Source organism: Myodes glareolus, chromosome X, assembly GCF_982192425.1.
Source record: "Myodes glareolus chromosome X, mMyoGla1.1, whole genome shotgun sequence".
NCBI classification, from domain to species: Eukaryota; Metazoa; Chordata; class Mammalia; order Rodentia; family Cricetidae; genus Myodes; species Myodes glareolus.
Window position 1 is genome coordinate 71,505,236 of NC_142053.1, and position 144,179 is coordinate 71,649,414.

Here is a 144,179-nt window from a genome sequence, read left to right on the forward strand (position 1 = left end):
TTTTTATGCTGTGTAGTACTCCATTGTGTAAACGTATCACATCTTCTTTATGCATTTTTCAGTCAAGGGGAATTTAGGTTGTTTTTCAGGTTCTGGGTTATTATAAATAATGCTGCTATGAACATAGTTGAGCACACGTCCTTGTGGCACAATTGAGCATCCTTTGGGTATATATATTTATCTCCAAAAGTGGTATTGCTAGGTCTTGAATTAGCTTGTTTCTTAATTTTCTGAGAAACTGCCATACTGATTTCCAAAGTGGCTGTACCAGTTTGCACTCCCACCAGCAATGGAGGAGTGTTCCCTTTACCCCACATCCTCTCCAGCATAAGCTGTATCAATGTGTTTGATCTTGCCCATTCTTACAGGTGTAAGATGGAATCTCAGAGTTGTTTTGATTTGCATTTCTCTGATGACTAAGTATGTTGAACATTTCTTTAAGTGTCTTTCAGTCATGTTAGATTTTTCTGTTGAGAGTTCTCTGTTTAAGTCTATACCCCATTTTTATTGAATTATTTGTTCTTTGGATGACCAATTTCTTGAGTTCTTTGTATATTTTGAAGATCAGCCCTCTGTCCGATGTGGAGTTGGTGAAGATCTTTTCCCATTCTGTAGGCTGCTGTTTTGTCTTCTTGACCATGTCCTTTGTTTTGTAGATGCTTCTCAGTTTCAGGAGGTCCCATTTATTAATTGTAAAATGACATGTTCATCTCATTTAGATACTGAAAAAGCCTTTGATAAAATACAATATCCCTTCATGGTAAAGGTCTTAGAGAGAGCAGGGAACATACCTAAACATAATAAAGGCAATATACAGAAAGTCAACAACTAACATCGAACTAAATGGAGAGAAGTTCCCAGCGATCAGATCAGGAACAAGACAAGGTTGTCCACTCTCTCCATATCTATTCAATATTGTACTCAAGGTTCTAGTTAGAGCAATAAGACAAAAAAAGTAGATCAAGGTGATACAAATCAGAAAAGATGTCAAATTCTCACTGTTTGTCAATGATGTCATAGTTTACATAAGTGACCTAAAAATTCTACCAAGGAATTTCTACAACTTATAAACACATTTAGTAACATATAAGGATACAAGATTTACTCAACAAAATCAGTAGCCCTCATTTAGTCACTTTGACTACCCTATGTAATACAGAGATTTCTTATATTGGATCATCATTCAGGATTTTGATGATGCAAGCACCATATTATTTGTGATAAAACTGGAAGCTTAACACATTCATCTTACAGAGAAGGAATATTGAGAACTTGATGTCTCCTTTCTTACTAACCTTATGTTTTTTTTGAGTCTCTTGATCATATCTGACATTTCTCATATTTTCTTTACTGCTTTACTTGTAATATTCTTCTTATAGTCTAAAAACATTTCCATCTAGGTTCTTACCAAGTTCTCCAAACTTTCTAGATTATAAGTAAAGCAATTTTTGTGAATATATAGATAAGTTGTTTTGAACTAATGATAAAAAGCAAATATTATGAACATTCAAAATATCTACTTAAAAGCATAGCACTAGAAAAAATGTGAGAACTACAAAATTATTAAAAAACTCCACATGGATAAATAACTTCTCAGAGATTAACATGAACTATTTATCATATAAATTTGATGCTGTTTTAATGATACTGCTAAAGGAACTACTGTATGCAAACTTTAAATAATCTTAGTTATAAAATTCTGATAATAAAATAATGTAAAACAGAGTATTTCATTCTTTATTCAGTAAGAGCTGCAACTGTGGCTTATTGATAAAGAACTTACCTGGCATGTGTGGAATCTTAGGTTCCATCTGTTGCACCGAAAAACAAATTCAGTGAACCTTCTCCCCTGGTTTGTTTTACTAGAGCACTTACTCTAGGAGCATATGGTTTTCTTTGATGTATTTTGTCTCTCCTGTATAGTCAGGAGGAATAAGTGTCATAAAAACTTGTAATTGTGTTTGATAGTATCAGAAAAGCAAACTAAGCTCACTGTTGTACCCAAGAGCAAGCAGTTAAAAATTAAACTTTCTCACTAAAACATAGATGTAAGAGTCAACAAACTGGCCTTTTGTCATAATTACACAATAAAATTAGGCAGAACAAAGGGCATATGTCAAAAGAATAATCATATTTGAAAAGAAGAGAGAGAGAAGTGAGTGGGGGGTGTGGAAAAGACAGTTGAGGTAGGTATATTCAAACATGGGATTATTTGGAAAAGAGAGAGAGAGAGAGAAGTGAGTGAGAGGTTTGGAAAAGACAGTTGAGATAGGTATATTCAAACAAACATGGGATTTGTGCCTTTGAATGCAACGAGAAACTGCAGAAAAATCATTGTTTCACTAGTACAAGTGCCATAATTGGCAGAGCAGAGAATAGCTCTGATTAATTGGCAATTTGTTTTTTCCCGAACACTCTTTTAAGTGTTTTTGTATGCTTTATCTCATTTCATACAAAAACCCTGCAAAATACAAAATTACTGTGATTGCCGTAATAGCATTAAATGGTAGCACAATAGTTGTTACTTGCCCAATATTTCACAGCTGAGTAAGTGTAGAAGGTAGGATTTTAATGCATAAGGACAATCACAGAGCTGTGCAATCTATTAATCATTATGTAAAATTAGTCTGTATCAAGACTATGTCTTCGGTTATCCTGAGTCTATTCCCACATTGATGTAGATACTCACAGTAGAAGATTCAGACATTGAGACCTCATCTACATATAGAAACGCGACTGCCCAGGTTCTGTTTTTAGGTTAGTCTTAGCAGTGAGACCGATACACTAAACATCCAAAGTCTATTACTGCTTAGGTCTAAAGGAGTCACCTAGAGGTTGATTTTGTATTAAATACCTGCAGGTGTCCTATTACCCAGGTTTGGCCCTACACATCTCTCAGAATGAATCACAGAAACTGTTAACAACCTGAGTCTGTTCTTATTCTGGACCTCATGATTTTACAGGAAACATTTGACCACCCAGTAGCCATTTCAGGGCAGGCCCAGCTGAGATACTTTCCTAGGATTGCCACATCTTCCATAGAAGCAATATATGAATGTAAAATATTTTTATCAGTTTATCTAAAATGTTGTAACATGTATACAGATCCTGCAAAAAAAAGAAAATTTAAGTACATTAGTACTAGAGCAAGAAATATGAACAAGAGTAGTTTGTAAAGAAACGAGAAAACACACACTGTAGTTGCATATGTTGGAGTCAGAAAAATTACCAGAATAATTCCGGCTTTAACAATTTATATTGTCTTGGGCAACTTATTAAATAGTTCAAAATGTAAGTTTCTCATTGGTAGCTGAAGAAAATACTAGCACTCATCACAACGGTGCTATAAAAATGTAGTAAGTGAATTGATGCAAAGTAGTTTTCATTTTCTTATGAAGAATTTCCTATAAAGTTTCCTCTCTAACTTGTATAAATATACATAGTAGATAGATATCATTGTAAACAGAGATTGAAAAAAACAGAAAAATATAGACAGAGACTTATATTTTGGAGTCTTAGAAGGCCTAACATTGAAAAAGAATTTACTCTAGAGTAAGTTGGAGATATTAAAGGATTTAAGGATCTATATAATGAAATTAGACTTGTATGCTAAAAAATACTCTAAATGTAACATGACAATAAGAATGGATGGAGGCAAGTGTGGCTATGGGAAAACCAACTGGCATTGTTAAAATTGATGGCAGTGTCTTAGACAAAAATAAATGAAAGAATGGATAATGATTAAGACATTAAAATTTGAGACATACATATTTGGGAAGTAGAAAGGGCTAATTACCTCGCAATTGAACTGGCATCTGACTTTTCTATTTCCTTCATCCCCCAACCCCAAGGGGATTAGGAAAAGATTGACAAATAACATTGTTAACTGAGTTTTCTGTCCTGCCTGGTTTCTGTCCTCCTGCCAGGTCCCACAGTTGTTTAGCCCCAAAAGAAATCACACAGAGGTCTATATTAATGATAAACTGATTGGCCCATTAGCTCAGGTTTCATATTAACTCTTGTAACTTATATTAGCCCATTATTCTAGTATATATTAGTCACGTGACTCAGTACCTATTTCAACAGCATAGTCACATCTTGCTTCTTCAGTGTCTGTAAAGGACTGCAGAGAGAGCTTCTCTCTTCCCAGAATTATCCTGTTCTCCTTGACCTGCCTCTACTTCTTGTCTGGTTGTCCTACCTATACTTCCTGCCTGGCTATTGGCCAATCAGTGTTTATTTAAAACATAATTGACAGAATATAGACAATCGTCCTGCACCATAACATCATTAGTTAGTTTGTGTATTAGTGTACGATACTTCATAGTACCTTAGATCCTGGAGAAAGGTCCTGTTCTTTTGCTAGAATCTGGTTAATAGGCTAGCTACCAGTTTTGTTGAAGGAATTTATTTTATTTTATATTCTCTAAGAAAAAAACCTGGATTTATAATATGCTATTAGAAAACTTCTATAATAAAGTTTCTATAGAAAACTTCTTCACTCTCTCTTGGACCCATTATATCTGAGCAGATGCTACATTCAAATAGTAAAGGTCACAAAATTTGAAAAACTGAACAGAGTCAGTATTTTATCACTATTGTAGGTGTTCTTCTTGAGACAGAATGGTCCAGAAAGTTAGCCAGGTATAGGGCAAGTAAAGAGAGAAAAGAGATTTGAGAGACTAGATTGAGAAAGAAATTTGAGATGAAGCAACAGAGAGACATGGAGAGAGAAATTGATTAGGGAATAAAGGAAGTCCATTAGGTCCACCTTTCACAAACTTGAGGAATAAATGACATGTTCTCCTCACCTCCAAAATGGAGGCATAAAAAATGTTATGTATAACAGTAACATAGCTCCTAGAAACATTATGCTAGGTTCATTTACCCTTAACTTTGAAACTGACATATGTGTCATTTTAATAAAGAATTGTTAAGGCCAGGCATGGCAACAATACTGTAATTGGGAAGGATGAGAAAAGATGACCTTGAGTTCAAGGCCAGTCTGGACTACGTAGTGAGACCCTGTCTCAATAAATGGAGGAAGGGAGAAAAACATCCCATTGTTGTAGACTTTGAAGATGGAAGGAAGGACCAAGAGTCAAAGAATACCTGGAGAAACCTAGAAAAAGATTGATTCACAGGAAATAAGTCATGCCCATATCTGATTTTTAGTTCCGTGAGACACATCATCAATTTCTAATCTGTAGAATTGTAAAAGAATTAGTCTGAAATGTAAGCCAAATAAGTTTATGATAATTTGTTATTTTACCATAGGACACTGACATGAATAGCTAGTTAATTAGATGAGCTCATTTTTAGAAATGTTGAATCTTTAATACTTTTGTGTTGGCTCCCGCACTTTTCTGTGAATAGCCACACCCGATTCAGGCGCGCGCTTTCCACGAGAATGGATTAATATCCTAAGGGTTGAAGCACAAGACAGCAAGAGATCTGCTCATTCACCAAAGAGTAAATGGCCACTTTATTAAACTCAAGTCGGGTATATATATTAGTGGGCAAGGGGGCAGAAAGGCAGAGCCCCCTCCCATCAGGAGCAGTGGAAGAGGATGACAGGTGCCCAAGGCCAGAAGCAGCTGCGGGAGGCAGGTGTGGCAGGTGTATAGGGCCTGCGGGTGGAACCTTGTTTACAGGTGGAATTACCATAACAAAAGAGGGTCAAGTTCTTTCTAAGCTAAACCCTCAGGCTGATGCACGTGCAGAAAAGCCAGGGAGCCAGAGGTCAAATGGCCCTGCAAATCGCCAAGAACAAAAGGGGGAGAAACCTGGGTACCTACACTTTTGAGGTATCCCACATATGTAAAGAATCTATGTAAAATGCAGATTTAAAACTGGAGTTAGTAGTGATGACAAAAATGGAGAATTTTAGCTAGAGAAATGATTCAGTTGTTAAGAGCAGGTATTGCTCTTACGAACGATTGGAATTCAGAGCCCAACACTCATGTCAGGTGTTTCGAAGCTGACTGTAATTTCAGTCCTGGGGATAACCAATGCCGAAGACCTACCCAGACACCTACAGTCAGGTATACATACCTCATAGAACATACCCACATAATTAAAAGTTAACAAAAATAAACCTAGAAATGGTAATAAGTGTGATCTCTAGGCAAACAGAAATGGATTTCTGAGCTCTAAAGTGGGACCACAAGTTAGAGGTCTGTGAGTCACATTCTCATAGTTCCAATATGAAAAGTTTTCTCACTTGACTTCCCTTTAAAAGTTTAGTGTATATTCTAGCTTTCAGGATAAAGCAAATAAATAGGAAATAATTTATGGAGCAAGATCTAGGCACATGCACCACAGAATTAAATTTACAAAAAGCACTGCATTGTTGATAGGATGTGAGACACATTGAAATAAGATGACAGACTCCTTTTAGTTTTGTTAGTTTATTTTTGTAGGGTTCCACTTATTTAAGTTACAAAGAAGAAAGTGGTCACAACAGGCTGATTATCAAGTAGGTGATTTTTACTTCCTGTCTTTGATTAGTATTTATTTAGTCTCACCCCAGTCCAGTAACCATTAGCTTTACAGGTATATCTCCTCTCATATTTCCTCCATTCTCTTTGAACTTCATAGAAGCTAGGTATGGACTTAGCTAGTCTCCATCCTATGGACCTTCTCAGCCCTCCCTTTTAGCCCATTCTGATTCCTTTGTGTCAGTCCATAAATACCCAGAAACCCTTTCTACTTGGAACCTCCAGAGGTGATAACAGGCTGAAACACAAGAAAGCAATGTCACTTTGCTCTACTTCCATTATTTGGAGCTTTCCAGTTTAACCCTAGCCCAGTGTCAGTCTGCCTGTAGTGCCCCTCCCCCTACCTGGCGAGTCCAACTCTTGGTACAGACCCAGTATCACCCTAGCACTTTCCTATCCTTTTCTCCAAATTATTTGTTTTACTGCAACCCACTTTCAAGAGACCCTACACCCATCACGTCTCTAATTCCCTAGGGGCCCTGCTTCTTGGTATGAGCAGAGTCCTCTTAGATCTTTCCTGTAGCCTCTTTCAGCCTTTTATCTGAGCCTATCTCTACTACTCTCTGTCACCCACCAACCTGCAAAAGCACTCTCTACCAGGCAACCAACTGCCACCATACTCTCCTAAGATCCAGAGAAGACAAAAGAAAACAAATAATGGAACACCCACTCAACAAAGACAATACTAGATACCAACACCCAACACCTAGAATCACCTCAATCATCATGATTCCTGATGCCTAAACATCAACATAGAAATAGGTTGGGGGCCAGCCTCGACAAAAGTACCCTTTTCCAGGAGAGGGGCATTGGGATTTAGTCTTATAATGTTTTAAAAATGCTGCAGGATCCCCAGCAGCAGTAGGCAGCAGAAATGATGTAGGTCCCCAAATGGTGGTAGCAGGCCATGTGGCGGCAGGCAGCAGGCCCACAGAGCAGCTAGTCCCAGACAGAGACGGCTGCTGGTCCCCGAGTGGTGGCTGGTCCCAGGCAGGAAGACATATGGCAGGCAGGTTGGTCCCAGCTCTCCCGGAGGTGTGAGCAGGTGGCAGGTAGAAGGCACATGGACAGACACATGGTACAGGATAGAACTGGATATTTATTACTTAGTGGAGGGTGGGGGGGAGAAGGAGAAGAGGGCAGAGAGAGAGAAAGGGGAGCAGAAGAGAGAGGGAGCCCTCCCGGCCAAAAGGAACAGAGAGAATCAAGATGGCAAGAAGAGGAGGGGGGGGGGGTCACCAGGAGTGGGCGTGGCTTGTCTCTTAAAGTGAAAATCAAACATAACATTCCCAGCTCTTTTTTATAACAAAAAGCGGCAAGTTAGATACCACAGGTTGACGGAATTGGGGCAGTAGATTCTCAAGATTGCTTCTGGCTTATTTGTGGGCATCGTCTTTGGGGGGGGCAACCTGAGAAGGCTGGGTGCAGGCCATATCCTGGCATAGCCGGTCTCTTTGCTCCTGTCCAGTGTCTGTGGCATGGAAATGTCTGGTGTTTCTTATACCTGTTTAAGGTAGTGGCAGAATAAAGAACAAAGTTAAATTAAGAAAAAAAAATTTAGGACCAGGGAATTGAGGGGGATGTATCTGACCTGTTTAAGGTATATCCTTTAATTCGGCTCCCTGGAACTCATAAGAATTCTTTGAGTTTGTGAAAACAGAAGTTTTAGACACATACATTGTATAATGACTTTGACATATGTTTGTACAATGAAAAGTATTTTTAAGACTATAGAAGGCAGCATAAGAGAGAAATTTGATTTGAAATTTGTTTGGTGAGGATTTTTTTTTTAACCTGGCCAAATCTCTCAGCTATCAAACTGTATCAGAGATCTTTGAGAAGGATAAGATTTTACTTGAGTTACTGATTTAAAAATGGCAGAGAGTTTACTTGGTTGGCACTCAGAGCTACTTATTTTGGGTCCTCCATGGTCGCTGGAGGTTGCATTTGCCTTTTGCTGTCTAGCACAGGGCCTGCCAAGCCCCAGGAGATCCTGTGGGCTAAGAATCCTGTAGAAAGACAGGCCTACCTTGACCTGAGCAGCTAGGCTGTCAATTCCAGGGATTCTGTCCGCTTCAGGAGATCTTTTTTTATAAATGAAAGGCAGTTTTGCCTAATGGTCAGCGCTGGCAGTTGAAGTGAACTGCGGATGGATGTTGTTGTGTGCCCATTTGTCTTCTGTCTTCTTTGGAGGAAGCAGAGTGCTGCTGCTAGGAGCCAACCTGTCTCTTTTTGTTATGAAATGCTACTATAGCTTAAATCACAAATACCACACAAATGCTACTCACCACGAGCAAGTAGGTCATCCAGACAAAAACTATACTGAAAAAGGTTGGAATTAAATGATGTCATAAACCAAATGGTCCTAGCAGATATTTACAGAACATTTCCCCCAAATATAAAAAAAAATAATGTACCTTCTTTTCAATTCAGCATCTTAGGGAACTTTCTCTAAAGTTGATCACATACTTGGACACAAAGTAAGTCTTAACATAAAAAAAAATTTAAAGAACACCCTACATCCAGTTAAACAGCATGGTTTAAAACTGGATACCACAAAAAGTAACAGCAGAAAGTGTTCAAATTCATGGAAACTGAACAACTCACTACTGAATGAAAAGTGGGACAAGACAGAAATTAAGAAGGAAATTTTTAAAAAAATTAGAATTGAGTAAAAATGAAATCACATAATACTCAAACTTATGGGACAAGGTGAAGTTTGTTCAAGAGATAAATTTATTGTATTAAATGCCTACATAAAAATACTGGAGAGATCTCATATTAGTAACTTAATGACACACGTGAAAGCTCTAGAACAAAAAGAAGAAATAGCACCTAAAAGGAATTGATGGGAAGATAATCAAACTCAAGGCAAAACTCAATAAAATAAGAACAACAACAAAATTATACATATAATTAATGAAACAAAGAGTTGATTATTTGAGAAAAAACAGTAATATTGACAAATCCTCAGCTAAGTTAACTAAAAGGCAGAGAAAGAAGATCCAAATTAGCAAAATTAGAGATGAAAAAGAGGACATAATAAAAAAGATAACAAAAAAATAAGAACTTACTTTAAAAAATCTGTACTCCACCAAACTAAAAAACTTAAATGTGAGACGCACCCCTTGACCAGCAAGCAGGAACGACCACAAAATGGAGAATTCTTCCCAAATCACAACTTTATTGGAGCAACTCGGTTGAAGGGTGAATGGGGATGAGAGAGAGCGAAAAGCCAAGTGGCAGCTTCTTTTCTAGGGTGGAGAGGCTCGGATACTGTCCTGATTGGTTAATACCATTCTGCTGAAGCCCGGGGGTTTCGGGATAGCCTAGGGAACCAAGGCTCAGTTATGCAAAATACAGGCCCAGGGCGCTCTAGCCCGCACGGCAACATCAAAAGGATCTGTTTACCTCCAAGCTGTAGGACCGCTGGCACCATTTCGCCATGGTGATGTCCTGGCGGCCCCTTACACTTAAAGAAATGGATAGCTTTCTTGATATATACAATCTACTAAAGTTAACTCAAGATAATGTAAATAGTTTAAGGGAATGCAAAACCCCTAGTAAAAAAGAAGTAGCAATTAAAACTCCCAATCACAAAATGCTCAGAACCAGAATGATTTATTTCTAGAAGATTGACAGAGAAGAATTTATGCCAATACTCTTCAAATTATTCTGGAAAACAGTAATTGAAAAAACATTGCCTAATTCTTTTTATAAAACCACAATTACCCTGATACCTTAACCATACAAAGTTTCAACAAAGAAAAAAAATTGTAGACCAATTTCCCTTATGATCATAGATGCAAAAAATCTTTTTATTTTACTATTATTTTTATTCAGTTTCCCCTTCTTCCCCTCTACCTGGTCTGCCCACCTTCCACCCACCTCCATCCACTTCTCAGAGAGGGTAAGACCTCCCATGGGAGTCAACTAAGATTGGCATATCAAGTTGAGGTCCCTTCCCACTGCATCAAGGCTGAACAAGTTATCCCACCATAGGGAATGGACTCCAAACAGTCAGTTCATACATCAGGAATAGATCTTGGTCCCACTGCCAGTGGTCCCATAAATAGACCAAATCACACAACTTTCACCCAAATTCAGAGGGACTAGTTCAGTCCCCTGCAGGTCCCCCAGGTGTCTGTCCAGAGACCATGAGATCTTACTAATTTCTCCTTCCAAAGGAGATCCATGCATGTCCCTCTTAGGGTTTTCCTTGTTACCTAGCTTCTCTGGGGTTGTAGACTGTATGCTGGTTATCCTTTGTTTTATGTCTAATATCCACATTCTGTGTTTGTCTTTCTGTGTCTGGGTTACCTCACTCAGAATGTTTTTTTCTGGTTCTATTCATTTGTCTGCAAATTTCAAGATGCCATTGGCTTTTTTTTTAACAACAGAGTAATATTTTATTGTGTAAATATACCACATTTCTTTATCCATTCTTCGGTTGAGGGGTATCTAGGTTATGTCCAGGTTCTGGCTATTACAAATAATGCTGCTATGATTATAGTTGAGCAAATGTCTTTGTGGTATGGGTCTGCATCTTTTGGATATTTGCCCAAAAATGGTATTGCTGGGTCTTGAGGTATATTTAATCTCAATTTTTTTATTTTTATTGAGCTCTACATTTTTCTCTGCTCCCCTCCCTGCCTCTCCTCTCCTACCTTCATCTCTCCCTCAAGGTCCCCATGCAACAAATTTACTCAGGAGATCTTGTCTTTTTTACTTCCTATGTAGATTAGATATATGTAAGTCTTTCTTAGTGTCCTCATTGTTGTCTAAGTACTTTGGGGTAGTGATTTGTAGGCTAATTTGCTTTATGTTTAAAAAAACACCTATGAGTGAGTACATGTGATAATTGTCTTTCTGTGTCTGGGTTACCTCACTCAAAATAATGTTTTCTAGCTCCATCCATTTTCCTGCAAAATTCAAGATGTCATTTTTTTCTTCTGTGTAGTACTAATTTTTTGAAAAAAACATCAAACTGATTTCCAAAGTAGCAGTACAAGTTTGCACTCCTGCCAGCAATGAAGGAGTATTCCCTTTACTCCACATTTCCTCCAGCATAAGTTGTCATCTGTGTTTTTGATCTTGGCCATTCTGACAGATATCAGATTGTTATCTCAGAGTCATTTTGATTTGAATTTTCCTGGTGGCTTAGGATGTCGAGCAGTTCCTAAAGTGCCTTTTGGTCATTAGAGATTTCTCTGTTGAGAATTCACTATTTAAATCTGTACCCCATTTTTAATGGATTATTTGATATTTTCATATATAGTTTATTTAGTTCTTTGTGTATTTTGGAGATTAGCCTTCTGTCTGAAGTGCGATTGGCGAAGATCTTTTCCCATTCTATAAGCTGTCATTTTGTCACATTGACTGTGTCCTTTTTCTTACAGAAACTTCTCAGTTTCAGAAGGTCCCATTAATTAATTGTCGATCTCAGTGTCTGTATTACTGTTGTTATATTCAGGAAGTGGTCTCCTGTGCCAATGTGTTCAAGATTACTTGCCACTTTCTCTTCTTTGAGGTTCAGTGTGGCTGTGTTTATGTGGAGGTTTGATCCATTTGGACTTGAATTTTGTGCATTGGCAATAAATATGGAACAATTTGCATTCTTCTACATGTCAACATCTAGTTATACCAGCACCAGTTTTGAAGATTCTTTCTTTTTTCCATTGTATAAATTTAGCTTCTTTGTCAAAAATCAGGTGTTCATAGATCTGTGAATTTATATCTGGGTCTTTGCTTCAATTCCATCTGTCCACCTGTCAGTTTTTGTGCTAATACCAAGCAATTTTCATTACTATAGCTCTGCAATAGAGTTTGAAGTCAGGAATGGTAATGCCTCCAGAAATACTTTTATTGTAGAAGATTGTTTTGGCTCTCCTGGGTTTATTGATTTTCCATATGAAGTTGAGTATTTTTTCAAGGTCTGTCAAGAATTGTCTTGGTATTTTGATGGGGATATCATTGAATCCGTAGATTGCTTTTGATAAGACTGCCATTTTTTATGTTGATCCTACCTATCCAAGAATATGGGAGATCATGTTCTGATATCTTTACAATTTCTTACTTTGAGGACTTTAAGTTCCTGTCATACTTTGGTGTGGGAGAATTGTCTGTATTCTATCAATCATATTTTAATAAAACACTGATTGGCCAGGCAGGCAGTATAGGTGGGAAAGCCAGACAGGAAGTAGGGGTGGAGCAAAGAGACTGGGAGTTTTCTGGGACACAGGAAGCTCTCTCGCCGCTCCTGCACAGACCACTGAAGAGGCAACATGTAAGCTGTCTCACTGAGAAAGGTACTGAGCCCATGTGGCTAAAATAGATAAGGATAATGGGGTAACATAAGTTACAAGGACTAATAAGGAGCCTGACCTAATGGGCCAATCAGTTTATAACTTTATGGAGTCTTGTGTGTGATTCTCTTTGGGATTTGCCGGCTGTTGGGGTACCGGGTGGGACAGAAACCCCAACAAGCCGGCCCTCATGCTACAAATGGCGCCAACGTGTGGACAACTGTATCCACATAAAGCCTGAGACAGCTTGGGAAGTAATTCTAGAATAAAATAACAGCATTATGCATGGTTTCTTGGTAGCAGCAATTTCTCGGGTCTGCTCTGCTTGCTAGAGGCAAGCAAGTGCTCTCATCTAAGAGAGGCTTCCTGACTCAGCTTTAGCTGCAAAACCTTGCAGCTATTTTAAGAGGTCCTGCCACGAAGCACTTAAATGGTGTTGGTGAAAAGCTGACCGCATGCTTTTCAGCTTTCAGCCGTAGCAGGATAAAAGCTGAGCTGTTTTAAAATGCCAGCTTTCTGGGCTGTCCTGCCAGGGCAAACTCTGACTCTTTCAGGCAGACAGTCCGACTGAGTGTGGTCTGTGAGCAGAATGCTGCAGCTTGCTGGCAAGGACCTTGAAACGCCATAGAGTTGTGGCAGTGAACACAGCTCTGGCTGGTACCTCAGCCACGAGGATCTAGCTGTCAAAGCCACAGCTTTCATCCTCTTCTTAAAGACTCAAGTGGTCAGAAAAAGAGAGATATACAGTAAAGAGAAATTCAAAGAGGAAGAAAACCTCTAAATGGTTTACAGTATGTTAAAAATAAATGCAGGATAAAAGTTAAAGTTCTTAAAGTTAAAAGAAAGGGAGTAGTTGGGTGTGGTAGAACACACCTTTAATCCCAATGCCTGGGAGGCAGAGGTACGTTGACCTCTGAGACTTTAAGGGACAGAGGTAGTTGACCTCTGTGACTTCAAGGTGTGGTAGCACACAGCTTTAATCCCAATGCCTGGGAGGCAGAGACAGACAGATCTCAGAGTTCAAGGTGTGGTAGCACACACCTTTAATCCTAGCACTGGGGAAGCAGAGAGGCGTGGATCTCTGTGAGTTCAAGGTGTGGTAGCAAACACCTTTGAGCCCAGTAGTGGGGAGGCAGAGACAGAAGGATCTCTGTGAGTTCAAGGACAGCCTGGTCTACAGTGTTATTCCAGGACAAAGATATACAGAGAACCTGTGTCAAAAAGTAAAAGTAAAAATAAAAGAAATAGAGGTTAAAAATAAAGCTGCATAAAGATGGAAAATACACAGAGAATCTTGATACTGTATGCTATTATGCTCTCTTTGAATTGTTTGAATGCTGAGGAAGGAACAACAGCTGCTAAAAGACTTTTGTTTATAAATGCTGCTGAACTAACCCAAGATAGGTATTTTGAAAATACCTTGGCTTCAAAATTGAAGTCAAAAGGTATATTACTTTGGAGAAGAGATTTTGCTTTTGTTTCCACAGAAAATGAGAGGCTCTGTATTTATTCAGAGTTAAGAAAAATCATCTTTGATCAAGGGAGACCTCCTGAGAAATTTCCGGTAGGAACAGATGGCCTGGATGTCTGAATTCTACATCCAGAACAGATTCAAGACTGCTGCCTGAGATGATCAAGACTCACAGGATACTCCAGTCAGGACTTGATTATAACTCTAAATTTTCTTTCGGTCCCCATAAGATCATCAGCGCCCCCAACCAGCAGGAAGTAGCCTGAAATACTACGCCCACATTCCCAACAAACGGACTATGGGTATTTTCTTTGGTTTAAAAAAAAAGAGGGAAATGGTGTGGGAGAATTGTCTGTATTCTGTCAATCATATTTTAATAAAACACTGATTGGCCAGGCAGGCAGTATAGGTGGGAAAGCCAGACAGGAAGTAGGGGTGGAGCAAAGAGACTGGGAGTTTTCTGGGACACAGGAAGCTCTCTCGCCGCTCCTGCGCAGACCACCGAAGAGGCAACATGTAAGCTGTCACACTGAGAAAGGTACTGAACCCATGTGGCTAAAATAGATAAGGATAATGGGGTAACATAAGTTACAAGGACTAATAAGGAGCCTGACCTAATGGGCCAATCAGTTTATAACCTTATGGAGTCTTGCGTGTGATTTTCCTTGGGACTTGCTGGCTTGTTGGGGTACTGGGCGGGACAGAAACCCCAACAAGCAGGCCCCTCAAGTTACAATACTTCTCTTTCACTTGTTTGGTTATATTTACCCCAATATATTTTATGCTGTTTGTGGCTATTGTGAAAGGTGATATTTCTCATATTTTTTCCTCAGCCCATTTATCATCTGTATATAGGAAGGCTACTGATTTTTTGAGTTAATCTTGTAACTTGACATATTACTGAAGGCATTTATCAGCTGTAGGAGTTGCCTGGTAAAATTTTCCAGTCACTTATGTAAACTATCTTATCTGCCAATAGTGAAATTTTGACTTCTTCCTTTAGAATTTGTATCCTCTTGATCTTCTTTTGTTGTCTTATTACTCTAACTAGAACTTTGAGTACTATATTAAGTTGATATGGAGAGTGAACAGATTTGTCTTGTTCCTGATTTTAGTGAAATCACTTTGAGTTTCTCTCCATTTAGTTTAATGTTGACTGTTGGCTTGTTGTGTAGTGCCTTTATTATGTTTAGGCATGATCCTCGCAACCTGATGGCTCCAAGACCTTTATTATGAAGGGATGTTGGATTTTGTCAAAGGTTTTTTTCCACATCTAATGAGATCTATCATGTGGTTATTTTCTTTTAGTTTGTTTACAAGGTGAATTACATTGGTGGGTCTTTGTATGTTTAAACATCCTTGCATCTCTGGGATGAAGCCTATTTGATCATTGTGGATGATTTTTCTGATGTGTTCTTGAATTTTGTTTGCCAATATTTTATTGAATATTTTTGCATTAATGTTCATGAGGGAGATTGGTCTATAATTCTTGTTCTTAGTTGCATCAATGTGTGGTTTGGGCACCACAGTAACTGCCACATCATAAAAAGAATTTGGCAATGTTCTTTCTGCTTCTATTGTGTGAAATATTTTGAGAAGTATTAGTATTAGCCCTTCTTTGAAATTCTGGTAGAATTCTACACTGAAATCATCTGGCCCTGGGCTTTTTTGGTTGGGAGACTTTTGATGACAGCTTCTATTTCCTTGCATGTTATAGGTCTATTTAAATTTTCTATCTGGTCTTGATTTAATTTTGGTATGAGGTACTTATCCAGAAAACTGTCCAATTCCTTTAAATTTTCCAATTTTGGGGGTACAGGTTTTTGAATTATGACATGATTCTCTGGATTTCTTCAGTTTCTGTTGTTACATCCCCATTTTTATTTCTGATTTTGTGGGCAGGTTTGTTTTGTTTTGTTTTGGTTTTTAGAGACAGGGTTTCTCTGTGTAGCTTTGGAAACTGACCTAGCACTAGTTCTATAGTCAAGGCTGACCTTGAACTCACAGAGATCTACCTGCCTCTGCATCCTGAGTGCTAGGATTAAAAATGTGGGCCACCACTGCCTGGTTCATTTCTGATTTTGTTAATTTGCATATTCTCTCTTTTCCTTCTGGTTAGTTTTGATAAAGATTTGTCTATCTTATTGATTTTCTCAAAGTACTATCTCTTTGTCTCTGATTCTTTGTATTGCTTTCTTTGTTTCTATTTTATTGATTTCAACCTTTAATTTGATTATTTCCTGTCATTTACTTCTCTTGCGCGAGTTTGTTTCATTTTCTTCTAAAACTTTCAGGTATGCTGTTAAGTCATTAGTGTGAGATTTGTCCAAGTTCTTTTTGTCGGCACTTAGTGCTATAAACTTTACTCTTAGCACTGCTTTCAACATGTCCCATAAGTTTGGGTACATTGTGTATTCATGTTCATTGAATTCTAGGAAGTCTTTAATTTTGTTCTAATTTCTTCCTTGACCCAGGGGTGTTTCAGTTGAGCATTGTTCAATGTCACTGGTCATTAATATCTCTTAATATCAGCAGTCTCAATTTATCTACAAAAAGGCAGGCTAACAGAATGAATATGAAAATAAGATCCATCCTTCTGCTCCATACAAGAAACACACCTCAACTTCAAAGACATACATTACCTCAAAGTAAAGGCTTAGGAAAAGAATTTCCAGTCAAATGATCTAAGAAACAAGCTGGTGTAGCTATTCTAATACCTAATAAAATAGACTTCAAACTAAAACCAATCAAAAGAGACAAATAAGGACATTTTATATTCATCACAGGAAAATCCATCAACATGTAGTCTCAATTCTAAATATCTATGCCCCAAGTACAAGGGCACCCACATATGTAAAAGAAACACTACTAAAGCACAAATCACAACCAAACCCTACACATTAAAGTGGGAGACTTCAACATCCCACTCTCACTGTACATGACTTCCAGACAGAAACTTAACAGAGAAATAAAGGCACTAACAGAAGCTGTGACTCAAGTGGATTTAACCAACACCTATAGAGCATTCCAGCCCAACACAAAAGAATATACCTTCTTTCAGCACCTCATGGAACCTTTTAAAAACTGACCTTTTTAAAACTGAACTTTTTAAAAACTGACCACACACTTGGTAACAAAGCAAACCTCAACAGATACAAAAAAAAGTTGGAATATCCAACTTTGGTATCTTGTCAGATCACCATAGCTTAAATTGAGAATTCAACAATAACACTAATTGAAAGCCCACAAAGTCATGGACATACCTAAACATAATAATGATAAATTACAGTAAATTCACCATCAACATCAACCTAAATGAAGAAAGATTCAAAATGTTTCCACTAAAATCAGGAACAGGATTAGAGGATGCCCACTCTCCTTGCAGCTGTGTAGTACAGTACTCAAAATCTTAGCTAAGCAAGAGAAATAAGACTACTGAAGGAGATCAAGGGGATACAAATAGGAAAGGAAGAAGTTAGAGTATCTTTATTTGCAGATGATATGATTTTATACATAAAAGATCCTAACCTCCCCCACCAGGATACCTCTACAGCTGACAAATACTTTAAGCCAACAGAAGGACACAAAATTAATACATAAAAATCAGAAGCCTGCCTATGGCAAATGACAAAAAGAAAGAAATAAATCGGAGAATGAATACATTTTACAGTAGCTTAAAAAATATCTTGGGATGCCTCTGATCAAGTAAATGAAAGAGTTGTAGTAGTAAAACTTCAAGGACCTGAAGAAAGAAATTCAAGAAGACATTAAAACAAACCGTTGCTTCAGTTGATTTTTTTCAGGGTATTTATCTCAGGAAGATATAAATACTAACACAGAAAATTAGTGTGAAGAGTGTAGCCATTTCTGCTATAAACCTGACTTTGGGGTTCTTGGGGCTTTAGAACTTGAGTGAGAAATATAGAAATGTTTGGAATGTTGAACTGCAAAAAACCTTGAATAGTACAACCAGAGATTAATGTGCCATTCTAGTGAGAACTTATAAAAAAAATGCCAAGAAAAACTCAGACAATAGTCTACCTTTTTGTTTGTCATCTCTATTTCTTTATGGCAGTTTTTACCTCCTGTTTAAGTTCCTCTATTATTTTCATAATGTTCCGTTTAATGTCGATTTCTTTTATTTCTTCTGGAGTAGGGTGTCCAATTCTTCTTGTTTCGTGATCCCTGGATTCTGGTGATGTCATGTTGCCTTTCAGGTTGTTGGAGAAATTCTTGCATTGGCGCCTGCCCATCTCTTCCTTCAAATGGAGCCAGGAGGGTCTTGGTGTCTTGGTCCAGTCTTTGCTGTGACTGACTCTCTAGGTGGATCTCTTCAGTGCAGGAGCAGGAACTGTTCCTGTCTGGATGGAACTCCTCAGCACAGACACAGGGTCTGCTGGTAGTCAAATGACACCGGAGACAAAAGGGCGATTGTGGGGGCAGGGCAGGGTCGAATGGAACACAGAAGACCCTGCAGCAGGAGCTGGGGGTGGGGGGCTGTTCTCTCTTCCGGGACAGTCTGCCCCGGGATAACACACACTCACCCCTCTGGATGGAATTCCTCAGCACTGAAACAGGGATCTAAGGTAGTACTTTTCATGTGACATTTTTATACACCTTTAATTTAGGTTAGCTATTCCTCCCTCCCCACTTCATCTCCACTTTTTTTTCTCTACTCCATCAATCTCAGAGTTTGAACTCAGGTCATCAGCATTGGCAGCAGGTACCTTTACACATCACTATAGTGCATTTCACTAAACATACTAAAAAAATTCCATAAACAAACACCCAGATACGGCGGCAAATTTTTGAGATAATGAATGTCTTCAATCTGATGAATTCATTAAATTGAATATAAGAAATGAAAGTTTTGCATTACAGTTATCAGAAAGAGGGAGCAAACAAAGACATAAAGAGAAGTATTAGCAGAATTATAGGGAAAAATATTTAGAGAATAGTAATCATATTTGTAGTGGTTTTGGCATATAACAAGAATTCTATCAAAATAATCATGAAGTCATACATACATAGAGTTACACAAACACATTTATTTTTTCCATGAGGAAATTAATAGTTGGATTTCATATGTGCACGACCAATTTTATATGGGATTTCTGGTTCAACATAAGCTGAATATGTCCTTTCTTTTGGAACATAGGTTGCTCTTGGAGGCCCAGATGTGGAAAAATCCTGCAAGGAAGTTAAAATGTCAAAGTAGTTGCAAGACATTTCATAAAATACCCAAGCTTGCTTAGATATGCCAATGTATTATAAAATTAAGCATATATTATGTGTCATTTTAGAAAACTTATTAAACAATCAAACATGTATTTTAATTAATTAATGTTAGCTGATTTTAAATAACCACTAAATACATGTGCTATAATTCTTCTAAACTGGTTCAGATAATGTGCAATCCAGAATCTCTTCACTACAATAAGAATCAAACATTGCTAGGTAATACGTATATAAGAAGAACAAGTAGTTTTGTGCTATTATCATCCAAAGTTCATTCTGTTACTGTATAAAGATGAATGTTAGCACATCCCTGTGCTAAGTCTCCTAGCATTTAATCAGTTCTCGTTGGCTTCAAATCTCTTTTCTAATTTGAATATTGTATATAAATTTAAATATTTTATATATAATTATAATATACAAATTAATATAATGTATACATTAATATCTACTCTATATTATACATTCTGTATCTTTGACTCCCGTTTCCTGATCCCATTATACAAACTGAAGTAGTAGGTATAGTGATTCACATAAAGTCAATTTTCTAAACCTATATCTGAACTGATTTTGTTATATCACTTTATTATAATGAATTCCAATGATCATTGCATCATATGCATTGGAATTATGATAAGGATGACTATAAATAAAAATTAAAATGTTTTCTACATACAAAGGTTGGCCTTATAGGTGTGGTTGGCAAAAAGTTGTTCCCATAGTTTGTTGCAGGCTTGGTTGATCCTGAAGAGCCATTCCAGTTAGGAGGTGGATAGTTGTTAAGTATGCCTTCATTGCGTTCTTGAGCAAAATAGCTATTTTAAGAACAAAAAATTAGAATACTTCAAAATATAAAGTATACATATAATGTTAAATTATTGTAATGCAATAGATTACTATGACTATACTCTACATGAAATGAATGAATCATGCAGAAGTCATTAGATTGAAACAAAAGGCATAGTGAAATAATGGTCTGTTCATAAGATAGAAAGCACTAAACCGTTTTTCTTTTAATCATATTACAAAGACTAGAGACTCAATAGGGAATAGTTCCTATGTTCTTTCTCAGAATGCCTATGAAATTGGGATGCTTAGATAAATGGGAAGCACGGCATTAAAAGCTCTACAGTTTAATTTTGATCACTACTGGGGTTTTCCTCAGGCAATATGCTAAAGAGATATCTTTTACTCTGACAAAAACAGATATTCACAGATAGAAATAGTGTTATCTCTATGCCTGTTTGTCTCTGCAACTTCGCCTCCTACAAAAAAAAGTATACAAGTTTAAACTGTCAAAAGCAATTATTTCTAAATGAGATACTCTTGTCTTTCCTTTCCAATATTTGTACTTTTCACTTCCCTTTTATAGGATTGAAAGCTTACTTGGAGTTTGTTCTTGATAATTGTGATGATGGAGAAAAAGAACTTCCAGAAAAGGGTTCCTGGTAAATTAGACTCCAGGGATTCTACATAGACATTTTTGCAAGAGAAAAACATGGTTAGTCATGATTTTAAGGAAATGTGTATTACAGTGTATAATTGCTCACATTGCATCTCCATGTTAATATGTAAATATCATAATAGTTCTAAGCTATTTCCTACAGAATGAGAAGTGAACAAAAGTAGGTAACGATACTAGAAACATTGCAAGCATCTATTAATCTAGGTATCTATTAACTATCATCTGCCTGTTACCCATCTAGTGATAGATAATGGTATTCTGAAAATGTGTAAATAGGAGTTACACTTCAGACACAGTCTATGCATTAACCATTAAAGCATAAAAGCATTAATGCTTTTAACCAAAGATTAAATTTAAGCCCATCTTTCAACTGTCATAATGTAAAAAACTTATAAAACACAGCTGACAATACTTTGAAGAGAAAAAAAATTTAGGTTAAATACAGAACTACAGCATCAAAGAGCTACAAGAATACTGTAATAGATTTTTTGGAGGAATTTTTGATTTTCTGATTTCATTTTATATTCCATCCACAGCTCTCCCCCACCCCTCCTCCTACCACCCTGTAGCCCCAGGGTCTCCCCCATCTACTTTTTCCAAAGGGTGTAGGCTCCCATGGGAAGCCAACAAAGTCTAGCATATAAAGTTGGGGCAGGACCAAGTCCCTTCCCCCTGAATTACCGTAATGGATTTTTAAGAAAATGGAAATCCATGCAGATCAATTGATCAAACCGAACTCTCTGAATGTGGCTGACAAGGAAGGCTGACTGAGAAGCCAAGGACGATGGCACTGGGTTTTGATTCTACTGCATGTACTGGCTTTGGGAGAACCTAGTCTGTTCAGATATTCACCTTCCTAGAACTGGATGCGGTGGAGGACCTTGGACTTCCCACAGGGTAGGGAACCCTGACTGCTCTTTGGACTGGAGAGGGAGGGGGAATGGGGGAGGGTGAGGGAAATGGGAGGAGGTGAAAAAAATTAATAATAATAATAATAATCCTGAAAAAAAACAAAAACAAAAAAACCAAAAATCAAAACAAAAACCCAAAGTACACTGAATGCATGTGCAAGGACTGAACTGCAAGAGTATGATTTTTGAAGCAAGATACTCACATTTTAGTAAAGTTAGGAGGCATATAAAGTGAATCTAAGTCTATGTAGAACCTATTCTTTTAGGCTCAGAAACTATGCATATACATATATTGTGTTGTGACTATTTAGACAGCCATTCTCAAAATCAAGGACCATTGTACATAGCCACTTTGGTACAATTAATTTGAAATGGGAAGCTTCAGATAGTCTATAAAGCTACACATATACTTTGACATTAAAACAGCTAAATGATATGAAATATGTATGATGATCCATCCCTAGTTTTCAGGTCTTATGCACAAACATCCTAAAGGGGTTAAGAATCTTTGAGTAATAGTAATATCAAAGATAAGAAAGAGATTAAATTTTGTCTGAAAAGGCCTACTGACAAAGAAGAACGAGACTGACCTTTAATTTTTCATTCATTGTTTAAGAATTTTGTTCTGTCTCTGGGCCTTTTTTTTCTGTTTTAATTTCAAAAACTTCTTCAGGAGAAAATAAAATGCAATGATGAAACACAAAAGAAAAGGCATAGCTTCTGAAAAGACTCTGATGAAACTTAGAAAGACAAGATGATATCTGTAGTCTTTTTTGCTCATGCTCTGACTTCACAATGGATAGAATCATGCATGTCTCATGTCTTAAAGGGCCACTTTTCTTTTCATGGTGGACTTAACCTCTTTGGTTCATGCCTTTTCCTCTTGTGGTAAAAGTCTGGACTCAAGGTCATGAATGAAGATTCTTTAGTTTCAGTAATGTAGATGTGGTTTTTTTGTGGGGAAGGATCCCATAGCAAATTGTAATGGTTCCTAATGATACAGAATTATTGTACTCTTGTACACTTCTCACTTGTTTATTTGGGGCCTATTATTTTAACTTTTCAATATTTATGTGTATTAGTGATTTTTGACTGTATGTATGTCTCTGTGTTAGAGTCTATGCAGGACAGAAAGGGTGTCAGATTCCCTGGAACTGGAGAGATAAATGGTTGTGAGCTGTCATGTGGTTACTGTAAATTGAACTCTGGTCTTCTGGAAGAGCACCCAGTGCTCTTAACCACCGAGTCATCACTCCAGCCGTTGACTTAATTTAAATTCATTACTCTATACTTAGCCTTATTCCAAATAAGCAGATACAACAAAGTACTTTAGACAAAACTTGAAAGTAAACATATATAGAATAAAAAAGGCCAGAGAGAAACTGAACTAGTAAAATGATGTATTTTTAAATGCAAGCCTTTGGGGTGGTAGTAAAGGCATCACTGATAAGATTATGACACTCCACTATTATATACACATGAAAGTCAAGAAAGATCACCAGCAAGTTAGTAAAGACATTTTTTTTTCCAGAATTAATAACTATCACTCAGTACCATCTATTTCTAATGAAAAAACTTGTAAGAATGATAATGCCAGTAATAATTCCAGGACAATAGCAGATATAAGAAATGGAGTCGCTTTGCTTTGAAGTCTAACAGTAGTTGAACCCAAAGCTGAACCTCTTCACATACTCCAGAAGCATGTAAAATGTAGGTTTGACTTTATCCATGAAGAATGTTTCTTTTATGTCATATTTCAGAAAAATTTGCAACACCATATTCAGCATTAGAAATTGATTGTTTTACATCCATGTTGATGCAGTGGGAGTAAGAGGTGGAAGCCACCTAAGGCCTACCTCATCATTTTAAATAGCAAAGAGAAAGCCTTGTGGAGGGATCCATCGAGGTACAAGAGTACAGGGGCCACCAGAACAAACATTTAAATGAATAATCAAAGAATATAAATACTATCTGTGCAACATAAAAATGAAAGAAATTAAGAGAAATTGAAACTCATGATTGTATTATGAAGAATCAACTAATCACATGCTTGAAGATATGGAAGTACATCTAATCTAACTGGAACAAACTGACTAGGAGTCTATTGTAAGTCATAGACAAAGAAGCTGTTCTCTTTTTTCCTCATAAATTTCAATGATGTTTTGCCAAATTTTAAATAATCCAGGTCATCTCTATGACAGTAATACCTGGGCCCAGAAGATCACTGTGCATCATGGAGAGGATAAGATACAAGTTTCTAAAACCAAGTTAATATTTTTAAAATTTAAAGGGCGTGGTCGATCGGTAGTTAAAAATTAACCAGACTAGCTTAATATAAAAGATATAGCTTTAATAAGCAGAAGAAAGAAAAATTTACAAAACCAGGGTTCCAGCAATCTGAGAACGCAGGGGACAAAGAGGAGGTGGCAAGCGCACTATATATGTATATATATATATATATATATATATATATATATATATATATATATATAACCTGATGAATTTGTGTGTGAGCATGAGAGAGAGAGAGAGAGAGAGAGAGAGAGAGAGAGAGAGAGAGAGAGAGAGAGAGAAATAGTAGTGATTGGAAGAGGGTATCAACTTGGGACTGAGGTGAATATGGAAGGAGTGGAAGGAGTTGGAGAGACTGGGCTTGGGAAGGACTGAAGGGAAAAAATGAAGAGGGGAAAGTGATATATTTTAATGTCTAAAACAAAGAAAAAGAAACTTGTTCTATTTATTCAATTGTAAAAGAGAGAGAACTTTTTATTATCTACCAAATTTGCCAAAATATCTACATCAGTGCCCATAACATTTTGCGATGAATAAAATGTGTATGCTGGTATCAAGACCAAGTCCTTCCAAGTCATCTCAAGATCAGACCTCTTCTTGCCTCCCTAATAATTTTCCCATTTATGCACATTCTTACAGCTACAAACCTATCCACTGCATGATACTTGTTAATATAAAAAACATATTAGACAGAAACTCTTTCAATTCAGTCTACATTACTGCCTCGTGTCACTGCATCCTATCACTGCAAAATAACTTGAAAAGTTTTCTATCATCATTATCACAACTACTTCATCTTTCACTTTTACATCCATGTCCATCTTGTTTCTGCCTCTGCCACTGTGCTTGTCAATGTTAATAACCACATCCATATCGTCAAATCCAAACCAATAGTAAATTCTTTGTTCTTATTTCACATGCTTTTTTAATATAATTTGATACTGTGATTTATCTCAATTTCCTTTGATAATACAGTTTATTCTCTACTAACAGACCTATAAATGTTGGAGAACATAAGGACGTAAGTTAACAAATACTTGCTTCCTTTGTAACTGTACTCCAAGTTTAAGTTCAGTGGTGTGGCATTAAATAGCACCCATATTATTATAACTAACAAACTAATATTTTCAGCTTATATGTGTCCCTTGAGAAGCAAATTACTTATCCAACTACCAAATGAACACTTCCACTTGAAAGTCTAATAGGGATCTCCAACGAATTATGTCAACTTAAAAAATTTTGCTCCCTCTGCACAACCACTCCCCAATCAAATCCTCATCTTCTTAGTTGCTGGAAATCATTCCTTAGTGTGCCAGATTCTCTCTCTCTCTCTCTCTCTCTCTCTCTCTCTCTCTCTCTCTCTCTCTCTCTCTCTCTCTCTCTCTCTCTCTCCTTCCTCCAACCTGCATTTTCAATCAATTGGCAAGTTTTGTTCATCACTTTGTCCACTTCCTTTCATCCCTATGGACACAAATCTAGCTCAAGACATCATTATCTCTACCTTGAACTCCATCATATTCCACTCTCTTTTTCCTGCTTCCAATTTGTTTCCCTACAAAGGAATATCTGTGCAATATTCTGCAGCATGCCCATAGAGAACATCTTCCAGCATAACGTTCCAACTGAACGGACAATGCAGCTGAATTATTGGCTGTATCGTATAAATCCAATATGCTTCTTCTACTTCATCAATCTTCAGTCAGGGCAAATTTCTTTCTTTGAACATGACAGATCCATTTTCCCTTAGTTTTCTATAGCTACTTTTCTCTTCATTCAAAAAGTTCTTTCTCTTGAATTTTTTATGCATAAAGGTTTCTTTCCAAAGATATTAGCTCAAATACCAATCTTTATCGAATTTTCACTAATTTTTGGAAACAATATTACCCATTTATAATCATCATTCAGCATCCTGTTTGAATTATAGATTTTTATCATAATCTAAAATTGGCTTATTTAACTACTTGTTTTATTTCTGTTTTCTTTCCTTCTAGATTGACTATTCCATGAGGATAAAACTTAAACTTGGAACTGGGTGGTGGTGGCGCATGCCTTTAATCCCAGCACTCGGGAGGCAGAGGCAGGCAAATCTCTGTGAGTTTGTGCTCAGCCTGGTCTACAGAGTGAGTTCTAGGACAGGCTTCAAAGCTACAGAAAAACCTTGTCATGAAAAAACAAAAACAAAAAAGAATATATAAACTTAAACTTGCACACTTTCAAATTCAGTATAGAGAACAGTTCCAGTCATATGCATTAGGATTCAATAAATTTTGTTGAATTAATCAGAGAGTAACTAACATAATTTAGTATATATTTTATGCTAAAGAGCAAACATAATAACATTGATTCCTTCCCTCATAGAATCTGAAATCCTTATTCTATGACCACATACCTTAATAACCTTATAAAATATCTACCTGAGAGTATACCAAACATGAAGAAGGCATAGCTGAGAACAAAGACAATATGCTGACATTTCAGTTAAACTGCTTTTACTTCTATACCATTCTGATACCATTGTGTCCTCAAAAAATAATTTTAAAATATTTTATTAATTCTTTGAGAAATTCATACATACATACAATGTATTTTTATTCACTCATATTCATCCTTATAACTCCTCCCATATTTCCCCCAGCCCCTCATAAATGTGTGCCTTTTTATTATATCCCACATCCTGAGGCATATATGGCCACACACTGGAGCGTGGTTGACCTACCAGGTGCCAAAGATTTTGATAAAAACTGACTTTTCCTTTCTAAGAAACCATCAGCTGTCAATAATTTTTCAGGTGATAGTGGAAGCCCATGTGCCACTCTTCCTTCATGCTGGATGTCTGGCTTGATCATATGTTAGTCTTGTGCAGGTAATCCCTGCTTCTATGGACTCAGGAATGTAATAGTCCAGTCATGTCTATAAGATATTTTTTCTCTCTAGTCCTCCCAAGTCCTTTCTCTTACAATATTTCTGTTCTCACTTCCATAATGATGCCTAAACCTTGGGAGTATGCTATAGATATTTTATTTATTGCCAAGTCCTACACAGATACTTTTGTGTACTGGAAAAGTTGCAAGTTTCATCATTAACAGCTTTAGCTGATATCCACTGCACGAAGAAACTTCCCTGATGAGATCTGAGAGCTGTACTAATCTATGGGTTTAGAGATGCAAATTTAGAGGACAGTTTAATGCTATTTTTATTTAGCAAAATAATAGTAGGGCCTCAGGGAATCCCCAACCATGAGGTTTTGGCCAGATTTGTACTAACAGGCATATTTTTCCTCCTGTGGACTTGGCCTTAAATTCAATCAGAAAGTGGTTGGCTAATCCCAAAACATTAGTGCCACGACTGCAACCAGAGGCATTTCTAGGTATATCAGTTATTACTGTAGCTCTCAGAGTTCACATGCATATGACTGTTGATGACTTCTTTGCTCTAGCAGCCTATATAGCTCCATCTGATGATATGAAAAGTAGCTAGTAGGAAAAAAAGTTTTATAGTACCAACTTGATTTCTCTATATCCTGTGACTAAAGTGTCTTCAGCAATAGGCTCATCCCACCATATTCTTGTGGGCAATCAAGAGCAGTCTCTGTGACATGCATGGTTTTATGGAGGGAGGGGAGGGTCTGAGATGCTCCTGACCAACAATTAAAGAGGAGATAGCCCATACCTGTCACTGAACTTTCTTAAAATATATTTTTATTTATGTTGTGTGTGCGTGTGTGTACAAGTGCCTGCATAGAGGCCAGAAGAATGTGTCAATCTCTTAGAGTTGGGAGATTTGTTGTAATCCACCCAATGTGGGTGCTAGAAACTGAACCTAGCTCCTCTACAAGAGTCCCAAGTGCTCATAGATGCTGAATCATCTCCCCAAGCCTGGCATAGAACTTTTTGATTAACAATTTATGGGTTCTGGGAAGAGTTTTATCTCCAATGTAGGGCAACCCCAATCAGACTCATATATATATATATATATATATATATATATATATATATATATATATATATATATATTTAAAATAGTAGGTCTCTGTATGACTTTTTCAAACATCCTTGGTATTAATTATTCCTCTTCCTGTCATTTCTGTTCCCTACCCTTCCATTCTTGAACTCATTTAAAGTTCCTTACCCAATATTCCCCTTTTCCCCTTCATGTCATCTATGCTCTGCTATCCCCATTCTTTTAAGATCTTTCTTCTCTTTTCCCCACAATGACCCTTTTCTAGTTTCCTGATATCCACTGGTATGCCCAGCTAAATACACAAATCTAAAGACTGTTAGTCTTCATGTATTAATGAGAATTTGTGAGATTTGTCTTATTGGGCCTGTTTTACCTTTCTCAGTATAATGTTTTCCAGTTCCATTGATTTACCTGCAAACTTCATAATTTCATTTTTATTTACAGCTTAATAAAATCCCATTGTGTGTGGGTATCACATTTCCATAAAAAGAATATTAATCAAAAACAAGTTTTTACTCAAATGTTTCTGCTTTCATTAGCAATTTTAGTAAAAAGAAGAAATAAATAAAAAGAAAAAATTCTGAATAAAATGTGATTAGATTTTGTTTGAAGATTTTGCATATTCACATTTCTTTAGCCTCTTTAGGACTGAAAATGATTAAACTTTGAGTGCTTAAAATCTAGTGAATGGTGTTCCGCTACCCAGAGAGTAAATGAGTTAAGGAAATAGAAGAGAAGGAGAGGGCAGTTTTAAAGCATCTAAGATAGGATTAGTCTAAAAGCAAGAAAGGAATTGTCTCTTATTTCTACTTCATAGCACTAGCCACCAAAGTTAATAATGCCAAGTCTCTGGTGATGTTTTTTGGATCAATGTGAAACTAATTTTAACCTTTCCAGTATTTTTAAGTATATGCCAATCAGCTTGTGAAATTTAGAGAAAAATTTCCCATTCGTGACTGAAAAAATCCATAAAGTACATATAAATGTGCCTAAAATACACTTGTGGGAGGAAACCCTAAAATTCATCAGGTTTGCATTATCACACAATAAAATTTTAGAGATGGACCTTCTAAAACCAACAAAATAGCAGCAGAATCTTCTAACAACATTATTGCTAATTTACACACTCCTTTGCTATATTGTGGTTCTCTCTAACCCCAAGTCCAGAAATAGAATAAAATTAAGTATTTTAGGCATCAGCCAAAACGTTTTTCTACCGCTCTGATCAAAGTTACATTCACGTGCATGCACCTGCCCACATAAATACATATTATGTGAATGAATTGTAAGATCCATTAAGACGTAGTCATCTGTTTACTTTCTGTGTTTACCATTAACAGTACCCCGAAGGCATTGTAGAGAAGAAACAGTGAATGAATGTGCCAAAGGTGCACACTTTATAACTGTTTCATTAATTAAATCTCTCATCTTAGTCATGCTACAATTTCTTCCACTGGCATAACACCTAATAAAGAGACTATGTATCTTGGGTTTTTAAAAGAAAACACTAATTTTTTGTAACTGTTTTCAATAATGGATATTTGTTAAATATATTACCCGAAGTAATCTTATGTCTATGCAAAATTTTTAATGTAAATATAAAGTTGTTTAAATTAATTTTTAAAATATTATGTATTTTTCCATCAGAAAATGTAATTTCTTTACAAATATCATCTATTATTTTAAAATAATTGTCTCATGGATCTATGACGAGGAAAAGAACACAAAATTTATTAGAATAAATCTATTTTTAATCACATTAACTTATTAATCTCTGGATCATCACATATGTTTTCAAGACTTAAGTGCAAATTTGCATCATTTAATATTTTGAGTCTCCAGTATTTCATTTCAAAATATTAATAATGCTATCAGCTACTGAATTTTCTGTTGTAAGAATAAATTAGATAATATGTGAAATCCTGAGCCAAGTGCCTGGTGAGGTATACATTTTGTTGAAATTGTCTCAAAGAATGTTTTTAATGTAGAGTTATAACTTCCTTAGTCATTCATCCTATACTTTTCTCTAAATACATTCTATATTTTGATGATATTAAGACAGAGACAGGCAAGAAACAGAATTATAGTCTAGATGGGAGGGATGTCAGACAAAAAAAAATAGTCTAGTCTCTGTTTCCAAAGGATAGTTTGAAAGAATGTGGATGAAGCACATTAACCATCAGACAAAGGGCTAAAGAGATGGCTCAGCAGTTACGAACTACTCTTCTGGAGGACTGGGCTCAGATCCTAGCACCCACATGGAGGCTCAGACAAACTGTAACACCAATTCTAGGGTCCCATGCCCTCTTCTAGTCTCACTAGACAATAAACATACATGTTACACAGACATGCATACATGAAAAACACTCATACTCATAAAAATAAACTTTAAAATGGACTGGGATATGCGATAGAAAAGTAGAAGGTTTTTTGTCATCTAAAATTATTTTATCAAAAATAGTCTTATCAAGGTATTATTCATATAGTAGAGAATACATCCACTTAAACGATTTATTGTTTTTAGTATAGTCATAAAATTGTCTACTCGTCAGTATAATTTTCATAAACTCCAAAACAAAACAAACTCTGTACTTATAAGTCGTCATCCATCATTTCTTATCAAATCTTACTTTATTCTTCTGCCCTAGAAAACTAGCAATCTACTTTCTGACTGAATGGAATTGCTTCTAGAAATTTTATATAAACAGAATCATGAAATATGCTATCTTATAAGACCTATTGGCATTTTCACATACTGAAATGTTTCCAAGGGTCATCCATGTTGTAACATATAGTTTCTAGTTTTTATTACCAAATAATATTTCATTACACAAATATGCTGCCTTTTGTACCTATTGCTTGATAGATATTTTTGTTCCTTATTTTGTTCATCCTGAGTTTGCTATAATTGTTCCTAAGAAATATATTGATTGTTTTCTATTCTCCTGGTTATATACTTATATAAATATATTCTAGAAATAGAAACACAGGCCCTATGGTAACATTGCATTTAATTTTTGAGCAAGTTCCAAACTATTTTTTTAACGCAGCTGTGCTATTGTACATTCCCAATAGCAGTGGAAGAAAATTTAAGAATGACCTCACTGAACTTGATCTTTCCTCTTTCATTTTTATCTTTCCTAGAGTATATGACATAGTTTCTTATTGTGGCTCCAGTTCTTATTCTTCTGATAACTATTGATGTTATGCATCTTTTCATGCATTTAGAGTTAATTTGAATATATTGCCTAGTGAAAATTTAATTCAGAGACTTTGTCAATTTTCAATTGGACTTATTTTCAGTTTGAGTTGTAATTCTATGTATAAGTTCATCATCAAACAAATGATGTCCCTGAGTTTTCTGTCACTGTCTGGGCTGCTTTCTTCCTGGTGTCTTTTCAAGCACAATGACTTACATTTTGATCATTTCTAGTTTGTCCATTTTTCGGCCAGTTTCTTGCTTGATTTCACATGCAAGAAACTATTATTTAAACACAAACCATGAAGATGTGTAACTCTAACCTACTAAAAATTGTATTTTAACTCTTATATTGAGATTATTTATCAAATATAAGTTACTTTGTATATGATACAACACGACATGACATGACATGATATGATATGATATGATATGATATAAAATGATATAGGTGTCTAGTTTATTTTTGCATAATCAGATTTGCTGCTCTTCCTGTGGACCCAAATTTGATTCTCCACCATCCACATCAGGGGGCTTACTTCCTGTAAGTCCAGCTCTAGAATATCCATCACCTTCTTCTGGTCTATGTGGACATTCACATGTGTGGCATACATTCACAGAGACAAGTTCTGGTCTATGTGGACATTCACATGTGTGGCATACATTCACAAAGACAAGTACATAGACACATAGACACATAAATAAGAGTAAATCTCCAATTTTTGTATATACACATCTAATGCTTCATCAAGACTTTTGAGTCTGTTTCTCCCAATGAGTTTCATTGGCAAAATTATAATATCAATTGATTATAAATGTGAAGGTTTGTTCTAGAACTACCAATTTTATTGTATTGATCCCTATGCCAACCATAATGTCAGTTATTAATCATCCAAATCACAGTAGCTATGCTTAGAATTATTAATCTTCCAACTTTTATAATTATCATTTTCATTGTATACTTTTATGGAATACAATGTGTAATGAACAATGCCAATATGTAAGTTATAATAATCAAATCAGGATCTGTAAAGCTACCTTCTCTTTATTATTAATTTTTGTCTGGAATCTTTACTTTTCTTTTCTACATGTTCAAAAGGCATGCAGTAGGTTATCACGAAGTATATTTATCACACTGTGCTTTGAAACCTACAACTTAATTCTTTCATTTTGAAACCTATTATCTAACCTCCTTCTATAATGTTTACAACTCCAACTTTCCAATCTCTCTTAATTCATTATTCTACTTGAGGCAGACATTTCAGATCTTCCACATATAAGAGACATGGTACTCCAATTTTCTACTGATATATATCTACTCAACCATTGATGGACATCTAAGTCAATTACATAGCTATTGTGAATAGGTACACAATAACTATGATTTCATAGGTATCTCCTAAATATACTGATATCCTTTTCTTTAGATAAATACCCAGATACACACACACACACACACACACACACACACACACACACACACAGTTGCATCATAAGTAGGTCTAATTTTTAGTTTTTTTCAACACCTCCTGAAAGTACTTCATAGAGGCTGTATGAATGTATAAAATTGGAGAGTAGTGTAGGACAATTCTGTATTCTGTCAATTATGTTTTAAATAAATGCTGATTGGCCAGTAGTCAGGAAGAAAGTATAGGCGGGACAACCAGACAGGAAGTAGAGGTGGGTCAAGGAGAACAGGAGTGTTCTGGGAAGAAGGAAGCTCTCTCCCTAGTCCTGCCCAGACACTGAAGAAGCAGGATGTGACCTATCTTGCTGAGAAAGGTACTAAGCCATGTGGCTAACATATACTAGAATAATGGGCTAACGTAAGTTATAAGAGTTAATAAGAAGTCTGAGCTAATGTGCTAATCAGTTTATATCTAATGTAGACTCTGTGTGATTTTCTTTGGGCTTACTGGCTGTGGGAACTGAACAGGACAGAAACCCCAACAAGGAGGCCCTCATGTAACAGGAGAGTTCAAAATCATCATATGAAAGTAAGACACGTTCTTATATATCAGTGACATTTGTTGGAAACAAAATATGAAATTAATTCTAGTCATAGTAGTCATAGAAGGAACAGAAAAATTACCTTGAAAGAAATTTAATGAAAGAAGTGCAATATCTCTATAGTGAATAATAAAAAATACAGCAACAAAAGAACTCAATGAGGACACAGAAAGAAAAGACCTTCCATCTGCAATCCACAGATTCAACATACTTTTTAAAAAAAATCATTAATACTCTTATGTTTTTAAGAAATCCTGTGTACTTCTGACAGGACAACAACAACAACAACACACACACGCACACACACACACACACACACATATAAAACCCTCAAGTGGCTTAAGCAGTCTAAAACAAGAATAAAACTGGAAGCACAACACTATCTGATTTTTAAATATAAGACAAAGTAGCTGACAAGATAAGAGCTCTAGCTGCCAAGCTGGATGACCGGAGTTTGATCCTCAGAACTCACATGGTGGAAAGAGAGAAGTGACTCCCTCAGGTTGCCCTCTCACTGACACATACCATACTTACTGTGGAATGTGTGCACTCAATCATACACAATAAATAAAGTTTAAAAATTAAAAATATATCACAAAGATATAGTGATAATATCATTGGCACTTGTACAAAAGCAGACACACTGAAGTGTGAATCAGAACTGAGTGCCAAATAAGATTTCTGAGCATTTATAACCAACTGATTTTTCGTTGTACTAGTGTGCATTTTTGTATAAATCAATGGGATTCATAATGACATTTTGATGAAATATGTAATGTACTTTGAAGATATTTACTCCCAATTAGCTTCTTATATACCCCTTACCTCACTTTGCTCATCTTCTGTTTCTTCTCAAATAGACCCCTCTCTTTTTTATGCCCATATGTATGTATACGTTTTTTGATGTATTCATATTGCCTAGGTTCTACATATGATAAAATACATGCAACATTTATATTCCTGAGAGTGTCTTATTTAGCTTAGTATGATGATTTTCAGTTTCTCCCATTCTTATGCAAATGTCATAATTTTATTTTCCTTTATGACTAAATAAATACCACCATACATATATATTTACCACATTTTCTTTATCCATTCATTTATCCTTATGCTTACAGTTAAGTGTAGCCTTTGCCCCTAATAAAGGAAACTTCTCTTTCCTACTGAGAGAGACCATTACAGAAAACTACACTGAAAAATGCACTGTTGTGGATCCTGATCCCAACTGATACGTCTACAAGATGATTCCTGCACCTAAGGTTCAAGAGACATTGTGGAAGAGGAAAGGAGAAGATTTTAAGAGCCAGAGGATGAGGCAGTTTAATACAAGACAGTGTCTCCTAGGAATGTCAGAAATTAGACCCATAAAGTCTTAGCAAATATAATTGGCTAAATATGAGCAGTACAAGGACAACAACAATAGACATGCCAAAGAGGACAGGGGAAAGCCCATGAGGCCTCCAGCCTACAAAGAACTGTAGGCAACAAAGAATGGGACAAGTAGTCTTCTCTCAGAGAACAGCACACCTATTGGTTATTCAGTATCAAATGGTCAGTCCTGAAACCATACATACAAATATTATTATACAAACTGAGCATTTATTTTAGGAAAGTACATGTATATATATCTATATACACATATGCATATATGTAAATATATGTATATAACAACAATCAATGCAAAAGGATATCATTAATTTGAAAGAGAGTAAGGATGAATATATGGGAGGGTTTGAAGGAAGGAAAGGGAAGGGAGAAATGATGTAATTATACTATACACTAAAAAAAGAAAGCTAATTAATTATAAAAATATATAACCAAATTTAAGAGTAATAAAATTATATGAATATGTGCTTTCCAAAAGAAGAAATTTAAATTCCCAACAAACTTAAATAAAGTGATCAAAATCATTAGCAAGTCAAAACTACAAGGAGTTGTATTACCTCACCCTACTAGAATGTCTTTTATATACAAATAGATAAATAAATAAATGTTGGCTGGGGCATAGAAAAAGGAACTACTATACACTATTAATGTGCTCTCTAGTTTTCTATTCTACAAAATTGTTTTAGTTATCGTACTTTCCTTGAAATACACATTTCAGAGGTATTGCTAACTTTCTTTCTGTTCCTTTTTCTTTGTGAAATTTATTCCTGAGCATTTTTATTCACCTTGGTAAAGTTGTAACTAGAATTATTTTGTTAATTTGAGGACAGATCCTGATAAATAAAAATTGTTTATTAGAATAGAACTTTTCTATTGAAACAAAGAATTCATGAAACATTTTTATTCTTTATTTATCTAATTTATAGCCTAACTCTTTTATTCTTATCACAACAAAAGTGTATGCAATAGGTGCAATAAAGGTTTGTTTTACCCATATTTTAGAATATGGTATATTTAAATAATTTTATTAGTGTAAAAATGTAATAAGTATAAAAATCTGAAACCGGACATTAAAATTACTCATTTTAACCTCATAAAAGATATACCTAGGTATAAATAAATTAAAACCTAAATTTTATTTTTAAAATGAAATTGTTTTATGAGTATAGGTGTTTGACCTACCAAAATGTGTGTATGTACACCACCCATGTGCCTAATGCCCATGGAAGTCAGAAGATTGTGTCGGATCCTCTGGAACAGGAGTTACGATTGTAAGCTGCCACAAGGGTGCTGAAAATTGAATCTGGGTCCTCTAGTATAACAAAGAGTTCTAACCGCTGAGCAATCTCTCCATTCCCATTGCTTAATTTTTAAAACTGTTACATTTCTTAAAAGGAGATTGACAAACTTTCCAATTTTGTAATAGAAGATTACAGGAATAATCTAAAACTCATCAACAAAGAAATAATTAAAGAAACAAGAGGTTCTTTGTGTGTTCACTTATCAAATCCTCCTATTAGCTGCTCTGATCTTTATGTATTGCTGGCAGCTGTCTGGATCCAACTGAGAAGCATATTAGGGATATGCAAAAACTGATTTTCAAATCTTGGCAAGTAGCACTCACAGACTTGTGTTACAGAAATCTTGCTTTGTCTCCTTTGGGCAAAAATTGACATATTTGGCAATTTAATGGCTGAGTTAAATTGCTGTGTGATTAAATTGTGTGATTAAAAATTTATTCTGCACGTGGATGTGCTATCATTCTAATATTGCAATAAAATATCCAAGACAATTGTCTAAAACATAAGGAAGGCTTATATTTCCCAACAGTTTAGAAGGTTTCTGTCATTGGTCAGTTTTCTCCTTTTTCTGTGAGCCTGTGATAATGCAGTACTCAGAGTATAAGTACATGGTAGAGCAAAAAACTGTTTACTTTATCAAGCTCTAAGAAGCAACAAAAGACAAGCTATGCAAAGTGCCTATATTACTTCAAGAGAACATCCCCAGTCGCCTAACTTCTTCCTTCAAGGTCCCTTTTATAAATGCTCTGATAGTACAATATGCCCCCACAGAAACCTTTAACACATGATTTGCCTTTGGGGAACACTTAATCATCATAATCAATACAAAATTCCAAAATACTGTGGCCACTGTGACAGCCACACACTGATGTAGATAATGCATTAAAATTATTAAGTACAAAAACTAGAAATGAAAAGTGATAGTGGAAGCTTTTCCTTGATAATTGCCCCCTCTATCATCAATCACAATACTATCTACAAGGTACATAATACTCATATATGCTTGAAAGAATATCCTGGCTGTCAAAAATTGCAATTGTGGTTTTATGACCTGTGGTTTTATGACTTTTTCTCTGTTGTATAGCTTGAAATCAGGGTACTCAGGTGCTAATTCACATACCTATGGATACTGGATTCTTTTTTTAAAGAAACCAGAAATACACAATAGAAAAAAAACAAAAGATCTTCAACAAATGGTGTTAGTTTAACTGGATGTCAGCATGTAGAAGAATGCAAATAGATCCATTTCTATCACCCTGCACAAAACACAAGTAAAATTGGATCAAAGACCTCAACATAAATCCAGATACACTGAATCTGATAGAAGAGAAGTAGCCTTAAATGTGTTGTCTCAGGAGACAGCTTCCTGAACAGAGCATCAACAGCATAGATGCTAAGATCAACAATTAATAAATGGGATTTCATGAAACTAAAAAATTATGTAAGGTAAAGAATGCCATCACAAGGACAAAATGGCAGCCTACAGAATAGAAAAAATGATCTTTACCAACTCCACATCTGACAGAAGGATGATTTCTAAAGCATATAAAGAACTCAAGAGACTAGACATCAACAAACCCAATAATCCAATTTATAAATGAGGTAGAAATCTAAACAAAGAATTTTCAATAGAGAAATCTCAAAAGGCTGAGAAACTCTTAAAGAAATGTTCAGCATCCTTAACCATCAGGGAAACTAAAAAAAAATATTCAGAGAGTCCATATTATACCTTTCAGAATGGCTAAGATAAGAAACACAAGTGACAGTTTATACTGGAGAGAATGTAGAGCAAGGAGAACACTCCTCCATTGCTGGTGGGAGTGTAAATGTGTCTAGTCACTTTGAAAATCAATATGGTGTTTTTTAGAAAATTGTGAGTCAATCTACCTCAAGACCCAGCAATATCACTCTTGGGCATATACCCAAAGAATGCTCAATACCACAAGGACATTTGCTCAACTATGTTCATAGCATCTTTATTTGTAATAGCCAAAAATTGGGAGCAATCTAACACCCCTCAACTGAAAAATGGCTAAAGAAACACAATGGAGTATTACTCAACTGTATAAAACAATGATATCATAAAATTTGATGAAAAAATGATAGAACTACAAAAGATCATCCATGCTGAGTGAGGTAATCCAGACCCAGAAAGACAAACATGCCATCTACTCATTTACAAGTGGATATTAACTGTAAAAAATAACCATGATGCAATTCAAAGACCTAAAGAAGCTAAATAACAAGGACGTCTCAAGGAGGGAGGTGTGTGTGTGAATCTCACTGTGAAGGGGAAATAGAGTAGATTTCATGGGTCAATGGGGGGAGAGTCTGGCTGCGTGTGGACATGGGAACAGGAGGTATCAGGTGGAGGAGGGAAGGAGTATTGGGGAAGTGAACTGGAATCAGGGGTTTATCTGGGATGAGCTAGAAACCTAGTGCAATGGAAACTCTAAGGAATCTATGACAGTGACTGAGACTCCAAGCAATGGGAGATACGGAGCCTGAACTGGCCATCTCCTGTAACCAGGCAAGACTTCCAGTAAAGGGATTGACAACCTTTGACCTACAATTTGCCCTACCTACAAGATACAGTATAGGGTAAAGATGGCACAGAAAATATGGGAGTAGCCAATCAATGGCTGGTCCAGATTGAGATCCATACCATGAGAGGGAATTCACCCATGACTCTTCTTTGGGGCCAGGACCCAGAGGCTGGACAGCCTAGAGACCTAGGATAAAACTAAACACAACCGGAAAAAAAGCCAATGTAATGATGTCTAATGATATTCTGCTATACATAGATTAATGACTACCCCAATTGCTATCAGAGAGCCTTCATCCAGTAACTGATGGAAACTGATGCAGAGCCCCATTGCCAAAGTTTAGGTGGACCTCCTGGAATCCTGTGGAAGAGGGGAGGAAGGATTGTGGGAGCTAGAGTGATCAAGAGAATCACAAGTAAACCCACAGAATCAACTAAACTGCGTTCATAGCAGTTCACAGAGACTGAACCAACAATCAAAACACCTGCATGACTCTGACCTAGGCCCTTTTTATATGTGTTACTACTGTAAAGATTTGTCTTCTTGTGGGACTTCTTGCAGTGGGAGCAGGGTCTGTCTCTGACTCTTTTACCTCCTTTTTGGACTCTTTCTTCCTACTGGGTTGCCTTGTCCAACCTTAATAGGAGAGGACGTGCCTAGTCTTAATGAAACTTGGTATGCTATGACTAGCTGATATCCATGGGAGGCAATGCCTTTTTCTGAAGAAAAGGAGAAGAATGGATTGGGGGATGAAGAGGTGAAGTTTGGGAGAGAGACTGGGAGGAGAAGAGGGAGGGAGGGGAAACTGTGAATGAGCTGGTGAAAATTAATTAATTAAAAACTAAAAATTTCAATTTTAATAAAAAGCAATAAAGATACAATTGTCCAAATATTTCACAATGACACTTGAAGTTTTTCATGTATGGACAGGTTTGAGAATTCTTTCTCTGCAAAGGTCATAGTTAATATATAAACAATGACTTTCATCTAGGTATTTCTTTTCATACTTTACCATAATGCCATAAAATACAGTTATACACACCTCTTCCTAATTGCTTTAGGTCATTATTTTCCCCATGCTTCATTTCGCATTTATAAAGATCACTAGGCCTACAGTAGGTGGAAAATGTATTAGTTAATTATTTTTATGGAAAATATAAAAAGCAAGAAAGCTATTTAATTATACCTTCAACATTTTTGTTTGTATGCTGTGGCTCAATAGTCTTTTATGTTTGATATATTTTACATGAAAGGAAAGTAGAATTTTACTTCCAAAGAGATTACGAATGATGGAGTATGCTAAAAATATGCCAGTGAAATTTTGCTGGATCATATTATTATTTTGTCAGATAAATAATCAATTACTGGAAATTGGGATAAATTATTTCATGTCACAATAAAAGTGTTGAGAAATTAGTGACTTCCAAAAATTAATTTTTAAAACAGATTATTTTAAAGTGATGTTTAAAGAGATAATATTTTTGTTGGGCAGTGGTGGCACACAATTTTAATTCCAGTACTCAGGAGGCACAGGCAGGCAGATCTCTGTGAGTTGGAAGCCAATCTGGTCTACAGAGTGAGTTTCCGTATAGCCAAGGCTACATAGAGAATCTCTGTCTCAAAAAACCAAAAAATGATAATGTTTCCATGATATATATCATATATTTGATAAGATATCAATAAATCACTTGTCTATACATCTCTCTCCCTCCATCTATCATCTATCTATCTATCTATCATCTATCTATCTATCTATCTATCTATCTATCTATCTATCTATCTATCTATCTATCAGCAAAGGCAAATCCGTATCTCTATCATGAACTTTTAAAATAATTTAAGAGTTTGATTTTACAGATTTATATTCATTTGTCTCAATATCAGATTGTAGAAGAATGCATATACATACAGATTCTTCATGCTACCCTTGGATAGTCTTTCAAAATAAATGTATAAATTTTCAATATTTAATTTTTCAAGTTAATTTATCAAATGAAAAATTCTCTTTTAAGCAACTTTTATGATCTCGTCTAACATCAGATCTAATCTTTCTACTTATAATTATCACCTAGAACAAATAAGAGAAATTAAAATAGAGAATTTGTTCAGAACTCCAAAAAGATCTACAATTAATTTTTAATATCATGCTGGAAATTCAAATCTGAAGGGGAATACTTTCATAGACGTGATGAGGTCAAAAACAAGAGTGGTAGAACAAGATATGAAAACAGATTAGGGACTTATTAACAAGAGGCACCCTCTGGTTATGGCAACTTTGAACTGAATACTCTAAATCCATATGTTACTTATACCTTGGCTCTGCCTACTTCAGTGTTAGTAGATTACAAAATACAAATTGGCAAAAAATGAAAATTAAATTTTACTAACTTGGCATTCAGGAAAATATCTTTTAATAAATTCTCTGAATATGTATAAGAAAGTGAAGGGTGGGCTGGAGAGATGGCTCAGAGGTTAAGAGTACTGGCTGCTCTTACAGAGGTCCTGAGTTCAATTCCTAGCAACCACTTGGTGACTCACAGCAATCTAAATGAGATCTGGTGTCCTCTTTGGGCATGCAGGCATGCATGTATACATACATAAATAAATAAATCTTTTTTAAAAAGTATGTGAAGGGTTAACAGAGAAAAACGGAAGAGTAAAAAAAATATAAGCCATGTGTAGTGGACTCCCCTGTCATCCATGCCCTCAGGAAGTGGAAGCAGGTGAATTGTGAGTTGTTATCAGAACTGGGAAACACAGACTCTATCATAAACAAACAAAACAAAGGAAATCAAAAACTGGTGACAAGAACTTTATGGAGTATCTTTGAAGTCTGCCTATTCTCTCTCAGCATAATATAATGCTTTGCTTATTATAGGTACCCAGTTTATAGCTTGAAAATTCAGTTTTTATAAATTCAGTAAATGAAAAGATCAAGGCCAAAAGTGCTTTTTAAAATTCTAATTACACAAAGGCATCACACAGAATGGGTGAAACTTTTTTGCTAGCTACATTGGAAAGGGATTTAGTGCCTAGCATATACAAAGAGAAAACCTCCGAGAGCAAACAACTCAACTAAAAATGAACTACAGAATTAAATATGTCTCAAAAGAAGAAATACACAGGCCATTGACCATGTTTTAAAGTTCTCTGCATTCCTACTCACCCAGAGAACACAGATTAAAACCTCTTTAAGACTCTATGACACTCCAGTCAGAATGGCCCTAATCAAGAACTCAAATAATAGCAAACACTGGTGTGAATATGGGGAAAGGAGTATCCTTTACATTTTGGTAGGAATGTAACTGGTGAAATAACTTTGGAAATCAGTGGAAGAGTTTCTCAATAACTAGAACCAAAACTGTCTACTAACTTAGCCATATTACTTCTGGACATCTATACAAAGGAGTCCATTATACTACAGAGATTCCTACACATCCATGTTCATGACTGTTCTATTTACAATATGTTAAAAACAGATGCATCCTAGAAGTTCATCAACTGATAATAGATAACAAAATGTGGTGCACACTTATGAAATGGAATTTTATTCAGCTGTAAGGAAAAAATAAAATTGTGATATTTGCTGGGAAATGGATGTACCTGAAAAATGATATAACGAGTGAGGTCACCAAGGCCCTGAAAAACAAACACTACATCCTCGCTCATATGTGGATTCTAGCTCTGACTCTTTTGTTCTGTTTGTTTAACATGGAGTGCCTGTGGAAGCCAATAAAGTAGGAAGAGGACAAGGGTAAAGTAATTACTTTGGGTGGAAAGGATTAAGCAGAGAGGGAGTGCGGTGATGCAGAGGCAAAACGTGGGGTTGTAGGGAGGCGTAGCCAGTATAAAGAGAATAAAAATCTATATAGAAACCTGCAATCTTGTATCCTAAATAAAAGCATATAATATTTTTTCATGACTGAATGGCACTGCTCCTAGAAACAGTGAGTTACTGAACATTTCCCCAGTCCCAAGGATGAGATTCTAGAGGCCTCAGGAACCCTCAAAACAACAGTCTTTTGTCAATCCTCTTTCGTGCATGCCAGAACTAGGGAATAAGATCATATTGTTCAAGATACCTGTCCTGGTTAGTTTTTTGTCATCTTGACTTAATCCATTGTTGGCTTAGAAGAGGGAAGATCAACTGAGAAATGCCTCCATCAGACTGACATATTGGTAAGTCTCTAAAGCATTTTTTGACTGATGTGAGATGATCCAGCCCACTGTATGTGGTGCTACTCCTTGACCCTGGGCTGTATGAGAAAGTTGTTTAAGTATGCGTAACATGAGGGAGCCTGCTGGGAAGTGAGCCACTAAGAAGCATTGCTCCATGATCTATCACTGCTTCATTTATTAGTCCTGGGTTCTGTCTTGCTTGAGTTACTGCCTTGGCTCCCTTCAATGATGGACTGTGGTCCACGCATGTAACCCTGATAAGCTCTTTTTTGTTATGGTTATTAGATACCTAACTAGAACAACAACTCACACCTTGGTCATAAGGAATATCAACAGCAGGCCAACCAGAAATGGAAGGCCAATCTGACAGGCATTATAGTCCCACCTGTGCAATAGCAGCTTCACTATTGTGGGAATAACTAACAGTTCTCTGATTGGTTTTGAGGCCCTCTCAAGTAAGGGGCCCATGGTCTTCTACTCCAAGAGTTGCTAATAGTCTCAGTCTCAAGAGATCGCAGGCCTTGGTGAAAACATGCAACTGCAGTGTAATTAAATTGACACGACATCAAAACTGTCTTCTAAGAATCTACACTTACGCTTTGACGATAAAATCCTCTCCTTATCATGAACAGTGGGCTTGTAGAGATTCATGTCAGCCCAAGATGCTGAAAACAAGTAAGAACTCAGTTCATTGACTGAGTTCTAAACAAGATATTTCTAATAACTTCTCTAAGTTTCATGGAGCATTGCAGAGGGAAGGGCAGGAAGTACTTTCGAACTATGTTATCAAGATGAAGGACCGCAAAATGCAATCCTCTATACTTAACACAACCATTGCAATCATTAACTCACATCGGTGGTTACCTATCTGCACTGGGCTCATATAAGATTTGGGTACCAACAGTTAGACAAGGAAGAGGAGGGACTTATGGCGCACTATCGTGTACTTCTGAACTATTGGCTATTGGTTGATTCTAGGATTGGAGGTTACCATCTTAATGGTGTAATGACTGCTGAGCCCAGCAGACTCCAAAGGATAGTGCCAACCCATAAACACACAAAAGGCCCTTGTTTAACCCTATTTGTAATACAACAAAGTGAAGAGATATGAACATGAGAGAGAGGCGATTTGTGGAGTGGGAGGATGGTGGATGGCGTGATGTGGAGTTGGGAGAGGGCACGATGTGAGATTGGTTCATTGCATACTTGTGTGAAATTGTCTAAGAACAATTTTGATAGTAAAGCATTAGTTAGAGCCAGGCAGTGGTTGCACGTGCCTTTAATCTGGTCTACAGAGTGAGTTCCAGGACAAGCTCCAAAGCTACAGAGAAACTCTGTCTCTAAAAACCAATAAATAAACAAATAAATAAATCACATGTGAACTTTCCACAACAAAACTATTTAAATTTAGGTCACCATAGGGCTAGAGAGAGTATCTGCCAAAGAAATACCTTATTTCTTCCAGGCTACCATTTGATGATGTTCTTCCTAGAAATGAACTTTTAAGTCAAGGGTAATCTCCACAGAGATCAGTAAAGCATTGAATGGGTGGGACTCGGCAGATAATCTTCAATAAGCAAAATGTTACTCATTAGAAAATGGATTTCAAAGAGTAGCCTTGGCATCTAACACACTGGCAACACAGAGTTCACAAAGGATATTTTGAAATGCATAGGCCTAGTAAGTCAACTACTTTCTGTTGGAAGGCCACACAACCGATAAATATGTGGGCAGCATGAATTAGACGTCGCGGGTGTTCTGGTAGAAGGAAACAAAATGCGAGGGGTGAATCTGGGAACGGTTGAGGGAGTGAATATAATCAAAACATTGTACAAAATTCTCTAGTAACTAATTTTCAAACAGCACACATGCAGGCACACAACCTTTTAGATCCTTCACATGTGACATTAAATCAAATTTAAAGTATGGCACAGAGAAAAAGTAGACATATTCTTAGAGCTCACAGCCAGGGAAGCTTAACTGTCGTTTAATCTGCTCCTTCCCCTGAAGGTTTTCTTTGTATCAACTTTAGCCTCACTGAAATGTTTAGAGTTTGGTTGCAAGCTCTGCCCTCCACTGGAACAACCTGTTATTGATTGCTCCAATTATTAGCAACTTAATGCATTGCACTGCCCCGAGGCTTGCGTTTGCTATTTGTTCTGATTCAGTCTTTTGGATCTATGCAAAGGTAATAAAGAACCACTTCCCCATAAGATATCTTATGAATGCTTTCTGTCATTGGCCTTGTGTGCTACAAACAGATGTTTCCTCTGATGCTGTTAAATGCAGAGTCTAGAGGCAAAATAGGTGTTTTAAGTGACCATTTCTATACCAACTACCAGGAATAGTGTTGAAATAAAGGTGGGAGTGCATATATTTATTCATCATAGCAATTTCAATTATTTTGTCTGATTACAAGGAGGTGACAATTAAAACATCTGAGAACCTACATGGTGTTTTCCATTGTTGCAGCACTAATCAATGCTCCCCGTCGACAATTTGCCTCTCCTCCAAATTCAAATATTCAATTTTTAAATTATGTATAATGGAATGTTATATAACCTTAATAATAAGATTCTATCGTTTGGTGCAACCTAGACAGAAGTGTGGAACCTTATGTTAAGTGAAATAAACCAAGAGCCAAAAAAAAAAAACCCAATCGTTTAATTTGAAATCTTGAAAAACATGGAAATGGTAAAGTAACAAATTTTTAAAAAAGCACCTGTAGTCTTGGGCCTGAACAATGATGTGATTAATTTGCTGGTCAGGTTATACCCATCATTTATGTTTACTTTTGAAAATGCAGTTATCACCATTTATCATCTGTTTTCCTTGAGTCTTGTTTAAGAATACCTTTGTTTGAGGCAAATCAACCAAATTTTTATTAAAATAATAATAGTATTTCAGTGTTATAGCTTCAAATAACTTGACTCAGAGACCTTAACCATGCATTTCTTTTTTGAAAGTGAACTAGTTTAATGTATTTATGGAAACCAGTATATGAATTTTCATATGTGAATGAATAATAAAATATTGAAAACCAAAGCTTAGGTAATTTGAAAGAATTGGATGGACAGAAATGTTTGTTGGGGGTAAGACTCAATTTCGGCTCTTGAGCTTTTACAACTTAGAGTCCTTGGAGCTGGAGAGATGGCTAAGTGAGCAAGAGCACTTGCTGCCTTTGCAGAGGACACAGGTTGAGTTCCCAGCACCTGGATCTGACTCCAGATCCAGGGAATTCAACATCCTTTTCTGATCTCTTTTATGGCATCTTTTTGTACACTGTGAAGACGTGTCTTTGCTAATGTGCCCTTTGATTGTTTAATAAAGAGCTGAATGAGCAAGGGCTAGACAGGAGAGAATAGGTGGGACTTCATGGAAGAAAAAGGAACGCAGAAGGAATCTATTCCTGAGGGAGACACCAGAGAGACATGGGCGAATTGGACATACAGAATGAAAGAGAAATAAAAAAACCTACATAGCAAAATAGGATTAGTATAAAATCCATTAATTAAGTTATAAGAACTTGTTGGGAAGAAGCCTAAGTTAAAGGCCAAGGTTTCATAATTAATAATAAGTCTCTGTGTTATTTTTTTGTGAGCTGGCGGTCAGCAAGAGAAAGTCTGACAAGAAAATCCGGCTACAAACCTCCACAGTTACCAGGCACAAAAGTCATGCAGATACACACATACATGCAAAACATTCATACATGCAAATTAAATCAATTAAAAATTACATCCTTGATTGCAGGTGGTAGTGCCAGTAAAGTGCTTGGATGACAAATTAAAAAACTTAATTTTGATCCAAACCCACACATGAAGCAAAACCTGACATGGTGACACACATATCATCCTAGTCTGGGGAGGCAAAGGCAGACTGACCACTGAGACTTGCTGGAAAATGAGAGAACTCATCTATAAAAACCAAGGTTTATAATGCATAAGGAAGAATAGCCAGATATTGTCCTCTGGACTCTGCAGATACACACGTACACACTCATACACACTTGCACATACCTGTACTAGCACACATGAATATCATATATACACAAAATTTAGATTCTTCCTATTATAACCTTTAACACTTTTAAAATGTTTAAACCATTTATTAGGCAAGACTTTTTTTCCTACCTCAAAAATAAAAACTGTTTTCGAATGCAGTAAAAAATGTTGGAAATGAAGCCCTGAACTTCTCAAGGTCCCCTCCTCACCAGCCCAGCCTCTGAGTCGATATGAAGATACTGATTTTGTTAATTAAGAGAAACAACTTGTATATATTGCACTCTCCTACACAAATCCTCAAAACAGGTTTCTGAACCTTCTACTAAAAGCCTCTTGTTAGCTTGATTTCCTCCCATTAAGCCAACAGTTTACTATCTGTTGAATTATTATTTAGTAATAGTGGGAGAAAGTTTTGTGAATTTTAGAAAAATGTGATTATGAAAATATTTACTAATGAGAAAGATTTTTATATATTAAAACTACTTATTTACTTATTAAATGTATGTGTACATATGTGTGTATGCGTGCGTGTGTGTGTGTGTGCATCTGTGTGTGTGTGTGTGTGTGTGTGTGTGTGTGTGTGTGTGTGTGTGTGTGTGTGTGTGTGGAGGGGTTATTGAGGGGTGTGTAAGCCATGGCACACAGTGGAGGTCAGAGGAAAAAATCAGAGGAGTCAGTTCTCTCCTTCAGTGTGGGTTTCAGGATTCAAATTCAAGTAATCAGGCTTGACATCAAGATGACACGGTGGCAATCTCACCTTTGCTAAAACTACTTGAGAAGAATATTTACACAATTTAAGGTTCACTTTATCCCAAACACTGTCTGTATCATTGGCAAAGGAAAACAAATTTTCACATAGGCTTTTCCGCAAACCTGAGAAAGGTAGAGATGTGAAGGTTAACTACTGCCATCTACTGGTATAAGCAGAAAATTTCATCTACTGAATTTCAGAGGTGTTTCTACTTGTTTAAGGTGAAAAGACACTTTATTTCCCTTTGAAGCCTGCACTTTTCTGATGAGGAAACATTGAGACGGGTGGATTTCTGGGAGAAGGGAGCTGGAGGAGGCTTGGAGGAGTAGAGGGAGGGGAAACTGCAGTCGGTGTGTATTATATGAGAGAAGAATATATTTTAAATATTTTTTAATTTTAAAAATTAAAAAAGAATATAAAATAAGTTTATAATGCAAAAACCACTTCATTGTTTTTTCTTTTAATTTTTAAGACTGCGATTTAGTTACAGCATTTCTCTCTTCCCTTTCTTCCTTCCAAATTATCCTATATACAGCTCTCTCTAATATTCATGCTCTCTCTTTTCTCTAATTATTATTGCATGCATATATATCAATAGATATTAACAATTAGTGAAACTGAAAGATTGGCAAATACATAATGCTCTCCTGGAAGAATAGGTTTTTGGTTACTACATTTGTTTAACTGCTACAAAGTTTGTAGGTGATTTTCAAATTCTCTAACTGAGGAGACATGGGTCCTCCCCAGTGGCTTTAGTTGTCTAGTATGAACATTGTGTGTTAGACTAACCAGACTTAGCCTGGCAGTGGTGGCACACACCTTTAATTCCAGCACTTGGGAGGCAGAGGCAGGTGGATCTATGACTTCGAGGACAGCCTGGTTTACAAAGAGAGTTCCAGGATAGCCGGAGAAATCTCTACACGGAAAAATCCTGTCTTGAAAAACAAAACAAAACAAAATAAAAACTAACAACAAAAAGACTAGCCAGACTTGGGGTATTCTAGCTTATAATGTTTGGGAACAGCATTATGTAATACCAAATCATTTCCCAAGAGTCTTCTAAACTTCATGAATTATTGACAGACAGTGTCTCTAACACATTATGTAAAGTACCTACTCAAATAATGAACATGGAGCTAGAGCTAGTGAACCAGTTCAATAGCAAGGTGTCCCTTGGTCTTAGAGACTCTGACTCCAGGGTGGCCAACTACTTTGCTGTCATCCACACTGGCCTTTCTTTGGATGATATGAGAATCTGATGTCCAAACACTCAGGGACACTGCCCAAAGTTTTCTCCAAGCTGAACTTTCGAGGACCAACTAAGACAAAAGTTTACGGGGGGCAGATACAAAGATTGGGTCAGTATATTAATCAGATAGATAAAAATATCAACTTGTCAAGAAAGTTAATTAGTATCAGTCACTAATTATTGACAAACAGTTTTCATATCTCACAGACTATAAAACAGCACAGCATATTCAAATTAAGGACTATTTGGAAAACTCTTTTACAGGTGTTTATATCCTTGTTGATATTCCAAATTTTCAGCCTTATTAATATATATGATCAAAATGCAGGCCATAATTCGGTCATAGATTATCTGTGAGCAAAGACTGAAGGCAAAGAAGATAATGGTTTTCACTAGATTAGCTATTTGACTCCCTTATATAGTGCCATCATTCTTTTTGGAGGATCTTTTTATTTATTTTTACTCATTTTACATACCAACCACATTAAGGCCTACCTCACCCCCTCCTACTACCCCTCCCACCCCACCAACCACCCCATCCAATTCTTAGAAAGGGTATGGCCTCCCTTGAGGAGTCAACAAAGGTTGGCGCATTAAGTTGAGGCAGGACCTAAAGACCCACTACTCTTACGTATAACCCCAGTAGCACAGACAATAAGAGCATCAATAAATAAATGGGACCTCCTGAAACTGAGAAGCTTCTGTAAAGCAAAGGACACAGTCAATAAGACAAAAAGGCAACCTAATGAATGGGAAAAAAATCTTCACCAACCCCACATCAGACAAAGGACTGCTCTACAAAATATATGAAGAACTCAAGAAATTAGACATTAAAATTCTAAATAACCCAATTAAAAAGTGGTGTACTGAACTAAACAGAGAATTCTCATCAGAAGAATTTCAAATGGTCAAAAAACACTTAAGGACATGTTCTTCATCCTTAGTTATCAGGGAAATGCAACTCAAAACAACCTTGAGATACCATCTTACACCTGTCAGAATGGCTAAGATCAAAAACACTAATGATAGCTTATGCTGAAAAAGTTGCAGAGCAAGGGGAACACTCATCCGTTGCTGGTGGGAATGCAAACTTGTGCAACCACTTTGGCACTTCCTCAGAAAACTTGGAATCAACCTACCTCAGGATCCAGCAATTCCACGCTTGGGAATAAATCCAAAAGATGCTCAATCATACTACAAAAGTATTTGTTTACCTATGTTCATAGCAGCATTATTTGTAATAGCCAGGACCTGGAAACAACCCAGATGCCCCACAACTGAAGAATGGATAAAGAAATTGTGGAATATATATGCATTAGAGTACTACTCAGTGGTAAAAAAAATGACATCTTGAATTTTGCATGCAAATGTATGGAATTAGAAAACATCATCTTGAGTGAGGTAACCAAGATATAAAAAAACGAATATGGTATGTACTCACTCATAAGTGGATACTAGTCATAAACAAAGACAACGAGCCTATAGCTCAGGATCCTAGAGAAACTAAGTAATAAGGTGAACCCAAAGAAAAACATATTTAGACCCACCTGGAAATTTGAATCAGACAAAAATTTGGGAGCAGAGGGGCGAGAGGTAGTGGGGAGAAGAGGGGTGGAGGAGAACTTGAGGGAATGGAATGGAGGAAGGACAGATATTAGAGCAAGGAAAAAGATATCTTGATTGAGGGAGCCATTATGGAGTTAGCAAGAAACCTGGCTCTAGAAAAATGCCCAAGAACCCCCAGGGATGAACCCAGCTGAGACCCTAAGCAATAGAGGAGAGAGTGTCTGAACTGACCTTACCCTGTAGTCAAACTGATTTCAAAAGAGCCATATATTTTCTTATTCTTTGAATAGAAGCCTTGAAAGGGGAAGATTTTGTAAACATGAGAATATTTGGATGATGTTTCACATTCCAAGTTTGTACTCATTAACAATATTTCAATGACATTATTGAAAGTATGGAACTTAAATAATGTGTTGATGCTACAATAAAATGTTCACAATTAATCTATAAGCTTCTCCATGGATTTAATCTTATGAGATTACAAATGTAAGCTGCTAGGTCCCACAGATGTGAGTCTGTTCCACCTTGACTAAAGTTCACAGAGGTTGAGCTTATTCTTGTTCTCTCAAAGTTGTTGACAACAGGTGTGGCTACAAACAAGGGATCCTGACTTACAGTGTGGTTGATTAGTATTTTGAGTATAGAGGGGCATCCACTTCACCTTAACCAAAGATCAGAGAATTCAAATCTATTTCTGTTCTTTCAAGAGGATTGGCAGGATGTTCCTGGGAGTGATTGCCTGCAGTATACATGGTCTATTCCTTATATCATGTTAATTAAGTCTGTTGCCTCCGCTTTCCCCTTTTGGAATGAGGTATATAAGCATGTGGAAAATAAATGCAGGCAGATTCAGTATTCTCTGAATCTCCCTCCCAGTGCTATTCTGGGTTTCTCTCTTTTACTTCTCTCAAATTCCTGTTCCTTTTGCTTAATAATGCTAATCCTCATCCTCCCCACCTTGGAACATGCAAGCTCTGTCGAGGCTGACTCTGACATATGTCAGTCACCCCAACATGTGGTTCATAACAGATGTCACCTCAACGTGGCTCCTTACTACAGCAATCAACAAGAAAATATTTCTTTCTAACTAGACCACTATGATGCCTTTAAGCAATGTCCTGTCTTTTTTCTTGTGATTATAACACAGTAACAGATAAATGAGGACCTTAATTTATTCTAAGTCTCACATTTGAATCTCTTGTTATTAGTGCCTTGTATGTATTAATCAACACCATAAGTATTTTTATTCTATTAGTATCTCTCAGTTAAATTCCCAGTGATAGAAGATTTTTCTTAATACAATAATTCCTCTCTTTGGTGACAAAATCATCCACATAAACTGAAAATAGTTGATTCTATATATGAAGCAACATAAAACGCATGGTGGGTAGTCATTTACTAATGAATTCATTTATGTACAGATGAATTTTCTTGGTTTTATTTGTTATAACATGTAATGCTAAGAGACAAACACATTGTAATTATGAATAATTCTCTGCCTTGGTTTCTAACAAGAAGTAAATTCTTTCATTTTATCTTAAATATTATTTATTGATTAAGCACATTTTTGAGACAGGTTCTTACTTTTGTAGCTCTGGCTGTCCTGTGACTTCCTTTGTCAACAAGATAGGCCTCAAACTTAAAGAGTGCCATTTGCCTAAATGCTGGGATAAAAAATCATGCATAACCATGTCCAGCAATACCTTAATTTAAATGAAGTTTTATCTTTCAAAGGTTTGTCTTTAGCAGGTTTTGCATTTTATGATAGAATTACAATATAATGTGCTTTTAGAAACCTATTTTGCTGTGCTTATAATTTTCTTTTAAATTAAATGCACTTGCTTACTTGTGTGGAGGAACATGCTATAGGAGTGTGTGGAAGTAAGAGGCCAACTTATTAGAGGCTTGGTTCTTTCATATCACCAAAAGATGGTGCTAGTGTCCTTAAGTACCTGACCTGCTAAGTTCCTGGATTGTTGCTTTTATGGGGAAATTCTTGATTATCTTCAATGCACAAAGCCCAGCTTAGTACAAAATAGAGAGTTTTAAATAAAAATGGATATAAGTATAATACACAATTTGGCTAACTGTTGTTTTCTGCTATAGATATAAGCTTAAGACTATAAGACAGTTTGTCTTTCACAAGAGCACAAGGTTGGTTTTGAAGTTTTAGACAATTTCACTATGATTTTTCCAGCTTCTCTATTGACCTAAAAACCACAAGGGGAAAGATTTAAAGAATAATATTCTCTTTTCAATATATGAGATTCTTCAACATTTCTAGAATGCCTTTTTTAGAGAAAAATATTGAGCACTACTTTTTATTCCAACATTTGGGAGTCAGAGGCAGAAGGATTGCCATAAACTTGAGGCCATTCAAGACTACACAGTGAGACCCTGTCTCAAGAAAGGGAGAAAGATTAAGAAGCTATCATGGCAAAGGGACCATTTTGCCTTGCTTATTTGCATAATAGATTTTCTTGAGAAATTAATTAGGTAAATGACAAAAGATAACGTTTTAGTTACTTATATATCAATAAAATGATAGCTAATAACCTATTTGATGTCAAATATATGCAGAGATGTTGCACATTAAAAATGCAGTAGTGATCATGAGTTCATTTAATTTTTCATAGAACTGTTTATAATGGAGGGGTTTACTTAACTTTCTGAATAACTTCTAAGGAGAAAGTAATTCACAATAATAGTGCCATATAAGTGGGGGGCATATATATATATATAGAGAGAGAGAGAGAGAGAGAGTATCTTAATTAGATATTTTATATATTATCTAGAATGAATGATTTCCTTGGTTTATCTTCTCTTATTTTGAATTTATTTAATTTATAAATATAACAAAATTGGCAACTTAGTATGTTTTGTGAATATCACTACCAAATCTGGAAAATCTAATTGTTAAAATAGTCTCTCTCGGGGGAGAACATTTCTCCTGAAGTGTTGCTACTATTTTGTGGTTTAATTTTCAAGTTATATCAGTATTTTTCTATCATCATCAAAATATATTCATTTTTTAAACTCTAATAAATGTGAAATGTCCAAATATAGCTACTGTGCACTTTCATATATGAAAATGATTCAACCGTGTTTATTCTGTTGCAAAGACTCCAGCAAGTAAGCTTATTTTAAAAGGCAAATTATTTTTTTAAAATTATTTATGATCAGAAGAAAAGTCAAAAATAACCAGCAAACTCAGCGGTGAATTTCTGTAGGACTAAATTATACAGCATACACACTTTCGCTGTTCATAATATATTGCTTTTTCTAAGTATATGCTCATGCTGCGATTAAAAGAACTTTGAAACCTACTTTGTGCTAAATGCAAAGGTGTGGGTGATGTTAGGTGTAGAAGAGCTAACAAGTACAAAATCCTACCACTACTCTTTTAAATCTAATTGTCAAGTCAATTAGAAAAAGTTTAACATGTACAATTCAAGGATTAACTCATACTCTGTTGTTTGTTTATGTGTTCTCTAGCTGAATAAAGAAATTAGCAATGGAAAACCATACTTAATTGAGTGGAAATAATTTGACATTTAGCATCTGAAAAGTCAGAATTTATCAAAGGTGCTGTTTTAAACATACGTTTAGAGTGTAGTGCATCTAGACATTTTTCTAAACAGCATAGGTCTATGAAAGTTTTCCAGTTCTTTATTAAGTAATTAATTGATGTAGTCAGTTTCTATTTTATAAAGTCTCCAGACTGGAAAACAATTTCTAAGAAAAGAATGTGCTAAATTGAGACATGATGGATTATTTATGGCTTCTCCAGTTAAGGAAATACTTACAGCACTTGAGAATATAAATATTTAGATAGACATATAATAACAATAGCAAGCATTTGTCTACAGAAAAATCGAGAAAAGGAAAGGGAGAAGAGAATGATGAATATAGCCTAGCTGATAAACATTTCATGGGCTCTTTCTCATAAGTTTTACCCATACTCAGTGTACATGGCATTTTCTAAAAGATGAGAGAGGAGTAGAGAAAATGAAAACACAGAGATTTGGAAACCAGAGAGGTGACAGATACAACTGTGGGTGTTAAGAAAAAAAAATGAATTGGTAGAAATGGAAAAGTGCATTCTGTATGCTAAATTTTCTATTTCATAGTTTCTTCCTACAAAACAAATGCTCACTTCAAGAGAAAAACAGTCAGCTACAATCCATTTGGTAGTTTTAGAGAATACTATTTTGGATATATGAACAATATTTACATTAGGATATGCATCCAGAGCAGTTTAATATTTTTTGAAAGATGGTTTGGAACAAATCTTTAATGCTGCTATTTTAAAGTTAAAATATTTAATTTATTTTATTTTAGGTAGAAAATAACTTGCCACAAATCTTTCATTCAATTAACGTTTACATTAAGCTTTAGTATTCTGATGTTTAACTGGCCTTGATATTAAGATTGTAAATATTTAGACACACCTATAGAAGTACATTGCGTTTTGGGTTATTTAATTCAGTACAGTTATTACATCTAATAGAATACAGAGATTGTTATTTGCATTTTAAAAGACAAATAAAAGATAAAAAAAAGATTTTGTGGCTCTCTTATTTAGGTGTTTTTTTTTAAATTGCTGTGAAGAGACACCATGACCACAGCAACTCTTACAAAGAAACATGTAATTGAGGTGATGGCTTACAGTTTCAGAGGTTCAGTCCAATATCAACACGACAGTGCTGACTATATTTTGACCAGAAGGCAGCAGCAAGTTGACTGTCACAGTGAGTCAAGCTTGAGAAAAGATACCTCAAAACCTGCCCACACAGTGAGGCACTTTCTTCAATAAGACCATGCCTACTCCAAAAAGGTCACAACTCCCAATAGTGCCACTCATTTTGGGAGGGCATTTTCTTTCAAACCACAACAGTGGCACTTTATGGTTTGTTTGAACAGCAACATTTCTGATGCCTCTTATACTTGTGGTCTAATGTGACAGCAAGGTCCCTTTTATTTTCTTATTCAGAGCTACTCCTAAAATACATTGAGTCTCCAAGATCTCCACATGACTTCTTTTAAATGATCTGTCCAATTGGAAATATATTATTAGATATAAGATTTAGTATCTAGAGCAAATTTCTTTTTACTCGTTTCTTCCTTGTCCTCCTCGGGCAACTTTTGTTTACTTTTTGTTTTGCGTTTCAGTTTTCTCCAAGCCTGTCTTTGCTATCTGTTTTATCTTGATTTTTCCCTGTAAGAAAATAATGGCAAGAAGAGGGAGGGATCATTGCCAGTGTCACTGCTGCAGGCTTAGGCTGCAACAAACATATCATAATTTTGAAATTATATCTTTTAATGACATTTACTTTTAACATTTATATGCTCTACTTTCGTTCTCTATGGCATTTCTCTCTTTGATGTCTTCTGAAAACTTAGTTTATTTGACAAATGAGATTCCGTGTTTACCTCGCCTTGATTAGACTGAGGAAGATTCCTGTCAGTATCAAAACCATATGCAGAATTTTGGTGAGGTTGAAGTTCTGGCATATTTCTCTCTTCTCTGGCACATAAAAACAAAAACACAATTCAGTTATGATAAGGCATTTGCATAACTGGTTATACAAATGTTTTAATAAATGTTTTTATAATACACAATGAATATTCCCATTTTAAGACTGTACTCAAGAAAAAGAATTGACAAAAGCTGCAATCAATCAAATCTGATTCATGATTAACATGCCTTACTTTATCTGATTTTATACAACATTTCATTGCAAAAATTTTCAAGCATAGAGCTGTCAAAAGAAATTTCAGCAAATATCCCTTTATCTCCCACATTGATTCAACCATTACCATTTTATTGCATATATTAATATATACATATTTATATATTCACTTTCCTATCCAACCATTAATCTATGTTACTTATTATGCAATTGAAAGTAAATTTTAGAAAGCAGTATATTACACAAAGAATTTCATTGTCTCATTTTAATGTTATATAAAGCCTGCTAGTTAGGTGTTTTAAATTCAATTTACATATAAGAAAATTTAAAGAAACTCTCCTATACTACCTACTTAGTGATTTTTGGGGAAGAAGTGTGAACCTTACTTACGCTCAATAATCTTAACATTCTCCTCTAAGATAAATAATTTTATAGAGTAGATTTATAATTATCTCATCAATTCCCAATCCAGATAATAAAAGAGCTATAAAAATAAGCTCAAAACTAAAATCACATTAAGTGAAAGAAAGTAGAGTAGCTGAAGTATACAGAAAGCCCAGAAAAGAGTTCAAACCCTATGAAGGCTACTACTATCTTGTTAGAATAAAGTGTCAGGTTTATCTATCATTCTCAATAATAATCATTAACTATTTCATTAAAATCTCAGACTAGTGAAGAAGTAAGACATATATTCTTTCTATAAGTAAAGAAACAGTGAACTTTGGCTTCTATTGACTCAAATTCAGTCAATAGAAGAAAGAGAATTGGAATACATGTCCATTGATTAAGACCTTTGAAATAGAGGACTGGAGTTAAGTGCTCAATGGTTAAAATCACTTTCTGCTCTTCAAAAGGACCCAAATTTAGTTCCCTGCACTCACATTTGGCAGTTCATAACTGTCTATAACTTTAGCTCCAGGGTATCAAGATGCCTTCTTCTAGTGTCTATGGGCATCTACTCTCACATTGCATAAACAAACACACATAAACATAAATAAAGATGTTAAATCTAACAGAACATTGGGATAGGAAAATTACAGAGATTATTTTTAAAGTGACCTACATAAATGTTACTTATGGTGATTCTTTAGTGTCTCAAAGGGTTTAAAGATTATATCAACTGAAAACATGAAATTCTTCATATTAAGTTGAATTTGCAACACTAATGTTGATAAACATGTGAACACACACCTCATAGCACCTAAAAATATGAAATAATGGAGCGCAGATTCGAAATTTAAAATGATAAAATAATTGGTGAGTTTAATCTTACTCTTTCAACAGACAAATACCTATGACAGTTCAAATCACTAATTTTGTTACAAATTGAAAACTAGTCCTTATCAATATGAGGCAAACAGTACCAGTTAGTTCTCATTTAAAAATAATATTTAAAGAATCCCCATATGCTTGAAAGAGAACATTATCACGTCATAGAGAAATGATAAAGTAAAGTAGATGGAATTTTAATTGATAGAAAATTGATAAGATCATACATTGGTATTTAAACTTCATATTTCTAGTTCAGAAGTTGAAAACAAGAAAGGATAGAGTTTGTTTTACGTAAAGAAATAAAGGTGATGCATAAAGGCATACAAGCTTTAATACTGTTTTAGTTAATCAGATTTCATCAGCACAGCATGGAATTATGCCCAATAACCAGACTCTGGACCACAAACTTGGTCAAGTTATTTGATCTCTCTATGCCTTGGTAGTCTCATCAGTATTTTATAGGGTTGTTAATAGGACTAAATGAATTCATATGCGTGAAACATTTGTAACTCATCTTGCCATGCATAATAAACAGACAATGCCTGATAGCTGCTTTTAGTCTTATCCTCATCATCTGTGAAGTGAGTAGGTCTGATTATAAACATTGCTATTTTGTAGATAAGGAAATTAAAGCCCAAGGAGGTGAAATTAGTTAAATAAGACAGAGTCTCATCGAAGTCAAGGCTATTTGATTCATCGTTTGCTGTCTTGGGTGTTGCTACTGGCACAAGGGAGTTGGACAAGCACAGCAGTGTCTGACCATTTGTTCCCACATCACCAGGACAGAATGCATGGGGCACACAAACACTGCCTTAGTGGAAAGAAAACCCTGAAATAGGACATTTTGTCAATTGCATTTGGTTTTTAGGTAGAGAAGGGCTTTTAAATTTTTCCATACCAAAATCCTAAATTAAATATGTATATTTGGCAACGTTAATTTGACTTTGAATTATAATATTGATGAATACGAAAGAAAACATACATTGTATGCATGATAAATGGCAGTCATTATATCTTGATTCATTTGTTGGTCGCATGAGAAACTATCTACTTTTCTCTAAAGTATTTAGAAATCTTTTACCTGTGTTGATCTCCATTCTTCTTTGGCTTCCCTTTACAGTAGTGGATAATCTGGATTACCACACCAACAATTAAAGCCAGTGCTATTCCAGGCAATGTCGCTACTAAAATCAGGTCCACAGTGTTCCAGAGTTGTTCACATCTGTCTCCCATGTACCAGTATTCTCCCCACTGGCCTCTGAAATTTTGACATCTAGGTAGAGATAAAATAAATATCTCACACAACAGGGGAATACAAGCTACTTTATATTGGTGAATCAGACATTTCATTGTTGCTCGACCATGAAATTTCTCCTTAAGTTCCTTCTTAAGAGATTACGTCATTCCATTTTCCCATTAGCACAAGTGTTCTAAACCTACATGTTTGAACACATTAAGTGATCATATCAAAGCTGTAGGGTTTTAGGATTTTTCTAACCAGCAACTAATGAAGATGAGGGAGTTAGCACTTGAGAACAGGGAGAGAAGAAAGCTGTCTTATGAATGCTTTCAAAACTATATACATTTAGCTCCCTGTTCCTACCTGTGCTCTGCTTTGGTTGCTCTAGCTCTCTCGCTTCTTTAAAAGAGTTCTACTCCAGCTAAACTGCCAATTCTTTAAAGGCAGGCTGAGTACGTCCCTCCCCACTCACTTCTTTAATACAAGTTATCAGACTGATTTGCTGTACCACAATAAATGGAAGAAGAAACATGAGAAGAGACTAGACTGCCTGAAAAATAAGCCTGTCCTCTTCTTTCCCAGGACTCCTAAGTTTCTCTTTTACTTATCTATCTATCTATCTATCTATCTATCTATTTATTTGAAGAAGTGACTCATTTATGAACTACATGCATTTTTATAAGTCTTGGGGTGCAGCCAAGTAACACGACTATGGCCCTCTGGTGCATAGATTGAAAACTGGCACCACATACACCCACATAAATATGTCTACATGTTTGTGAAGGCAGAAGGTTTGGGTTTTTTTTTATGCCTCCCTAAGAGTAACTAAAGGAGGAGTTTGCTGGGGTAGTGTCTTTAGTGATTTCTTCACTGTCTCCTAAAGGATTGGTATTAGATTACTCTATTGTCCAATAAAGGTAATTAGTAACTAAATTACTTGTGGCCTTTTGTGTTGCTTCAACACATTAAATATTACTATATGGTTGACATGAAGAAACTTATTTGATGGGTATTATAGTCTTTTGTAGCACTGATGATCTATGATTCTTTAAGAACATATATTGGCCAGTTTCAAATCAGTACTAATCTACCTATAGGATGTGCCATTTAATATGTCACACATTTAAGGAGGCCAAAGAAGAGTTTCCATATATCATATCCATCTGCATGTGTTTTTCCTAGAAAAAGACTTTGGTGAGAAGATATTTCTTCTTTAACCTAGCAATGAATCACAAATGAATTATTTATTTTATAATGATATTTCCTTCCTTCAATACATATGGACTATGTCCTAAACATTATTTCTAATATTTGTGATATACATTGAATAAAAAATGACCAGTATGCTCAATTAACTTACAATATAGCAGAGAGAAGTAGAAAAATACAAGCAAAATTAGTAATTTTGAGAAGTGCTATGGGGTTAAGTAAAGTGGAATGGGTTAAGGGAAATTGATACCATTAATATATTCTCCAAGTAACACTGACATTTCTGGTGAATGAGATTTAAAAATGTGGATCATATTGATTAGTTCTTGGTCAAAATATAGGATTATAATTAAATAAGAAACATTGTTTTTAAAGCATGATGAACGTATTTAATGATTATATATTATCATCTTGAAAAGTACTAAGAGAGTGACTATTATGCTTTCATCAAAAAAGTGAGGTCATGCATATGATAATTAACTAGATTTAACCATATCATACTGGATATATACTTGAAAATGTCATGTTTTACGTGATAAATACAGGGATTCATGTGTCAAATAGATTAATTAATGAATGAAATTTTACAAAAAGATTTTATTCCATAATGACAATATGAAACAAAGAATTTTATATGCTGCTCAAGACCATTGTGAGAATTAAGTACAAAGAAATATTTCAAATATTTAGTATAGTAACTGTTTCTGACTCTGTTCTAAAATAACATTTCATTTATTATCCTCAACTTCATGTTGCTAAAGCTAATTTAAGCCCTCATTTTACTTAATCTATCAGCAACATTTAATACAGCTGATCACTCTCCCTTCTTTCATACTCTCCCTTCTTTCTGACTTCTAAAACATTCTTTTATTTATGCATTTTTTCTAGTTCATTGTTTATCTCTAAAGGCCTTTCTTAGTTTCTTATCTTCATCCCACCTGTTGCAAGAAGGACACTTGCTGGTTCCTGGCTGCTCAGCCCCGAAATAATCCCACAGAAACTGATTAATTAAATCACTGCTTGGTCCATTAGTTCTAGCTTCTTATTGGTTAACACTTACATCTTAATTTAACCCATTTCTATTAATCTGTGTATCGCCACGTGGCTGTGGCTTACCAGCTAAAGTTCCATATGACTCCGGTGGAGTTACATGACTTCTCTCTGACTCTGCCTCCTTTCTCCTAATGTTCAGTTTAGTTTTCCCCACCTACATAAGTTCTGCCCTATCAACAGGCCAAGGCAGTTTCTTTATTCACCAATGGTATTCACAACATACAGAGGGGAATCCCATATCACCCACCCACTTAAAGTGGGAGTGTTCTATGGATTACCATCAAGTTTTTATATTTGGATGCCTACCTTGGAGTACTTGTGGAATCTAGGAAACTAGGAAAAAGATCATGGGGAGGAAAAATAAATATCTGAAGAGAATGGAATAGTAGAACACTGGTTATATGAAGCAGGGGATGAGGGTAATGGAAGTTTAGGTGCAGAAGTGGATGTGAGAGTAGGGCAGAGGAGAGGGTTGTAGATGGGATAACTAACATTAAAATGTTTGAAGAGCCAGGCATGGTGGTACATGCCTTTAATTCAGCACTTGAGAGGCAGAGGCAGGCTGTTGCTCTCCGTGAACTTGCAGCTAAACTGGTCTATATAGTGAGTTTTATACCAGCCAGCAATACATAGTGAGGCCCTGACTTAAAAAATAGGATGTTTGAAAAAGCTATAAATCCTATATCTATATGTACATACTTAAACACAGAGAGAATATTTATATAAATGTTTAGTTGGAGTCATCCTAAACGGGATTATGGTCTTTCTAAAAGCCAAAGGTTGCCAAGCTAAAAGGCCAGTGCCAAGTGTGGGACACCTCCCCTCGGGTTGTTGGTCAAAGGTGACCCATAAATCCCTGAAACAATACAAGCTATCACTATTACACTTTGCTGACAACCAGAACTTCGTGGTAAGGCTTTATTATTGAAGAAACTATATACTTTTGTCACACAACATAGAAAAATCAAGTTGATGCTGATTGGGAAGCTTCCTTGAATGGTTAGGTTTCATGGTACCAGAATGTACTATGTAAACTGCTGTCAGGGGGAATCACCACAAAATTTAAAATATAGAGGAAGGGAGGATATTATGCAAGACTTGAGCATTCAGTGGCAATTTGTGCTCAAGTCTTCAAGGCCATGATAAAGCTGTATTTATAGCTGCAATAAAAATAGCTGTTACAAAATGCTTCTTGATAATGTGCTATCATTTTTCCCTCTCTCTCTTAATCCTGATAGTCAGTCAGAATATTTATTGTATGGGTGAAGCTACTGGGAGCCTGGGAAAAATCAAAGTGGCCAAGACAAGGTACAACTTGCCACAAGACTTGATAGGAAAAGAAGAAAATAAGAATAAAATGGAGAAAAAAAGAAATAAAGGCCAGTTAAGATAACAAGAAAGCAGATGTGTTATGATTTACTTTCTGTTGATAGCCCAAAATGCGATGTTGGTACTTTTATGGAAGGAACTTCGGTATAAAAAACAGTTCTAAATGTTTGCTCTTCTTTCCACAGAGGAAAAAAGAGCTTCCACATTCCAGCACTGATGGGTGCTCAGCCTGGATTTCTCTGACTTGGCATGATTAAGAGTGGGGCCATGGTTGCTTCAAATTGATGGCTGTTAGGGACTAGAGGTTTTCCATGACAGTGATAAAACCGCTCTTGTCCTTGAGAACTAGGATGGATATTCTGTAAAGGAGGACATTCCGAACTTCAGCAGGAGAATTTAAACCCAAGAAATAGGCAGTTCTGACCAGGTGGTGGTGGCTCACACTTTTAATCCCAGCACTGAGGAGACAGAGGCAGGCAGATCTCTTGTGAGTTTGAGGCAAGTCTGGTTGTCAACAAGAGCTAGTTCCAGGACAGGCCCCCAAACTGCAGAGAAACCCTATCTTGAAAAACAAAACAAAACAACAAACAAACAAACAAACAAAAAAGATAGTCAGGATAGCCAGTTCTGGTGTTGAGAGTGAAAGCAATGCAGCACCTGCTACCAGGTAGCATGAGTTTTCAGGTACTCAGCTCAGATTGGAGATACCATAAAATAGAGTGTTCTGGGGTGTTATAAACTGCTCACCACATCTTCCATAGTCGCGTATTCTCAGTGAAAACTATTACTACATCTTTGAGACTAATTGTTGACTATTGGGAATTAAGTATAGTATCTAACTTCCCTTTGCTTCTTTAGCATTCCTTTGAATCAAACTTTTAACACTGAGTTATTTTCATTTGGAAAGGAAGAATGCAGGTTCCTAATTGATATTAAATACTATCTTGTTCCATCATACATACAAACATACACACATGAAAGTATGTATATATATCCTCACTAATAAAGACTATACCCTGTCAAAAACATATAAGCTATTCTTTCAGGGATTATTTGTATAGATTTTTATTAATACATTGTGAATGACTATTCACTTAGTTACACAGAAATTTATGGGGTTGCCTACTTTAGGATTCAAGGTCTTGGGCAATTTACACAATTCCTATGAGAGGTGTATTCTTCAGGTATGACCAGCTAAATTTCAGACAACATGCAACATTACACATAAGCCTTCTGATTCCCAGGATACTATGAGTTTTACAGGCTTCTTTTGGCTCCTAGGCTATTTATGGCCTTCAAAAATTTCTCACCTAGTTCACTACCTAAAACTTTGCTGGAAGGCCACGACCTACCAGCATCTGGTGATGCATCTGGTGATGCACAGATTAATTGAGATGGGTTAATTCCCAATCTCAGGTTCTGGGAATTGCTGGGTATGCAGCTATAGGTCATTTGTTCAGCACCTGGCATAGATTAGACTTCATGGTAAGGATAAGAACAAGAGGTACACTTGGCTTTTTAGTAACAGTTGAGAAAAGTAATGTACCTTTTCAGAACTGGAATTTATAACAGTGTGCAAAGCCTACTAGAGACTGAGACTCTATTATCCACAATGGGAACCATCCTACTCATAAAAGGGGTGGACAAGTGCCATATTTCATCAGCTCCAATATAAAATAAACTTGATCTCTAAAATAAGTTGTAGCCATATCCATAACAGGCAAGTGTCCTTTTAAGTAGTTATTGACTCCCAAGATATAATTGTTACCTATGAAACTGTCTTACTACCCCCTCCTTGATGTGGGATTCCTCTCTGTATGCTGCTGTGAATAAAATACCATTGGTTAATAAAGAAACTGTCTTAAGCTTGTGATAGAGTAGAACTTAGTTATATGGGGAAAACTAAACTGAATGCTGGGAGAAAGAAGGGCAGAGTTAGAGAGAAGCCATTTAGCCCCACCAGAGACAGACATGCTAAAACTTTGCTGGAAGGCTACGACCTACCAGCATCTGGTGATGCATCTGGTGATGCGCAGATTAATTGAGATGGATTAAATTAAGATGCAATTAAGTTAAGTTAAATTAAGTTAGCCAATAAGAATCTAAAGCTAATGGGCCAAGTAGTGTTTTAAATAATACAGTTTCTATGTGATTATTTCTGGTCTAAACTGTTGGGTGGCTGGGAAACAAACAAGTGGCCTCCTCCAACACCTCCTGGTAGCTCTAGTACCTATGGTCTGAAAAAATTAAGAAGGGTTGGTCCCTTAACCAGGAAGTGCTTGATATACAGAGGTTGACCAGTGGGAAGTTAAGCAACTGGACTGACACTATAGCACAGCTCACTATTGATGCTATCCATTGAGTAAAACAAAAAGGCAGAAGAGCTAATGGCCATAGTTGTATGGCCAAGGTAGTATGTATGGTAGTATCAAAAGGGCCTGGGCTTGTAGCACTGTTTATTGTAATAGCAGTTGGGCAATGGACGGAGGTGTCACACTTTGGATGGCACAATGATATATGAAACAGTGTAACCACACTTCAGGTTCAGAGGTCTTTAAAATGTAAGAATGGCATATTGGTACCTGTGGCAGATCAACAACGTCCTGAGCATTCACTCCACATATATTGTGGCATGGCACTTTTATATACTATATATAAATAACAGAAAACATGCTTATTAACCCAAAATATGTGGAGCTGGAGAGATGGCTCAGTAGTTAAAAGCACTGCTTTTCTTGAAGAAGACTGAGTTTCTAATAAAGGGAGGGGATAGAGAGATGGCTGCTTTTCCAGAGGACCCAGATTCAATTTCCAGCACCTACATGTCAGCTCATAACTGTCTATAACTCCAGTTCCAGGGATTCTTTCACCCTCACACAAACATGCATGCAGGGAAAACATTAATGCAAATAAAAATAAATAAATCTTCTACAATAAAGGATAAATAAATAAAACCTCCTCTCCTTACATCCTCCCTTCTCCCCCAACCACCGTACTCCCTATTTTCTCAGATCTTGCCTATTTCCCCTTCCCAGGGGGATCTACATATGTTTCTCTTAGGGTCCTCCTTGTTAATTAGCTTCTTTGGGGTCATGGAATATAGGCTTGTTATCCTTTGCTTTACAGCTGGTATTCACTTATGAGTGAGTACATACCACACTCACCTTTCTGGGTCTGGGTTACCTCATTCAATATGTTTTTTATCTAGATCCATCCATTTGCCTGCAAATTTCAAGATGTACTTACTTTTATATTTTTTAACCACTGTGTAGTACTCCATTGTGTAAATGTACCATATTTTCTTTATCCATTCTTTGGTTGAGGGGCATCTAGGTTGCTATCAGGTTTAGGCTATTATGAATAATGCTATTATAAACATAGTTGAACACATGTCCTTGTGGTATGATTGAGCATTCTTTGGGTATATACCCAAAAGTGGTATTGCTGGGTCTTGGGGTATATTGTTTACTTATTTTCTGATAAATCACCATACTGATTTCCAAAGCAGCTGTACAAGCTTGCACTCCCACCAGCAATGCAGGAGTGTTCTTTTTACCCCACATCCTCTCCAGCATAAGCTGTCATCAGTGTTTTGGATTTTTGCCATTCTGACAGATGTAAGATGGATTCTAAGAGTTGTTTTGATTTGTATTTCTCTGATGGCTAGGAATGTTGAGCATTTCATTAAGTATCTTTCATCCCTTTGAGATTTGTCTGTTGAGAGTTCTCTGTTTAGATCCGTAACTCTTTTTTATTGGATTATTTGTTCATTTCATGACAATTTCTTGAGATCTTTATATATTTTGAAGATCAATCAATCCTCTGTCCCATGTGAGGTTAGTGAAGATATTTTCCCATTCTTTAGGCTGCCATTTTGTCTTGTTGACTATGTCCTTTGCTTTACAGAAGCTTCTCAGTTTCAGGAGGTCCCATTTATTAATTGTTTCTCTCAGTGTCTGTTCTACTGGGGCTATATTTAAGAAGTGGTCTCCTGTGTCAATGTGTTCAAGTGTCCGTCCCACTTTCGCTTCTATGAGTTTCAGTGTGGTTGGTTTAACGTTGATGTCTTTGACTCATTTGGACTTGAGTTTTGTGAATGGCAATATATTGTGGATCTATTTTCATTCTTTGACACGTTGATATCCAGTTATGCCAGCACCAATTGTTGAATATGTTTTTTATCCATTTTATATTTTTTTTGCTTCTTTGTCAAAAAATAAGGCATTCATAGGTGTATGAATTGATATCCAGGTCTTTGATTCAGTTCCTTTGATCTTCCTGTCTGTTTTTATGCCAATACCAGTCTGTTTTCAGTACTGTAGCTCTGGAGTAGAATTTGAAGCAAGGGATTATGATGCCTCCAGAGATTCCCTTATTGTTCAGGATTGTTTTGGCTATCCTGTTTTTTTTTGTTATTGTTGTTTTTCCATATGAAGTTGGGTATTGTTCTTTCAAAATTTGAGAAGAATTTTGCTGAAATTTTGATGGGCATTTCAATGAATCTGTACATTGCTTTTGGTACGAGTGCCATTTTTACTATGTTTATTCTTCCTACCCAAGAGCAAGGGAGATCTTTCCACTTTCTGGTATCTTCTTCATTTTTTTCTTTAACGATTTAAAGCTCTTTTCATACAGCTCTTTTACTTGTTTGAATAGAGTTACCCAAAGATATTGGATGCTATTTGTGGCTATTGTAAAGGATGATGTTTCTCTGATTTCTTTCTTGGCTGATTTATCATCCATGTACAGGAGGCCTACTGAGATTTTTTAGTTAATCTTGTTTCCTGCTACATTACTGAAGGTGTTTATGAGTTGCAGGAGTTCCCTTGTAGAACTTTTTGGGATCACTTATGAATACTACCATATCATCAGTAAATAGTGAGAGTTTGACTTCTTTTCCAATTTGTATCTTCTTGTTCTCCTTCTGGTGTCTCATTGCTCTAGCTAGAAATTCGAGTACTATATTGAATAGATATGGAGAGAGTGGACAACCTTCTCTTGTTCCTGATTTCTGTGGGATTGCTGCGAGTTTCTCTTCATTTAGTTTGATGTTGGCTGTTGGCTTGCTGCATATTGCCTTTATTATGTTTAGATATGTTCCTTGTATTTCTGATCTCTCCAAGACTTTTTATCATAAAGGGTTGTTGAATTTTCTTGAAGGCTTTCTAAGCATCTAATGAGATGATCATTTTTTTTTTCTTTCAGTTTGTTGATATGGTGAATTACATCGACAGTATTCATATGTTGAACCATCTATGCATCTCTGGAATGAAGCCTACTTGGTCATGGTGGGTGAGTTTTCTGATGTGTTTTTACCTTCAATTTGTCAGAATTTTATTGAGTATTTTTGCATTGGTATTCTTGAGTGATATTGGTCCATAATTCTCTTTGTTAAGTGTCTTTGTGTGGTTTGGCTATCAGGGTGACTGTAGCCTCATAAAAAGAGTTTGACAATGCTTCTTTTGTTTCTCTTGTGTGAAACAATTTATTTGAGGATTATTGGTGTTAATTCTGTTTCTGCAAACCTTGTAGAATTCTGCGCTGAAACCATCTGGTCCTCTTTTCTTTTCTTTTCTTTTCTTTTCTTTTCTTTTCTTTTCTTTTCTTTTCTTTTCTTCTTCTTCTTCTTCTTCTTCTTCTTCTTCTTCTTCTTCTTCTTCTTCTTCGGAGGCTTCTGATGACTCTATTTTCTTAGCAGTTATAATTCTATTTAATTTGCTTATCTGGTATTCATTTTATTTTACTTTGGTAAGTGATATTTATCCAGAAAATTGTCCATTTCCTTTATATTTTCCAAATTTGTGAAGTGCAGGTTTTTGAAATATGATCTGATGATCTTCTGTATTTCCTCCATGCCTGTTTTTATGTCACATTTTTCATTTCTGATTTTTTGGTGATGTTATTGTGAGTTCATTTCTCATCTTAGATATTTGCTGCTGTGAGATCATCTATTATCTGTGTTTTCTGAGGGTATAGCTGACTTTCTTGGGTTAGAGTTTTCCCTGAAGTACTTTGTGTAGGATGGGATTTGTGATTTAAACCTGTTTCTGTCATAGAATATCTTGTTTTCTTCATCTATGGTGGTTGAAAATTTTGCTGGGTATAGTACTCTGGGCTGGCATTTGAGGTCTCTTAATGTCTGCACAATGTCTTACCAGGACTTTCTGGCTTTCGTTGTTTCCATTGAGGAGTCAGGTAGGTCTGCCTTTTTATGTTACTTGGCCTTTTTCCCTTGTAGCTCTTATTCTTTATTTTGCATGTTTAGTGTTTTGATTATTATATGGCAAGGGGACCATCTTGATCCAGACTATTTGGTGTTCTGTAAGCTTCTTGTGCTTTCATAGGCATATACTTATTTGGGTTGGGAAATTTTTCTTCTATGATTTTGCTGAATATAATTTCTGTGCCTTTGAGTTCTTCTCTTCTTCCTATTATTCTTAGGTTTGGTCTTTTCATGGTGTCCCAAATTTTCTGAATATTTTGTGTTAAGCTTTTGTTAGATTTAACTTTTTTTGACCAATGAATCTATTTCCTCTATTGTATCTTCAATACCTGAGAGTCTGTCTTCCATCTCTTGTATTCTGCTAATATCTTAGCTATATAAAGAATTCAAGAATATACATATCAAAAAATTTAAAAAGTGGGATAGATATCTAATCAGAATTCTCAATAGAGGAAACTCAAATGACTGAAAAACAGTTAAAGAAATGGTCAGCATCCTTAGCCACCAGAGAAATACAAATCAAAACTACTTTGAGATAACACGTGTGGCAGTTCATGCTGACAAGGATGTGAAACCAGGAGAACATTCCTCCATTACTGGTGGGAGTGTAAATTTGTACAATCATTATGGAAATCAGTATGTAGTTCCTCAGAAAGTTGGGAATTGATCTACCCCAAGATACAGCTATATCCTTGAGCATATATGCAATGGATGCTCCTTCTTACCATAAGGATACTTGCTCAACCATGTTCATTGCAGCTTAATTCATAATAGCCAGAATGTGGAAACAACCAAGATATTCTTCAATAGAAGAATGAATAAAGAAAATGTGATACATTTACACAATATAATATTACTCAACTATGAAAAATAGATAACACTATGAAATTTGCAGGCAAATGAATGGAACTAGAAAAATATCATCCTGAGTGAACTAACAAGGATCTAGAGGGATAAATATGGTATAAATTCACTTATAAGTGGATATTAGCCATTGAGTAAATGATAATCAAGTTGCAATTCCTAAAGCAGGGGGGGAAAGAGAAGGGCTCTGGGGGATACATGAATCTCCCTGAGAGGGGCGGGTGGTGGTATGGAAGCTGGACATCATGCTGGAAGAGATGGAGTGGAACGAGAGAAAGCTGGAATTAGGGGACATTTGGGGGTATGTGGAAAATTAGCACCGTGAAAACTCCCTGGAATGTATGAAGATGATTCTCATGAGGACTCCTAGTCAGGGGAATACAGAGTCTCAAATGGCTATCTCTTGTAGCAAGGCATGGCTTCCAGTGGCAGGACTGTATTGCATTCAGTTGAGTCGTTGGCAAAAATGGTTCCTTTGAAATCCTCAAACTACCCATATTGTTGCTAAGACAAAGGGTTTCTCTCTACAAACTGACATCATGGCACCATCATGGAGAACCACACAAACACACACACACACACACACACACACACCTCATTGAACATGAACAAATCAAGTCCATACGTACATGAAGTCTTTACCCCTATGTTCTAGTCTTCTTGGTGTGAAAAAGTACTCTGCAGGCTACTGAAAGAGAAATTTAAACACCAATCCAGCCACAAAACCTTTGACCTATAATCTGTCCTGCCTGAAAAATATGCTATGGCAATTTTGGCACAAAACGTGTGGGTCTAGACAATCAATATGTGATTGGACTTAAGGCCTAATCCATGAGAAGGAACGCACATGATACTGCTTAGGTAACCAAGAACCAGAGACTTCATATTCCAGGGACCTAGTATAAAACCAAATACTACTAGTCTAAAAAAGTATCAATAAAATGACTCCTAATGATATTCTGCTATACTCACAAACCAGTGCTTTATCTTCTCATTGTCAGAGAGGCTTACTTTTGCAGCAGGAACAAATACAAAAAAATCACAGCCAGATACTACACAGAGAGACCTTGGAACAAACACCTCTAAATGAAATAACTCCATCAGATTCCTCTCCTTTCAGCTCAGGGAATCCCAGGGAAGAGGAAATGAAAAGAGCCAAGGGTGATGGAGAATACCAGGGAAACAAGGCTCTCTGTAACAACTAAGCAAGGCTCACCTGAAGTCATAAAGACCGAAGCAGCAGCACAGGGTCTTCATGGGTCTGCATCAAATCATATGCATACATCCTATTGCTTTTAGCTTAATATTTTTTATGGGACTCCTGTGAGAATGGTGGGTTGATCTCTGACTCTTGTGCTTGCCCTTGGGACTCTTCTCCTCCTATTGGGTTGTCATGTCCACCTTTGATATGATAGATTTTACTTAATCTTATTACATTTGATTTTATCGTATTTTGTCTCCTCTGAAGCTTTTTCTTTTCTAATGAGAGATAGAAAAGGGGTGGATCCAGAAGATATGGGAGGTGGGGAGTAACTAGGAGGAGTAGAGGGAGGGAAACTTTTAATCAGAATATATTGTATGAGAAAAGAGTCTATGTTCAATAAAAGGGGGGAAAGTAAAACTTTTGGTTCTGTTGTTTCTGTTTTTGAGATATGACTTTTGCTATTTTGTAGGAAGAATACACTGGAATACATATGACTAAGCAATCCCCACTGCCCCTGCCTCCAGAATAGCTGAGAATACATGTATATGCAACCAGGGACAACATCATTGTCTTACTGTTTAAAATCATATTTCATTGTCTTCAGTGATTCCAGTATTTTACTAGGCAAACACTCCCATTCAATGATTGATTCATTTAATAAACCCTTATAAAGAGAAGAGATAAAATAGTACACACATGGAAATGCAAGTACAGTCATTTGGAATGTCTAGAGCATTTATGCACATTTCAAATGCAAAATTTTTCAAACCTCAGATCCCTTGCCTATACATGGTGATGTTTGCTGCGGGAGTACCTTCCATTGCTTCAGCCAATAGTTGCTGAAGCATGAACCCACAGTGCTGCAGGAGTGCCTTATGCTCTGTCAGCCAATAGCCGCTGAAATACCAGCCCACTGGGGTATGGTATATTTCTCTTTAAAAGAAGAGCGGCAAGCCTCGGCTCGGCCTCTTGGTTCCAGCTCCTGCTCCCAGCTCCTGCTCCAGTGACTAAGCTCCCTTCCTGATGGTTTATGGTGCATGTAAGTTTTACCCCCCAAAATAAATACCCCTTTAAAACATAACTGGTGTGGGATTGATTTGCCAGTATCTGGCTCCCGAACGTGTGGGATTTCCCCCCCCCTCATGTTGCGGGCCAAGCAACCAGAGCTGCACACCACTACTGACTCCCGACTGGCCCCGACCTCGGGCAGATTGGGGAGGGAATTTTTTGGCTTCTGCTACCCCTTTCGGGCACTGTCTTCCCCGCCGCCCGGTTGAGTCCAGCGCTCGACCTGTGCCGGAGCACACGATCTGTGAATTTAACCTCTGGATTTGAGTGTATATATTTTAGAGTTTACTTCCTGGATTGACGCCATTGCCATGTGGATTCAGGTGCACCCCTGCCACCTACTGGCAGGCAATGGTCATTACAGGTAAGATTTTTCTTTTCGGTTGAAAATACATACGTACATACATACAAGTACAATTTCTTTTGATTGAAAATGTCAGAAAATATTACTATCCAAAAGTTCAATGTTTTTTTTAATTGCACTATGGAGGATATTCTGAAGGATGTCTCTGATATTCCTCTTACTTGGTTATTTCTGGGATCTGTTGCTTTTCTGGTGTTTGGCTATTTTATAAGGATGATACAGTCCTTACAGATTGAATCCACAATGCTGAAGGCAGAGATTAAAACTTTAAGGACAATTCAGACTGACACCAACCTCCTCAAAAAAGAGTTTGGAGTTTTCAAGGAGGAGACTAGATCAGAGTTTGGAGTTTTCAAGGAGGAGACTAGATCAGAGTTTGGAGTTCTCAAGGAGGAGACTAGATCAGAGTTTGGAGTTCTCAAGGAGGAGACGAGATCTTTGTCTGATATGACTCAGTTGACTGACCAGAATATCAAGAAGGTACAGTCTGATATTGCTTCTTTAGAAGGGAGCATCACTGCTCTGGAGGAGGGGACAACCAAAATGACTCGTAACCTCCATTCCATGACTGTAAATGCTGAAACATTAGTTAAGAGGATTATAACCATTGAATGTGAAAATAGAACTTTATCAAAAGGGTATGATAGATTAATTGACAGGAATTCCATACAAGAAGGCACAGTACATGCCATGAGGATTATGTCCAAGGAGGATATGGTATCTCTAACGGACAAGCTCCATGCCTTAGAATCGTTAATGAAAGCTTTGGAGCATAATACTGGACAGGAGATTCAAGACTTACAGAAGGCAATGGTGAGCAGATTTAAAAAGATTGAGGAAATCATAGACTCTGATGAACAGGAGCAAAAGGTAGAAAGGCAACATTCACCTCAAAAAACTCTCAGTCTACGTAGAGTTATACCTGCCTTTCCAGTAATAACATCAGAAAAGATAACCGGCTCCAAAAACCCTAAGGTCATTAAAGAACATACATGGGAGCCTATACGTATGAATGACCTGAAAGAATTTAAACAAGCAATTGTGAATTATGAACTACATTCATCCTTTGTTAGGGAGATGTTAAAATCCTGGGCTCTGAGCAGCAGGGAAACCCCTCAAGATTAGAATCAATTAACGTCAGCTGTCCTCGAGAACGGACCTTTATGGCATTTCAAATGCCTATTCAAACAAGAGGCCAGACTTTTACAACAACAAGAATCAGCAAAAGGAATCGAGGTTTCTCTAGATCAAATTCTAGGGGACGGACTTTACTCTTCGAATGGCCAAAAGACACTTAAGTTCATGCTCAACATCCTTAGCTATCAGGGAAATGCAAATCAAAACAACTATGAGATACCATTTTATACTGGTCAGATTAGCTAAAGTCAAAATCACCAATGATAGCCTATGTTGGAGAGGATGTGGAGAGAGGGGAACTCTCATCCACTGTTGGTGGGAATGCAAACTTGTGCAGCCACTGTGGAAATCAGTGTGGCGGTTTCTCAGGAAACTGGGAGTCAATCTCCCTTCAGACCCAGCAATTCCACTCTTGGGAATATACCCAAGAGATGCCCTATCATACCACAAAAGCATTTGTTCAACTATGTTCATAGCAGCACTATTTGTAATAGCCTGTAAGAATCTGGAAACAACCTAGATGCCCCTCAATAGAATAATGGTTAAAGAAGGTGTGGAACATATATACACTAGAGTTTTACTCAGTGGTAAAAAACAATGACATCTTGAATTTTGCATGCAAATGGATGGACATAGAAAACACTTTACTGAGTGAGGTAAGCCAGACCCAAAAAGAGGAATATGGTATGTATTCACTCATAAGTGGATTCTAGCCATAATTAAAGGTCTTTGAGCCTATTATTCGAGATCCTAGAGAAGCTAAATAAGAAGGTGAACCTGAAGAAAATCATGTACTTATCCTCCTGGAGATTGGAAATAGACAAGAATCCCAGGTAACCTCAGGTGCATGGGGGGGGTGGGAGGGCTGTTGGAAGGGGAGAGGGTTAGAGAGAAGGGGGTAGGGGAGGAATGGGGAAAACTCGGGGGACTGAGATGGGGGGAAGGAGAAAGGATGGATATGGGATCAGGGAAGAATATATCTCAACTAAGGGAGTCATTTTAGGGTTTACAAGAAACTTGATTATAAATGGGATCCCAGGTCCAAGGAGAGATCCCCGGATTGTTCTCTGGACAGAGGAGAGGGTGCCTGAACCGTCCTTGGCCTATAACCATACTGATGAAGATTTTGCTTACAACCATAGATCCTTCATCTGACGATGGATGGCGATACAGATGGAGACCCACATTGGAGCCCTGGACTGAGCCCCCCATGGTCCAAATGAAAAGCAGAAGGAGGAAGAACATGAAAAAGGAAATCAGGACCATGAGGGGTACGATCACCCACTGATACAAGGGGACTGATCTAATGAGAGTTCACCAAGGCCAGTTGGACTGGGACTGAACGAGCACGTGATCCAACCAGATTTTCTGAATGTGGCTGGATTCTCTGAATGTGGCTGGCCCGCAGTCTTTCTGAAAAGCCATTGACAATGACACTGGGACTTGTTTCCTCTGCATATACTGGATTTTTGGGATCCAGTCTGTTTGGATACTCACCTTCCTGGACCTGGAGGGAGGGGGGAGAAACTTGAACTTCCCACAGGGCTGGAAGCTCTGACTGCTCTTAGGGATGGAGAGGGGGGAGGAGGAGGGGGAGGGGGGGAGTGGGAGGGTGTTGGGAAGAGGGGCAGAAATGGAAACTTTCATAATTTAATAAACTTTGAAAAAAAAAGAATCAGCAAAAGGAATTGAGGTTTCTCTAGATCAAATTCTAGGGAAGGACTTTACTCTGATCCTCAGGAACAAGCTCTTTATGATGAAAACATTTTATCCATATGTGCTACAGCAAATCTAAGAGCCTAGGACAGGGTTCAAGACTCAGGTCAGAGAGTAGAATTGTATATCAGGGTCAAACAGGGTCCGAGAGAACCCTTTAGTGACTTTTTACAAAGACTAACTAAGGCTGTACAAATAGGGATACCTGATCCAGAAGCAAGAAATATAGTAATTGAGTCTTTGGCTTATGAGAATGCCAATGTAGAATGCAAAAGGATCCTGGGGCCTTTAAAGATCAGATCAGCACCTTTGGATGAATGGGTTTTACATACAATGAATGTTGATACATTTGATTATGGCAATGAAGCATTGGGTGCAAGAAGCAATTTCCAAAGGTAAAAGGAGACATCAGATTACAAAATGCTTTCATTGTGGCAAAATGGGACACATGAAAAGGGACTGCAGACAATGGAATTCCAGGAATAATGCCTCTTCTAGGAATAACAGTAATAGGAGAACTCAGCCTTCAGGTTTATGTAGGAGATGTGGAAAGGGCAGGCATTGGACGAATGAGTGTAGGTCAACAAGAGATAAACAGGGCAACCCGTTGCCATCGGGAAACTCAATGGGGGGCCTCACACAGGCCCCCATGGCAAATGTGGTCCAGTCATTTCCGATCACTGCAGAGAACATGCCTCTTCAGGGAAATTAGAATGTCCCATGCCTGCTGTTAAAAGTAATAGCAGCCTGAAGGATGAGTTAAATGTGGTGAATGAATCAAGAAATCTAAGAGGACAAAGTAAACCTACATTCTGGCAGACTTCTATAAATGAACAAAGACCACAGCTAAGAGTGTGAGTAAATGGCAAATTTATTACTGGCTTACTGGACACAGGTGCGGATATAAGTATCATTACTCCAGAATCTTGGCATCTGCATTGGCCTCTTCAGGAGGTAGATATTCAGTTCCTAGGAATTGGAACCCTATCTCGAGTAAGACAAAGCATGAGATGGGTCAATTGTATAGGTCCAGATGGACAAATAGGAAAATTAAGGCCATATGTAGCTAATATTGCAGTGAATTTATGGGGCCGTGACCTATTGCAGCAATGGAATACCCAAATTAACATTCCTGCTGCTTCCAGAGCCTATATTTCTGAGGACAATATTATAAGATATTACAGATGGCAGAAACCAGTCATTAGAGCTATACAAGATCACAACACAATTGATGGTCCTTCAGAGGCACCAACAGCCATGCCTCTACAATGGTTGACTGAGAAACCAATATGGACTAAACAGTGGCCTTTAGCTGAGGAAAAGTTACAGGCTTTAGGACAGCTGGTACAAGAGCAATTAGATGCTGGACATATAGAAGATTCTACCAGCCCTTGGAACTCTCCTGTATTTGTTGTTAAGAAAAAATCTGGTAAATGGAGAATGGTGACAGATCTTAGAGCTATCAACAAGGTTATTCAACCTATGGGCCCTCTGCAATCTGGAATTCCTCTGCCCTCCCTGTTACCAAAGGGATGGCCTCTTATAGTTATTGATCTGAAAGATTGTTTCTTTACTATACCATTACAAGAAAAAGATAGAGAAAAGTTTGCCTTCACAGTGCCTACTTATAACTCTCAGCCTGCAAGGAGGTACTAGTGGACCGTCCTCCCACAGGCAATGTTGAACTCTCCCACCCTGTGCCAATATTTTGTAAGCCAACCATTGAAAATTATACGCAAACAATTTCCTAAGTCCATAATATACCACTATATGGATGATATCCTGATATCTGATCAAAACAAAGACACCATAGAAAGGCTGTTTGAAGAAGTAAAAATAGTATTATCTAAATGGGGATTGCAAATTGCTCCTGAAAAAAATTCAGAGAGGAGATTCTGTTAATTATTTAGGTTATAAAATAGGTTTACAGAAAATTAGGACACAAAAGGCACAAATTAGGAGAGACCGGTTACGGACTCTTAATGATTTTCAGAGATTGTTAGGAGACATTTCCAGTCTACGACCAGCTGTTGGGATAACACCTGATCTAATAATTCATTTAAACAAAACCTTAGATGATGACAAAGATTTGAATAGTCCCAGAGAGTTAACAGCTGAAGCAGAAAAGGAACTGACAATGGTTGAGGAAAAATTACAGGAGGCACATATAGATAGGGTGGATCCAAATCTTAGTTGCATTCTAGTCATATTGCCTTCCAGAATTTCTCCTACGGGAATTTTAATGCAGAGGGAAGATACTATTTTCGAATGGATCTTTTTACCACACAAACTAAGTAAAAAATTGAAAACGTATGTAGAAAAGGTCTCTGAATTAATTATAAAAGGTAAACTGAGACTTCGTCAACTAGCAGGTATAGACCCAGCAGAAATTATAGTGCCTTTCACTACTGATGAATTAAAAAAGTTATGGCAAGACAATGAACCATGTCAAAGGGCTTGTGCTAATTTTTTGGGAGAAATTAATAGCAACTATCCAAAAAGCGGTATACTTAACCTTATAAAGAGAACTTCTTGGATTCTTCCTCAAATTGTACGTGATGCTCCAATAACTGGAGCCCATACATTTTATACTGATGCTAATAAATCAGGGAAGGCTGGTTATAAATCAGATGAATTGAGTAAGGTGGAACAAAGCCCTTATACTTCTGTCCAGAAGGCAGAATTATATGCTATTCTTATGGTGCTAAGGGATTTTAAAGAACCTCTTAATATTGTTACAGATTCACAATATGTAGAACGAGTTATCTTGCATATTGAAACTGCTGAATTTATACCAGATGATACAGAGTTGACTTCATTGTTTATTCAGGTACAAGACATGATCAGGAACAGGCTCTGCCCTATGTATATAACACATATCCGATCCCATACGGGTCTGCCAGGTCCTCTAGCACAAGGTAATGCAGATATTGATCAATTATTGATTGGTAGTGTGCTGCATGCATCTGAATTTCATAAAAAACATCATGTCAATAGCAAAGGCTTGAAAAAAGACTTTTCTATTACATGGCAACAAGCTAAGGAGATTGTAAAGAAATGCCCTACTTGCTCTTTTTATAACCAAACACCATTTTCTGCAGGGACTAATCCAAAGGGTATTAAAAGAAATGAAATTTGGCGGATGGATGTGTTCCACTTTGCAGAATTTGGAAAATTAAAATATGTACATCACACCATTGACACTTATTCGGGCTTTCAGTGGGCAACTGCTTTAAGCTCAGAAAAAGCTGACTCAGTAATCACACATTTATTAGAAGTTATGGCCATTATGGGTATACCTGCACAAATAAAAACAGATAATGGTCCAGCTTATGTATCTAGGAAAATGAAATGGTTTTTTGCTTATTATAATATTAAGCATGCTACAGGTATACCATACAATCCTACAGGTCAAGCAGTCATAGAAAGATCAAATTGAACTATAAAGGATATGTTAAATAAACAGAAAGGGGTGGAAAATGCCCCCAGAAATAGATTACATAATGCCCTATTAACCTTGAATTTTCTTAATGCTGATGAGAAGGGAACAACAGCGGCAGAAAGACATTGGATAATGGAAAAGTCTGCTGAACTAAATCAACTGGTTTATGTCAAGGAAGTGCTGACCTCTCAGTGGAAGCCAGGAGATGTGCTACGTTGGGGAAGGGGTTTTGCTCTTGTTTCCACAGGAGAAGAAAAATTGTGGATACCATCAAAATTAATAAAGGTTAGATTTGAAGAGAAGAAACCTCTTGGAAAGGAGAAATGACAGCATCTACGATGATGATGACCATACAGGTGGTAAGAAAAACATAGAATGGGGGGAGGGTTCTGTTCTTGTCTCCACAGGAAAACACTTGTCTTTGAAAAATTCAAGGGACCCTGGATGTTTGAATACTGACAGATGGAAAAATAACTACCCAATATGGATTATCAAGAAAACTGAATAGGTTCTGTGAGGATGGAATATACTAAATCATATTTCTGAATTTATAGAGCTGGTTTTGGAGTTGGACTCTTGGCTCGCTCCCTCTCTAATTCCAAGCCTGTTGTTAAGAGAAAAACCCAAAGTTTCTGGAGTTTCTGTCTTATGTCAAGAGCCATGATATGAGACAGAAAGAAATATGAGTTTAGAAAGCATTTTTGCTTTTCTTCATATCGATCATACTTTTCATTGAATATGTCTATCATACCTTTCATTGACTATATGTTTATATATGTCTATATAATTAATATTTAAGTTTTCCACAATGAACAATGAGTTTTTCCTGCACTGACATTTGAAGTTTCCAGGAAGAAGATGGGACCCCCCATAACAACAACTCCACTCGGTTGATATGACGTCATGATACTGATAGTGCTACTACAAGTCCTGTTTCGGGTATCAGCTGCACAGATGATTCCAACTTGGTTAGCTGAAATGGTGCACATCTTGTACAACATTCTGGCCAGACCTCCACAAAATACTCAAAGACTGTTTGCAATTTTAAAAGACGATCTTGAAATTTAACCATCATTTTACTTTCACAGGATCCTCCAGAAAGAACCTCACCTCCATGACAGCTGGAAGTAATTCTAGAGGACGATGTCCCCTCTCTTAGCAAAGTTTGTCCTCAGGTTTAGGAACAATATTTAGGGATTGATTATTAGTTTACGGTTGAAAGTTGGGAAAGGAATTTTATAAGCTCAGGGTTCTTTTTGAAAAAGAAAAAAAAGAGGGAAAATTGGATAGATAATAATGGTATTTGTGAGTTATTGTTTATAGATAATTACATCAGCATAGATTTTTGTATATGAATACAAAGTTAAATTATATTGAATATTGTATGTATACATGCTTCTACCTGTTTAAAACATTTTTTATGTATTGATATATATTGTATTGATATATGTATACCATATTGCAGTGTACATTTCTACCTCTGATAAAGATACTTACATATTGTTTATGTATTGATATTTATTGTTTACATTTGGAGGTCATTATCCTTATTTATTGCACAGTTTTTTATTCTCTTAGTCTTTAAGTTAGATACATGTTAAGAATTGTAGATCAATAGTCATCTATGTCTGTCATATTTATGGTTAGACTAATCAGGTTCTTTAGATAAATAGAGATTATATTCTGTATAAATGGTCTTCAACCTCTTCGAAGAACTGTAGAAAATGGCATTTAATTTAATCTTAGAGTTCTGTGTAGTGAGACACAATCACTCCTGGCAACACCGACCTATTCCCGAGATATTGTTGAGCACCAAAGACACTCCACTTGGAGCTTGTCTTCTTGACAAAACTGGCCTCTGGGCAAGGAACTGCCCATACCTCAACTACTGACAAATACACGGTATCCGGAAATGGATAAGCAGAACTGTCAAATCTTACCAAAACAGGGTAAGACGGTTTTGAAAATCTCTTGCCTGTTAAAAATAATCTGTCAGTTATTCTAAGCCTTAGTCAAAGCTGGTAGCTTCAACGCTGCAAACAGGTCTTTGGTGATTGCCCAGGTAGCCAGTTGTCTCTGTGATTTGTTGCATGTTTTGGAAGTTCTTTGATTGCACTTCCTAATTACTCAGGTAACATTATTTCCCTTCTCAGATCTTCTATGGGGTTGAAGACTAGATAAATGTAGCTACTTTCCTCTCATGACTTGGCCAAGTTATTTATTATACAAGAGTTTAGCTAGTTAGAATAGGATATTTGTGCTCATTGTATATAATTTTATAGGTTTGTACTTACTGTATATAATTTTGCAGTAGGCTTAGAACTCTCTTACTTAAACAAAAGGGGGAGGTGCTGCGGGAGTACCTTCTGCTGCTTCAGCCAATAGTCACTGAAACACAAGCCCACAGTGCTGCGGGAGTGCTTTCCGCTCCGTCAGCCAATAGCCGCTGAAATACCAGCCCACTGGGGCATGGTATATTTCTCTTTAAAAGAAGAGCAGCAAGTCTCGGCTCGGCCTCTTGGTTCCGGCGCTTGGTTCCAGCTCCTGCTCCCAGCCCCTGCTCCAGCGACTAAGTTCCCTTCCTGACGGTTTATGGTGTATGTAAGTTTTACCCCCCCCCCCAAAATAAATACCCCTTTAAAACTTAACTGGTGTGGGATTGATTCGCCAGTAAATGTTACTCATTTTCATTATTGGGTTCTCCCTGGGTATCCTATGTTTCAGTCAATGAGGCAAGCCTTCTTATTCATGTACTACTATCTTTTCTTCAAATCACTCTCATTTTTATGATTAGAAAAATAGGAAATCTGTTTGAATTTATTTTAAAATAAAATTTATGACTCAACATACTTTTATGCTTTCAAAACTGGAAAAAAGAAAGACTGTCGTATGTCATAGAATATCTGTATCATAAGCTGATTTGGAAACAAAAGACTTTTATTCATTACTAAATAAAATGATACACACCTAATTTTCATTTTTAGAGTTATAGTTTACTAAGAATATATATGTATATATTCTTATATATAATATATAATCTAGTTGCAAAAGACTATCTGCAGAAAACAAATCTGAATGGTATTAACCTCATAAAGTCAAAGGAAAGCATCTAGGAAGAAGACCACAACCATTGTCCCATATGCATAGGAGCTGTTTCTGATTACATTATTATATTCAAGTATTACATGATTGCATATACAAGACAAATAAAAACAGATAAAATTACTTACAATCTACCCTGTTTCCTTTTCCTATAGCATAAATACTACTTACTTGCAGAAAGGCTTTTCATCTTTGCATGCACAGGTAATGTTGTTGGGGCAGAAATTTGCTGTATTTCCTCTACAATCCTCAAAGTCTTTCACAGATGTACAGTTGGCTAAAAACAGAAAAATTTGAAAACCATCTCAACAAAAGAAAAACATGTTTCAAATGTACATACTACACATGTGCCAAGTTCTGAATGTTAAGATATTTGCTCATGTGGGAGGAAGCAGGAGAAAACAGACATAGGAGGGAAATGATGAAATTCTATTTTCATTAAAAGTAAAAAGAATTTCAAAATAAAAAATGAAAATAGGTTCATGCTACTTTAAGATTTTTAAACATTATATTAATAAAGATTAGGCCTCAAAATTCAAGATGAATATCCGAATATCTTTTCTTTATACTATTTTATATTGGTTATTTTGGACATATGGCTTTATAAAGTCAATCCATAACATTATGGGCAAAAGGTTATCTAATGTTCTTTCATACTAAATTTGAGTATACTTTTCTGAAAAAGAAACAAAAACATCCTGTCTAAAGTTTGAGGCAGCGTACAACTGGCATGTTTAACCTCAATTTATTCCTATTATCCTGGAAAAATAATGACATTCTCTTTCCTTCAGAAAGACACTGGGAAATTAAAGAAGCCATTGGGTGTCTCTCTCACTATTTTTCCTGTTCTTGGGACTCTTTTCCTCCTGTTGGTTTGCCTTGTCCTGCCTTGGTGTGAGAACTTTTGCCTTGTCTCATTGTATCTTGTTTTATTGTGTTTGGCTGTTGTTTCTTGGAAGCCTCCTCTTTTCTGAAGGGAAAGAGGAGGAAAGGATGGAGCTAGAAGGGAGGTGGGGGAAAGGGAGGAGTGGACAGAGGGGACACTGTGGTAAGGATGTGTTGTATGAGAGCAGAATTTATTTCCAGTAATATTATTTTTAAAAAGCACCCGACTAGTAAGCCTCTGAGAGTAGTAGGCATTTCAGCCCCAACACATAAAGATTTTTCTCAAGGCCTCCCTGGAAACTTATTCTGTCAAAAAAAATATGGCTGTAGTAACGCATTCCCAATAACTGAGAAAAACGTTAGAATGTCCAAAAACAAGTGAAGACTTGCTAAAAATCATAGGACCCATAAAGCACAAAATATTTATTTTTTTGCTATTTTATTTTTTTTGTTTATTTTTCATTTATTTTACACCCCAACTACAGTTTCTCCTCCCTCCCCTCCTCTCCTTTTCCTCACCTCCCTTTTACCTTCTCCCCCTCCCCCATCCACTCCTCTTCAGTGTCACCATTCAGAAAGGTTAAGGCCTCCCAGGAGTCAACACAGCAGGGGACACGAAGTTGAGGCAAGACTAAGCTCTTCCCCCCCCTTCCCCACCCCCCCACCCCCCACCCCCACATCGAGGTTGAGCAAGGCAACTCAGCTTGGGGACTGGGTTTCCAAAAGCCAGCTCAAACTTGAGGAACAGGTCCTGATTCCACTGCTAGGGGCCCTACAAACACACCTGAGCTATACAGCTGTCACACACATGCAGAGGACCTTGGTTGGTCCCATGCAGGATCCCTAGCTGTCAGTTCAGAGTTCTTGAAGTCCCACTAGCTCAGGTCAACTGTGTCTGTAAGTTTCCCTGTCATCACCTTGACCCCTCTGGCTTGTACAGCCCCTCCTCCCTTTCAACAGCACTCCCAGAGCTCTGGCCCAGTGCTTAGCTGTGGATCTCTGCCTTTGCTTCCCTTGGTTACTGGATGTAGATTTGATGATAAGAATTAGGGTAATGCCAATCTGATTACAGAGGAAGGCCAGTTCAGGCACCCTCTCCACTGTTGCTAGGTGTCTTAGCTGGGGTCATCCTTAAAGCACAAAAATCATAATCCCCCCCACCAAATGGCAAATTATTTTGATCCTCCACCAGCACAGACACAAAAACAAAGTGTTTACAGAGTGAGATTTCATAATCGTCTGAATCATGGTATTTGTTTGGTATAGGAGATGGTAGATAATGAAGATTAGACCTGTACACCCAGAAGAAAACCAAACTTTTACTGATTTTACTATTTAAATATATTACTCAAAGGAACGAAAGAGAAACACCACAACACATAATGAAATTTGTAAGAAAAACCAAAAATACAGTATAGTACTTTAAAAGTTTGATTCTAGTATTTTAAATATGAAAGCAACTTCATCTGACCAAAATGTTCCCTCTAAATGAACATTAGAGAAATCCCCACCACAATTACTGGGCCAAATATTGCTGCTTAAGTGAAATTTAAGCCACATCTGTTTTTATCAGGCAATGTTTAGAAAAAGAAATATAGTTCTTGGGTTGGCAACAATTATAGGTTTTATTAGACACATATGATTGTATCATCTATTTCTTCAACCACAATTTTGTAACAACCCATATGAATTGATTATAACAAATAAATTATAACTTAATACATTTCAGTCTGAAAGTTTTCTGAAAAACAGTTTACAACTTCTACACATTCAGAGAAACAAATTGGTTAAGTAGCCTAAATCAACTTCCAGAATCCACTCAAGTAAAATTTATACTTATTTTACCATAGAATTTTTCACATTTCATGTTTTCCTAGAGGATCAGAAACAAACACATTGGCTTCAGAAGAAAAAAATCCTTTCAGAAAGTAAACACCTCTAATAAAGGAGATATGTCCAGAAATTGCAAATTTTTAATAGCAGAATAGTTAGTTAGAATGCCGGTTAATTCCTTAGACTTCGACACTGAAACCTAATTAATTCATTATGTTATCAACCTATAGAAATAAAACAAGTGAAAATTTCTTACGCTGAGTGCAGTGTACCATCAAAAAACAGCCGATGAACAGCATTCGAGTCAGTATAAATGTGCAATCTGCCATTGTTGGAGAAAAGTAGAACCCTTAGCAGTCTTAGCAACTGAACTTCGGTCTTCTGCAATTATGTTATCCTGCTGATAAACAGAGAGTGTGTGTGCCTTATATAGGAAACACCTGAAGATGGATTTTGAACTTTTCCCTTCTTGCCTGGGTAAATTGTTAATTAACTTAGCATTGTAGACTTATTTGTTCCCTGTACCTGCTTGTTCCTGCTTCTAAAAATACAAGTGATTTTTCTATGAATTGCACGCTGCTTTTGTTTATTCTCAAATCTGTGTTATTTCTTAAAGCTATCTGTCTATCTTTATAGTAGGCTTCATAATGATTTACTATTGCCAAAAAGAATCTCTACTTGGCATATATTTCTATGAATGCAATTTTCAACCCTGCTTAGGATCAGATCTCTGACCTCATGGCTACTGGGATTTCTAAACAAGAATCAGAAGACACAATTGTGCAGCATTGCCAATAAGAAAAAAGTGAAACCAGAAAATGGAATAAAGACAGAAATATGTAAGGAGAGCTGCTAGGCAGAGAAAATAAAGAGATGACGAGGGGAGTAGTAGTCAGGACAGCAAACAGAGACAGAATTCAATTGGGACACTGAACTTTCACTTTAACAGGCAATGTTTAAAAACAAAATATTGTTTCTGGCTTGGCAAAAATTTTAGGATTTATTTTAAAAACAAATAAGATTACATTGTTTATTTCTTCATCCATCACTTTATAGAACTCATGTGATTTTATTATATCAAATAAGTATATAATTGACAGTATTAATTCCTTAGGTTTGGACATGACCAGAGTATTACTTAATTTCTAACTAAAACCTTATCTCTCCCTGTCTCTATCTTTCACTCTCTTTCATACACAAACCCACATACACATACATACATACGCACAAACACATACACACACACATTTAGATTGCCTATCAGGATGACAGTTTGCACTAAAGTGACTGTATCCGCTATATGTCTTCTATCTAGTAAAACTATAGTTCACCCTGTATCATCATTTTATATCATAAAAAACATTATTTTTCTTGCTTACTGGCAAGTATAGTTTATGTACCATTTTCTGTTTGGAATTTACCCATCATTTTATTTTATGTCCTGCTTCTGCTTTCTGGCTATCAATAAAATGACAGTACTATGAACTCATGTTTGAAACTTCCTATTACCATGAATAAAAATATTTTTTACCTATTTGGATCATCCTGATTCAATATAATTTATTTATTCTGGACAGTTTTGTTTAATATTTTAATAGTAAGCTGTTTATTTTATAATACCATGGCTGTTAGATATGTACCTAATGATATTAGTATATTATTATGAAAATATACTCATTTTGAAATAAACAAATTTATTTATTTGGTTCTGTTATGGCAAAAGCAAAATTCTTGCATACATATAGCAAAAATAGGTACAAATGTTACAATACAAATCACAGAATTTAATTCCATCCCCTTTATGTGACTTTCCACTGCAATTTCCTTTTGAGACAGAGACTCACTATATGTCCCCATTTGGCCTCACATTCAATAGTGAATTTAGCTTCCTAAGTGTTGGGATTTGAGGCATGTGCCATCACACCTATTTTCTAAGGGACTCTAAGACAGATCCCAGCCATTCTTGATTTAGAGCTTACAAATTACTGTTGTCATTCAAGAATTCTGCATAGATGGTCTAGTGACAGATAACTGAGGTTTTCTTCAAGCAGTCTTCTTCAAGCTCTGTCAGAAATAAGCTTTCTCCTATTAAATCAAAATCCACATTCCTGAAACTTCTAGTCAGCATGGAACAAATTCATTACGATCCACTTAGAAAATTCTGGGTTAAAGTGAGACTCCATTCATATAGTACCACTAGTACAAGGAAGAAAAAGTTTAGAGTCCACATATCTAATTCTGTATGGCTTCAGTTGATAACTGATTCATCCATATCCTAAGACACTAAAGTTTGCTACTAAATCTGTATAGTAAGCACACAATGGTCATTACATATTTAATAACAAACTTCTCCTTAGCAACCCAATAAACACCTTTCATTCCACATAGAAACTACATTTTCCACTCATTTATGTGTTATAGCCCACTTTGTAGCTAAGAGTAGTCATGTGGCAAATGCCAACTAGTAACAGACTAAGAACAAGTTTGGTAGGGATCCCCAGAAAGGTTTTCTCCTCATAAAAAAAGGGCTGTCTCCTCTTGTGGCCCCCTTCTCTTCCTCATTGCTTAAAACTGGGGCTGGCTCTAATAATGGAGTTTTATGTGCTCATCTTGCCTTCATAGATAGAGCCACTTTAATATTCTGGGATTTGCAGAGTAGAGAGAAAGGCAGAGAAAATAAGTGTTTGAGTGAGTGGATTGACCCTATATTTGCCTACCTTCAGAGTTCTTACTATGTGAAATTTACAAATAAACCTCTGTTGTTTAAATTGCTTTTTTAAAAAAATTTTTGAGACAGGATCTCACTGTGTAACCCTGCCTAACCTGGAAGTCAGTATGTAGATGACGCTTGTTTAGAGCTCACAGAGACCTGTCTCTCTCTACCTCCCAGGTGCTGGGAACAAAGGCATGTGCTGCAAAATCTAAACTACTTTTAGTTGGGTATTCAGTTACTTGTAACAAAAGTGATATAGTTAATATCATAACTAAAAGTGGACAATAACATAGACTAACAAAAATGCTTTTTTAAAACGTCTAGGAATATGAGTAAATATCGTATATTCTAGTTGACTTATTTGTGTGCGTGTACACATGTGAACACATGCTCCAGCATGATGCTGTGTTGTGTTTGTGGAGGTCAGAAGAAAATTTGCAGAAGCCAATTCCCTCCTTCCATGTGATCCCAGGGTCAAACTCAGTCTTCAGCCTGAACAGAAAGTGACTTGACCCATTTAGGCTTTTCACCAAGATCTCACATATGCGAATACACAAGAGATAACTGTTGCTTACCTACTGATTTAAAACCTGGACATAAGCACAGTTAAATTCAAGAAGGTTAAATATGGATCCAAAAACTGTAAATAGTTATATAGTAAGTAATTCAGTATGAATTATAAAGGCCCATCTAATTTGAATAGACAAATGTAATTAAATTCATTAAACTTACTATTATTATAACAAGCATTCTCTCTGAATTGAGATATGACAACTTTATCTCAATATGTCCAAATGCGCCATTTCAAAAAAGCTATCCCAATTCTGCTATTCATTGACTGTGTGACTTTTTGTTTTCTAACCTTTCTTTGCTTCAGTTTCCTCCTTTTAAAAGGAGAGCTTCTTGGTAGCCCACAATAGCTACATTCTAACACTCTATTGCAGAAGATACCACTCATTTTGGATGTAAGAAATAAATTAAACCTTCTATTACTGATTCTTACCTAACACAGTTCCAGAAGGTGCTATGTAGGCTTCTAGGTAAAAAAGACATTGATGGTATATGCATAATATATTATACATTGTACATATATAAGCATGTATATATTGCATGCTATAATAATAATCTGCCAGGCAGGATGCTCTCACTGGTGCATAGTGTGGCAAGACTGTTTACTGGTGTAACCAACTGCTTTCTTGATTGGATATGAGTCTGCTTCACAGGAAGGATTTTATGCTTGGTACTGTAAATCTGGTTTAAAATCACAAAAGAGTTGATTGACTATAAGCTCGGAATTTACTTGTCATTTTTATTTTTTGCTACTTGTTTCTGTGGTCTTGGCAGGACTCAGAGGAATGGGCTTCCTCCTTCCCAGCATTCTCCTGTTCTCATTGCCTCACCTTTACTTTCTGTCTGGCTGTCCCACCTATATTTCCTGCCTGGCCAATCAGCATTTATTTAAAATATTATTGAAGGAATATAGATAATTCTCCTGCACCACTTTCCACTCTTAATTGTTAAACAAAGAACAATATTGATAGTCCATTTTTTGGGAATGTGGGCATAGTATTCCAGGCTACTTAGGCTGGTTGGGGATGCTGTTAATCTTATGGGGACCTAAAGAAAATTTAGAATTATTATCAAGTCCTGACTGGAGTATCCTGTAAGTCTTTATCATCTCAGGCAGCAGTCTTGAATTTGTTCTCGATGTAGAACTCAGACATCCAGGCCATTTGTTCCTACCAGAGATTTCTTAGGTGGTCTTCCTTGATCAAACATGATTTTTCTTAACTCAGAATAAATTCACAGCCTCTCATTTCCAGTGGAAACAAAAGCAAAATCTCTTCTCCAAAGTAACATACCTTTTGACTTCAATTTTGAAGTCAAGGTATTTTCAAAATACCTATCTTGGATTAATTCAGCAGTATTTATAAGCAAATGTCTTTTAACAGCTGTTGCTCCTTCCTCAGCATTAAAACAATTCAAAGAAAGGATGAAGTTAAACCTTAGTTATTTGCTGACGATATGATAGTATACATAAGTGACCCCAAAAACTCTACCAAAGAACTCCTACAGCTGAAAACACCTTTAGTAACGTGGCAGGATACAAGATCAACTCCAAAAAATCAGTGGCCCTCCTATACACAAAGGATAAAGAAGCAGAGAGGGAAATCAGAGAAACATCACCTTTCATGATAGCCACAAATAGCATAAAATATCTTGGGGTTACTCTAACCAAGGAAGTGAAAGACCTATTTGACAAGAACTTTAAGTCCTTGAAGAAAAAAATTGAGGAGGATAGCAGAAAATGGAAAGACCTCCCCTGTTCTTGGATTGGGAGAATCAACATAGTAAAAATGGCAATTCTACCAAAAGCAATCTATAGATTCAATGCAATCCCCATCAAAATCCCATCAAACTTCTTCACAAACCTTGAGAGAACAATAATCAAGTTTATATGGCAAAACAAAAAACCCAGGATAGCCAAAACAATCTTATACAATAAAAGAACTTCTGGAGGCATTACCATCCCTGACTTCAAACTCTATTATAGAGCTACAGTATTGAAAACAGCTTGGTATTGGCATAAGAACAGAGAAGCCGACCTATGGAATCGAATAGAAGACCCAGATATTAACCCACAAACCTAAAAACACCTAATTTTCGACAAGGGAGCTAAAGGTATACAATGGAAGAAGGAAAGCATCTTTAACAAATGGTGCTGGCATAACTGGATGTCCACCTGTAAAAGAATGAAAGTAGATCCATATCTATCACCATGCACCAAAATCAACTCCAAATGGATTAAAGACATCAACATTAATCCGTCCAATTTGAACCTGATAGAAGAGAAAGTGGGAAGTAGTCTACAAGATATAGGCACAGGAGGCCTCTTCCTAAGTAGGACCCCAGTAGCACAGACAATAAGAGAAACAATGAAAAAATGGGATCTACTGAAACTGAGAAGCTTCTCTAAAGCAAAGGACACTGTCAGTAAGACAAAAAGACTGTCTTCTGACTGGGAGAAGATCTTCACCAACCCCTCATCAGACAAAGGTCTGATCTCCAAAATATACAAAGAACTCAAGAAACTAGACACTAAAACTCTAATTAACCCAATTAAAAAATGGGGTACTGAACTGAACAGAGAATTCACAACGGATGAACTTCGAATGGCCAGAAGACACTTAAGGTCATGCTCAACCTCCTTAGCGATCAGAGAAATGCAAATCAAAACCACTTTGAGATACCATCTTACACCTGTCAGAATAGCTAAAGTCAAAAACACCAATGATAGCCTATGCTGGAGAGGATGTGGGGTGAGGGGAACACTCATCCATTGTTGGTGGGAATGCAAACTTGTGCAGCCACTGTGGAAATCAGTGTGGCAGTTTCTCAGGAAACTGGGAGTCAACCTCCCTCAGGACCCAGCAATTCCACTCTTGGGAATATACCCTAGAGATTCCCTAACATACTACAAAAGCATTTGTTCTACTATGTTCATAGCAGCACTATTTGTAATAGCCAGAACCTGGAAACAGCCTAGGTGCCCCTCAATAGAAGAATGGTTAAAGAAGGTGTGGAACATATACACATTAGAGTTTTACTCAGCGGTAAAAAACAATGGCATCTTGAATTTTGCATGCAAATAGATGGAAATAGAAAACGCTTTACTGAGTGAGGTAAGCCAGACCCAAAAAGAGGAACACGGTATGTATTCACTCATAAGTGGATTCTAACCATAATTAAAGGTCTTTGAGCCTATTATTCATGATCCTAGAGAAGCTAAATAAGAAGATGAACCTGATGAAGATTATTTAGCTATCTGCCAGGAGGTAGGAAATAGTCAAGAGTCCCAGGTAACCTCGGGTGCATGGGGGGGGTGGGAGGGTTGTTGGAAGGGGAGAGGGGTAGAGAGAAGGGAGTAGGGGAGGAATGGGGAAAGCTCGGTGGCCTGGGATGGGGGGGAGGGAGGAAGGATGAATATGGGATCAGGGAAGAATATATTTCAACTAAGGGAGTCATTTTAGGGTTTACAGGAGACTTGATTATAGATGGGATCCCAGGTCCAAGGAGAGATCCCCAGATTGTTCTCTGGACAGAGGAGAGGGTGCCTGAACCGGCCTTGGCCCATAACCATACTGATGAATATTTTGCTTATCACCATAGATCCTTCATCTGGCGAAGGACGGCGATACAGACGGAGACCCACATTGGAGCACCGGACTGAGCCCCCCAAGGTCCAAATGAGGAGCAGAAGGAGGAAGAACATGAAAAAGGAAATCAGTACTGCGAGGGATGCTATCACCCACTGATACAAGGGGACGGATCTAATGAGAGTTTACCAAGGCCAGTTGGACTGGGACTGAATGAGGACATGATCTAACCAGATTCTCGGAATTTGGCCGGATTCTCTGAATGTGGCTGGCCCGAAGTCTTTCTGAAAAGCTATTGACTATGACACTGGGACTTGTTTCCTCTGCATATACTGGGTTTTGGGGATCCAGTCTGTTTGGATACTCACCTTCCTGGACCTGGAGGGAGGGGGGAGGAACTTGAACTTCCCACAGGGCAGGAAACCCTGACTGCCCTAAGGGACGAAGAGGGAGGAGGAGAGGGAGTGGGGGGAGTGGGAGGGTGTTGGGAAGAGGGGCAGAAATGGAAACTTTTATAATTTAATAAAATTACTTTCAAAAAAAATAAAACAATTCAAAGAGAGCATAATAGCACACAGTATCAAGATTTTCTGTGTGTTTTCCATCTTTCTGTGGCTTATTTTAAACTCTATTTCTTTTATTTTTAATTTTTGACTTTTTGAGACAAGGTTTCTCTGTATCTTTGTCCTGGAACTCACTCTGTAGATCAGGCTACCCTTGAACTGACAGAGATCTGCCTGTCTCTGCCTCCCCAGTGCTGGGATTAAAGGTGTGTCCTACAACACCTTGAACTCACAGAGATCTGTCTGCCTATGCCTCCCAGGAATTGGGATTAAAGGTGTATGCCACCACACTTTGAACTGACAGAGGTCAGTCTACCTCTGTCTCCCAAGTGTTGGGATTAAAGGTGTGTACCACCACACCCAACTACTCTCTTTATTTCTTTTTTATTTTAAGGACTTTAACCTTTTTCTTTTCTCTCCCAAGACAGCATATATTTTTAACACATAGTTAACCATTTAGAGTTTTTTTTAATCTCTCTTTATTGTATATCTCTTTTTCTGACTACACAAGTCTTTAATTTACCAAGCAATATGGGCAGGATTAAAACCTTGGCTTTGACTGCTGGATCCAGCCCTTTCCTGTGCTTTATGAAGTTCCAGCTTCATGGCTGAAGTACCAGCCAGAGTCGTGTTCACTGCTACAACTCTACAGCGTTTCAAGGTCCCTGCCAGTAAGCAAGCTGCAGCAGTGTCCTCAGAAACCATACTCAAATGCTTCATAGTCAGACTGCCTGCCTGAAAGAGTCAGAGTTTGCCCTGGCAGGATGGCCCAGAAAGCTGGCATTTTAAAACAGTGTGATTTTTTTTTTTCCTGCTATGGCTGCAAACCAAAAAGTATGCTGTCATCTTTTCATCAACTCTATGTGTTTCATGGCAGGACCTCTTAAAAGAGCTGCAAGGTTTTGCAGCTAAAGCTGAGTGAAGAAGCCTTTCTTAAATGAGAGCAATTGCTTGCCTCTAGCAAGCAGAGCAGACCTGAGAAATTGCTGATACCAAGAAAGCATGCTTTACTCTACTCTTTCCTAAGCTTTCTCAGGCTTTCTGTGGATGCAGTTATCCACATAGGCACCATTCTGTAACATGAGGGCCTGCTTGTGGGGTTTCTGTCCTCCCACCAGGTCCCACAGCCGTTTGGCCCCAAGGAAAATCACAGAAGAGGTCAATATTAATTATAAACTGATTGGCCCATTAGCTCAGGCTTCTTATTAGCTCTTGTAGCTTTTATTAACCCATTATTCTAGTATATGCTAGCCACCGGGCTCAATACCTTTTTCAGTGGGGCAGGTCACATTTGCTTCTTCCGTGATCTGGGCAGGACTCAGAGGAATGTGCTTCCTCCTTCCCAGCATTCTCCTGTTCTCATTGCCTCACCTTTACTTTCTGTCTGGCTGCCCCACCTATACTTCCTGCCTGGCCAATCGGCATTTATTTAAAACATGATTGACAGAATGCAGACAATTCTCCTGCCCCAGGAGTCCACGGGTCATCACTGGACAATCACAAATGAAATAAACAATTCCTGGCAATGGGCTTTCTGTTTGTTTGCCTCTGGTGTCTAGTAGAGGCATTACTGATCCTTAAAGGGTAGCTCTAATTTGACTCCATACACACATGCGGGCACACATAAACACACACACACACACACACACACACACACACACACACACAAATGCTTGGCTGTAGAAGGTTTCTATACGTCATTTTAAAAAAGGTCCTTAGTATTGCTTAACCTTCCTTATACTTCATCTTCTACGTTATGATCTATTCCCCAACCCAGTTTAATCCTTTCTATTCTCGTGTTCCTTTTTAATCCTTTATACCAATGTATCCTATCTTCCCTCCATCAAAAGCCCCTCTCCATGGCCAGTTAGTAATTTCCTAACTCTATGGGTATTCCAAATGAAACACACATATCTGATGATACAAAGTTAACATCCACAGATGAGGAAAAAACATGTCATATTTGTCTTTCTGGGTCTAGGTTACCTCACTCAGAATGATTATTTCTAGAACCACTGATTTACATGTTTCATCTTTCTGAACAACTATACATTTTCAATAGGTATTTATTCAGTTAATGAACCTCTAGTCTATTTCCATTTCCTGGAAATTGTGAATAGAAGAATAATGGACAGAAATGATCAGATAGTTCTAGAGTATGATATGGAGCTTGTTAAGTCTATGCCCAAAAATGGTATAGCTGGATCATATACTAGATCTATTTTTAGCATTTGAGGAACGTTCACTTTTTTTACTGAAAATAGATTTTTCTCTCATATAATATGTCTCAACTACAGTTTCTCCTTCCTTCACTCCTCCAAGTCAGCCATCCACATCTCCTCTCCCCCAGATATTCTCTCCATCCTTTCCCCTTCAGAAAGGAACAGGCCTCCAAAAGACAACAACCAAACAGGAAAAACAAAAATACAATAAGACAAGGATAAAATCCTCACACTGAGGCTGGAAAAGGCAACCCAATAGTAGAAAAATAGTCCCAAGAACAGGCAAACAAGTCAAAGGCACATCTGTTCCCACAGTTAGGAATCCCACAAAAACACCAAGCTAACAACAATCACAACATATATGCAGGGGACCTGGTTTTGACTCATGCATGGCCCTGCACTTTCTGCTTCAGTCACCATGAGCCCTTCTGCATCCTGTTTAGTTGATCAGCCGTGTTCTCCTGGTGTCCTCCATCTCCTCTGACTCCTACAATCTTTCCACCCCCTCTTCTATGGGATTCCCTGATCTCCAAGGGAAGGGACCCAATGGAGACTTCCGATTTAGACCCTCTCTTCACATGATGCTTGGTTGCAGGTTTCTGAATCTCCTCTAACCGACTGTAGGAGGAAGCCTCGCTAATAAAGAATGGACAAGACACCAATCTATGATTATAGCAGAACATCATTAGGAATCATTTCATTGATTTTGGGGGTGGGGAGCTGTCATACCCTTGGTCCCTGGGATATTCAGTCTCCTGCTCCTGGCCATCTAGGCAGTGTTGGGCATGGACTCACTCTAGTAAAGATGGCCTTAAGTTAAATCAGGCATTGGTTGGCCAATCCCACAAGTACTGCATCACCATTATTCCAGCACATCTTCCAGGCAGTATAAATTGAATAGGTCAAAGGTTACATAGCTAAGTTGGTAGATGGTGCACATATTTCTCATTCAATAACTTGCATAGTATATTCTCACACCAAAGAGATTAGAACATAGGGATGAAGGCTCTATGCAGTCACCAACCCAACCTCTGCACATTCAATGAACCCTGTGCATGTTGACCAACATGGTTGGCAACCAGGCTCCACTCTAAGCTGTCATTTTGCAGAAAGCAACCCTCTGTTTTAACATGAGCCTGGGTTGTTTGAGGATCTCCTCAGGCTCCCTTCTGTCAATAACTCAACCCAATGTACCCAATCCTGCCACCGGGAGCCTTGTCTGGCTACAAAAGATGGCCAGTTTAGGCTCCATATCTTCCATTACTAGTTGTCCTCAATAGGATTGCCCTCATAAATTCCAGGAAGTTTCTACCACACTAGGTTTCCACACCACCTCCCAAATGTCCCCCATTTCAGCCATCTCTCCCTGCATTCCCTCCCTCCATCCCATCCTCCCACATGGTACCTCCCACTTATGTCCCCACCTGCCAAGGCCTGTAACTTGGTTATCATTTACTTAATGACTAATATCTACTTATAAGTGATTGCATAGCATATTTGATTTTCTGGGCCTGGGTTACCTCACTCAGGATGAGTTTTTTCTAGTTTCATCCATTTTCCTGAATTCAATGATGTTATTTTTAAACAGCAAGTTAATATTGCATTGTGTAAATGTAACACATTTTCTTTTTCTTCTTCTATCATATATTACATCCTGATTGCAATTTCCTCTCTATCTTCTCTCCCCAGTACCCCCTACTTCCCCTCTATCCCAGATCCACTTCTCCTCTGCCTCCTCTCAGAATAAAAGCCGACCTCTAAGAGACAACAACCAAGCATGGCATAACAAGCCACAATAAGACCAGGCAAAAACCATCACATCAAAGCTGGATGAGGCAACCCAGTAGGAGGAGAAGTGTACCAGAGTTAGAGTAAAAAGGGTCAGAGACAGCCCCAGCTCCCACTGCTATGAATTTCACAAGAACACCAACCTACTCAGAAACAACATATATACAGAGGACCTAAGCCAAATCCCTACAGGTTCCCTAATCTCTTTGAGCCCCCCACCATGAGTCCCTGTCAGTCGATTCTGATATCAAATTTTCTTTATCCATTCTTCAGTTGTGGGATATCTAGATTTGTTGGAAGATATTGCTGACTGGTGGAGGCTTCAGACTCACCACCTTATCTCAATAGCTTGGGAACACAGGGCTACTTCCCTCTAGCAGAATTTCCTGCTTCTACCTAGCCTTATCTGAAGAATGTCCCTGGGCCTGGAGGACTGACCTTATCTTGAGAGCTGTCTTGAAACCAGATGCCTGTCTCTAAACCAGATGCCTGACTTATCTTTGGCCTGAACCCTGGCACAGAATCCTGCCAGAAGGTTCCCTTGCTGCACATATGATAACTTAGACTTGTGCTAGTTATGATAGAAGCATGACACTTAATGCAAATTGGGGTTTTTCCCTAGGCTCCTCAACCCTATGTGTTCCTTATACTCAGGAATTAAATTGAGCTGATTCACCAGTCTGTCTCCCAGAGCGCTGTCTCTGTTCTTGCTTAAGGGTCATATACAAAGCTTTCTGTCACGACTACTGCCTTTTTCCGTCTCGACCTGAGGGCCAACAGGCCAAGAGGGAAAGAAGATTCCCCCTACATAGATTGTTTCCAGTTTCTGGCTATTATGAATAAATCCAAAATGAGTATAGCTAAGCCAGTGTTCTTGTGGTACGTTGGAAAGTCCTTTGGGTATATGTCCAAGAGTGGCGTAGCTGGATCCCTTGCTCCACATCCTCACCAACATGAACTGCCACTTGTGTTATGGGTCTTAGTCATTTGCATAGGTGTTAGATGGACTCTCAGAGTACTTTTGATGTGCATTCCCCTGTTGGCTAAGGAAGTTGAACATTTCTTTAAGTGTTTTTCAGGCATTTGACTTCCATCTACTGAAAACTATCTGTTTAAATTTCTGCCTCACTTTTAAATTAGATTATTTGGTTTTTTGATATGTAGTTTTGTAAGTTCTTTATATAGTTCGGATATTAGTAGTCCTCTATTAGATGTGGAAATAGTAAAACATTTTCTCATCCTCTAGGCTGCTGCTTTGTCCTCTTGATGATGTCCTCAGCCTTACAGAAAGAAGCTTTTCAGAGTCATGAGTTCCATTAATTAATTGTTGACCTTAGTGGTTGTGTTATTGGTGCTCTGTTTAGAAAGTCATCTCTTCACCAATATGTTTAAGGATATTCACCATTTTTCTTTTTTATCAGGTTCATTGTGCCTCATTTTATGTATAGATCTTAAATAAACTTGAACTTGAGTTTTGTGCATGGTGATAAATATGAATCTATTTGTATTCTTCTACATGTAGATATCCAAATTCACAAGAACCATCATTGAAGATACTGTCCTTTTCCATTGTGTGTTTCTGAATTCTTTATTTTAAAAAAATCAGTTGCCCATAGTTGTGTGGATTTATATAAGGGTGTTCAGTTCTATTCCACTGATAAATAAGTGAGTTTTTTTATGCCAGTACCATCTATGTGTGTGTGTGTTTCTGTTTATTTCACTATAGCTCCATAGTACAGCTTGAAATCAAAAATGGTGATACCTATAGTCTACAGTAGTTATTTTATTGTTCAGGATTGTTTTTGTTATCCTGATTTTTTTCATATGAAGTGGGAGTTAAGGTTTGAAAATAATTGTGATGGAACTTTGATGGACATTTAGATTCATTTTTATAGAAGGACCATTTTACTATGTTAATCCTACCTACCCATCATCATAGGATATCTGTTTATCTTTTGACATCTTCTTCAATAATTTATTTCTTCAAAGACATGAAGATTTTTATCATACAAGTTTTTTACTTGCTTGGTTAGAGTTATTCTGTTATTTTATATTATTTGAGGCATCATGGAAGGTGTTGTTTTCCTGATTTCTTTCTCAATCTCTTTGTAATCTGCATATAGAAGAGTTACAATTTTTTTGAGTTAATCATGTATTCAGTCACTTCAGTGAACATGTTTGTCAGCTGTAAAAGTTCTCTGGTGGAAATTTTAGGGTCACTTATGTATAGTATCATATATCATACCCCTAATCTCTCCAGGCCTTTTATCATAAAGGGGTATTGGACTTATCAAAGGCTTTTTCAGCATCTGTTGAGATGATCATCTATTTTTTTCACTCAGTTTGTTTATTGGTGGGTTACATTTATTGACTTTCATATGTTTATTGAAACATCTGTGCATCTCTGGAATGAAGTATATTTGATACATGGTGGATGATCTTTCTGATGTGTTCTTGGATTCAGTTTACAAGTATTTTAGTGAGTATTTTTGCATCTACATCTATAGGGCAAACTGGTTTTCTTTGTTGTGTCTTTTGAAGTTTAAGTATCAGGGTAACTATGGCCTCATAAAATGAATTTGGCTGTGTTCCTTCTGTTTTTATTTTGTGGAATAATTTGAGGGGAATTGGCATTAACTCTTCTCTGAAAGTCTAGTAGAATTCTGTGCTAAAGCAATCTAGCCCCGGGGTGTTGTTGTTGTTGTTGTTGTTGTTGTTGCTGGGAGAGTTTTAATTACTGTTTCTATTTCACAAGGGGTTATGGGTCTATTTAAATCATTGATCAGGTTTTGGTTTAACTTTGTTAAGTGGTTCTATACAGAAAAATCCCATGTCTTTTAGATTTTCCAGTTTTGTTCAGTACAGGTTTTTAAAGTAATACCTAATGTTTCTTTGAATTTCCTCATTATCTGTTATTAAAGTCCCCATCTTGAGCAAGGCACTTTTCTATCTTGTTGATTTTCTCAAAGAATCAAATCTTTGATTCATTGGTTTTTTTATATTGTTATATTTCTTTCTATTTTATTGATTTCTGTCCTTTATTTTTGTCATCTACTCCTCTTGGGTGTGTTTACTTTTTTTATTTGCTCTAGAGTTTTTAGGTGTGATGTTAAGTTGTTAGTATGAGACTGCTCCAATTTTTCATGTGGGCCCTTAGTGCTATGAATTCTCCTCTTAGCACTGTTTCTTTATATTCTATAATTTTGGGTATGTTGTATATTCATTTTCATTGAATTTTAGAGTTTTCAATTTCTTTCTTTACTTATATCTTGATTCATTTTGTTTCAGTAGTGAATTGTTCATATTCTATGGAATTGTAGGTTTTCTATTGTTTCTGTCCTTGAAATTCAGCTTTAATTCGTGGTACTCTGATAAAGTACAGGGGGTATTTCAATTTTCTTCTGTCAAGACTTGTTGATCAGTTTCAGAGAAAGTTCCATGAGGTGCTAAGAAAAACGGTATAATCTTTTGTTGTTGTTGTTGTTGTTTGAGACAGGGTTTCCCTATGAATCTCTGACTGTCCTGGAACTCGCATTGTAGACCAGGTTGGCCTTGAACTCATTGAGATCCCCCTGATTCTTCCTCCCTAAGTGCTGGAATTAAAGGTGTGCACCACCACCACCCAGTTGAAAAAGGTATATTCTTTTGTGTTTGGGTGAAATGTTCTGTATCTGTTAGGTCATTTTGGTTTATAACATCTTCTAGCTCCAATATTTCTCCATTTAGTTTTTGTTTGGATAACCTCTCCATTGGTTAGAATGGGACATTGAAGTCTCCCACTATCAGTGTGTGAAGGTCAATATGTTATTTAAGTTGTAGTAGTGTTTCTTTTACAAAAGTAGGTGTGTTTAGGGCACAGATGCACATCTTGGCAGTTTTTTCCTTTGATGAGTATGTAGTGTTCTTTCCCATTTCATTTGAAGTCTTAGTTTTGGCTTGAAGTCTAATTTGGCAGATATTATTGTAGCTATAGCAGCTTGCTTCTTAGCTACATATTTTACAAATGTTTGAATAAACATTTTTCCCTGAAGTAATATATGTCCTCGATGTTGAGATATGTTTCTTGTATGCAGCAGAAGGATGGATCCTATTTTCACATCCATTCTGTCAGTCTATGTTTTTATTGTGGAATTGAGACTATTGATACTGAGAGATAGCAATGACCAATGATTTTGATTCCTGTTACTTTGTTGTTATTGGTGGTGGTGGTTTTCTCTCTCTCTCTCTCTCTCTCTCTCTCTCTCTCTCTCTCTCTTTCTCCCTCCCTCTCTCTCTCTCTCTCTCTCTCTCTCTCTCTCTCTCTCTGTGTGTGTGTGTGTGTGTGTGTGTGTGTGTGTGTGGGTGTGCTTCCCTTTTTTCATTTTGCTAGTGTGAAATTATTTATTTCCTGTGTTTTCATGGGTGTAGTTAACCTCTTTGTGTTGAAGTTTTCTTTTAGCACCTTATTTAGGACTGGATTTCTAGATAAATATTGTTTTAAATTGATTTTATAATGGGCTATCTTGTTTCTTGATCTATGGCAATTGAAAGTTTTGCTTGGTATAGTAATCTCAGCATGCATTTGTGGCCTCTTAGAGTCTGCAGCATGTCTTTCCAGGCCCTTATGGCTTTTCATGTCTCCATTGAGAATTTAGTTATAATTCTAATAGGCCTACTTTTATGTGTTACTTTTTCTTTTTACTTTTGCTTTTAATACTATTTCTTTGTTTTGTATGTTTAGTGTAATATGTCAAAAAGCTTTATTTTCTGTTCAGGTCTGCTTGGTTTTCTCTATAGTTCCTGCAATTTATATACATCTCCTTCTTTAGGTTAAGACATTTTTCTTTTTTGATTTTGTTGAAAGCGTTTTCTGAGTCTTTGAGATGGAATTCTTTTCCTTTCACTCTTTCTCTTATTCTTAACTTTAATCTTTTCGTAGATTTCTAGATTCCCAGAATGCTTTGTGTCTGGAACTTGTTAGATTTAACAATTTATTTGACCGATGTATTTATTTCTTCTTTCTTATCATCAATGCCTCACATTCTTCCTTTCATTTCTTGTATTCTGTTGGTGAACCTTACCACTGGACTTCCTAGCCGAATTCCTATTTTTTTCCCCTTTTCAGAATTGCCACAGTTGTGTTTTCTTTATTACTTCTATTTCCATTTTCAGGTCTGGAATAATTTTACTCATTTTCTGCAACTGTTTGTTTTTTTCTTGTCCTTCTTTGAGATATTTATTCACTTCATTCTATTGTTTGTTTTCCTGAAATTTTTAAGGGGTTTATTTATTTCTTCTTTTAGAACCTCTATCATCGTCATACAGGTGGTTTTAAGGTCTTTTTCTTGTGTTTTATCTATGTTAGAATATTCAGGGCCTGCTGTGGTAGGATAGCTGAGCTCTAGTGAAAACATATTTGTCCTAGCTGTTATTGCTTTAATTTTTATGCTGTCATTTAAGCATCTTGGTTTGGCGTGATTATAGGTCTAGGTACTGATTTCTAGGAGGTCAAGATGAGATGGTGTGATCAATAGGAGGCAGGAAGACGATGAAGGGAGCTTTCAGCTGGGGTTTGTTGTAATAATTTGGACAAGCCTAAGGTATTAGGTTTGCTGGGGAAGCAGGGAGAACAAAGGAGGTCTGCATGCATGCTACCTGATCTTCTCGATTACATTTTTCTTAACTGGTATTTCTGAGTTCAGCAACTCTGTCTGCCAACATACTCATTAAGATTCCTTATAGTATAATTAATACACTGTAATACTGCTGGGAGAAAACACAGTTTGAATTCTGCCTCTATGACCCAAGGAAAAACACCCAAGGGTGTTAAATATTGTACCAAGAAGTCACAGTCAGATTAGTCTCTGAGAATAGGAACTTGGGTATCCTGTGTCCAGGTAAATTATACTATTTTTTAAAAGAATTATGATTTCTCTTCAGTTTTCTTTGTTAAAATTCAGTTTGTCATAATGTTTTCCTGATTACTTAGAATTTTATGAAATCATATTCTATTTTAGTAACTGAATAAAGATATTGAAACTATGATCAAGTAAAATAGGAGAAATTTTTGAGGAAGCTGAAAAACAATTTAATTTCACTTTACGTATTTACTCTGTAAGAACAGAAACCATAGACATATCACAGATACTTTATGATTAGAAGTCTAATGCATTTTCAACTAAAATATGTTGGTGCAAATGATAGGCAAAACATCCAAAGGAAATAATACTTTCTTCAACTATGAGATTTTCATGTGCAATAAAGCGTTTTTAAGAATTAAATAGCTAGTCTGTGATCCATTAGATATATGATACCTTCCATTCAGTCAAAATGCTAACCAGACTTTGTATATAGAATTGTGTTTTAAGTTTCTTTTCACTTTTCATATTTATTTATTTATTTATTCATTAATTCATTCATTTAATATGAGGGTGTGTGTGTGTGTGTGTGTGTGTGTCTGTGTGTCTGTGTGTCTGTGTGTCTGTGTGCGTGTGTGGTGTATGCATGTGCTAAGCTGTGAATCTGGAGGTCAAAGAACAATTTGCAAGAGTCAGTCCTTCTACCATGTCTACCATGTGTGTTCAGGACCCCAATTTAGGTCATTTTGGCAGCAAGAAGTTTACCTGCTGATCCATCTCACTGAAACTCAAATTTGTTTTCCACCTTTTATTAAAAATATATTCTTTCCTCATATAATATATCATAATTAGAGTTTCCCCTCCCTCTTCTCCTCCCAGTTCCTCCCTGCTTCCTGCTCCATGTGGATGCACTTCTATTTTCTCTCATTAGAAAAAAAATTAGGTTTCTAAAATATAATAACAAAACGTAACAAAATGGAATATAGTAATATAAATCAAAACCCATCACATTGAAGTTGGACAAGACAAACCAACAGAAATAAAACAGCCCCAATGGAAGACATTAAAATAAGAGCCCACTCAGTCACATAGTCAGGGGTCATATAAAGATATTAAACTGAAAACTATAATATACACGGAGTAACTGGTGCAGCTCCATGTGGGCCCCATGCTTGCTGTTTCATTCTCTCTGAGTTCACATGCACTTTGCTTAGCTGATTTAGAAGGTCATTTTCTCCCGTTTCATCCCCTCTGGCTCCTACTCTCTTTCTGCCTCCTCTTCCATTGCATTTTCTGAGCTTGGGGTGGGGAGATTTGATGAAGGCGTCCCATTAAAATTCTGAGTACCGATCTCTCTCTCTCTCTCTCTCTCTCTCTCTCTCTCTCTCTCTCTCTCTCTCTCTCATGCCGGAGCATTATTATTTAATATTTTTCATACAATATATTTTGTTCCTGATTTTCCCATCCCATAATTCCTCTGAGAACCAAGCTACCTTCCTACTAACCCATTGTTTTCTTCTTTAATATTGTGAGTTCTTTATTTATTCTAGATAGAAACCTTCTCTCAAGTACATAGCTGGTAAAAATTTTATTCATATTTTTTAGGCTGCCCCATTACTCAATCAATGGTGTTCTTTGCTGTACAAAAATGTTCTTTAGTTTCATTGGGTAGCATTTCTTATTAGTATTACTAACTGCATTATTTGAGTCATTTTCAGAAAAATCTTTTCTGTTCCAATGATTTAAAGTATATTATCTACTTTCTGCTCTATTTAGAGTCAAAATGCCTAGTCTTAATTTTCTTTCTTTTTTCTTTATTTTATTTTACTTTATTGATTTTTATTGAGCTCTACATTTTCTATGCTCCCCTCCCTGCCTCTCCCCTCCCCTTCAAACCTCCCCCAAGGTCCCCATGCTCCCAATTTACTCGGGAGATCTTGTCTTTTTCTACTTCCTATGTAGATTAAATCCATGTATGTCTCTCTTAAGGTCCTCATTGTTGTCTAGATTTTCTGGGATTGTGATTTGTGGGCTGGTTTTCTTTGCTTTATCCTCCAAAATATACAAAGAACTCAAGAAATTGGTCATCAAAAGAACAAATAATCCAATAAAAAAAATGGAGTACAGACCTAAACAGAGAACTCTCAACAGAGGAATCTAACGTGATTGAAAGACACTTAAGGAAATGTTCAACATCCTTAGTCATCAGAGAAATGCAAATCAAAACAACTCTGAGATTCCATCTTACACCTGTAAGAATGGTCAAGAACAAAAACACTGATGACAACTTATCCTGGAGAGGTTGTGGGGAAAAGGGAACACTTCTGCATTGCTGATGGGAATGCAAGCCGGTTCAACCCCTTTGGATGGCAGTGTGGCGATTTCTCAGAAAATTGGGAAACAACCTACCTCAAGACCCAGTAATACCACTTTGGGGTATATATCCAAAGGATGCTCAATCATGCCACAAGGTCATGTGCTCAACTATGTTCATAGCAGCATTGTTCGTCATAGCCAGAACCTGGAAACAACCTAAATGCCCCTCAACTGAAGAATGGATAAGGAAAATATAGTACATTTACACAATGGAGTACTACACATCAGAAAATAATAATGACATCTTGAATTTTGCAGGAAAATGGATGGAGCTAGAAAGTATCATTTTGTGTGAGGTAACCCAGACACAGAAAGACAATTATCACATGTTCTCACTCATAAGTATTTTTTTTATTAAAAATTTCCACCTCCTCCCCACCTCCCATTTTCCTCTCACTCACCCCCTTCCCCTCTGCCTCCCTCTCCAATCCTAAGAGCAGTCAGGGTTCCCTGCCCCGTGGGAAGTCCAAGGTCCTCCCCACTCCATCCAGGTCTAGGAAGGTGAGCAACCAAACAAACCAGGCTCCCACAAAGACAGTCCATGCAGTAGAATCAAAACCCAGTGCCATTGTCCTTGGCTTCTTAGTCAGCCTTCATTGACAGCCACATTCAGAGATTCCGGTTTGATCACATGCTCCATCACTCCCAGTCCATCTGGCCTTGGTGAGCTCCCTTTAGATCAGTCCCACTGTCTCAGAGGGTGAACGCACCCCTCGCAGTACTGACTTCCTTGCTCATGTTCTCCCTCCTTTTGCTCCTCATTTGGACCTTGGGAGCTAAGTCCAGTGCTCCAGTGTGGGTCTCTGTCTCTATCTCCATCCATCACCAGGTGAAAGTTCTATGGTGATACACAAGATATTCATCAGTGTGGCTATGGGACAAGGCTAGTTCAGGCACCCTCTCCTCTGTTGCCCAAGGAACAAGCTGGGGACATCTCCTTGGACCTGGGAACCCCTCTAGAGTCGAGTCTCTTGCCAACCCTAAAATGGCTCCCTTAATTAAGATATCTCATAAGTGGTTTTTAAACAGAATGGTTAGTCTTATATTGAGGTCTTTGATCTATTTGAACTTCAGTTTTGAGAAGGGTGAGAGAAAAGAACTGATATCCTTCATCTATATGTAATCACACAGTTAGATAAACAGCATTTGTCAAATATGCTGCCTTTTCCCCAATGTGTATTGTTACTTTTTAAATCAAAATCAGATGGCTATAAAATTATTAGCTTTTGATGTAGGTAATCAATTCTATTTCATTGTGTCAGTGGTTCTGATTTTCTTGCCAGCACCATATTGTTTTCATTACTAAAGCTCTGTGGTAAAATCTAGAATGGTGATGCCCCTAGATGTTATTTTATTATTCAAAATTGTTTTTAACTAACTTTTGGTTTGGTTTGTGTGTGTGTGTGTGTGTGTGTGTGTGTGTGTGTGTATGTTTCCATATGAAACTATAAAATGCTCTTTTAATTTCTGTGAAGTATTGCATTAGAATTTTAATGGAGATTGCATTGAATCTGTAGATGGCTTTTGGTAGGCTGGTGCTTTGAATAAAAATGGCCCCCAGAATCTCTTAGGGAATGGAACTATTAGGAGGTGTGGCCTTGTTGGAGGAAGTGTGTCACCAGGGGATTTTGGGGTTTCAAAAGCCCAAGTAAGGCTTACTGTCTCTCTTTCTTCCTGCTGCCGGCTGAGAAGTAGAATTCTCTACCAGCATCATGTCTACCTGTATTCTTTCATGCTTCCTGCCATAGTGATGATGGGGAACTTGAGCCAATCACATTCTGCTTAAGGTGTGTCCCCCGGGGCCACACAAAACAAATAAAAGATCAAGGTGCACTTGCCACTTCCTCTCTCTTTGCCCCTGCCTTCTCTGACGGACCGTTGGGACTCTGGTATAAGTTTTCCCTCATTCTGTTTATTAAAGCTGTATCTTTTATATTAGGCTAGTCTGGTTAATTTTTAACTACCAATCGACCTCGCCCCTTCATAGTGATAATGGACTAAACCTCTGAACTGCATGCCAGTTTCCATTAAATGCTTTCCTGTATAAGAGCTGCCATGGCCATGCTTTCTCACCAAAGCAATAGGCAGGTTGGAAGAGAGGTTGGATAATCATTTTCACAATATTAATCCTACCAATCTATAACATTGGAGATCTTTCCATCTTCTGGTGTCTTCTTCAATGTCTTCACATTTTTTTTATCGCATAACTCCTTCATTTGGTTAGTTAGCCTTATCTCAAGATATTTTATTTGAGGCTATTGTGAAAGGCACTGTTTTCCTGACTTCTTTCTCATTCCATTGGTTTGTACAAAGAAAAGCTCTTGATTTTTTTGTGGTAATTTTGTATCATGCTATTTTGTTGATAGTTATTATCAATTGTAGAAGTTTATTGGTAGATTTTAAGGGTCTTTTATGCATACTATTAAATCACCTGAAAATAATGATACTTTTTGACTTCGTCCTTTTCAATCTGTATCTCCTTGATCTCCTTTAGTTTTCTTATTGCTCTAGCTAGATCTTCAAGGACTACATTGAGTAGATATGGAGAGAGTAGACAGCCTTGTCTTGTTCCTGATTTTCATGGAAATGCTTTGAGTTTTTTTCCGTGTTTAGTTTGCTGCTGGCTATGAACTTGCTGTAATTTGCCTTTATCATGTTGACATATGCCCCTTGTATACTTAGTCTTTCTAGGATTTTATCATAAAAGGATGTTGGATTTTGTCAAAGGCCTTTTTCCTCCTCGTGAGATGATCATTTTTTTTTCATTCAGACTATATGTATATTGAATTACCTTTGCTAATTTATGCATGTTGAATCATCCCTGCATCTCTGGTATGAGACAACTTATTCATTGGGGATAATCCCTTTTTTTCTATTTTTGTATTTGGCTTGCCAGTATTTTACTGAGACAGTTTGATCTATATTAATATGTGATATTGGACTGTAATTTTTATTGAGTCTTTGTTAGGTTTATGTATCAGGGTGATTGTGGCCTCATAAAAAGAATTAAGCAATATTCCCACCGTGTCCATTTTATACACTAATTTGGTATTATGAGTCTATTTAGAGTGCTTGTTTCATTTTAATTTGACTTTAATAAGTCATATATATCTAAATTTCCTACATTTCTTTTAGATGTTTGAGTTTGGCAGAATACAGCATTTAAATACATATCCTTAAGATTTCCTAAATTTCTTTGGTGTCTAACATTCCCCTTTTATCTCTAATTTTATTAATTTGGATCTTCTCTTTCCATTTCTTGGTTAATTTGGGTAAGGTTTGTCAATCTTGCTGATTTTCTCAAAGAAACAATTATTTGTATTATTGTTGTTTGCATTATTTTTTGCTACTGTTTTTGGTTCATTTATTTCAGCCTTGTGTATGATTATTTCTTGTTGCTTACTCTTTTGAGTATTATTATTTTGGTTTTAATTTTCTAGCACTTTCTGTTGTATTGTTAAGTTACTAACATGAGATCTCTCCAATCTTTTTAATGTAGTCACCCAATTTTTTAAAATGTAGGCTATGAACTTGCTTTTTAGAACTGTCCTCTCTGAGTACTGTAGGTTTTGATATGCTGTGTTTTAATTTTCGTTCAGTTCTAAAAATTTTTAATTTCCTTCTGAATTCCACCTTGGCCCAATTTTTGTTCGGTAGTTTTTCAGTTTTCATTCAGTAGTGAGTTGTTCAGCTTCCACTGTTTAGTATACTTTCAGCTGTTCCTACTGTTGTTGGTATCCAGCTTTAATGCATGATGTTCTGATGAGGTCATTATTTCAGTTTTCTTATATCTTCTGAGACTTGATTTGTGTCCTTATATGTGGCCAAATCTGGATAAAGTTGCAAGAGATTCTGAGAAGAAAGTTTATTCTTTAGTGTTTGGGTGGAATGTTCTATAAATATTTACTGGGTTCATTTGATTAATAGTGTTATTTGATGGCAAGGTTTTTTCTGTTTTGTTTTTTGTCTGGACGAGCTATCTATTGGTGAGAGTCATGTATTAAAGTTGCCTACTATCACTGTCAATATATAACTTTAGTGGTAGTGGCATTTCTTTTATGATGTGGGTCCCCTTGTGTTAATAACACAGATGTTTAAAATTACAATATACTGCTGGCTATTTTTTCCTTTAAAATGTATGTAGTATCCTTTCATATCTCTTTGGGTAGTTCCGCTTTGAATTCCATTTTGTCAGATGTTAAAATAGTTTCTCCTGCTTGTTTCTTGGGTTCATTTGCTTAGAATACCTCTTCCCACCCTTTCACCCTACAATGATTTCTATTCTTGATGGGAAGGTATGTTCCGCAGATGCATCAGAAAGATGTGTCATCTTTTCTGATCTAATCTGTTGGTCTGTCTCTTTTTATTGGAGAATTGAGACCATGAATATTGAAAGTTGTATAACAATAAACAGTGTTTATTGACTCCTATTATTTTGTTGTTATGGTATAAGTATATTTTTGTCTCTTTTGATATACTATTCTTGAATTCCTTATCATTTGTTTCTTCTTGGGTATAATTAACCTCTTCAGACAGGTTTCTTTCTAGTTTCTTCTGTAGAGATGGATTAGTAAGTAGAGATTGCTTAAGTTTGGCTTTACTGTGGGATGATTTTCCTTTATCTGTTGAATGTGGTAGGTAGTTTTGAAGGTTATAGAAGTCTTGACTGCATATTGTGTTCTCTAAGAGTTTCTAGAACAGCCATCCTAGCTCTTTTGACTTTCAGAGTCTCCACTGAAAAGTTAAGTATTATTCTAATGGGCCTGACTTTATAAGTGACTTCATCTTTTTCTTTTGTCTCTTTTAATATTTTGTACTGTGTTTAATAAGGCTTATCTCTGATTGTTTTTCTTGGCATAATAAGTTTTTCATTTTTAGCTAAGCTTTTCTTTAGTGATTCTATTTATTAAATTTTCTTTTTACATCTTGAATTGCTTTTATTATTTCATAACACTTGTGTTTTCATAGTCTTCATTAAGGCATCCATCCATATCCACTTTAAGGTTCTTGAATATATTCAAGCTTTCTTTTTTAAGTCTTTGTCTTGTGCTTCAGCTAAATTGTTTTTCTTAGGGCTTATTGCAATAGTATTTCTGGATTCTGGAAGTGGTACATTATCTTGGATGTTCATGCTTGTGTTGCTCTCTTTGTTCTAGACATCTAGAGTTATGATGCTTCTGACCTTGTCTTTGTTGGATAGGTGTTCTGCTCTTTGGTTGCTGTTGCCCACTTCAGATCCTGGGCAAGTGTGGTGGATGTGATATCTCTGATAGAGAGTTTTTCTGTGAGCTGGTGGTTGGCACATAGGAATGGAAATGGCCAAGGAATAAAGGATCAGAGGGGCAGCAGGAAAGAGCTAGAGGGACCCTAGGTCCACAATAATATGTGGCGTCCCCAGGGGATTGAAGAAGAATTGGAGGAGGAACTCCTGAATGAAAGCCGCAATAAGACTAGAAAAAAATCTAGAGAGACACGAATGGAGTTAAGGAAGGGCAGTGAAGATCACCTTCATCTCAGCCTAGTGTTGCCGCTGGGGCTCCCTAGCACAAGGTATTTCTGCTTGTTGGTAGTAAATGAATGGATGTGGGCTAGAAGATAAGACTGAAAGTGTCCATTGGAAAAAGGTAGAGTCCCAGGAAATGGAGATGGGGTAGGAAGTGAGGCCCCAGCAGGAAGACTGCAGCAGGAATAAGAGAAAGTCTCAAAAGACTAGGATAAATAAGTTAGAGGACCCTGGGTTCACACCAAGAGGCAGAGTTTCCAGAGAATGGAGGTAGGGTTGGGGGAAAGGTTCTTATAGGCAGACTGTTGCAGGACCAAGAGGTAAAGGGTCTGAGGGTGTTGTTTTTGTAATTTTTGTCTTAATATATTCTTCTTTTCTCATAGTTGGTGTTTTGAGTTTGGGGTTTGAGAAAGAGAGAGAGAGAGAGAGAGAGAGAGAGAGAGAGAGAGAGAGAGAGAGAGAGAGAGAGAGAACCATAAGTAGGAGGCAGGGAGAATGTTTTTAAATTAAAAACAAGAATGGAATATACACTGTCAAAATCAACAGCAGGCCACAGAAATGAAGTCACTCAAGACTCCTAATTACAGTGGTACACACCTTTAATCCCAGCACTTGGGAGGCAGAGGCAGGTGGATCTCTTTGAATTCGAGGCCAACCTTGTCTACAAGAGATAGTTCCAGGACAAGCTCCAAAGCTACAGAGAAATCCTGTCTCAAAAAACCAAAAGTCCTAATTACTGTTTGGAGCTTCCTTTACAGGATTCAAAGGAAGGAAGAGTTTGGTTACCACAGGTGCAGTTTGACTAGCTCTCCATTTTGATTGACAGGTTATAAAAGCATTTCTCTACTACACATGTTCATTTTCATAAATTACCTTATATAAAGATGTGGACACTTAAGTATTCATTTGCATAAGATAAGAGGGGAGTTTCTCTAGGAGTTCAGTTGGGAGCACAGTTTTAACTTACTGTGAATTCATCCAAAACTTGGGGCTGGACTGCCACACATGCATACCTTTTGTACCCAGATGCATTGAATAGAAACTGTAATAAATTTTATGGTCATAATGGGGAAGAAAAGCATTCCATTATTCGCAGAGAGGTGTACATGTTACTGGATGCAGGTGGAGGTTTGAGGTTGCTGACAAATTACTAGATATATTGCTTAGTGTGTGTGTGTGTGTGTGTGTGTGTGTGTGTGTACTACATCAGGCGCAGGACCTAAGGTACCAAGTGCACTATTAGAAGAGGAAGATTGCATAGCCTAAACCTAGTGAAGTCCCTGCTGCTGAACTGTTATCAATGACTGTCAGTCTCAGCTCTACCAGTTTACATTCACGCCAAAGTGAATAAGTGTTTGTCTTTCCTCACATCCATGCTAACACACATCATCACTTGTTTTCTTTATTATAACTATTCTGACTGGCATGAGTTGGAATCTCAGAAAAGTTTCAAAATGTATTTCTCTAGAAAATGCTTTACTGAGTGAGGTATCCCAGACCCAAAAAAGGAAATATGATATGTACTCACTCATAAGTGAATTCTAGCCATAATTTAAGGACTTCGAGCCTATAATTCTAGAAAAGCTAAATAAGAAGGTGAACCTAGGGAGTTAAGTCCAGTGTTCCAATATGTGTTTCTGTCTCTATCTCCATCCATCGCCAGATGAAGGTTCTATGGTGATATGCAAAATATTCATCAGTATGGTTATGGGCCAAGGCCAGTTCAGGCACCCTCTCCTCTGCTGCCCAGGGAAGAATCTGGGGACCTTTCCTTGAGCCTGAGAACCCCTCCAGAATCAAGTCTCTTGCAAACCCTAAAATGACTCCCTTAGATGAGATATATACTTCCCTGCTCCCATATCCATCCTTCCTCCCTCCCCCCATCCCAATCCCCCAAGCCATCCCCAATCCTCCCCCTCTCCCTTCTCTCTAACCATCTCCCCTTACTTCCACCCCACACTCCTGTGCACCCAAGTTTGCCTGGCAATCTTGTGTAGTTCCAATATCCAGGAGGAAAACTATATGATTTTCTTCAGGTTCACCTTCTTATTTAGATTCTCTAGGATCACAAATTATAGGCTCAAAGCCCTCTTTAACTATGGCTAGAATCCACTTATGAGTGAGTACATACCATATTCCTCTTTTGGGGTCTGGGTTACCTCACTCAGTAAAGCGTTTTCTATTTCCATCCATTTGCATGCAAAATTCAAGATGTCATTGTTTTTTACCTCTGAGTAAAACTCTAATGTGTATATGTTCCACACCTTCTTTAACCATTCTTCTATGAGGGGCACCTAGGTTGTTTCCATGTTCTGGCTATTACAAATAGTGCTGCTCTGAACATAAAGGTCCAAATGAGAAGCAGAAGGAGGGAGAATGTGAGCAAGAAAGGCAGGACCAGAGGGAACCTTCATCTGACGATAGATGGAGATAGAATAGAGACCCACATTGGAGCACTGGACTGAGCCCCCAAGGTCCAAATGAGGAGCAGAAGGAGGGAGAACATGAAAAAGGAAATCAGGACCGCGAGGGGTGCGTTCACCCTCTGATACAAGGGGACTGATCTAATGAGAACTCACCAAGGCCAGCTGGACTGGGACTGAACGAGCATGTGATCAAATCGGAGTCTCTGAATGTGGCTGACATGGGGGCTGACTGAGAAGCCATTGACAATGGCACTAGGTCTTGTTTTGTCTGCATGAACTGGCTTTTTGGGATCCTAGTCTGTTTGGATACTCACCTTCCTAGACCTGGAGGGAGAGGGGAGGAACTTGAACTTCCCACAGGGCAGGAAACCCTGACTGCTCTTAGGACTGGAGAGGGAGGAGGAGAGGGAGTGGGGGAAATGGGAGGGTATGGGGAGGAGGGGAGGAAGTGGAAATTTTTATAAACAAATAAATAAATAAATTTAAAAAAAGATGAACCGAAAGAAAATCATATAGTTATCCTCCTGGATATTGGAAGTAGACAAGATTGCCAGGCAAAACTTGGGTGCACGGGAGTGGGGGGATGGGGGTGGATGAAAGGGGAGATGGGTAGAGAGAGGGGAGAAGGGGAGGGTTGGGGAAAGCTTGGGGGAATGAGATGGGTGGGATGGAGGAAGGGTAGATATGGGAGGAGGGAAGTAAATATCTTAATTAAGGGAGCCATTTTAGGGTTTGCTAGGGACTTCTCTCTAGAGTGGTTCCCGGGTCAAAGGAAAGGTCCCCAGATTGTTCCTTGGGCAGCAGAGGAGAGGGTGCCTGAACTGGCCTTGTCCCATAGCCACACTGATGAATATCTTGCATATCACCATAGAAGCTTCATCTGGCGATGGATGGAGATAGAGACAGAGACCCACATAGGAGCACTGGACTGAGCTCCCAAGATCCAAATGAGGAACAGAAGGAGGGAAAACATGAGCAAGAAAGTCAGGACCCCGAGGGGTGCGCCCACCCACTGAGACACTGGGATGCATCTAATGGGAGCTCACCTAGGCCAGCTGGACTGGGAGTGATGGAGCATGTGATCAAACTGGACACTCTGAATGTGGCTGGCAATGAAGGCCGACTGAGAATCCAAGGGCAATGGCACTGGATTTTTATTCTACTGCATGGACTGACTTTGTGGGAGCCTGTTTTGTTTGAATGCTCATCTTTATATACCTGGATGGAGGGGGGAGGACCTTGTACTTCCCAAGGGGCAGGTAACCCTGACTGCTCTTAGGACTAGAGAGGGAGGGGGAGGTGGGGAGGGGAAGGTGGGGAGAGGGAGGGAAAATGTATTTCTCTGGTTACTAAGAATATTGAACACTTTTTTGCCATTTCTACTTCTTTTTCTCAGAATTATCTGTTCAGTTCATTAACTTATTTTGTACCGGAGTTTTGTGTTTTCTTGTTTAGTTTTTCATTTGTATATTTGATAACAATCTTCTGTCAGAAGTGTAGTTAGTTGGCAAAGATTTTTATCTCATCCTATAAACTGTCTCATAACTTGTTTCTCCTTTGCTGTACTTCATTTTCTAGCTTCAATTGTTGACCATGCTGCTGAGCTACTGGGCTCTTATTCAGAAAGTCTTTACCTATGCCTGTGTTGAAGTGGACAGTTTGCTTTTTTTTTCTAACAACTTCAGATTTTCAGGAGTTCTGTTATGGTAAAATAAACAAATAAACATTGATTTTGATTTTGATTTTTCTATGTAGCAATATCTATTTTCCCCAATACCATGTGTTAAAGAAACTGTTTGGTCCTTAAGGTGTGTTTTTGACAGCCTTATCAAAATTCATGTGACTAAAGCTATGTAAGATTGGCATCTCGATTGTCTATTCTGTTCCATTGATCATGTTTTGCCTACATGTGTTTCTGTACAACATACAGATGCCTGGTACCTATAGTGGTTATAAGGTGGCATTGAATTCCCTGGGACAGGAGCTACAAACAGTTGTTAGTTGCCATGTGATTACTGGGAATTGAACCTAGGTCTTCTGAAAGGGCAGCTAATGCTATAAACCACTGAGCCATTGCTCCATACTCAATCAGGGTTGCTTTGAAGGTTCTGTTTAGCTCATTTAACTGTTTATTGGCTAGATTGTCTTTCATTTTGATGTTCATTTTTTCATATATATATATGTGTGTATATATATATACATATATATACATATATGGATCTTATCTTGTGTGAAATGAAAAGCTAACAAAGTCTTTCTTCTAACCAGTAGATCTTTCTCTTCCTTGCTGTGGATGTGCAATAAATAAATAAGTAAATGCTTTTAGCTTGACGTAGCCCATTTGTAAATTATTGGGATTATTTCCAGTACTACTAGAGTCATATCCAGGAAGCCATTGCTCGAATTGGTCCACTGCCTCAGGTATTTTATTAAGACCCTCTGTACACTTTGATTTGAACTTTTTGCAGGATTAATGAATCTAGTTTTATGTTAATTGTCATTATATGTTAACAAGGAAAATCAACAAATAAATCATAAGGGGCAAAAGCAATTTAAGAAGTCTTTCTAAGATTTATGAAAATAGGCCAGGACTATAATAAGTAACTTCAGCTTTCATTTTTCTCTTTATAGATTTAACCATGTTCAACATACATTGAAATAATCACCAGGATGTTTAGTAAATTCCTACTCAATAGGAGGAAAGATTGATAGTTTTAAGTGTATAGACTCCAGAATCCAATGTTCAGTCTCCACAATATTCTGACAACATATTTTTATCCCTTAATACCACCTCTGTAGTAGTTTGAATGTAATTGGCCTCCATAAGCTCATAAGGAGTGACACTGTTAGGAGGTGTGACCTTGTTGGAGTAGGTATGGCCTTGTTGGAGAATGTATATCACTGTTATCACTGTTGAGGTGGGGTTTGAGATCTCTTATGCTCAAGCTATGCTCAGTGAAACAGTTCACTTCCTGTTGCCTTTGGATCAAGATGTCGAACTCTCAGCTCTTTCTCCAGCACAATATAGGCCTGGCTACATGCCGCTATGTCCCACCATGATGATAATGGATTAAACATCTGAAATTGTAAGTCACTCCAATGAAATGTTTTTGTTTTTAAGAATTGCCATGGCCATGGTGTCTCTTCACAGCAATAGAAATCATAACTAAGACAAGCAGTAAATGTCAATTTGCCTTTCTGTAAAATGGAGTAATTATACATACCATTTACATTGTTGAATTGTTGTAATAAAAAAAATTCTATACCTGTATCTCTTTGTGTAAATCTGTATATTTATATTTACATAAATTATTTAGAGCAATATCTGGCAAATAGTATATGCAATGCTAGTATCATCATGCTTTCTAGCCTCCCCTTCATTTAAAATTCATCTTAAACACTAAGAGATTCATATTTTTTCCAGGATTCAGACTCCATTCTTTTATCTAAGCTATGTTTTTCTGAAAGCAAAAAATCTGACAATAAGCCATACAATTTTTTCCTCATTAAACTGGTTTTAATAGAACTAAAACTTCTGTGACAGATTTTAGGTTAAGTTGTTTTTCTTAAAGATTTGAAAACTAATAACTTAGAACCTGCACCCCTACACAGACAAATTGTTTACCTCCTTTCCTTCTGAAGAAACTCACCTAATTAGTGAAGTCAGCTGCTTCCATTAGTTTTTACTTTTGCTGTCATAACCCATTTTTTACTATTAAAAGTTAATGGACAATTGAGTCAAATAGTTTGAAGACTTTCTTTTATCACTTATAAAGACATGGGTGACACAAAACTCAAGACCAAATGCATCAAAGACCTCAACATAAAGCCAGCCACACTGAACCTCATAGAAGAGAAAGTGGGAAGTACACTTGAACACATTGGCACAGGAAACCATTTCCTAAATATAACCTCAGTAGCACAAACACTAAGAGAAACAATTAATAAATGAAACCTCTTGAAACTGAGAAGCTTCTGTAAAGCAAAGGACATGGTCAACAAGATAATACGGCAACCTACAGAATGGGAAAAGATTTTCACCAACCCCACATCAGACAGAGGTCTGATCTCCAAAATACACAAAGAACTCAAGAAATTGGTCATTAAAAAGAAACTGAACTGGAAATCAATGAACATGGGATCAAACTAGTCCCGCTGAACATGGTTGACAGTTGAGGCAGATTGAGGGGCCACTGACAGTGGCACTGTCAATCTCTACTGCATGTGCTGGCTTTTTGGGATCTTATTCTCTTTGGATGTATATCTTGCTCAACCTGGATGTAGTGGGGAGGGCCTTGGACTTTCCACATGGCAGGATGCCTGGTCCTCTCTTGGGATTGGAGGGGAGAGGTGGGAGGGTGTGTGGAGGGAGGAGGAGGAGGGGAGGGAGTGGAAATTTGAATTGGTATTTTTTTAAGTAATAAAATAATTTTAAAAAATGCACAAGTTTTTATTCCCACCAGCAATGGGTGAGGGTTTCCCTTACTCCACATCCTCTCCAGCAAAGGCTATCATTGGTGTTTTTGATTTTAGCCATTCTGACAGGTGTAAGATGGCATCTCAAAGCAACCACTTTGGAAATCAGTGTGGTGGTTTCTCAGGAAATTCGGGATCAACCTACCCCAGGAACCAGCAATACCACTCTTGGGAATATATCCAAGAGATGCACTTATCATACTACAAAAGCATTTGTTCAGCTATGTTCATAGCTGCTTTATTTGTAATAGCCAGAACATGGAAACAACCTAGATGCCCCTCAATGGAAGAATGGATAAAGAAAGTGTGGAATATATACACATTAAAGTACTACTCAGCGGTTAAAAAACAATGACATCTTGAATTTTGCATGCATGGATGGAAATAGAAAACACTATCCTGAGTGAGGCAACCTAGACCCAAAAAGATGAATATCGTATGTACTCACTCATAAGTGAATTCTAGCCATAATTAAAGGACATTGAGCCTATAATTCATAATCCTAGAGAAGCTAAATAAGAAGGTGAACTCAAAGAAAAACATAAAGTTATCCTCCTGGTTGTTGGAAATATATAAGATTGTCAGGCAAAAATTGGGAGATTTGGGGTGGGGGTGGAGTGGGGGTAAGGGGAGAGGGGGAGAGAGAAGTGAGAAGGGGAGAATGGGAAGAGCTTGGGGGAATGGGAGCATTGGGATGGAGTAAGGGTAGATAGGGGAGCAGGAAAGTATATCTTAATTAAGGTAACTATTTTATGGTTGACAAGAGATTTGACTCTAGAGGGGTTCCCAGGTGTCCAAAGAGATGTCCCCAGCTTGTTCCTTGGGCTGCTGAGGAGAAGGCATCTGAACTGGCCCTATCCTATAGCCACACTGATGAATATCTTGCACATCACCATAGAACCTTCACCTGGCGATGGATGGAGATAGAGACAGAGACCCACACTGGAGTACTGGACTGAGCTCCCACGGTCCAAATGAGGAGCAGAAGGAGGGAGAACATGAGCAAGGAAGTCAGGACGCGAGGGGTGCGCCCACCCACTGAGACTGCGGGGCTGATCTAATGGGAGCTCACCAAGGCCAGATGGACTGGGACTGATGGAGCATGAGGTCAAACTGGACTCTCTGAATGTGGCTAACAATGAGGGCTGACTGAGAAGCCAAGGACAATGGCACTGGGTTTTGATTCTACTGCATGGACTGGCTTTGTGGGAACCTAGTCTGTTTGGATGCTCACCTTCCTAGACCTGGATGGGGGAGTACCTTGGACTTTTCACAGGGCAGGAAGCCCTGACTGCTCTTTGGACTGGAGAGGGAGGGGGAGAGGGAGTGGGGGAAGGAGGAGGGAAATGGGAGGAGGTGGAAATTTTTAATAAAAAATAAAAAATTTGCTGAAAAAAAATAATAAAAAATGAAACTTCTTCCTGGAATTTTCCATTGACAATATAGGCACTACTTCCTTTGGGAAAAATTCCAAAGAACACTGGTAACAAAATAGAAAATACACAAACTTGAAAGTTCCTTTATATTTAAGGAAACAATAAACAGTGAAGAGATAGCCAAGATAATAGAAAAAATTGCAAAAATATTTATACGGTAAGGAATTAAAATCTAGACTATAAATCGAAGTCAGGGCCTGTGAGATTGCTCAGTATGTAAAGGTCATTTCAGGGCCTATATGATGGAAGGGAGCAAACCAATTCCCACAAGTTTTCCTTTGACTTCCACGTGAGTGCCATGTCATTTGTGTTACACCAACGTGAGTGCACACACATGCACAAAGTAAGATGTGAGTTTGGGGGGATCTGGGACAAGTTTGAGGAGAGGAAACCATTATCAGAATATATTGCATGAAAAAAATCTATTTTCAATAAATATATAATATTAAAAAGAGAGGTAAACACTATATGTTATTCACTGTTTTGGAAGGTAAAGTAGCTGATTTTCAAGAAGTGGGGTGTTAAAGTGGCAGAAGGCCTAAAGAAAGGGTCAGTTATTGAGTAAAAACTAAGAAATAGATCCTAGTATGTATGATAGCACAGAGGAGAGATACTATAGTCAAGAAGAATATATTAGAGATTTTACAATAAATAGAAAAAAAGGTTTCGAATGTTTTTAATACAACATTTTGGCAAATGTCTTAGATGATAAAAATGATTACTCTAATTTTGTTATTTTACATCACATTTATATGTTGAAAAATCATTTATACAAGTATAATGTGTCAATTATAGAAAACTTGGAGACCTGGGATACCATTTGGGGAGAGGTCATGCAGAATACATAATTTGAGCATAGAGATAAGAACCCTAAAAATGAATAAAAATGAAACTCTACATTTAAAATATTGTAAAATTAATAACAAATAGATTTGATAGCTTTATTAGACTATAGATTGGATCAGGAAAGAATCATATTGTAAAAACTATGTTGATAGACACCTGGCAAATGGAAGTGTAAAAGAAGGGGAAATGTCTAAAAAGACAGACTTAAAAAAAAGAAAATTATGTATTTGGAGTAACAATGGATGAGAATTGTCCATAATTAGTGACTGAAATTAAGCCGCAGATCCAGAAAAAGTTTTGAGCAAAACACTAAGACTGGCCAGAGACAACTAAAAATGATAAATATCTCTATCTCTATATCTAGGTTTATATGCACATTGCAGAAAGCCAAGAGAAAAGAAACTCATGAAAGCAGGCATAGTGGGTGGGAGAAAGAAAGGAAAGACAGTAACGAAGATATTCTGATGACTCAAACTAGGTTAGGACTAGTAGAGTTAGAGAAAAGAGGTTGAATTAGGGTGAAATTTTGAAGATAAAATTTACTCTGTTTCCTGTAGACTTGAAACCTTTTGTAAGAACAGAGGAACAAGAAGTAGACAGTATGACCTCTAACTTCAGACTAAATTCATATTCATGAATTTATAACAATAATGTCTTCTTCTAATATCTTACACTTCCTTCCATTACTCAAAACAACAATTTTAAGGAGTAAAATTAATGTTATGAAGCAAAACTTCCTGGTCCTTGCCATTCAACCCTCACCTATAAACTTGAGTCTTTGGATTGCATCCTTATCTCCTTCAGTGTCATCTCATCTAAAAGGATGTTTCCCAGTCTTAGTACATCCCATCTTTCCATTCGTGCCTTATATTTAATCCTTATCTGCTTCCTTATAATCTCTGTCCCATTATTATCTTTCTCTAGTATCTCTCTATTATGTTTACCATTTCATCTCTTTCATTGACTTTTTATATCATTATTTAAATAGGTTTAAATCTTTTCAGGGAGGAGAAGGAGGAGGAAGGATAAAACTATAAACCCAATGCTGTGTCAGGGGCTCTGCAGCACTTGCTCATTCAAGTTAGCACAATATCTCTCCTTTATCTTGTAGGCAGTTGGAAGAATAACATTCACTCCTGTCTGTACTTCCTCATTTTTCTGAACTCCTTTAATAACTCCTGCCATTATAATTATATAAAATGAGGTTGTAATTATTCAATGAAATTTGCTGTGTTCTCCTGATATCTTTTTCAGTTGGGAATGGGGGTACTTCTGAGCTCTCTCACATCCTGTTTACTACTTGGCCTACTGTTCTACTTGATTGAAACTGAAAGCATGCACGCCAAGGTTACGTGGAACTTATCAGTTATTATGTCCATTGGGTAATTTCCCATCTTTATCTTCAATGAATATTTATAACATTTGATGAAAGTGACTGCTCCCTTTGGTAAACTCAGCTCATTTGTCTTCTATGAACTGACAGTCTTCTTTTTTCATATCTCTGTGAACAATCTTTCCATTTTCATCAGGTGCTCTTCTTCCTTTTAGTCCATAAACAGTGGTACTTCTCCATTCTGGTGCCACTTCTCACACTCTCTTTTGAGTTACCTCATTGCGATTGTCCTCATCTACCACTTCTCTAAAGACATAGCTGTCTTCAACCCAGGTATCTGTTAAAGAAAATTTCAAGTTCATCTCAAATTTGATATGAAAATTTTAATCCATAATCTTGCATCCATATCTGCTACTCCTATATGACATTTTACACCAAATAACTCTGTAAAATTCGTGTTTCCCTGTGCCCTGCTACCTGCATTTTCATCACATATCGTCACCAAGTCTCATCACTTACACATCCCTCATAAGTCATTCTTGAATATATCCCTTTTCTTCTTTCAATCCACCACATTACTTCAAAACACAATTCTTCTTTATCCTAAGAATCTCGTTATGCTTCCCAGAAGGACTTTGAATTTTGGGGCTCAAATAATCTTTTTACCTCAGCCACCCAAAAAGAAGGGACTACATACATTTGCACTGTGCCTGGCTGTTTAGTATTTTTACAGGTTCTCTTTTGCATTTACCTATCTGGAACACACAAAGTGTCGTGGAATTATTTAGCTTAAATTCCTTTCATGATTCTTAGTCATCTTTTCTAGTTCCTGCCTACGTCTTCAGCTTTACTTATTGCTATTTCTTCCCTAATATTCTAGGCATTAGTTCCACTTAAGCAACCATCAAAGTCATCTTTATTTTCATAAAGAAGTTTTATTACATGTAATACATCCTATTCTCTAGAATGAATAACTGCTGTTTCCCACTTTAAATTCAGCTCAGGGCTTTCCCTCAATCACACTGATACCATTGAGAACAGAGATTTATGTTTGTCTGTCTCCAAAGAATCTGATATAATACCTACATGGCACACAGTAGGCAACTGACAATTTTCTTTAGTAAAAGCCTAACTGAATCAATATATTTTATTCCATAGGACTAATCTCCAAATTTCTGTATTATCCAATTATACTTACTTTTTCTCATGAATCAGATAGATCTCAATTTTTTTGTTTTAATGTGCTGTAGAGACAACCATCTTGAGTTTTTGTATTGACAAGACATAAAAGTGTGTGTGTATTATATGTTTGTAGAGGATTATATTCATACTGTTGTAATGAAATACTCATATATGTGTGTGTAATAAGTTTTAATTCTTTCTTGTTTTCTTTTACTTAAAAAGCCAAATTTTTACAAATGAATCCTCAAACTTGAAGAGCACAGTATAATTTGCAGCCATGAGCACACTACCCTGAATGAAACATCCTCTTAGGGATGAAGTCTAGCAGAAGCTTTTGCTCACTGTGAAAAAGAAATCTCAACACAAGGATTGACCAGCCACATGTACTTAAAGGTTCTAATTCACTCCTCTGGCTATCCTGACTTAATAGCATATTTAAAATGGGGCATGATTCGTTCTAATTTCTGTAATTCATAGTAATTATTTTGTTTGCTTCTAACACTCCCTAAACATGTATTTCTTTTGGATGGTTTTTGAGCAATGAATAGAAAGTAATTACTCTTTTCATGTATGAAAACTTTCATACAGCATTTGATATGTAATCATTTCTAATTTTCAATGAGATAGGGTACATTCACTGAGGTATGACAAAAGATTTATAATTATAGAAAAAAGAAAAAAGAAAATCATTTATTCATATAACAGATTTATATAAGTACTATGTAGTATACAAGGCAAAGTATAAAACAATTTTCTTCACTAAAATACATTTATACAAGAATTTTGCTATTTGATAGCAATGTACAGAAGAAATTGAGATCATTAGATCATAAAATTTAAAAGTACAAAATGTTACATTTACAAATAGAATTATATATGTATATGTGTATATATATATATATATATATCACACATCTTGTATTAGGAAAAGATCTTAAACTTCACAGTTCTTGATTCTCAGATGTCATAATATGAGAAATAAAACCTATGCTTGTGTAGTCCTTTGAAATAGTTGTACTATTTTCTTTGACTGTTAGAATATCTTGGCAGTAAGGAAAATTCTGTCCCCAACTTTACAGACAGAAGAAAGGAAAAGTAGAAGGTAAGAAAAAGGTGACAGGAAAGACTCAGAGGGATTAAATAAATAATTAACATTATATGAAAAGTCGTCGATCTAGAAATCTAATTCAAGGCTTTTAACACTTAAATTGTATACTAAATAGCAATATATTGCCTAGAAATCTACATCATCAGGTATGAACAGAAATATAAATATGTACTTTATTTTATCCTCTTTTTTCATTGACATTCTGTAATGGAAAATTTTTGAGTAACTTGAGTTGTTAAACTAAAATATTCCCTGAGTCAGTTATCCAATGCTTCAAAATAAAGTTGACCTTTGATTATTGAGTCATTTTAATTGCAGTGAATTATAAGGTTCCTACAATATCGTTTATTGTCATGATCAAAACAGGAAGGTGAACTTGTAATCAAAGAGTAAAAGTCACTGTTGGCTATTTCCTATTCTGGAAGCAGGTTTCTATGTTTGCCAAGTTATTAAGCACCTAAACTAACTTCTGTTAGTTGTAAGGGCTAAAGAAATCAGTGGAAATACAATTCTTTACATCTCAAGTCTACCAAGTATTTCAACAAACAGGTCACATCTTAAAAAATAGATATTGAAGAGTCAGTGGCCAAATGGCTAGACAGCCAGAAGTGCCACTATCTGGGACCTTCCAAGGGTGACAGAATCCAGCTTCTCCCCCACCCCCATTACATAAGCTCTCCCTGTTTCTGGGCTTTCCCCCAACCCACTCTGTCCCCAAGCACATCTTTTTGCCTCTGAGATCCTTGGAATCCTGCAACAGAGCCTGCTCCAGTGCCGAGGGGACCTAAGAGAGGGCAGACCAAGAAAAACTGCTAAGTACTCAGTCAATCACAGCAAATATTGGACTAAGACACCAAGACTCTGATGGCCTCATTTGAAGGAAGAGATAGGTAGACGCCAATGTAAGAATTTCTCCAACATCCTGAAAAGCAGCATGGTAACAGCAGAATCCAGCAAACATGAAACAGGAAGACTTGAACATCCTAACCCAGAAGAAGTGAAAGAAAACAGCTTTAAATGTAACATTATGAAAAAGATGGAGACCTTTAAGCAGGAAGTGAAAAACTCTCTTAAAGAAATGGAAGAGAGACCAAACAAAAAGTTAGAAGAAATTAATGAATCCCTCAAAGACACCCAAGAAAACCAAGAAAAAGTAATCAAACAGGTAAAAGAAACAGTTCAAGGCTTGAAGATAGAAATGGAGATAATAAAGAACACACAAACTGAGGGAAGGCTAGATTTGGAAAATCTGGGTAAAAGTACAGGAAGTACAGAGACAAGTATAATCAACAGAATGCAAGAGACAGAAGAATCTCAGGTGCTGAAGATACTATAGAGGAAACAGACACATTGATCAAATAAAACATTAAATCCAACAAATTCTTAACAAAAAAAATCCAGGAAATATGGGACACCATGAAAAAACCAAACCTAAGAATAATAGGGGTAGAAGGAGAAGAACTCCAGCTCAAAGGCCCAGAAAATATATTCAAAAAATTATAGAAGAAAACTGTCCCAACCTAAAGAAGGATATCCCTATGAAGGTACAAGAAGTTTACAGAACACCAAATAGACTGGATCAAAAAAAAATCCTCTTGCCATATAATAATCAAAACACAAAACATACAGAACAAAAAAGAATATTAAGAGCTTCAAAAGAAAAAGGTCAAGTAAAATATAAAGGAAAACCTATCAGAATTACACCTGACTTCTCAATGGAAACCATGAAAAACAGAAAGTCTTGGATAGATGTGTTGCAGACACTAAGAGACCATGGATGCAAGCCCAGACTTCTATACCGGTACAGCAAAGCTTTCTTTCACCATCGATGGAGAAAACAAGATATTCCAGGACAAAAACAGATTTAAGCAATACATAGTCACAAACACAGCCTTACGGAAAGTACTAGAAGGAAAACCACAACCCAACAAAGCCAACAACACCCTCATCTAATAATCCTCCACCAGCACAACTCAAATATGGGAAACACACAAACTCTACCACCAACAAGAAATAACTAGAGTTAACAACCACTGGTCATTAATATCAATGGACTCAATTCATGTATAAAAGGGCACAGGTTAAGAGAATGGATACAAAAACAGGATCCAACATTCTGCTGTTTACAAGAAACACACCTCAACCACAAAGACAAACATTACCTGAGAGTAAAAAAAGTTGGGAAAAGGTTTTTCAATCAAAGGGACCTAAGAAACAAGCAGGTTTGACTATACTAATATCTAGCAAAGTTGACTTCAAACTAAAATCAATCAGAAGGGATGGAGAAGGACACATTATACTCATAACAGGAACAATTCATCAGGATGAAGTCTCATTCCTGAATATCTATGCCCCTAATAGAAAAGCACCCACATATGTAAAAGAAGCATTACTAGAACTCAAATCACAAAATCACAAATCAAACCCCATACACTAATAGTAGAAGATTTCAACACTCCTCTCTCACCAACGGACAGGTCAACCAGACAGAAACTTAACAAAGAAATAAGAGAACTAACAGAAGTAATGAATCAAATAGACTTAACAAATGTCTACAGAACATTCCACCTAAATAGGAAAGAAAATACCTTCTTCTCAGCATCTCATGGAACTTTCTCAAAAACTGATCACATACTCGGTAGCAAAGCAAACATCCACAGATATAAAAAATTGGAGTAACCACCTGTGTTTTCTTGGATCACCAGGAAGAAAAGTTAGAATTGAACAACAATACTATCTCCAGAAAGACTACAAACTCATGGAAACTGAACAGTCAACTACTAAACCACTCCAGGGTCAAGGAAGAAATAAGAAAGTAATTAAAGTCTTCCTTGAACTCAACAAAAATGAAGACACAACATACCCAAACCTATGGGACACAATGAAAGCAGTGCTAAGAGGAAAGTTCATAGCACTAAGTGCCCACATAAAGAAAATGGAGAAAACTCACATTACAGACTTAACAGCACATCTGAAAGCTCTAGAAAAAAAAAGAAGCAGACTCAACCAGGAGGAGTAGAAGACTGGAAATAATCAAACTGAGGGCTGAAATCAACAAAATAGAAACACAGAAAACAATCCAAAGAGTCAATGAAACAAAGAGCTGGTTCTTTGAGAAAGTCAACAAGATTGACAAATCCTTATCCAAACTAATCAAAAGGCAGAGAGAGAGAACACCCAAATTAACAAAATCAGAAATGAAAAGGGGAACAAAGCAACAGACAGTGAGAAAATTCAGAGAATCATTAGGTCTTACTACAAAAGCCTGTACTCCAAAAAATTGGAAAATGTAAAAGAAATGAACATTTTTTTAGATAGATACCATGTACCAAAATTAAGTCAAGACCAGGTGAACAATTTAAATAGCCCTATTATTCACAAGGAAATAGAAACTGTCATCAAAACCTCCCAACCAAAAAAAGCCCAGGGCTGGATGGTTTTACTGCAGAATTCTACCAGAACTTCCAAGAAGAGCTAATAAATATGTGTTCCACAAAATAAAAACAGAAGGGTCATTGCCAAACTCTTTTTATGAAGCTACAGTTACACTGATACCAAAACTGCACAAAGACTCAACCAAGAAAGAGAATTGCAGACCAATCTCATGAACATCGATGCAAAAATTCTCAATAAAATACTGCAAACTGAATCCGAAAACACATAAAAAAATCATCCATTATGATCAAGTAGGCTTCATCCCAGAGATGCAGGGTTTGTTCAAGATACAAAAATCTATCAGTGTAATCCTTCATATAAATAATCTCAAAGGAAAAAACATATGATCATTCCAATAGATGTGGAAAAAGCATTTGACAAAATTCAACACCCCTTTAGGATAAAGGTCTTGAGAGATTAGGGAAACAAGGATCATATCTAAATATAATAAAAACAATATACAGCAAGCCAACAGCTAACATCAAACTAAATGGAGAGAAACTCAAAGCGATTCCACTAAAATCAAGAACAAGACAAGACTCTCCACTCTCTCCATATCTCTTCAACATAGTTCTTGAAGTTCTAGCAATAGCAATAAGACAACATGAGGAGATCAAGGGGATTCGAATTGGAAAAGAAGAAGTCGAACTTTCGCTATTTGTAGCTGATATGATAGTGTACCTAAGTGAACCCAAAAACTCTTCCAGAGAACTCCTACAACTGTTTAATACCTTCAGTGATGTGTCAGGATACAAGATCAACTCAAAAAAAAAATTAGTAGCCCTCCTATACACAAAGGATAAAGAAGCTGAGAGGGAAATCAGAGAAACATCACCTTTCACAATAGCCACAAATAGCATAAAGTATCTTGGGGTAAAACTAACCAAGGAAGTGAAGACTTATTTGACAAGAACCTTAAGTCTTTGAAGAAAGAAATTGAAGAGGATGCCAGAAAATGGAAAGATCTCCCATGCACTTGGATAGAAAGGACCAACATAGTAAAAATAGCAATCCTACCAAAGGCAGTCTATAGATTCAATGCAATCCCCATCAAAATCCCAACAAAATCCTTCACAGACCTTGAGAGGACAATAATTAATTTTATATGGAAAAACAAAAAACCCAGTATAGACAAAACAATCCTATACAATAAAGGAACCTCTGGAGGCATTACCATCCCTGACTTCAAACTCTATCACAGAGCTACAGTAATGAAAACAGCTTGGTATTGGCATAAAAATAGAGACATTGGCCAATGGAATTGAACTGAAAACCGTGATATTAATCCACACACCTATGAACACCTGATTTTTGACAAAGAAGCTAAAATTATACAATGGAAGAAAGAAAGCATCTTTAAAAAATAGTGCTGGCATAACTGGATGTCAACCTGTAGAAGAATGAAACTAGATCCATATCTATCACCCTGCACAAAACTCAAGTCCAAATGGATTAAAGACCTCAATATAAATCTGACCACTCTAAACCTGATAAAAGAGAGAGTGGGAAGTAGCCTGCAATGCATGGGCACAGGAGACTCCTTCCTACGTATAAGCCCAGTAGCACAGACAATAAGAGCAACAATGAATAAATAGGACCCCCTGAAACTGAGAAGCTTCTGTAAAGTAAAGGACACAGTCAATAATACAGAAAGGCAACCTACTGAATGGGAGAAGATCTTCACCAACCCCTCATAAGACAAAAATCTGATCTCCAAAATATATAAAGAACTCAAGAAACTAGACATTAAAATTCTGAATAACACAGTTAAAAATGGAGCAATGAACTGAACAGAGAATTCTCAACAGAAGAAGTTCAAATGGCCAAAAGATACTTAAGGTCATGTTCAACTTCCTTAGCGATCAAGGAAATGCAAATCAAAACAACTTTGAGATACTATCTTACACCTGTCAGAATGGCTAAAATAAAAAACACTAATTATAGCTTATGCTGGAGAGGATGTGGGGTAAGGGGAACACTCATCCATTTCTGTTGGGAATGCAAACTTGTGCAACCACTTTGGAAATCAGTGTGGCGATTTCTCAAAAAATTGGAGTCAACCTACCTCAGGATCCAGCAATATCACTTTTGGGAATATACCCAAAAGATGCCCAATCGTACTACAAATGCATTTGTTTAACTATGTTCATAGCAGCATTATTTGTAATAGCCAGAACCTGGAAACAACATAGATGCCCCTCAATGGAAGAATAGATAAAGAAAGTGTGGCACATCTACACATTAGAGTGGTAAAAAAAAAAAAAAAAGACGATGACATCTTGAATTTTGCATGAAAATGGGTGGAAATAGAAAACACTATCCTGAGTGAGATAACCCAGATCCAAAAATAAGAATACAGTTTGTACTCATTAGTGGATTCTAGCCATAAACAAAGGACCTTGAGCCTATAATTAGTGATCTTAGAAAAGCTAAATAAGAAGGTGAATCCCAAGAAAAACATATAGATTCACCAAGAAATTGAAAGCAGACAAGATAGCCTGGCAAAAGTTGGGAGCATGGGGGTTGGTGGGAGATAGAGGGAAGGTGAGAAGGGGAGAGTTGGGGAGAGCTTGGGGGAGTGGGATGGTTGAGATAGAGGAATGACGGATATTGGAGCAGGGAAGGAGATATCTTAATTGAGGGAGCCTTTTGGAGGGTGGCAAGAGGTTTGGCTCTGAACAGGTTCCCAGGAGTCCACGGGGATGACCCCAGCTAGGACCCTGGGCAGTGAAGGAGAGGTTGCCTGAACTGGCCTTGCCCTGTATTCAGACTGATGACTATCTTGAATATCACCATAGAACTTTCCTCCAGATACAGATGAAGACAGAGACAGAGACCTACATCAGAGCACAGGACTCAGCTCTCAAGATCCAGCTGAAGAACGGAAGGAGGGAGAATATGAGCAAGGAAGTCAGGACCAGGAGGGATTTACCAACTGAGATAGTGTGCCTGAGATAATGGGAGCTCACCAACTCTAGCTGAACTGGGAATGAATGAGCATGGGATCAAACTGGTCCTTCTTAATGTGGTTGACAGTTGGGGCAGACTGAGGAGCCAAAGACAATGGCACTGGGCTTAGGACTGGAGGGGGTGGGGGTGAGTTTTGTGGGGGAAGTGGGAGGAGGGAAGGAAGTAGGAATTTTGATTGGTATTATTTTAAAAGTAATTTTTAAAATATATTGAAATATGAAATACTGTCTAACAATGGATCTCAAATTTGGTGAGATCCTTAACAGAATAATTCAAGAATGAAATTAATGCTGGATGCTGGAAGAACACTTTTACTAGTTTAAGTTCCATAACAATGACACATTCTAAAGAAAACGTAATTTTCTTGTAAAAAGGTTTAAAGGTACTTGAAAATTCAATCATTTTCAAATATGCATTTGCATATATACACATCCTTAGACATCTGAAATCTCTTCATTGAATTTTATGATACTGTAACTACTTAGTTAAGCACATTCCTATGGCCTCATTACAGATTGACTTTGATATATGTTCTTGTGTGTTCAGAGTTCAAAAGTAATAATAATGCTTACACATAGCATTGCACAACTATTCTATCACTCTTTAACATGCATGCACATACACCCACACACACACACACACACACACACAGACACACACACACACGACTTCCCTACATACTTTTACCTTCAATTGGAAGAAAAAAATACAGGTGCTTGGTATTGAAGATATACAATGTTATTTTTGTTTTTCCTTTTATAGTCTTCCTAGCTGGCTGCTATTCCTTAGGAAAATTATCCACTTTAATGCTTTAAAGCAAAGAACAAATCAAATAAAAATAGTCTCTTGTACTTTCTCTTCATACTTCATTGTTCTTCACTGCACCTATATAGACCATTCCACTAGGTAGACAGCTGGGTGTAATTTGTCTGTCTTCCTCATTCTTAATTCTTATTGCCATGTCAATTTTGTGAATCTGTGTATGACACATAAAGTTCATAAAGCAATATGTAGCATGAGCTAAAGAATTTTCAGATAGCCTTTGCTGACCCTGTTTCTTTCTCTCCTTCTTGCCTATAGTTCTGAAAAAGAAGCTGTACAATATATTAGGAATAATATCCTCAGATAAGGAAGATCTGTCTGAAACTGCTTGGACCTTGTTATTTCTTCTTCTAGGGGAGGTAACTGCTTGAGAATTACAGGTAACTGTCCAGGATAGATCAGATTTTTTCCTTTCCCCTTGGAAACAGAACATCAGTTAAAGTTTTGCCCAATGAATTATATTAACCCCAAGTCATAAAACTCAAGGTGCTTTGACTTTTGGGTTTATTGGGCTATGGTACAAATGGAACAGAAACACTGAAGATACCATACACCACAGGATCCACATGAGCCTTGGAAGACAGTCCCAAAATGCATCTTAGACTCTTTCGTATCTTGCCACATATCTGTAAGCAGTAAGTCCTCTTCATAGAACTGTCTACCTGAGAGTATGCTCTGTCTCATTGGACTGAGATAATTGATAAAATTGTAGTCCAAGCCAGGCATGGTGGCACATGCCTTCAATCCCAGCACTCTGGAGGCAGAGGCAGGTGGATCTCTGTGAGTTCAAGGCTAGCCTTATCTAGAGTGAGTTCTAGAACAGCCAGGGCTGTTAGACAGATAAATCCAGTCTCATACCCCATCCCCCCAAAAAATTGTAGTCCACACACAGTAAGCAGAATGTTTGCCTTCATATTTCTGATAGTTGGTATAGTTATTATATTTACTCTTCAGGCAGTGAAAATGTTTCCTCTAGACTGGCTATTCATAAATCTGTTATACAGCATGTAGGTGTTTAGTATATGTTTGCTTAACTAACAAAGTAAAGAAAACTGGAACTCATTAAACATTTGTCCTCATGCTAGACAATTAACACATAAACTCATAGTTCATTCTTTAGAACAGTTTCAGGAATGTGGTCTCCTTAATCACTTTGAAAACAGGGAAACTCAACTATTAAATGAATGTTCCTGAATTGGAAGTAAGTGCTGTTGGAGTTTAAAGTTAATCTGTATTATTTACTCTCACCCATTGTTTCACTATCTGCTCAATGTGATTTTGTTGTTATTAAAATAAATAAAATATAGCAAAACATTTTAAAGGGAGTTGGGTAAACAAAAGTAAAGATTTCTATATTGTGCACTGTTTTCTTCAATTATTTCTGAGAAATGCCAATTTCTATTAAAACTTGCAAACTCAGTTATCAGTTATTACAGTAATCAATTCAGAAGTAGAAATGTTTTTATATTTAGTCTGCGTGTCTGCTTACATGCAGGATTCAACGAGTTCTATAAAATACATTGGGCACTGCTCACTTTCGAAATCTTTGTCTTTCCCCTCTCTTGCCTTGTCTTTTCTTCTTCCCTTTCTCAGCATTTCTAGCACTTCTGTCTACTATTGCCCCTCCTATTACATTCCCTCCTCTCACTTCCCTCCCTTTATTCATGCTTCCTTCCAACATAAACCGAGTGCTTACCATTTTTCAGGTACTGAGAATACTATGATAAACAGGACAAACACGGTAGTATTCTCAATGCAGGTAAGAGGGAAAATATGAGCAGAAAACTTCTAACTCTTGAAAGGACAAACGCAGTGTTAGTTCTTAACATATCTATTACATTTACTAATCTAGTAAAATAGCCTAGTAAAAATCTCTTGGAGATTTTTAAGTTACTTCTCATTTATTAAAATATAATTCCTAACCTCCCTCCTCCCTCTTCTCCTTCTACCCTCCAATGTAGGCCCTCTCCCCTGCTTTTTCTCAAATTCAATGTTTCTTGTTCTTTTTTTATTTTTTTTTAATTTTTATTTATTTATTAAAAATTTCCACCTCCTCCCTTCCTCCCAATACCCTCCCACTCCCCCACTCCCCCCTCCCTCTACATTCCTAAGAGCAGTCAGGGTTCTCTGCCCCATGGGAAGTCCAAGGTCCTCCCCCCTCCATCCAGGTCTAGGAAGGTGAGCATCCTCATTGCCATCCACATTCAGAGGGTCCAGTTTGATCACATGCTCCATCACTCCCAGTCCAGCTGGCCTTGTTGAGCTCCTGTTTCTTGTTCTTTAATCATTATTGGAATAAGATTCCCTTGAGGGTAGCTACAACTGAACCTAGGGCTCTGCTCAAGCTAGGTAAATGCTTTACTACTTAGCAAACTCCCAGCCAACATTCTAGTTTTCTAAGAAGAAAAATCAGATTTCCATAAAATGAAGAATGAAACAAGAAAGAGTAAAAATCTCAAGAAGTTATTTTCCTATTTTTTCTTTTAAAAAATAATTGAGCTATCATTTTTGTATTAAAAATGACATTTTATGTAAAAAATTTATTTACCTAATGTTCCCCTCCCATTTCTCCTCCATTGTCTGCCCTTTACCCTCGTCCTTCTCAAATTCACAGCCCTTTCTTCTCTAAACATTGCCATAAGTGGATAAACATAAATACAACCTGCTGACTCTATTCAGTGGTGTGTGTGTGTGTGTGTGTGTGTGTGTGTGTGTGTGTGTGTGTGTTTGTATGCTTCTAGAGCTGATCATTTGGTATTGGATAGCAATCAGAAAGTTCATTTCTGGGGAAGACTAATCCTCCTTTTCTCACCGATTGTTAATCGTTTATAGCTCTTTATCTATAGGTGGGGACTAGTGAGAGTTCCCCCACCTACCTGCAGGGATGTCTGTTAGTATTGGGATATCAGGTCCTGTATATGTAGAGCCGTGTTGTTGAGATTTCATGGGTGTAGCTAATCACCTTCTAGCTCTATGAAAGCTAAAGCTTGGGGAGGAAGATTTCAGACCAGATCCAGCATGCATCTCCCTGAAGTTGGATGGGGTGGGGGTAGGGAGTTGGTGGTGATCTTTAACAAGAGGGACTTACCTGCAATGAAGGACAACAGCAACAATCTATACTGTTTTTAGAAAACATAATCCCTGACCGATAACTTTGAAGGAGGTTTCTTATTCCGGGCACGAAGGTTTTGTTAGTCAATGGCTCTTTGGAGGAGTATTATTAATCCCAAGTGGTGAAACTTTATTTAAACTATATGTGTGTTACATGTAATTTGAAGTTAAATATGAAATAATGATTTCTTATGTCCTTTTCAAGCAGCGGTAGTGTTAAGTATCTTTCCTTCTCTTTCACCTTCCTTCCCTCTCAGTATTATCTTTCTTCTGCTTTCCCAATTAAACCCCCGACTTTGGGGCTTTCCAGTTTTCCCTTAATATCAAGTGGTATGTGAAGTCATTTGGGTTTATGCCAAGAAGTAGTAGAGCTGAGTCATAGTAGAGTTATTTTTTGCTTTTTTAGAGTTCTTTACACTGATTTCCAAAGTGCCTGATCCAGTTTCCAATCCCACCTCCAGTAAATTAAAGTTCCCTTTCCCCACAGTCTCTCCAGCATTTATTGCCAATTATTTTCTTCACTTTTCCATTCCAACTAGGGTAAGATGAAATTTTGTAGGTGTTTCAATTTGCATGTCTTTAATTGCTAGGGATAATGAAGATTTTTTGAGATGTTTCTCAGTCTTTATCTTCTTTTGAAAACTCTCTGTTCAGTTCCCAGGTCAATTTTTGAATGAGACATTTGTTTTGGTATTCTTCTGAGCTTTTTTTTAGCCCTTTATTTACTCTGAATTTAAATCTTCTTTAGATGTATAGATGACAACAACTCTTACCCATTCTCTGAGCTTCCTCTTTATCAGGCATGTTCTGTCTTAAGTTATGCACAAACTCCTTTGTTATATGAAGTTCCACTTGTCAATTGTTGGCCTAAATTTTTAGGCAAATAGAATTCTATTCATAAAGTCTTTTCCTATACCTATATCACGTGATGTGCTGTCATTTTTTCTTCTGGCAGTTTCAGTGTTTCAGCTTTCTCATTTAGGTCTCTAGTATGTGAATTAGTTTTTGTGCAAGGTGATAAATACATAACTAATTTAATTCTTCTGCATGTGGACATCCACTTTTCCAAGCATCTTTTCTTGAAACTGCTTTAATTTCTCCAGTTTGACTTTTTTGGGGCCTTTTTTTTGTCAAACAAAAAGTGGCAAAAGTTATGTTTACTCAAGTTTGGGTCTTTGATTTTGTTCCATTGCTCTATGTGTCTGTTTCGGAGCCAGTTCCAAGCTGCTTTTATGACTATGGTTCTGTAATGTATCTTAAAACACAGAATGGTCATCTCCCCAACCTTGTTCTTTCTGTTCAAGATGGTTTTGAATATCTTGGGTCATTTTTTATTCCATATGAATTTTTTGGAAATTTTTTTCTATTTCTGTAAAGAATGAGAAAAAGATTTTGGATGTGATTGCCTTGAATCTGTATATCTTTTGGCAGAATGGTCATCTTTACAATATTAATTCTATTAGTCTATGAGAATTGAATGTCTTTCAATTTCCTAGTATTTTTGGTAATTTAATTCTTGTTTAATAAATTTTTCATACGGTAAAAAATAACAATCAAGGGCTGGAGAGATGGCTCAGTGGTTAAGAACACTGATTGCTCTTCCAGAAGTACCGAGTTCAATTCCCAGCCACCACATGGTGGCTCACAACCACCTATAATGAAATCTGGTGCCCTCTTCTGGCCTATGGGCGGGATACTGTATAAATAAATACATCTTTAAAAAATAATAATAATATATACAAATACTGGAACATTGTTTAATACCAAAACCTGGCAACTATTAAAATATACCTCACAATTTCTGCCCACAACTCCAGCAGAAGCCTCCTACTGTAGCGGAGGCCATGCTCATATCTAGAACCCCAGGTAAATCGCTGCCTGCCGACATCCAACATTTACTCAGACCCTAATTAGCCATTCACAACAGTAGCCCCCTCCCTTGGCTCAATATCCCAACCCACAACTATGGCAAAGGATTTCATGGATAGCCTGGGTACAGGTGGGCATTGGAAGTGAAAGGATCAGGTGAAGGGGAAGATGGAGGGAGAGAATACTATGAGAGACAATTTGAATTCAGGGATATTTTGGGGGTGAGGTAGAAACCTAGAGCAAGGGAAACTCCCACGAATCTATGAAGGTGACCCTAGCTAAGACTACTAGTAATGGGGGATACAGAGCCTGAATCATCCATCTCCTGTAATCAGGAAAAACTTCCTGTGTAGTAAAAGCCTTTGATCTACAGTTTGTCTTGTTTGTAAAATGTACTGGAGTAAAGATAGCACAGATGTTGTGGGAGTGGCTAACCAATGATTAGTACAGCTCAACACCCATACCACGAGAGGAGAGCCAAACAGTGGGAACAGGGACTATTTCTAACTCTTTGGATTGCTTTTGGGAACCTTATCCTCCTATTGGGTTGCCTTGTCCAGCTTTAATATGAGTGGATGTGCCTGGTCTTATTGCAACTTGATATGCTGTAGGGAGCCGCCTAGATGTGGCCTTGGTCAGATAGTGCCAGCACTCCTACAGTCTGGAGGTATACTTATCCTTTGATGTTGCCGCCTTAGGAGCCTTGTTTTGCATTTCAAGAGACTTGGTCTCCTGACCTGTCCCGTGACCTTGGGTCCTAGTAGAATGGCATCAACCAATCAGCATTCGAGCCTCTCACCCTAGAAAAGCGGCTGTCTTTGGATTTTTCGCTCTCTCTCATCCCTGTTCCCCATTCCCCCTTTCAATCAAGGAGCTCTAATAAATTGTGATTGAGAAGGATTCTTGATTTCGTGATCGTCCATTCCTGCTGGTCAGGAAGCGCGTCACATTTTGGTGCTGAAAACCGGGACGCCGGATTTGAACAAGCCAAGGAGGGAGCAGAATTCAGAACTCAATGCAAAGAGCTGTGACTGACGTCAGGAAATCCTCCAGATGTATGCTGATTGCTAAGGCTGGTCCAGAGTGGTAATGTTTGCATTCCTTCTTCTCTGTTGCTTTGGGTTTCGCTGTGATTAACCAGGTGGTGAGTGCCTTTGCTGCTGCTGTGACTGCAGCTCTAGTCAAAAGTAAAACTAAGTCCGCAGTAGATCAAGCGGCATTTTTCTAAAAGGACTTCCTTGTAAGTAAAAAGGAGGTTTTTTTCTTTAGCCCAGGGGGTAAGTGCGCATCATGGGCAATTCTTATGGAGCCAGCTCGAACCCCAGGGAGATTTATCGCTCAATCCAGGCACTTTTGCGACAGCGTGATTTAAAGATCTCTTCTAGCACTGTCGCTAACATCGTAAAAGACATTGTTGATGTCTCACCTTGGTTTGCAGCTTCAGGTGATCTAACTTTACCATCTTGGAATAAGCTAGGCAGGGATTTGGAACAAGCAGAAGGAAATATTGGGAGAGGCACACTTCCTTTTTGGAGGATGGTGCGGGACTGCTTGAAGGAAGAACGTAATATAGAGATATTAAAACAGGGTCGCAAGGCATTACAGAAACATCAGGACAGCTTTTCAGAATCAGATCAGAAGGAGGAACAAGAGTGTAGGCCTAGAAAGAAAAAGGAAAAATTAAAAGATAAGGATCCGGAAATAGAAAAAGGAGAAAAGGGGAAGAGAAGCCCCATAGCTTTAGTAGTGAAAGAATTTGTAGATTTAGATTTATCAAAGGAGGAAGAACAACTAGAGGAAGCGGCTGCTAAATCCGAGAAAGAGCAGCAAGGTAGCCGGAGGCGGGGCGATGTTGATGTATTTACTACAAAGGGCAGAAGAGACGAGGCGCCAGTATCTTCTGCCCTTCCCCCATCCGCCCCTCCACCCATGTACCAGCAGGCAGCTACAGAAGGTCACAGCTTCATAGGAAGGCAAACTTGGTCGCAACTGGCTGCTGCCTTTCCTGTTTTTGAGGAGCCACAGAATTACAATAGGTGGTATGAACCAATCCCATACAGACAGCTGAAGGACTTGGTTGAAGCTGCGAGAAATTATGGAGCAAATGCCAGTTATACAATCGCATTATTGAGAAGGATTGTTACAGTAGCACTGACTCCTACAGACTGGCAGGAGATTGCAAGAGCAGCTCTTCCAGCAGGGCAGTTCCTGGATTTTAAATCTATAGTCCAGGACAAGGCTCAGACCCAAGAGCGCATTAACATACAAAGTGGCCACCCAGAGTGGACGGCTGATATGCTTCTTGGACAGGGGGCATTTGCTGGAAATCAGAATCATTATCCTTGGGAGGTTTATAGGCAGGTTAGTGAGATTCATTATAGAGCATGGAAATCACTCCCTAATAAAGATGAAACAGCTGGTAACTTAACCAAGATTATTCAAGGTGCTGCAGAGCCATTCTCCGATTATGTGGCTAGGATGACAGAGGCAGCTGAAAGAATGTTTGGGAATTTAGATATTTCATTGCCTTTTGTCCAGCAAATAATATTTGAGCAGAGCACCAAGGAATGTCAAAGAGCAATAGGTCCAGTAAAGGGAAAGGGATTAGAAGCCTGGATCAAAGCCTGCCGTGAAGTTGGGGGGCCTCTAACCAATGCAGGGCTGGCGGCTGCTGTGCTTGCTGCTGCCAGAGGTGTCAGAGGAGATAAGGGAAAGGCATGCTTTAAATGTGGACAGTTGGGGCATTTCAAAAAACAATGTCCCAATAGTCATAATGCCTCAGATTCTTCAGGGCTCTCAGCTGCAACATCGCAGAGGCAGCCAGACATTTGTCCCAGATGCAAGAAAGGGAAACATTGGGTTAATGAGTGCAGATCAGTTAGGGATATAAATGGACAACTTATTCCTCTGCCTGTTCAGTCATTGTCAAAAAAACGGATTGAGGGGCCCATGCACCCAGGGCCCAAAAATATTTGGGGCAATTCAGAACACGATGGCAGTCCCCGAGATGACTCCATCGTCCCAACAAGAAGGACAGCCAAAGGCTCCGGAGGGCTGGACCTCTGTGCCACCTCCGAACTGCTATTAACTCAGGATATGGGAGTTCAGGTCATAGAAACAGACGTGTTTGGGCCATTAGAAAAAGATACTGTTGGCATAGTCTTGGGACATTCATCCTCAATTATGAAAGGCCTGATAGTCCATCCTGGAGTCATAGACCCTGCCTATGAAGGCTGCATTAAAATTCTTTGCCATTCTCCATACGGGGTAGTTTCCATCGCCCCAGGAGACAGAATAGCTCAACTCTTAGTTCTGCCTTCAGGGCGTAATAAGCTTCCAGCAGAGGGGCTTGTCTTAAAGGACAAAAGCCTTGCTCCCATGGGAGTAGATTTGGCTTGTTTATCCTTGGAGCTTGATCAGCGACCAATCTTAAATTTAGAAATAGAAGGAAAGATTTTTTCAGGCCTGGTGGATACTGGAGCAGATAAAAGTATCATCAGATCCCAAGCATGGCCAAAACGCTGGCCCTTACAACAGGCCTCCCAGTCCCTTCAAGGGCTGGGGTATGCACAAACACCGCATATAAGTGCTAAGGAGTTAGTCTGGAGAACAGAAGATCAGAGAGGGACTTTTCAGCCTTTTGTGGTTGATTTGCCCATCAACCTATGGGGCAGGGATGTGCAGTCTCAAATGAGATTGAGACTTACAAATGATTATTCTGATACCAGTAAGCAAATGATGACACGTCAGGGCTATGTTCCCAATAAGGGACTTGGTAAATGTCTCCAAGGTACACAGAATCCTATTGAGACTGTCTCCAAGTTAGATAGAAAAGGCTTGGGTTTTTCATAGGGGCCACTGAAGCTGTAGCTTCCACACAAAAGACAATGCCCATCCCTTGGCTAGTAGATAAGCCGGTATGGGTCCCTCAGTGGTCCCTTTCCTTGGAAAAGCTGGAAGCTGCAAGACAATTAGTACAAGAACAGTTAGAACTAGGACATTTAGAACATTCTGTATCGCGTTGGAATACGCCTATTTTTGTGATTAAAAAGGCTTCTGGAGGTTGGAGGTTACTGCATGACCTTAGGGCAGTCAATGCTCAGATGCAGGTCATGGGCCCAGCCCAGCAGGGCCTCCCATTGCTTTCAGCAATACCAAAGAATTGGCCTGTAATTTCCTTGGACATCAAGGACTGTTTCTTTTCAATTCCCGTGTGCCCTCAGGACCGGGAAAGGTTTGCATTTACTCTTCCATCTGTTAACAATGAGCAACCCAATGCTTGGTTTCAATGGAAAACTTTGCCTCAGGGAATGGCCAATAGCACCCTCATGTGTCAGTTATATGTAGATGCAGTATTGAGTCCTGTTAGGAGACAATTTCCTACTGTGAAAATTGTTCACTACATGGATGATTTATTATTATCTGCCCCCCATCAGGAAACCCTGAAGGAAGTTTTCCAAAAGGTTACATCCCTTCTGGAGGAGCAAGGACTCCACATAGCCTCAAATAAAGTACAAACATCTTCGATGGTGAAATTTTTGGGGACTATAATCACCCCTGAAAGCATCAGGCCTCAGAAAGTGCTTATTCACACCCATCACCTTAAAACTCTTAATGATTCCCAGCAGTTGCTGGGAGATATAAATTGGATTAGAGGATATTTAAATATACCTCGATCTGAGCTCTTGCCTTTGTTTTCCATCTTAGAAGGCAATCCTGATATCTGTTCACCTAGAGCCATGACCCCGGCTGCAATGCAGGCCCTTAAGAGGGTAGAATCTGCTATTACTACAGCTCAATTACAGCGAGTGAATCCATCCTTACCAATTTTGCTATGCATCCTCAAAACAAAGAATTATCCCACTGGAGTGTTATGGCAAGATGGACCCCTCTGGTGGATGCATGGAAATTCCATAGGAGCAAGATCTGTTCAATATTATCCAGAATTGGTGGCTGGCCAAGCATTAATGGGAATAAAGCTTTGCTTAGCCCACTTTGCGAGAATGCCTGACAAGTTGATAATTCCCTATACGAGGGAACAGGTAGAAGTTTTGACAGCCACAGTAGATGGCTGGGCTATCCTGCTTTGTGCATTCCCTAATGTTATTGACAATCATGTGCCAAGGCACCCCTTAATAAATTTTGTGGAGAAAAATTTGGTGTATTTTCCCAGGATTACCTCACCCCACCCATTAGAGGGAGCCTTAACTATCTATACAGATGGCTCAAAGACCGGAAAAGGGGCTCTGGTGGCAGGAAATGCTAAACCTGTGGTCTTTCAATTTCGACCTGATTCCCCCCAAGTCACTGAGTGCTTGGTGGTTTTGGAGGTGTTTCAGAGATTTCTTGAGCCATTTAATTTAATTTCAGATTCACAATATGTGGTCAATGCTGTGGCCTCTCTTGAGGTTGCAGCCTCAATTCGCAGCTCAAGTACAGTGTCTAATATTCTTTTACAAATACAAAAACATATTTTAAAAAGAGAAAATCCCTTTTATGTTGCTCATATTCGAGCCCACTCTCTCTTGCCAGGACCTATGGCAGAGGCCAATGCTCAAGCTGATGGTGCTACTCGAGCACTCGCCCTTGTGGCTACAGATTCACTCCAGCTAGCTAGAGATTTCCATCAACTCTATCATGTTCCAGCGAATACACTTCGCTTAAAGTTTAAGATCTCTAGGGAAAATGCCAGGAGGATAGTAAAAGCCTGTCCCTCCTGCGTGACCATGTTACATCCCCCACATATTGGGGTAAATCCCAGGGGGTTAAAGCCAAACTCACTCTGGCAAATGGATGTGACTCACATCTCGGAGTTTGGCAGACAAAAGTATGTTCATGTGTCGGTGAACACATGCTCTGGAATAATTCATGCCACCCCACTGGCAGGGGAAAAGGTAACTCATGTAAAAATGCATTGCTTAGAGGCCTGGGCAGCTTGGGGAAAGCCAAGTCGTTTAAAAACCGACAATGGCCCGGCATATGCCTCACAGGGCTTTAAAGCCTTTTGCAAGCAATTACAAGTTGAACATACCACTGGCCTACCATACAATCCTCAAAGCCAGGGTATCGTAGAAAGAGCAAATAGAAATTTAAAGGAAATTTTGCGAAAGCAAAAAGGGGGAATAGCTGTAGCAGCTTCCCCCAGAGAAAGGATTTCTCTTGCACTCTTTACACTTAATTTTTTAATTCAAAATATTGCTGGAAAAACAGCAGCAGACGGGCATGCCCTGTTTGAAAGCTCTACAGAGCGAGATTTGGTCATGTGGAAGGATGTATTGATTAATAAATGGTGTGGACCGGATCAGGTAATTACCAGATCCAGGGGAGCAATTTGCATTTTCCTTCAGAATCGTGAAGATCCAATCTGGGTGCCAGCGAGACTGACAAGAGAAATAAAGAAGAAAGATGATCCAGTGGATGCTGAGTGTCCTGCTGTGGGAGATTCGTGCGGAGGCAGCAGAGATGACACCCTGGGCGGTGTCAAGAGCAACTGTTTCAGTTATCACCTTTAGCAGCACCCTGTGCAACCTCTTATCTCTTAACAATTTTCTGACTGACTCTATTCTGCCTTTCTCCCTCCTTGGGGATGGGTGGGAGCAGAGATATCCTTGGCATGCTGTGTCTAGGTGGAAGTGCTGTATGTCTTTGATTGGTGTGCTACCTGCTAGCCCAGGTGAGGAGGAACAAGGTCTTTGTGGCACAGGCCTTGGCAGCCTTGGAATGTGTATCCTCACCCCAGGTTTGGCTCTCAGCCTCAAAAGAGCTCATAGGCAATTAGCCATGCATAGCCTTTGCACCCTCTAGGGACCAGATAGTCCCACGGCACAGAGGAAGGTATGCATAGGCGGAGGGTGTGCAGACACAGCCCTAGCACTCCCAGGGAAGTAATTGTCCCATTGCACGGGAAGGGTGTGTCTTGCTTTTCTTTTCTTTAATCAGTCCACACATCATGAGGTGGGGACCAGATTGGAAAATAGTTTTGCCTTATTGCTCTAAAAGACAATAAAAGGAGGAGCTGTAGGGAGCCACCTAGATGTGGCCTTGGCCAGATAATGCCAGCACTCCTACAGCCTGGAGGTATACTTATCCTTTGATGTTGCCGCCTTAGGCCGGTGTGCTTGGAGCCTTGTTTTGCATTTCAAGAGACTTGGTCTCCTGACCTGTCCCGTGACCTTGGGTCCTAGTAGAATGGCATCAACCAATCAGCATTCGAGCCTCTCACCCTAGAAAAGCGGCTGTCTTTGGATTTTTCGCTCTCTCTCATCCCTGTTCCCCATTCCCCCTTTCAATCAAGGAGCTCTAATAAATTGTGATTGAGAAGGATTCTTGATTTCGTGATCGTCCATTCCTGCTGGTCAGGAAGCGCGTCACAATATGCAATGGTTGTAACACCCCTTCATGATAAAAGTTTTGAAGAAACTGGGAATAGATGGACAATATCTGTGATAGTTTGATTGTAATTGACCCAATAATCTCATATAGAGCAGCACTATTAGGAGGTGTGTCTTTGTTGGAGTGGGTATGACCTTATTGGAGGAAGTGTGTAACTGATGGGGTAAGTTTTGAGGTCTTTTTCTTAAGATTCACTCAGTGGCACAGTTAGTTAACTTTCTGTTGCCTGAAAGCTATAGAACTCTCAGCTCCCTCTCCAGGACCATGTCTGCTTGCATGCCACCATGCTCTCCACCATGATGATAATAGACTAAATCTTTGAAACAGTAAGCAAGATTCCCCAATTAAATGTTTTCTTTAGGAGTTACCATCATCATGGTGTCTCTTCATGTAAATAAAAATCCTAATTAAGATGGTATCTCAGTCTAAGAAAGAGTATATGGAACAAATCTGTAGCTAACATTCTAAATGAGGACATGCTCAAATCATATCAGAAATAAGACAAGGATTTCTACTTTTGCCATTCCAATTCCACATAGTACTTGAAGTCTTAGCTAGACAAATAAGAAAAGAGAGACAAACAAAAGTGACATAAATGGAAAACAAAGTAGTTGAAACATTCTTACTTGAAGGTTAAACGATTCTACATATAAGAAAGCCTATAGTCTCCACTAACAAATGTTCAGTGCTCATAAACAGTTTTATCAAACTCAAGGTGCAGAAATAACTCACAAAAGTCTTCATACATACAAATAGCAAAGATGTTGGAAGAAATAAGGAAATCATCTCATTCAGAGTTGCGACAAAAAATATAAAATACCTTGGAATGAATATAACAATGAAAATCAAAGACATCTACAATAAATACTTGAAAACGCTCAAGAGAGAAATTGAAGAAGATACTTGTCTTAGCTATGGTTTCTATTTCTGTGAAGAGACACCATAAGCACGTAAACTTTTAAAATATAATTTATAGTTTTTATTATGGTTCTTGTAGGCAGAGACTCCTTGTTCATTTCCCAGCTGCCCACATCAGGTTTTTACATTTTATGTTTTTTTCAATTTACATGCCAACCACAATTTTCCCTCCCACCCCACTCCTGCTGCCCTCTATCTCTCTCCAGTCCACCTCATCCACTCCTCCGAAAGGCACATTAAGTTGAGGTAGAGCCAAGGCCCTCTGCTCTACATCAAGGTATCCCACCATAGGGAATGGGCTCCAAAAAGCCAGCTCATTTACCAAGACCCCAAGCAATAGTGGAGAGGGGCCCTAACTGGCTTTCCCTCTTGTAATCAGATTGGTGACAAATATAACTGCCAGGGTAGACTCTTCATCCAGTAACTGATGGAAGCAGATGCAGAGATCCACAGACAAGCACCAGGTGGAGCTCTAGGGATACAGTTGAAGAAAGGGAAGATGGGTTATACAAGCAAGGGATTGTCAAGAAAATTAAAATTCTTAACACTAAAGAGTTCTGTGGCTTATAGTTCAGAAGTTCAGTTCATTATCACCATGCTGGGACATAGTAGTGTGCAGGAAGACATGGTTGTAGAGAAGGACCCAAGATTTCTACACCATGGTCTGCAGGAGCAGAAGTCACTGTGTGTCACACTGAGCATAGTTTGAGCAAAGGAGACCTTGACACCCACCCCCTAGTGATACACTTCCTCCAACAAGGCCATACCTATACTAACAAAACCACACAGCCTAATAGTGTCACTCCCTATGGAGCCATTTTCTTTCAAACCACCACATTCTACCCCCCTGAGCCCCAAAGCCATATCATAATGCAAAAATACATTCAGTCCAACTTCAAAAGTCTGCATAGTCTGTAATAGTCTCAAACTTATTTAAAAATCTAAAGTTCTAAGTCTTTTCTGAGATTCGTGATATCTCTTAACTGTAACTAGAACTCTGTAAAATCAAAATAAAAAAGCAGTTTACATACTTCCAATATACAATGGCACAGTATATACATTACTCTTCCAAAATACAGTAAAGCAAGTGTGATGTGGAAATACTGGAACAAAACAAGATCAAAACCCAGCTGGGCAAACACCAAACTCTGCATCTCTGTGTCCGATGTTAAAATGTTCTTCTGAACTCCAACACCTTTCAGCTTTGTTGACTGCAACACACTTCTTTCTCTTATGCTGGTTCTACTCCTTCTTAGTGTCTCACCTTGAGAAGTATCCCCTGGCACTGGCCTCTCCAATATCTTGGAGTCTCCAGTGCAAACCATGCTTCACCTTCTAAGTTTCACACAATGACATCTCTAGGTCTGGGAACTCACCTGAAACATGCCTTGGCTAAGTGGCTTTCCTTAGTCACTGAGGCAAATCCCATAGCCCTTTCTTCTATCCTTGTCTCCAGAACTACCTGGACAAAGTTGTCACATTCTGTTGCTTACTGGGGCTGGAACATGGCACCATCATTCAATGACATCTTCACCAACTTTCTGATTTTGATGCTTTCTTTCACTGCCAAAGCATGACTATTCTGAAACTGGGTCTGTAGGTCTTGTCTCAAACCCATACATCTACCAACCTCTGCCTCTGGAATGCTGGAATTAAAGGTGTGTACCACCACACCAAGCTCTAACCTTTCTTTAATTGCTTTTCACAAGTTGGAAGTGTAAGTGGGTAGGATCTT

At 37.5% G+C, this 144,179-nt stretch overlaps 1 protein-coding gene across 1 annotated transcript; it reads right to left on the reverse strand.

Annotated features, from left to right (window-relative positions):
• Positions 1–19,304: 19,304 nt before the first annotated feature.
• On the reverse strand, positions 19,305–84,377 carry LOC125389476 (uncharacterized). The gene is made up of 7 exons (XM_087902683.1): positions 84,218–84,377; positions 81,415–81,520; positions 58,374–58,565; positions 55,761–55,854; positions 20,898–20,980; positions 20,188–20,326; positions 19,305–19,466 (listed from the first exon to the last, which is right to left on the reverse strand). The coding sequence occupies exons 1-7, from the start codon at positions 84,288–84,290 to the stop codon at positions 19,344–19,346; spliced, it is 810 nt and encodes a 269-aa protein (XP_087758809.1). The 5' UTR covers positions 84,291–84,377; the 3' UTR covers positions 19,305–19,343.
• Positions 84,378–144,179: the final 59,802 nt, after the last annotated feature.

What these genes read in the sequence shown, in the direction of transcription:
- LOC125389476 (XM_087902683.1), bottom strand. Translation starts at nt 84,290, where the DNA reads ATGGCAGATTGCACATTTATACTGACTCGAATGCTGTTCATCGGCTGT. An exon ending in GATGGTACACTGCACTCAGC is followed by an intron (nt 81,521 to 84,217) that starts GTAAGAAATTTT and finishes TTCTGTTTTTAG; the next exon opens with CCAACTGTACATCTGTGAAA. An exon ending in GATGAAAAGCCTTTCTGCAA is followed by an intron (nt 58,566 to 81,414) that starts GTAAGTAGTATT and finishes ATCTCTACCTAG; the next exon opens with ATGTCAAAATTTCAGAGGCC.